At 42.5% G+C, this 121,027-nt stretch overlaps 2 protein-coding genes across 9 annotated transcripts; one reads left to right on the top strand and one right to left on the bottom strand.

Moving 5' to 3' along the window:
• The first annotated feature begins 13,991 nt into the window (after positions 1-13,991).
• Positions 13,992-37,058, top strand: LOC110530250 (atlastin-2). 7 transcript variants are annotated; one of them, XR_005052967.1, is made up of 15 exons: positions 13,992-14,147; positions 19,020-19,396; positions 25,229-25,372; positions 25,558-25,662; positions 25,830-25,880; positions 25,986-26,042; positions 26,170-26,262; positions 29,489-29,627; positions 32,048-32,175; positions 32,290-32,346; positions 32,454-32,525; positions 34,062-34,493; positions 34,842-34,856; positions 34,981-35,478; positions 35,767-35,904. XR_005052967.1 is itself a non-coding variant. In XM_036986390.1 (14 exons), the coding sequence occupies exons 1-14, from the start codon at positions 14,075-14,077 to the stop codon at positions 35,098-35,100; spliced, it is 1,860 nt and encodes a 619-aa protein (XP_036842285.1). In that variant the 5' UTR covers positions 13,992-14,074; the 3' UTR covers positions 35,101-37,058. The 7 variants fall into 7 exon arrangements, 5 of the variants coding, with proteins under 5 accessions (XP_036842285.1, XP_036842277.1, XP_036842295.1 ...); XR_005052968.1 differs by lacking the exon at positions 35,767-35,904 and having other exon boundaries at positions 34,675-34,856; positions 34,981-35,114; XM_036986390.1 differs by having other exon boundaries at positions 25,232-25,372; positions 34,981-37,058.
• Positions 37,059-38,566: 1,508 nt separating this feature from the next.
• On the bottom strand, positions 38,567-116,010 carry slc29a1a (solute carrier family 29 member 1a). 2 transcript variants are annotated; one of them, XM_036986434.1, is made up of 13 exons: positions 115,850-116,010; positions 48,816-48,896; positions 48,605-48,686; positions 46,612-46,793; positions 45,226-45,365; positions 44,591-44,725; positions 44,345-44,442; positions 43,802-43,886; positions 43,520-43,605; positions 43,300-43,408; positions 42,977-43,062; positions 40,063-40,262; positions 38,567-39,795 (listed from the first exon to the last, which is right to left on the bottom strand). In XM_036986434.1, the coding sequence occupies exons 2-13, from the start codon at positions 48,842-48,844 to the stop codon at positions 39,684-39,686; spliced, it is 1,344 nt and encodes a 447-aa protein (XP_036842329.1). In that variant the 5' UTR covers positions 48,845-48,896; positions 115,850-116,010; the 3' UTR covers positions 38,567-39,683. The 2 variants fall into 2 exon arrangements, with proteins under 2 accessions (XP_036842329.1, XP_021468824.1); XM_021613149.2 differs by lacking the exon at positions 115,850-116,010 and adding an exon at positions 69,763-69,913.
• Between the last annotated feature and the right edge of the window lie 5,017 nt (positions 116,011-121,027).

Raw genomic sequence — 121,027 nt, 5'->3', positions numbered from 1 at the left:
CTTTCCAGAGTCCCTATTGTCAATAAAGGAACGTAGCTTCCCACAGCTAAAGCTTTACTTTTCATGACTTGACCAGAAGGCACTTTACATTGTAATGGGAGAGCTGGTTGGGAGGATATGAGAAAGGACAGGACAAGCGAGGATGAAACTGAGACACACACAGTAACATTATTAGTGATAGTTATTTTCCCTGTGCTCAGCTAGTGACATGTACTTGAATAACAAACATGACTTGCTCTTTCAACTCTTAACACTAAGAAAAACACAAACTTATACAAACCCATGTGGGCACACTCTGACAAACACCTCTCTCTCCTATCTCTCTCTTTTTCACACTCCAGCCTGGTCTCTAGCTTTGCTGCACACTCCTACACACACCCTTGGTGCCCAGTAATCCGTTGGGGAACGCTGGTCTCTCGTGACCCTCTCTCTAAATTTACAGCTGCCTGTTGCTGTTCCCTGTGTGGGTCTCTCATATTTCTCTAGCCGGCTGCGACACTAATAATAGCTGTGCTGCGACACAGATTACTCCAGTCTGAGCCGAGGAGGGTACCTCTCTCTCTCTCTGCTGGGGCCTTTTCTAGTTCCCTGGCTTTCTTTATTTAGCCACTGACCCGTTCCTCTTTTCTCTTTGGAACAGAGGGCAGGTCACAGGCTCATTAGCATATTAAGGCTGTATGCATGTTTTTTTATCATGACTGGGTCTTATGGTCAGCACTTAATCAGAGTATTATGAGTGCTATACTGAAGGTGATAAAAAAAAACAGCAAGGATTTAGGAAGGAGGAAGATAGTAGCTCATATGAATTTACACAGACTTCACATGAGCAGAGAGGGAGGGACTGTAATAAGAAAGTCAGAATAAGCACAGACGTCCTCCAGCTCTTTGTGTCCCAGTTTTCTAGGCTAGCCAGGCCGATCTATGTAAACAGGTGCCCTTGAGCCCAGAGATACCCAGAGAGATACTTGTCTCTTCAAAGGTGCGATTCCCACTAACCACTCCATTATGATTCTAGCCTCACATGTCACTCTTGACAGCTCTCCTGTAAACTGACAGCTACCTCTGATTCTCTGTACATGAAAGCCACATATATGACATTTTATAACTGCAGAAGAACATGTCTCACACAGGGGAAAAGTCCTTTGGGAGAACCGAAAATGTCATATTTAATCCTGGGATGGAAGGGGGATCTCCTGGCTCAGTAGTCCTGGCAATTGGGCGTATGTGTTTGTGCATGCGTAGGCCTATGTGTGTGTTTATCACGTGTGTGTGTGTGTGTGTGTGTGTGTGTGTGTGTGTGTGTGTGTGTGTTGATCCAGTGCCACCTGTCTGGATATCCGACCGCAGTCTTTTTCTCAGGTCCAGTAAATCTCTTATGGCTATGTGAGAGGTTATTTGAGGACAGCTGTGAATCCCACCTGGAGCCATCCGGCGGACTATGACACCTCGCCAGTCCAGCATCGCTGACCAGTGAACCCTGGCCAAGACCTTGTCACATGGGTCTTACAGTGTGTGCATCAATGGAGATTGTGTATGAGGAGTACTCTAAGGTAATGTGTTTATACAGCTTTAAGGACACATTATATTTATTTGACAGGGATGCGTTCAATACGAAAAAATGGTGTGAAACATAACGGTGCTGTTCTGAACGACCAGTTGAACGACCAGTGAGGGGTTGGGTTGTTGGTTGGGGAACGCTGTCAGCATGGCCGCTACGCCTGAAATACTTTCACTCATTGCTTCAAGCCACACCCCTCCACATTCACCAAACGGAGTAAATGTACCTCAAAGTCTGTTCTAGAAAGTTGAAGAACGTTTTGGGCAAACACACCCCAGGTGTGTTGTAATCCTCTGCTACCCGACTGGGATATGATTAAAACATAATTACAGCAAGATATTTTGGTCTTTGACCGAAGGCCTCATACATCATTTCAAATGTACGCATGAGTTATTTTGGGGGAGCTATAGTTAGCTATTTATTTTATGTCTGTGTAATTGCAAGCACTTCCTTATAGGCATCAGTAAAAATAATACCCCTACGAGGTAAACGTATTAACCTTTATGAAAATGAGCTCTTGAGAAATCCATTACAATACACACTATTATTATATTAACTTCCTAACACTCAGCCCAACTCTAAACAAACTCCTTTATAAACTCAGCAAAAAAAGCAACGGCCCTTTTTCAGTACTCCATACTTGTTCAATGAACCATAAACAATTAAGGAACATGCACCTGTGGAACGGTCGTTAAGACACTAACAGCTTAGGCAATTAAGGTCACAGTTCTGAAAACTTAGGACACTAAAGAGGCCTTTCTATTGACTCTGAAAAACACCAAAAGAAAGATGCCCAGGTTCCCTGCTCATCTGCATGAACGTGCCTTAGGCATGCTGCAAGGAGGCATGAGGACTGCATATGTGGCCAGGGCAATAAATTGCAATGTCCGTAATGTGAGACGCCTAAGACAGCGCTACAGGGAGACAGGACGGACAGCTGATCATCCTCGCAGTGGCAGACCACAAGTAGCAACACCTGCACAGGATCGGTACATCCGAACATCACACCTGCGGGACAGGTACAGGATGGCAACAACAATTGCTCCAGTTACACCAGGAACCCACAATCCCTCCATCAATGCTCAGACTGTCCACAATAGGATGAGAGAGGCTGGACTGAGGGCTTGTAGGCCTGTTGTAAGGCAGACATCACTGGCAACAACGTCGCCTATGGGCACAAACCCACCGTTGCTAAACCAGACAGGACTGACAAAAAGTGCTCTTCACTGACGATTCGCGGTTTTGCCTCACCAGAGGTGATGGTCGGATTCACGTTTATCGTCGAATGAGCGTGTACTCTGGAGAGGGATCGATTTGGAGGTGGAGGGTCCGTCATGCCATTGCAGGCAATCTCAATGCTGTGTGTTACAGGGAAGACATCCCCCTCCCTCATGTGGTACCCTTCCTGCAGGCTCATCCTGACATGACCCTCCAGCATGACAATGCCACCAGCCATACTACTCATTCTGTGCGGGATTTCCTGCAAGACAGGAATGTCAGTGTTCTGCCATGGCCAGCGAATAGCCCGGATCTCAATCCCATTGAGCACGTCTGGGACCTGTTGGATCGGAGGGTGAGGGCTAGGGCCATTTGCAGGTGCCTTGGTGGAAGAGTGGGGTAACATCTCACAGCCAGGGTACTTAATACAGCTGGTGGCCACATCAGATACTGACTGTTACTTTTGATTTTGACCCCCACCCTTTTTTTGAGGGACACATTATTCCATTTCTGTAAGTCACATGTCTCTGAAACTTGTTCAGTTTATGTCTCAGTTGTTGAATTTTGTTATGTTCATACAGATATTTACACATGTTAAGTTTGCTGGAAAAAAATGCAGTTGACAGTGAGAGGATGTTTTTTTTTTTGCTGAGTTTATAACTCCCATGAACCCTGGGGAAAGAGCCAAGTTCAAACCCTGCCAATGCAAACACACTAACTGAGAAATTAGGCTACGAAAGCAAGTTTGTGGAAGTCTGACTAGCTGAAATAGTCAAACAAAGGCTTGTCCTGTCCTTGTTTTTTGAATTGTGTCAGTGTTGAAGGATTACAATGCATATGTCTCATATTTTGCAACTAGTCAGTTTGCTATTTATTACATTATGGAGCTCCACATCTAGCACTTACTGTATGGTGACTGATCATCACATTTAGCATGCTCTTCTATGTCCGCTCTCCTATTCAGAATTAATTTACTGTGGAGGTTTGTCCTTGGCCTTGTTTTATTAGAGCATGAACACAAACAGTAGCAATCATTGATGCGATGCCGTGACTTTGTCGACTTTCAAACAACTGAAACAAAGTTGGTGAAGACCTGAGCAATCTAGACTAGTCTGAAGCCTCCATACCTCGAGGGCCCTACTCCAGTTTTATTGTGTTTGTTCTGTTCCATAAGGAGGCCATTACCTCAATCAACATCACTATACGTTTACTGCTCTTATCCAAATAGTGATAGTAGGCAGCAGATGATATGACGTCAGGTAAATAACAGAATGTTATTGCACCTCTCAACTGAAGATGTTTATTGCTTTTTAAAGTGCCTCAATGATCCCTAAGTACTAACCATAACGGCTAGACAAAGATAAACCGACACAGAATCCATTCAGCTCCATGGGCAATACTGTATATACACATTTTTCAGTAGCTTGTGTGATTTCCTTAGTCACTCTACGGTGGATCTACAGTTGCTGAAGGCGTCTCAAGTTCCCACCTCATCCTCTCTGACCTCCTTTTCTCCTCAAATTGTCTAGAGAGCAGTGTGGGTAGAGGATAGTTATGTAAATAGATCTAGCAGTTTCTCTCAAGTGCAATGTGGGTAGTGGCAAGCCTGTTCTCCTCTGAGGAATACAAAAAGGTTTTTCTCTCCCCTCACCTCTGCTACTCCTTCTAGAATCAATAGGCAAAGTACAAAATATGGGTATAATCAGAGACAACTTCTCTGGGCTTATAACCAGCAGGAACACCATACTGCAGCCTACAGTACTGTCATTTTATTTCCCTCTTCTGGCTTTAAAAATGCTCTGCTAAGCTTGAGGCATTAGTTAACCAAACTGAGACCTCCTTTCTGAGTGGCCTATTTTGAACAACCCGGTCGCTTCTGCAACTTCTCATTTGAGAAACACCTCCACAGCTAGAAGCTGTGTAGCGTCTACATTATTTATTTTTAGGTGAATCTACTATTGACATAAACATTAATATATTATAAATTAGGTATCTAAAATGAAAGCTAATGAAATGAAAACAAATAAAGGACTACTGTGGAAGAGGATTTCTGGCAATGGGCTAAAAGAGGCTTGGCTCCTGAGTCATATATTAAGTAATAGAATCATATAATTGATACAGACTGCACTCCCAGGCAGTTCTACATTGTTAATACAGTAGAGTAGCTGTAGCCTGTTATCACAAACCATGAGAAGGAGAGAGAGAAAAGAGTAGGAAGCAGAGAGAGGAGACAATGATTTATTGATCAGACTGTACTTCACTCACTACTTATTTTTGTTTTAATCACATTGCTTGTAATGACTATAATGGGCGGTTGTATCATGCCTCATTTTCAAAGTTAACTCTGCCACATAGAGCAGGCATATCCTTAGGAAATGTGATGACATTTCACCATCAGTGACCAAATTTCAGTAGTGTACAAGATGTGTACATTTTCTAGACCCAAAAGAGAAATCTAAAGAGGATTTTGGAGCTGGAAAACAGAAAAAAGTGGACAATGGACATCAGCCCACTGATGGACATGACCTTCCTTTAGGACAGTGAGGAAGGAGTGTGTCGAGGAATTTTGGCGTCAAGTACAAACAGAGCCGTACTCCAGTAGCACTGGAGGTGAATTGGATGGGAATAAGGATGAATTACCTGAGGTGGCAGGTGTGGTGATGGTCATGATAAAGATGATTCTGGTCCAGTAGGGGTGACATTTTGGGAGAAAGTGGATCCCTACCTTTTGGCTGACCCATGTGTGGTTTCGGGTTGGGTGAGGGAGTTGGGTGCTGTTGAATTGGTGAAGGTGATAATTTTTTGTGTTTCTTGGTATTTGGTATTTTATTCGGAACCTCATTAGCTGTTGCAAAAGCAGCAGCTACTCTTCCTGGGGTCCACACAAAACATGAAACATGACATAATACAGAACATTAATAGACAAGAACAGAACTACATCAATAAAATAAACATATCAATACATATACAAACTATGTAGGTCAAATAGAGGAGAGGAGTTATTTTTTATTTTATTTTATTTAAGTCTATATACTGTGTGCAAATGAGGTCGGACAAGGGAGGTAAGGCAATAGCAATTAAACACTGGAGTGATAGATGTGCAGAAGATGAGTGTGCAAGTAGAAATACTGGGGTGCAAAGGAGCAAAATAAATAAAATAAACAACAGTATGGGGATGAGGTAGTTGGATGGGCTATTTAAAGATGAGCTATGGTGCAGTGATCTGTTTAGCTTCTCTGACAGCTGGTGCTAGTGAGGGAGATATGAGTCTCCAGCTTCAGTGATTTTAACAGTTTGACAGTTTTCTACAGTTTGTTCTGGATTTGGGGACTGTGAAAATACCTCTGGTGGCATGTCTGGTGGGGTAAGTGTGTGTTACAGAGCTGGGTGTAAGTTGACTATGCAAAGAATTTGGGATTTTCAACACATTAATGTTTCTCATATAAAGAAGAAGTAAAAAAAGAAGTCAGTCTCTCCTCATTGAGCCAATGAGCTAGGTAGGGGTGGTATACAGAAGATATCCCTATTTGGTAAAATACCAAGTCAATATTATGGCACGAACAGCTAAAATAAGCAAAGAGAAATGACAGCCCTTCATTATTTTAAGACATGAAGGTCAGTCAGTGAAAGTTTCTTCAAGTGCAGTTGCAAAAACCATCATACACTATGACGAAACTGGCTCTCATGAGGACCGACACAGGAAAGGAAGACCCAGAGTTACCTCTGCTGCAGAGGATACGTTCATTAGAGTTACAAGCCTCAGAATTTGCAACCCAAATAAATGATTCACAGAGTTCAAGAAACAGACATCTCAACATCAATTGCTCAGAGGAGACTGTGTGAATCAGACCTTCATGGTCAAATTTCTGCAAAGAAACCACTAGTAAACGACACCAATAAGAAGAAGAGACTTGCTTGGGCCAAGACAAATTAGCAATGGACATTAGACCGGTGGACATCAGTCCTTTGGTCTGATGAGTCCAAATTTGATATTTTTGGTTCCAACCACCGTGTCTTTGTGAGACGCAGAATAGGTGAACAGATGATCTCTGCATGCGTGGTTCCCACCGTGATGCATTGGAGGAAGAGGTGTGATGGTGTTAGGGTGCTTTGCTGGTGACACTGTCATTGATTTATTTAGAATTCAAGGCACACTTAACCATCATGGCTACAACAGCATTCTGAAGCGATACGCAATCCCATCTGGTTTACGTTTAGTGGGACTATCATTTGTTTTTTCAACAGGACAATGACCCAACACACCTCAAGGCTGTGTAGGGGCTATTTGACCAAGAATGAGTGTGATGGAGTGGTGTATCAGATGACCTGGCCTCCACAATCACCCGACCTCAACCCAATTCAGATGGTTTGAGATGAGTTGGGCCGCAGAGTGAAGGAAAAGCAGCCAACAAGAGCTCAGCATATGTGGGAATTCCTTCAGGACTGTTGGAAAAGCATTCCAGGTGAAGCTGGTTGAGAGAATGCCAAGAGTGTGCAAAGCTGTCATCAAGGCAAAGGGTGGCTACTTTGAAGAATCTAAAATATATTTTGATATGTTTAACAATTTTTTGGTTACTACATGATTCCATATGTGTTATTTTATAGTTTTGATGTCTTCACTATTTTTTGTCTACAATATAGAAAATAGTAAAAAAATTAAGTAAACCCTTGAATGAGTAGGTGTGCCCAAACGTTTGGCTGGTACTGTATGTTTTTTCAACAACAGGTTATGGCAAAAATATCAAAGGCTGCACTGAAATCTAACAGTGTACTGAGAGCTGGCAGCAAGCTGATAGGTCTGCTGTTGGAACCAGTAAAAGCCTCTTTACCACTCTTTGGTAGCAAAATTACTTTGGCTTCCCTCCAGACCTGAGGATAAAGACGTTCCTTTAGGCTCAGACTTTTTTTTTCTCAATTTCCGCCTGAATGATGTGCCCGAGTAACTGCCTGTTGCTCAGGCCCTGAAGCCGGGATATTCATATAATTGGTACCATTGGAAAGAAAACACTTTGAAGCTTGTGGAAATGTTAAAAATAATGTAGGAGAATATAACACAATAGATATGGAAGGAGTAAATCCAAAGAAAAACCAACCTGATTTAGAATGGCAAGTATAAGGTCATACTGAGAATTAGAATTACTCCCTGGATGCAATTCCTTTGGCTTCCACAGGGTGTCAGCAGTCTATGTTCAAGGTTTCAGGCTTGTAACTTTGAAAACGAATAAGAAATATCAGTTTTAGTACAGGGACAGTCTAAGAAATGTGTGTTTGCGTGCGCCATGAAGACAGGACACACCTGCTAAAATTAGTTTCCTATTGAACATACTTCTTTCTGCAAGAAATATTATAGTTTGATTACATTTTAGGGTATCTGAGGAGTAAATAGAAATGTATTTTGACTTGTTGAATCAAAGTTTAGGGGTAGATTTTCGGATTCCTTTCTCTGCATGTTGAACGAGTGGATTACTCAAATCGATGGTGCCAACAAAACAGTCTTTTTTGGGATATAAAACTGGTTTTATCTAACAAAACGACACTACATGTTATAGCTGGGACCCTTTGGATGACAAATCAGAGGAAGATTTTCAAAAAGTAAGTGAATATTTAATCACCATTTGTGAATTTATGAAACCTGTGCCGGTGGAAAAAGTTTGATGTGGGGCGCTGTCCACAAACAATCGCATGGCATGTTTTTGCAGTAATAGCTACTGTAAATCGGACAGTGCAGTTAGATTAACAATAATTTAAGCTTTCAACCGATATAAGACACTTATATGTACCTAAATGTTTAATATCCACAATTTTTATGATTATTTATTTGAATTGCGCGCCCTCCAGTTTCACCAGAAGTTGTCCCGCTAGCGGGACGCCTAGGCTTAAGTTAAAGATATGACAGATATGAGAGACTATAGAGTCAGCTACCATCCTCCGTAGCTCTCAATCTAAGTTGTCAATGCCAGGAGGTTTGTCATTATTGATCGATAACAGTAATTTTTCCACCTCTCCCACACTAACTTTAAAAAATCTAACTTGTAACGCTTTTATTTCATTCTTTGTTTTTTTATCGATTAATATGATGGCTCACTGTTCATTGTTGGCATTTCCTGCCTAAGTTTGCCCACTTTGCCAATGAAGTCATTATAAAAAATAATCATCAAATAATCATCAAATGGTTTTGTGATGAATAAGCCATCTGAATCGATGAAAGATGGAGTTGACTTTGTCTTTCTGGCCATAATTTAATTTAAAGTACTCCAAAGTTTTTTTCCATCATTGATCTTGGCTTCATAATACAGTTTCTTCTTCCTTTTGTTAAGTTTAGTGTTGTGTCGTTAGTATCCTTAATGTGATGACATGCTATTTTATCAAATCGATTACCTAACGTTTAATTGATTACGTGATTTAATTAAACATGGAACAATTCATTCATTAATAACCTGGGGCACCATGGAGAAGTTTATTTAACGAGTTCCATCTTACGAATGAACTCTTAGAGATCTGAAGATCTGATCAGTCATCAATCAGTCATTAATTATTCTTTACCTTCTATCAGTCTCATCTGAATGTCGTAAAATTCTTGCTTATCTGCACGAACCCTAGTTTCCAAAATGAATCAGCAATATACAAATTGGCTTAATTATTTATTTACTAACTAACTAACTAATCACAGAAATACATTGCTTACTAACACAATGCATTGGCTTGGTAGACAAAAGGAAATAGGAGGCCTGAGAAAGAGCGGGAAAAACTAAATGGATTGACTACACACAGTCTATAATTATATTCATTGAAATGCTAATCCTTTGTGCATGAACGGTCGCTCATTTGAGAATAATTGCAATTTATATAATTACGCCCGTATGTCGTTGTTGTCTCCTCTGTTGGAAACCTCGATCGTCCTGTAGGGTTCAGCAGAGTCTCTGGTTAACTTTACCAGAAGTCATGTCTTTTGTGGTTGTAAGTGGTGAGAAGGATACTTCAGAGTACCATTCAGACATGTTGTCATAGAATAGATGCTTCGGCGGTTGTCGGTATTCTCGTTCTAGATTTATGTAATTTTTAGCTACAGAATAGTAATTATAACTAGTAATTATAAGCGCCTATGATACCCCCAGGGCACGTCATGACATTAGTCACATAATTTCTCAATATGCAGTAGATCAGCCAGTCAGATATGTAGCCAGACTTATTAGCCACTCATTTTGCCCCATCTCTTTCAACCATAGAGTTGTTCAATTCCTCATCAATCCATGGAGCCTTAATAGTTCTAAAAGTCAGTTTCTTAACAGGTGCATGTTTATCAATAATTGGGAGAAGCAATTTCATAAATTCATCAAGTGCAGCATCTGAATGCTCCTTATTAATCACATCACACCATCAAATATCTTAACATTATCCACATAAGAGTCACAGCAAAATATACACTATTTTAGGCCCAGCTTTTGGAACTGTGGCTTTCCTGGATATAGCCTCTATATTGTGATCACTTCATCCAATGGGTACGGATATAGCTTTAGAACAGAGTTCTACAGTATTAGTAAAAATGTGATGAATACATGTGGATGATCTTGTTCCTGTAGTGTTTGTACACACCCTGGTAGGTTGATTAATAACCTGAACCAGATTACAGGCACTGGTTACAGTAAGAAGCTTCCTCTTGAGCAGACAGCTTGATGAAAACCTGTCAATATTCAGGTTCCCAAGAAAGTAGACCTCTCTGTTTACATCACATACACTATCAAGCATTTCACACATATTATTTAGATACTGACTGCTTGCACTTGGTGGCCTATAGCAACACCCCAAAAGAAAAGGCTTTCGATGTGCCAAGTGAACCTGCAACCACAACACTTCAATAACACTTCAATAACACTTGACATAAGATCTTCTCTAAGCATTACAGGGATATGGCTCTGAATATATAAAGCAACATCTCCCCCAAAAGCATTTCTGTCTCTTCTATAGATGTTATATCATTGTACTGATACTGCTGTATCATCAAATTAATTATCTGAGTCTCAGAAATGGCAAATATATGAACGTTATCTGATGTTAGCAAGTTATTGATTTCATTAACCCATAGGCTTGGCTCTTTCATCCATTCCAGGCTTCTGGGAGGGAAGGTGGACAATGAGCCTGTCATAGCAGATGTAAGCAATGTCCCCACGCGTTCTGGCAGCTTTCATGGATGGGATAAGATCTTTCCTCTTCCGGCACGCAGTTTCAGGATAGTCCTTGTTGAGGAAGATATACGTTCCTCTCAAGTTCTTGGCTCTTTCCAGAACAGCTACCTTGTCATTCAACCTCAAGAACTTGACCACTATCGGCCTGGGCCTGTCACCTGGGCTTATGATGGGTTTTCCAGTCCTGTGGGCAAGCTCCACCTCAATCTTCCTGTGGTCCATCTTCAATTTCTCCGAGATCAATTCACTCACTTTGACTCCAGATTCCATCCAGGTCTCATGTGGAGATTCTGCAATTCCATCCACAACCATGTTGTTCCGCCTTGATTGTCCCTCGAGTCTGATTTCTCAGTCATTGTTATCATGGATTCACACACAGATCTGATGTCCTCTCTCAATGACTTACAGACTGCTGTCATCTTGCCATGCTACTGTTTCAACTCATCGAGCTGACCCAGGAGAGCTGCAAACTGTTCTTCAGGTCCTGGACCTCTCTGGTCAGGTCGTTCATTATTTTATTAGTTGAACTGAGCAGTATTCGGACAAAACACGAAGCTACTGTATATTCTTGTTGTAACACCTGATGGTAGAACTACTTTTGTTTGTTTAAAAGATCCTTCACCTGTGATAGTGAGACACCACTGTCCTCAATGGTGCTACCGCAGGCTTTGGACTTTGTTTGGGCAGGGCAGGTCACAGGGAAGATTGAACAAAAATAACAGCAGGGATCTAGACAGCCACAAACATGGGACAATCTGTGATCCCTGCCACAATGGCTAACCACGTCACGGGCTGCGTTCAAGCTCTCAAGAAAACTAGCAGCTAGGCTAGCTCCTACACCAAATAGCTTCTCAGACCCGGCCTTGGTTGACGGGATCACTGGACTGAGAGTAGCAGGGGGAAGATTCCCGGTGTCTGTGAAGCCCGTCATTTGGTGCAACACAGACCCAGTAGCGAGCGTTTCCACTACAAAGTAATGTTAGGATATATCAGTTATCCTATAAGAGCTTTTGTGCAGAACACACTACTGTGTTTCAGGTACCAAGCTTGTGGTCATGTTGCAGCAATATGTAGGAGGGAGATTCCTAGATGTGCAGAAGGGCATTGGACAAAGAAATGTGTAGTGTCGGTGAAAGAAGTTAACTATAGGGGTGCCCTTGTTGCTGGGGATCAGAAGTGTCCGGTGCGAGAGAGGCAGGTTGAGTTGGTTGAGTCGTCAGAGTTGTACAGAAGATGTTGTATACTGAGGCAGTGAAGAAAGTAGAGGAAGATGGGTTGAGGGTGAGGTATCCTAAGAGGCTCCCGGTGAATAGTAGACCTTTGCCAGTACGAATGAAATGGAATTCAGTAAAGTTGGCTTTTTAGAGTACATTGCCATGGTTATAATCTGTACTGCAGAAATTAAATATTCATCACAAAAATAGATGTTATGGTGGCAGCTGCAGAGAAGTACTTGGGTTTCCAAGATTTTACTGCAGAGGAGTTACAGGGTGTGTTGAATGGTAGTGTCCCATCCTCCCTGGCTGTCGGTCAAAGTAGTGTAACGGGGATGTGTTTTTTTAATGAATGTAAAGTACTTTTTTTCATCACAGTGTAATGGATTTACACTACAGTCCAATTGGTGGCGGAAATGCATATTTTTGGTAGAAGAAGGAGGAGGAGGCTCGTGGGAAAATGGCAGAAGTGGATGCTGAGTTCGAATCAAGCAGCGGGTCAAGTAAATTTGGTGAAGATGAATGTTCTGAATGGACAATAGAATTGAAAACTGGAACAAAAAGGAAATGGTCTAAAATTGGAGTGGAGTGTGTGACTGATATTTTGATTCATTATATTTCTGAAGAACAGGGGAAGATTGCAGTGGGCCTCAAAAGAATGCGGACAACAGAAGTGTTGTGTTTTGAACTTCGGAGTAGGGCACCTGTCAAAGGAGTCATCTCAGGGGTGATGACGGATGTTCAGGTTGAATACATGAAGAGAATTCCTGCCATGGCTGGTGCCCAGTGTCTGACCTGCTGGGTGAATGAAGAAAAAGAAGAAAGTCTGTCAGTCTTGTTGTTTTTTGATAAAGAGCAAATACCTACTCATGTGAAACTTGGTTATGTAAGATACGTCGTAAGAGTTTTCGTCCCCAAACCACTGCAGTGTAAGAATTGTAAAAGGATTTTGCCATGTTTCAAGTGTGTGCAGACGAACAGAGTATACTAAGGAACGATGTGTAGAACGACAACAGTGTTGCAATTCTGGTGGGGATCCTGATTCTGAGCTCCTGGAGTGCCCTGTAAAGGTGAAGGAGATTAAAGTGGCAAAAGTTAGAGCAGTCTAGCGAATCTCCTATGCAGGGGTGAAAAAAATAATTGAGAAAACAAGTGATGGTAGTGAAGAGATGGTAGTGGATACACCACAGCCTGTAGTAAATGTTTGCTTCCAGACAAAAGATACCCTGTGTGGATTTTGTTGTGTTCATTGCCACAGTGATAAACTGTACAGCACAAGTCTCAAAGAAGTCTAAGAAACTGGACATTATTGTGGCTGCGACAGAAAAGTTTTTGTGGACTTTACATCTGAAAAGTTTGGATTTTACATCTGAAGACTTGCAAGGTGTACTGGCGCCGGAAGACCCTCCCTCACAGGTTCCCCTTGTGCCTGTGTAGGAATCAGATTGGTTGCATTTTTAACCGGAAAATTTGTTCAAATTATTTATGTATTTCTTTGGTAATTTTTTGGGTAGCTTGTTCAGTTTTGGTGGGAATCCTGTTTCCATCCCACCTAGTAGGTGGTGTGATGCACATTAAATTGTGTGATCGCCAATATACCATAGAATAAGAAAAATAAGAGTTCTTTAGGCCTCTTGAGTAGGATTTTAAAGGGTAAATAGTGGAATGGGGTGGTGTTTTTAAAATTAGTATTATTATTTATATTCTTAGATAGGGCAAATGTTTCCTTTCCCCCAATTGTATAGTACCTTATCACAAAAATGTAGGCAGACCGTGAACGGCCAAACACTCCAATCAGTACAGTAGGTGGCGGTGTATTGGATGCGATCCAACAACACAATCCCAAAGAAGAAGAAGGGTTCTTTGACGCAACTACGTGGGATTATTTTAAATAGGACAAGATGGCCGAGGTTAGCGGGCTGAGGAAACGGAATCATTTCGAACAAAACCGCAAAAGACACGTCTTTGACGAAGGTAATTTTAAATTTGAGGAGAATATGTGGAACTGGATAGTAATATTGAGACTGACTGTTACATGAACCTCGTTCGGCGTCCGGAGTGCCGTAACCTCCAGTAGCCAAGATAGTAACGTATGTGTTTACTTTTACAGGGACCCAGCCAGTGAAGGGTTTAACGTTTTTGTGTAGTTAATTTCGCTGGCTAATTCTCGCCCGCCAGCCCTTACTCTCACCTGGCCGGGTCTGTCATTTTCGGACCGCGAGTGTTGCGTCTATCCCATGGTCCGTTCAATTCTGAATGCTGATTGGTTAAAACCGCATTCCAGCCGGTGTCTCTTCCACAAATTACCATCGGCTAAATCTATGACATTAAAATGCCTATACTCTGTTCCATCTGACTAAGCAATCCACTGTCTCATAAACCCAGCCAGGCAATTTATCAACTTGATCTCTACTATAAAAAACATCTAGACATTATCTCGCATTTCTTTTAGGCTAACATTTGGTTTAACGGATTGCTGTCGGTCTCAACAGCTGTCCCATAATAATGAACGAGTTGGGATGAGAGACAGGTCGGCAGCTTTTCTCAGCCAGTCGAAATGATGAATCAACATAATTGTTATGGACATATACAAATAACTATCAATAGAAAACAACAGGTAAAACGAACCGACGTGCAGCTAGTTTGAAGTCTTTCCAGCTTCAGTTTGAAGTGATTGTGTTAGCTGTGTTGTTTGGCTAGCTCCTCTGAACAAGTGTCCTGACGAGAGAGCACATTTTCTATGCCAGGTGAAATCGCGCATCATTATCGTTATGGCTGTATCCACATAAATGTCACTAGAAAACAGCTTATGCAAATGCGACTACTTCAATGTTATTCTGTTTGACGTGACTGTAAGTTAACCATAGTTGGCTAACTAGCAAGCAAGGGATAAGAACGTTGCCAGACAGTATGGTATTCATACTATTTCATCCTACAACAAGATAGTCCCGACACAAATGTAGGGTTGCTACCAAAGCCGACTGGTCGTTCGTTCTATCGGTTCTATCGGTTCGGTTGCCATATACTCGATCCAGTCGTTCAGTCTTTTTGTTCTGCATCTATGGACGCGAACTAGTCTTAAATAACGTTTTCAATTAAAATATGTAAATCATTATTTAAATATGTTGGTGACCCAGTTGGATAATGCCCTGGAAGCTGGTGCTTTGAGGATATATTGGCACAGTTTGCGTTGTGCCCAAGAACAACCCTTAGCCGTGGTATATTGGCCATATACCAGACCCCCTCGTACCTTATTGCTTAAATAACACAGTATATTGGCACTGTAGAATTCAATAGCTTTAGGTCATTCTTACATGCGTTGTTTGAGTTGCTTTTTAAAGCAAAGGTCGAATTGAGCGGATGTCGTCAACTTTCTTTTCAGTGGTTTACAAAGTTGTCCGCAGGGGAGGATTAAGGAGGGAGGAGAAGGTGGAAGGGTTAGAGGAGGGTTAGAGGAAGAAGCTTGACATTTATTGATAGAATTGGCTTTAGCAGAAGAGAAGGTAGAGAGGAGGGCGTGAAAGGATGATTGGTCCTCTGGAAGTTTATTTTTCCTCCATTTTCGGTCTGCTGCCCTCAGCCATGGCGTAGATGGGCAGGGCCAAGCCGGCCAGGAGGAAAGGGGACAGGAGGAGTCATAGGATGTGGAAAGGGAGGAGAGTTTGGTCGAGGCAGAATCAGGAGAAGGATTTAGCAGATTTAGCGGCGGCACATGTTTGAACTCTCATTTTTGGATTTAGACAACCAGGAACTTCTTATTGTTTTAATGTTAGCTAGGAACTTCAACTTTCTGGCTTTTCCTTGAAACCAATATTCCACTCTTGGAATAGTTTGTCTTCTTGCAGATTAACTGAAACCCTCCAAACCCAGTTAGACAACTAGGCCTAATGTTAATATATCGAAAAGAAAAAGCTTTGCTCATGTGGTTTTGCATGCCCATTCTGTATCCTTGCATCAGACTCATGCAAGGAACGAACAACACCAGATGCTTTTTCTCTCCCTCTGTCAGGTCAGGTGCAACAGCCATCATCAACTCTATTGTAATGTGATATAGGCTAGCTATGTGTAGCCTTCCATTTCCTCAGCTGGCCTAGTCTTGGTTTCACATGGGGAAATTCCCTTGCACCTCTACCCAACACCCCTAGCTAACATCTCTCACTGAACAACAGTTGCAATCTGGTACAATTATTTGGGTAATGTTGTTTTTGAAATGTTAATGTATACAGAAATCAGTCGACAGGAAAATGGAAGGTGTTATTTTTGACATCACTTTAGTAATGGGGGTCTTTCAAATCCTTTAGTTTTGTGACATGACTCTTGTATCAGTGCAAAATACAGCTGGGTTTGTTTGTGTGGCAATAGTTAACACCCAGTGGTGCTGCACTTTGTCCTTGGTGTGCAGATCCCTTGTTGCAGTTTAACATTTGCCCTGCTTGACTCCGGTCCAGAGAGGGAGTCGTCTCTTGGAGTTGGCACCAGTCCGCAGTGTCACGACGAAGGAGAGGAGGGACAGAGTAAAGAGAGCTGTTTCAGATGTAGATCTAGACTGGCTTCATACATGGCCTGCCAGAGACCCGGATCAGGGCTGTTTCAGATGCAACAGGAGAGAACTGTGGCAAGATAAGGAATGATAAATAAGCCTGCCAATTTTAGATCTGGCTTTGTTTTCTCCAAGGATGAGGGGATTGGACTTCCCAGCCCAGTCCCTGCAGAATAGTGTCTCGGTCTCTCCTATGGCACCACTGCCACTTAATTTTGCTGACTACTGTTTCTTATTCCCTGCTTTGCTGGACACTTGCATAGAGGGGCCTATGTGTGGGTTATGGTCAATTTTACACTGGACTGATGTTGGACGTTTAGTACAGTTGTCTATATGTGAGTAAAGTTAGGAGCAGTCTGGCCACGAGTTACAGTAGATTACCTTTTTACCCGATTAACACGGGGACTCTTCCATTTCCTGTCCTGACCTGCTATTATGCTAATATGCGCGTGTTGCAGCTCATCATTATTTGGACTGGTGTAAACTTCACGTCTGCCCATGTGGGGGAGATTCTGAGGTGTCAGGAGCTGGGGGTATTTAAATTCAGCTTTAGTGTCACTGCGGCTAAAAAGGAACTCTGGCATTGATGTCTGACATAGATGTCCGTCTAGCTGTAGAATAAATTCATAACCTGTCTTGTTGTGATTTTGTTTACTTTTTTAAACTTATTTTTTGGTAGTGTTTATCTAGCAGTCTCAAACCCACAGTGGCTTATGCCAGAATCAGCAGGATGCCTCTCCAGTGTAAGCTCTTCTCTGGAGAATGCTGTCCTGTTCTCTCATACCTTCTGTTCGGCAACCCCTCTCCTGGCATCAGCCATAGAGCCCAGTCAGCCCACTGCTGTTTGCCGTCTGCAGAGAACAGCCTTGCGGCAAGCCCTCAAACCTGCCTTAGACCAAATCCTCACTGAGTTTTGGTACGAAGTGTTTGTTCTTTGATATGTTGAAGTCACATGTCTTGTAGGACTGTCAGCTCAGGAAGGATATGTCATAATGGGGAGAATAAGGTTTTTCCTTGGAATCTTGCTTTGTGTTGTGAACCATACCTCTCCAAGGGTCTCCTTGACACAACTGTTTTTGGTTGATAGCAGTTTTTGGTTGATACTTGTCATACCAGTTCCCAGGGTGTCTGTCTAGTGTGATGGGGAGGGACATCTCTGATGTAGAGGACATTTCCCATACCTGGAGGGGAACGCCTACCTTTAGACACCCTTTCATCGAAAGATTAAAAGACCAAACAAAGCTTTTTGAAATGCTTTTGCTTATTTTGTAATGTTGAGCTCCTTGATGTCATAGCCCAATAAATCATTGTATTTGTGACATGCTTGGTAAACAACAGGTGTGGACTAACAGTGAAATACCTACAGGCTTGGACATAGAAAAGAGGCTACTGCACAGTGTAGATGCTATAGACATTGACCCACATATGACCCATTTGTAGGCCTAGTACTTCGTCTCATAATTACCACTGGCTTTTGTCCCCCTTTCTCAGATATGTTTCCTAATACCCAAGTGTGTGCACTGCAGGCCTGTGGAAATGTACTGGCGTCATGCTAGAGGTTGACACAGGAGTGCAAATTCGTTCCTGTCCTGTACCGTTTTTTTCACGTACAGTTATATAACCCCGGAACTTTCCGGTCCCATCGCGATAAAAATCACTCCCGTCCCATGTTCATTTTAATGCTCAGAAATCAGAAATAACTTCCTCCATTAGCTACTGGCCTGTCTGTCCCGGCTCTGTGGCCGCATAGCGTTAGCAGAAACCAATACTGTTCTCAGGGCAAGCCTGGTTGTAGCTGGAATCACCTAGTCAGTCTGTCATGGAAAGAGCAGGTGTTCCTAATGTTTTGTATACTCGGTGTATAGTAGGCTCTTTTTAATATATATATATATATATATATATTATTTTATTAAATGCTCCACACAATACATGCTATTCCTCTCCTGTCCCAAACTTGACTCTAGGACTTCACTCAAACTTGACTAAGAACTTCCCACCTATTCCTGCTGGAATCCCGCAGGACTTGTAAGACCCGCTGGAGTCCTGTTCCCTTGTCAACCTCTGCAGCCGGCAACAAATATCATGGCCAGGAACTGTCATGGAATGGCCTATAATATGTACAATGCCTGATGGAAGTTCAGATGCTGGAATCCTCTAAGATGATAAGAATATTGGCAAAAAAAAATTAAGAGGACCCTGACACTTCTCTATATTGTCCTTGTGATGTGTAAAGTTTGAATTGCACCATGTGCACTCTCTCCCTGCTCTTAAGGTCATGACACCATGTGTCCTATTCTCTCTCTCAGGTGCGGGTGGTGTGGAAGATGTTCCTCTGTCCCTGCCAGATCGGAAGCCTCCTCCCAGGATGGCGCCTCGGGCAGAGGCGGATAGCGAGACAGACGAGGAGTGGGAACAGGCCCCAGAGCTGACTGCTGCCGATCAGAGTCCTGTCAAGGAGCAACCTGTAGAAGAGGTGGTGGTGGAGGAGAAGGCTCGGCCCATCCAGATTGTCCTGGCTCACGAAGACGACCACAAATTTGAGCTGGACACGGCGGCTCTGGAGAAGCTCTTACTGCAGGAGGATGTCAGAGACCTTAATGTGGTGGTGGTGTCAGTGGCTGGGGCCTTCCGTAAGGGGAAGTCCTTCCTGCTGGATTTCATGCTCCGATACATGCTCAACCAGGTGAGAACAGGTGCACATATACAGTGCCTTCAGAAAATATTCAAAACGCTTGACTTTTTCAACATTTTGTTGTTACAGCCTGAATTTAAAATGTGTTAAATATAATAAAAAATTGGCACTCTGCACACAATACCCCATAATATAATGTATTTTTATATATAAAGCTGTATTGTCTTCAGTCAATAAGTATTCAACCCCTTTGTTATGGCCAGCCTAAATAAGTTCAGGAGTACAAATTTACTAAATAAGTTGCATGCAATAAGTGTTTAACCTGATTTTTTGAATGACTCTGTACCCCACACACACTTATCTGTAAGGTCCCTCAATCGAGCAGTGAATTTCAAAAACGGATTCAAGCACAAAGACCAGGGAGGTTTTCCAATGCCTTGCAAAGAAGGGCACCTATTGGTACATGGGTTTAAAAAAAAAAAAAAAAAAAACTTTGAGCATGGTGAAGTTATTAATTACACTTTGGATGGTGTATCAATACACCCAGTCATTACAAAGATACAGGCGTCCTTTCTAACTCAGTGGCCGGAAAGGAAGAAAGCTTCTCAGGGATTTCACCTTGAGGCCAATGGTGACTTTAAAACAGCTACAGAGTTTAATACCTGTGATGGGGCAAATCAACACATCACTGAGTACCACTGTTCATATTTTCAAGCATGGTGGTGGCTGTATCATGTTATGGGTATGCTTGTCATTGGCAAGGACTAGGGAATTTTTTATATATTAGAGTAAAGTAGAGGAAACGTGGTTGTCCACTTTCCAACATACAATGGGAGACAAATTCACCTTTCAGCAGGGCAATAACTTAAAACGCAAGGACAAATCTACACTGTTGTTGCATACCAAGAAGACGTTGAATGTTCCAGAGTGCCCTAGTTAGTTTAGACTGATGATCTATGGCAAGACTTGATAATTGCTGTCTAACAATGATTAACAACCAACCAACAACCATGATTAACAACCCAGAGACTCCCAGTTGTAATCGCTGCCAAAGGTGATTAACATGTATTGACTCGGGGTTGAATGCTTATCTAATCAAGATATGTGTTTTATTTTTCATAAGTGTATGACATTTTATTTTACTTTGACAGTATTTTGTGTAGAGGTTTTTTTTTTTTTTTTAATTTAAAGGAAAATTAATTTAATCAATTGTCATTTCTGAAGGCACTGTACCTACAGTACAGACAATTCACTACAAAATACTGATATTTCTCAATCATTCATTGGGCAGATCAGATTGAATGCTTTTTGCTGTGCTAAAAGGAAGAACCAATTGAACTGTCTGTTAGCTGGAAAAACTGTGGTTAAAAGCACTTTCTGGCAGCATCAACAATCTATTATCATGTCATTAACACACCCCTGGGCGTAGGGTTAATTCTAAGGTGTTGAGTAACGCTGCTAACCTTTTCAGGGTAAATCTCTGGGTTGTCGCTTCAATACCAACATTTGTAAAGCAGTTTGGAGATCCTGAATAAACCCTGTATTAGTCTTGGATTTCCAGATGAATTATCCACCTACTGACCTGATTGTGTTACCTGGCTGATTTTACATAATGTCCATCTAGGGGTTGATGAAACAGGAAGTCTGCTAATGGCTCTAAATGGATGTTAGTAGTTATTCTTTCCTTTGGGATTAATTTAGTAGTGTGATTCCTTCAGGACATCTTATTTTTAGCCAAATGCATTTTCCATTCTTAGACTGCTAGATAATTAGCCTTGTCTTCAGGTCATTTCACATACTGTAGTTCAAAAGCAATTTGTCTCATTAGCATTCCTTTTGCTGAAATATGAATTTCTCTGCCAGTTTCTGGGACAAGAGCTTCCCAAGGGAAGGGCATACATTACCAAGGCCGCATCACTACATTCCAGTGCAACTTTCTAATCTGCTTCCAGGGGTTATGTTAATGTGTCCACTGTCAAGGATTTGTCTTGAACCATGTGTCGAAATACTGTTTTTTTTTTTTTTTTTTTTTTTTTTTTTTTTTTTTTTTACTTTGAGAAATATTTATGTAGCTATAGGCCTAGATTTGGGAATGTCTGGTGTTTTCTCGGCACTGAATAAACATGGATGTATAATCAATATTTCTACTGATGACTTGAATCTGAGGGAGAGAGTGAGGAAGAGGACAGTCAGTCATGCCCTCCATCAGGACAGCCAAGCAGCAGCCAGCGATTGCAGGGCCAGTATCAGTTTACAGACCACAAAGCGTTATTATAGGTCTGGAAGCTTGGGAAAACTTTGTCTTATATAGTTATAGCTGCCTCAAACTCATTCTCACTGTGTAGTCTGCTGCTAGTTTCCCTGCCTGCCTGGGTCTGTTGTTCCTCTCAAGGTCTGTCACTAGTGCTGAGCAATGAACTGAATTTATTTATTTTTTTAAGCAACCAATAGACCAATGTCTGTTCAATTATTTGAATTCCATTGTGTTTTCCTGTGAGCTCAATGCGCATATCACAGTTTCTCTAAAGATAAATCTGATCCAGCCTGAACAATGCGATGTAGTAGGGAGTTGTAGTTTCCAACAGGCCAATATTCTACATAGTTTAGCACACACAACGTGGTAATTAACTACAATGACCATAATCCATTGCACGTATCCTTGTCCGGTCTTTTACTTTGCATGGTATCTCTACCTGAGATTGCATGATCGAAGTGATTTTATAGTTGGTATTCTTTGAAGAACTCCAAAATAGTGATTTTTGTTAGACAAAATAGGCAGCAGCACTATAGAGCTGAGATGATGACTTGGAATTAAGTAATAGTCATTAAATAAAACATGTAATACACACACCTGAAATATTTTATTAAAGTTGTGAAATAAATGATGGTTATTAATAAGTGATAAGCATTAATGGGAAGTCACTACCATGATGGAACTGTTATTAATGGTTTTATTCTGTGTTACTGAACTTCAAAAAGCACTATCTGACCCACTGAATGATCTGAGGACAGATGCATAGGAGAAGTAAACTTGAGGTTACAGTGGGGTCAGAGGAGCAGGGATTGCTAGTGTTGTTCTGAGAGACAATGCACTCCATCGCCTCCAGGGTCAGGTATTCAGGATTGCTCTGATTGTGTTGCCTAAGTTCTTTCACAGCAACAACTCCAGTCCCCAAAAAACAGAAGGAACTGCAGAGATTGAGTATTCCCCCCATGTTAGTCTCCAGCGGGTTATACCCTTTAGATATCTTTGTAATTACGTCCCAGGCAGGTGCTATTTTGGGGTCTTGGTCTGGCCAACCTAATTTCCCTCCTGGTGTCTGATCACTCTCTTTTACGGCCTAGAATTTGAACACTCCATTCCAGTCACATTTCCTGCTGGATAGAGAAGTCTGCTCTTCTGTGTGTGTGTGTGTGGCAGTTTGACTGACTGACTGGACTGTTTGGTTAATGTCCTCAGAGGGAAGAGACAGAACTAAAGCTGGTTATCTGAAGCCTGCCTTGTTTAATAGCGCTGTTGTATCCTTGTTTAATAGCGCCGTGCTATCCTTGTTTAATAGCGCCGTGCTATCCTTGTTTAATAGCGCCGTGCTATCCTTGTTTAACCAGTTGCACTTAGCCATCCCGGATCCGGGATCGTGAATACAGACTCAAGCTCATTACCATAACGCAACGTTAACAATTCATGAAAATCGCAAATGAAATGAAATAAATATGCTAGCTCTCAAGCTTAGCCTTTTGTTAACAACACTGTCATCTCAGATTTTCAAAATATGCTTCTCAACCATAGAAAAACAATCATTTGTGTAACAGTAGCTAGCTAGCGTAGCATTTAGCATTAGCATTAGCATTCAGCAGGCAACATTTTCACAAAAACCAGAAAAGCATTCAAATAAAATAATTTACCTTTTGAAGAACTTCAGATGTTTTCAATGAGGAGACTCTTGTTAGATAGCAAATGTTCAGTTTTTCCTGAAAGATTATTTGTTTAGGAGAAATCGCTCCGTTTGGTGCGTCACGTTTGGCTACCAAAAAAAAAACGAAAATCCAGTCATCAAAACGCCAAACTTTTTTCCAAATTAACTCCATAATATCGACTGAAACATGGCAAACGTTGTTTAGAACCAATCCTCAAGGTGTTTTTCACATATCTCTTCAATTATATATCGTTAGTGGAAGTGTGCTTTCTGTCTTGAATCCCAGGAGAAAATGACCGCAACTGAAGATTACGCACCAATTTAGACAAAGGACACCGGGCGGACCCCTGGAAAATGTAGTCTCTTATGGCCAATCTTCCAATGCCTACAAATACGTCACAATGCTGCAGACATCTTGAAGAAACGACAGAAAGTGCAGGCTCGTTCCTGGTGCATTCACAGCCATATAAGGAGACATTGGATAACAGAGCTTCAGAAATTCTGCTCATTTCCTGTTTGAAGTTTCATCTTGGTTTCGCCTGTAGCATGAGTTCTGTGGCACTCACAGATAATATCTTTGCAGTTTTGGAAACGTTAGACTGTTTTCTTTCCAAAGCTGTCAATTATATGCATAGTCAAGCATCTTTTCATGACAAAATATTGCGCTTAAAACGGGCACATTTTTTTAATCCAATAATGAAATAGCGCCCCCATAGACTCAACAGGTTTTAATAGCGCCGTGCTATCCTTGTTTTAATAGCGCTGTGCTATCCTTGGTAGCCTAGTGGTTAGAACGTTGGGCCAGTAACCGAAAGGTTGCTAGATCGAATCCCCGAGCTGACATGGTAAAAATCTGTCGTTCTCCCCCTGAACAAGGCAGTTAACCCACTGTTCTTAGGCCATCATTGAAAATAAGAATTTGTTCTTAACTGGCTTGCCCAGTTAAATATAAAATAAATTGTTTATTAGCACTTGATTATTATCTCTGTATTAACACTGCTGCAGGATGTGTATTTTAATAGCTGTGTGATATCTATCACCACCAGGCATGGTTAAGCTACTCTTCTGCTTCGGAATGCTGCCAGTAGACAGAGCCAGGTTCACTTGTTAAGTAATACCTTTTAGGCATGAAATATAGCATACCATTTTGTATAATTAGGCCACGCTCTCCCTGTAATTAAGACCAGCCCCTTAGGCCACGCCCTCCCTGGAATTAAGACCGGCCACGTAGGCCACGCCCTCCCTGGAATTAAGACCGGCCCCGTAGGCCACGCCCTCCCTGGAATTAAGACCGGCCCCGTAGGCCACGCCCTCCCTGGAATTAAGACCGGCCCCGTAGGCCACGCCCTCCCTGGAATTAAGACCGGCCACGCTCTCCCTGGAATTAAGACCGGCCCCATAGGCCACGCTCTCCCTGGAATTAAGACCGGCCACGCTCTCCCTGGAATTAAGACCGGCCCCATAGGCCATGCTCTCCCTGGAATTAAGACCGGCCACGCTCTCCCTGGAATTAAGACCAGCCCCGTAGGCCACGCTCTCCCTGGAATTAAGACCAGCCCTGTAATGAATTGGTAGAGTAATGCGCGCACACTTCTAACGGACTTGTTTTCACAACAGCAGCTCATATCCTATTAAAGGTGTTCTTCAGACTTAAGTTTCTTTGTCTTTTTTACTGCCTACACTAAAATGAGTCTGACATGATGTTGCGTTTGGCATAGGCTGTGTAAAATTACCCTGATCTCAGGACACCAGTGGTTTGAATGTGATACCACAGGGACCTCCAGTGGTAATAAGTTGCAAATGCATGTAAGAAATAGCAGTATGCCTATTCCTTCCTTTGATTACTGTTGGACTCTTTCCACATTGCCGATATGAATCACACACTTGCCTACGGGAATCAATAACTTGTTTCCTATACTGACCACTCACTCCCTCTCTGTCTTGGTACCCCCCTCTCCTGTCACAGCAGCAGGAGCAGTCAGACTCGTGGGTTGGGGCTGATGATGAGCCGCTGACAGGGTTCAGCTGGAGAGGAGGCTGTGAGAGGGAGACCACAGGGATCCAGGTCTGGAGTCAGGTGTTTGTGGTCAACAAGCCGGATGGGAGCAAGGTGAGCCCTACTCTGTGACACACACACTGTTATTAACATTGAGAGGAACACCACAGTGGCACAGTCGTGTTTTGTGTATGATCTTATGTCCATCCCTGCCGCTCATACTGGCTGTACTGTCTTCAAGTGGATTTCCATCATGTTAATGACCTAAAGGTGACCTGTAATATCCTAACCCTTGACAGGTTGCTGTTCTGCTAGTGGATACACAAGGAGCCTTCGACAGCCAGTCTACCATAAAGGACTGTGCAACGGTTTTTGCCTTGAGCACCATGACCAGCTCTGTACAGGTGAGTCTATGATGGACCTGACTGAGTTCTCACTGTTTGATTACATACCCATAAAGGTGCACACATTGTGCCAGTTGAGTTAACGGTGTGTTGTGGATGGAAAGGGCTGGTTGATGTCAAGAACTGGCCTACGTACAAAGGATATTTCATGGTCTAATTCTTTTCAGGTGTATAACTTGTCCCAGAATATTCAGGAGGATGATCTTCAGCATCTCCAGGTATACACACTATTCCTCCCCATCTTAATGAATACATTAGACATTTGTTGGTGTGTTTGAAAACAATATTAAGGCTATGACTAACATTATTTTCTCTCTGTTTAGCTCTTCACAGAATACGGCCGGCTTGCTTTGGAGGAAATCTATCTAAAACCCTTCCAGGTGTGTTACTGTCCTGGACTGACATGGATATTGTTTCTTCAATATATTCAACATGCAAAGTTTGGATGTGCACATTTGTCCTCCCTGAGCACATTCTCTCAGTAACCCTGTCTGTGTTGTGTTCCAGTCTCTCATGTTCCTCATCAGAGACTGGAGCTATCCATATGAGCACAACTATGGACTGGAGGGAGGTAAACGCTTTCTAGAGAAGAGACTGCAGGTAGGTCTGGAGAATGGGGCCCATGATGGATCATTTAGAATGGGCTCCTCCATATTTAAACCTAGTATCTAGTCCAGTGTGGCTTTTTCTGAGGGGAATTTCCACTACAGTTTTGAACTAAATTATCTCAGCAGAATTGTAATATGAATTTTGTTCAGTGTCTCTGTGAATGGAAGGACGCTCGCAGTAGTGGAGGCTGCTGAGGGGAAGGCGGCTCATAATAATGGCTGTAACGGAGCGAATAGAATGGCATCAAACCATGTGTTTGACGTATTTGATACCATTCCACCTATTCCCCCTATTCCTCTCCAACTGTTACCAAGAGCCCGTCCTCCCCAATTAAGGTGCCACCAACCTCCTGTGGCGTGCAGTATCACTTTTAGTGGATGATCTGTAAGGTTACTTTCTAAATGTGATACATTAGTTACTGTCAAATTTATCAGAAATGTAACTTTTGGATTTAACAAATCTGATTATGGTTACTTTTGGATTGTTTTCCCTTTTTTAAAGGACAAATCCACCCAAAACCACTGATTCGTATAATATACAGTGTTATATAACACTAACATGTGAGATTTTTGTTTTGGTGAACAAATGTTTCATTTTGTCCATTTAACAAGGTTGGTGGCAACATGAAAATCGTTATGGAAATCTGTTGCAGCTCAAGTCGACTACAAAACCCGCAATGCTCGCTCTATGGGCTAGCTAGCTAGCAAACGTAGCTACACACAATAAGTCAATATCCGCATGTGAAGTAGCTAGTTAGTGCAGTTTGTTTAAATAATTTTACAGCTTTCAGTTTAGGAATCTCCAATCTCACCACATTCAACCTGCAGATCAATGTGCCTTACAGAGTGGAGTATGTCATTTGCAATCGCACCATGCAAAGCACCCTGGACTGAAGAGGCAGACAAATAGGATACATGTGTCCTCTGTTAAATTACACATTTCTTGTGGTAGGAATATCGCAAAAATATGATCAGTGGCTAATTCGAGAGAAGACAGCCTCCCGTGTTATGACATTGGCCAGTATTGAACTCTCACATGTGATGATAGACGTTTTTGCGATCTAAAAGTCGTATTCCTTTCAACTTCCAGTGTCGTGAGAGCGGCTTTATCACAATGCTACGTCATATATGAATGCTTCCGCTCTGTGTTTGAGATCAATTGACACTCTTTACCATGGCACTTTGAGATTTATCTTAAACTGCAAAACCCTTACGCACCACTGCACTTTGTATACCAGGGTTGGCTGGCCTTCTCTAGTCACTCGTAGGCTCAGTCACTGGTATACTTTTATTTACAAAGCCATTTTGGGTTTACTACCTTTTTATTTGGGCATTTTTATTGTTCAGAAATGTGGTGGCTACTCTCTTCGTTCGCTGGACTTTATCCTGCTAACTGTTCCAAATGTCTGAACTGAATTTGGTAAAAGGGCTTTTATGTACTCTGCGCCATCGTCTTGGAACACCTTACAAAATACTTTTAAACTGGAGGAACTTGGCTCTAATAGCATGCTAGCTAACCAGCATCAGACACATTAACTTAATTTAATTTTTTTGGTGTAATGCAGTTGATTGTTCATGTCATTGGTGACATACTCTTGGCCATGTAGTGTATGTGGACACCTGCTCGTCGAACATCTCATTCCAAAATCAAATCAGTGTATTTGTCACGTGCGCCGAATACAACAGGTGTAGTAGACCTTACAGTGAAATACTTACTTACAGGCTCTAACCAATAGTGCAAAAAAGGTGTTAGGTGAACAATGGGTAGGTAAAGAAATAACAACAGTGAAAAGAGGCTACATACAGTAACGAGGCTATAAAAGTAGCGAGGCTACATACTGGCACCAGTTAGTCAGGCTGATCTAGTATGTAGATATGGTTAAAGTGACTATGCATATATGATGAACAGAGAGTAGCAGTAGTGTAAAAAGAGGGGTTGGCGGGTGGCAGGACACAATGCAGATAGTCCGGTTAGCCAATGTGCGGGAGCACTGGTTGGTCGGCCCAATTGAGGTAGTATGTATATGAATGTATAGTTAAAGTTACTATGCATATATGATAAACAGAGTAGCAGCAGTGTAAAAAGAGGGGGGCGGGGGGTACACAATGCAAATAGTCCTGGTAGCCATTTGATTACCTGTTCAGGAGTCTTATGGCTTGGGGGTAAAAACTGTTGAGAAGCCTTTTTCGTCCTAGACTTGGCACTCTGGTACCGCTTGACATGCAGTAGTAGAGAGAACAGTCTATGACTGGGGTGGCTGGGGTCTTTGACTATTTTTAGGGCCTTCCTCTGACACCGCCTTGTGTAGAGGTCCTGGATGGCAGGCAGCTTAGCCCCAGTGATGTACTGGGCCGTACACACTACCCTCTGTAATGCCTAGCGGTCAGAAGCCGAGCAATTGCCATACCAGGCAGTGATGCAACCAGTCGGGACATGCTCTCGATGTTGCAGCTGTAGAACATTTTGAGGAACTCAGGACCCATGCCAAATCTTTTTAGTTTCCTGAGGGGGAATAGGCTTTGTCATGCCCTCTTCACGACTGTCTTGGTGTGTTTGGACCATTCTAGTTAGTTGATGTGGACACCGAGGAACTTGAAGCTCTCAACCTGCTCCACCACAGCCCAGTCTATGAGAATGGGGGCATGCTCGGTCCTCCTTTTCCTGTAGTCCACAATCATCTCCTTAGTCTTGGTTACGCTGAGGGATAGGTTATTCTGGCACCACACAGCCTATAGGGAGGTCAGAGACCTGGCCATCTCGTCGTTGTCAGTGATCAGGCCTACCACTGTTGTGTCGTCTGCAAACTGATGGTGTTGGAGTCATGCCTGGCCATGCAGTCGTGGGTGAACAGGGAGTACAGGAGGGGACTGAGCACGCACCCCTGTGGAGCTTCAGTGTTGAGGATCAGTGTGGCAGATGTGTTGCTACCTACCCTCACCTCCTGGGGGTGGCCCGTCAGGAAGTCATGGAGATGAAATGCACCCTGGGAATTGTAGTAGAAGAGGACAATGCAGAAACTTTTTTTAAATGACTGAAACGAGGATTGTGCAGTATGACTAACAAATGATAAAATCATATTGTGTGTTAAATCTTACAGTAGTACATATATACAAACAGCATAACTGATTATAAAGTGGCGGAATTGTCCTTTAAACTTGTGCTTTAGACAACAGACCAGTGTCTTGGATATTATGTAACAGCTGTGTGTTTTCTACAGGTGAAACAGAACCAGCACGAGGAACTGCAGACCGTGAGGAAACACATCCACTCCTGCTTCTCCAACATCGGTTGCTTCCTACTGCCCCACCCCGGCCTCAAAGTGGCCACCAACCCCATGTTTGACGGCAGATTAAAAGGTGAGGCCTCCCATTGCAGAGAATAATCCCTTCCACCCTCCATACTATATACTAACCCCCTTGAACCCCCCTCATACTCCACTAACCCCCTTGCACCCCCCTCATACTACACTAACCCCCTTCCACTCATCCCCCTCATACTCCACTAACCCCCTTCCACTCATCCCCCTCATACTCCACTAACCCCCTTCCATCCCCCCTCATACTCCACTAACCCCCTTCCACTCATCCCCCTCATACTCCACTAACCCCCTTCCATCCCCCCTCATACTCCACTAACCCCCTTCCACTCATCCTCCATACTCCCCTAACCCCCTTCCACTCATCCTCCATACTCCACTAACCCCCTTCCACTCATCCTCCATACTCCACTAACCCCCTTCCACTCATCCTCCATACTCCACTAACCCCCTTCCATCCCCCCTCATACTCCACTAACCCCCTTCCACTCATCCTCCACTAACCCCCTTCCACTCATCCTCCACTAACCCCCTTCCACTCATCCTCCACTAACCCCCTTCCACTCATCCTCCACTAACCCCCTTCCAGTCATCCTCCATAATCCACTAACCCCCTTCCACTCATCCTCCATACTCCACTAACCCCCTTCCACTCATCCTCCATAATCCACTAATCCCCTTCCACTCATCCTCCATACTCCACTAACCCCCTTCCACTCATCCTCCATACTCCACTAACCCCCTTGCACCCCCGTCATACTCCACTAACCCCCTTGCACCCCCCTCATACTCCACTAACCCCCTTGCACCCCCCTCATACTCCACTAACCCCCTTCCACGCACCCCCCTCATACTCCACTAACCCCCTTCCACTCATCCCCCTCATACTCCACTAACCCCCTTCCATCCCCCCTCATACTCCACTAACCCCCTTCCACTCATCCTCCATACTCCACTAACCCCCTTCCACTCATCCTCCATACTCCACTAACCCCCTTCCATCCCCCTTCATACTCCACTAACCCCCTTCCACTCATCCTCCATAATTCACTAACCCCCTTCCACTCATCCTCCATAATCCACTAACCCCCTTCCACTCATCCTCCATAATCCACTAACCCCCTTCCACTCATCCTCCATAATCCACTGACCCCCTTCCACTCATCCTCCATAATCCACTAACCCCCTTCCACTCATCCTCCATAATCCACTAACCCCCTTCCACTCATCCTCCATAATCCACTAACCCCCTTCCACTCATCCTCCATAATCCACTAACCCCCTTCCACTCATCCTCCATAATCCACTAACCCCCTTCCACTCATCCTCCATACTCCACTAACCCCCTTCCACTCATCCTCCATAATTCACTAACCCCCTTCCACTCATCCTCCATAATCCACTAACCCCCTTCCACCCCTCCTCCATAATCCACTAACCCCCTTCCACCACTCCACCAACCTGCTCCATACACTACTAACCTCCTTCCACTCATCCTCCATACTCCACTAACCCCCTTGCACCCCCCTCATACTCCACTAACCCCCTTCCACTCATCCTCCATACTTCACTAACCCCCTTCCACTCATCCTCCATACTCCACTAACCCCCTTCCACTCATCCTCCATACTCCACTAACCCCCTTCTACTCATCCTCCATAATCCACTAACCCCCTTCCACTCATCCTCCATAATCCACTAACCACCTTCCACTCATCCTCCATAATCCACTGACCCCCTTCCACTCATCCTCCATAATCCACTGACCCCCTTCCACTCATCCTCCATAATCCACTGACCCCCTTCCACTCATCCTCCATACTCCACTAACCCCCTTCTACTCATCCTCCATAATCCACTAACCCCCTTCCACTCATCCTCCATAATCCACTAACCACCTTCCACTCATCCTCCATAATCCACTAACCCCCTTCCACTCATCCTCCATAATCCACTGACCCCCTTCCACTCATCCTCCATAATCCACTAACCACCTTCCACTCATCCTCCATAATCCACTGACCCCCCTTCCACTCATCCTCCATAATCCACTGACCCCCTTCCACTCATCCTCCATAATCCACTGACCCCCTTCCACTCATCCTCCATAATCCACTGACCCCCTTCCACTCATCCTCCATAATCCACTGACCCCCTTCCACTCATCCTCCATAATCCACTAACCCCCTTCCACTCATCCTCCATAATCCACTAACCCCCTTCCACTCATCCTCCATAATCCACTAACCCCCTTCCACTCATCCTCCATACTCCACTAACCCCCTTCCATCCCCCCTCCGCCAATACTTCACTTCCCTTCCACCTGACGTTATCCCATCCTCAGTGACTCCCAGACTCTTTTCTTAATACTGAGGTGGAGAGGCAGTTTAAGAAAATAGTTAACCCCTGGAGGAGACATTCTTTGGCTTTACTATGCTTCTGGCTGTGTTCTTTGTGTAGACATTGATGATGACTTTAAGGAGGCACTGGGCAATCTGGTGCCCTTACTGCTGGCTCCTGAGAACCTGGTGGAGAAGGAGATTGGAGGGGCTAAAGTGACCTGCAGAGATCTAGTGGAGTACTTTAAGGTCAGCACTATGTTCTCCCATGGCTTATAAACTACTTTAAATGCCTGAAACTTCCTAACTTCTCGTCACAACTGAAGTTATAGAAAACACATTTTCTCCACGTCTTCTTCCCAGGCCTATATAAAGATCTATCAAGGGGAGGAGCTTCCTCATCCTAAGTCAATGTTACAGGTATGTACTGGTTTGATCCACATTGATAAGTTTTGAGCAAGCTTGTGGGGGGTTTTCTCTTATCTTGCTCAAACCCTCTTTGTATTTGACTGTGCTCTGTTACCTAGGCAACGGCTGAAGCCAACAACCTTACAGCAGTTGCTGGAGGAAAAGACACTTACAGCAGAAGCATGGAAATGGTAGGTTTGTTCACCCCTGGCTTGTTACACGAACAATGTATAGTGCGTTCTGACCCCTTCCCTTTTCCCACATTTTGCTACATTTTTCTACGTTACAGCCTTATTCTAAAATGTATTAAATAAAAGGGATTGTATCGAGGCACAGATCTGGAGAGAGGTACTGCAGAATTCTGCAGAATTTATGGTCCCCAAAAACCGTGGCCACCTCCATTCTTAAATGGAAGAAGTTTGGAACCACCAAGACTCTTCATAGAGCTGGCCACCCGGTCAAACTGAGCAATCAGAGGAGAAGGACCTTGGTCAGGGACGTGACCAAGACCCCGATGGTCACTGTGACAGAGGTCCTCTGTGGAGATGGTTGATCTTCTGGAAGGTTCTCCCATCTCTGTAGCACTCTAATCAGGCATTTATGGTAGTGGCCAGACGGAAGCCACTCTTCAGTAAAGACAAATGACAGACCTGAATTTATCAAAAGGCACCTAAAGACTCTCAGGCCATAAGAAACAAGAATCTCTGGTCTGATTTAAACCATGATTTAACTCTTTGGCCTGAATTCCAAGTGTCACGTCTAGAGGAAGCCTGGCACCATCCCTACGGTGGTGGCAGCATAATACTGTGGGGAATGTTTTTCAGCGACAGGGACTGGGAGACTAGTCAGGATCGAGGGAAAGATGAACGGAGCAAAGTACAGAGATCCTTGATGAAAACCTGCTCCAGAGCGCTTAGGACCTCAGACTGGGGCAAAGGTTCACCTTCCAACAGGACAATGACCCTAAGCACACAGCCAAGACAACACAGGAGTGGCTTCAGGACAAGTCTTTGAATGTCCTTGAGTAGCCCAGCCAGAGCCCGGACTTGAACCCGATCAAACATCTCTGGAGAGACCTGAAAATAGCTGTTTAGCGACGCTCCCCATCCAACCTGACAGATCTTGTGAGGATCTGCAGATAAGAATGGGAGAAACTTCCCAAATACAGGTGTGCCAAGCTTGTAGCCTCATACCCAGACTCGGCTGTAATCGCTTCCAAAGGTGCTTCAACAAAGTCTAAATACTGGAACTGTGATTAGTTTTATTTTTAATACATTTGCAAAAATGCCTAAACTTGTTTTTGCTTTGTCATTATGGGGTATTGTTTGTAGATTGGGGGGTGGGGCAATTTAATCCATTTTAGCATAAGGGGGTATTGTAACAATATTTGGGAAAAGTGAGTGTGTCTGAATACTTTCCAAATGCACTATCTACAGGTACATACATTCCAAGCAGATTGGTTTACTATTGCTGTTGTACTCACGCACACTACATGTTAATGTTTTTAAATGTATGTGAACTGTAAAGTCTTGTCTAATGTATTTTTTGTTATGTGTTGGACCCCAGTAAGACTAGGTGTTGCTATTGGGGATCCTAATAAAATATAAATTGTTATAACACAAATGTAACCAATGAGGTCAGTCGTAGAGGTAATATTTTTGCCACTAGTCTTTGTTAGTCGGTGTAGTAATCATTTTGGTTTCTGAAATGTGGCGTTTCCCTGCTAGGTGTGTGGAGGGGACAAGCCCTACATTGCCCCTGCAGACTTGGAACGCTGCCATGAGGAGTTCAAGGAGTGCTCGGTGCGTCAGTTCCGCTCTGTGAAGAAGATGGGAGGGGAGGACTTCTGCAAGAAATACCAGGAGCAGCTGGAGGGCGAGCTGGATGAGGCCTACTCCAACTTCCATAAGCACAACGAGGGCAAGAACATCTTCTACGCTGCGCGCACACCCGCCACGCTCTTCGTTGTCATGTTCACCACCTACATCGTCTCAGGGCTGACCGGCTTCATTGGAATGAACACTATTGCCGTGCTGGCCAACCTGGTCATGGGCGTGGCTCTCATAACTCTCTGCATGTGGGCCTACGTCAAATACTCAGGGGAGTTCAGAGATGTGGGCACCATCATAGACCTGTTGGCAGAGACACTCTGGGAACAGGTGGGTACTGATATGTCTGTGGATAAAGGTGTTTTGTGTTTTCATAGATTTTTCTATTAAGGATATAAGTATGGATGCAGGAAGTATATGTTTATTTAGCATGTGTGACTCAAAGCCATGTGAAGCTGAGAATTTTTTATGTTCTCCACTGTCGTCTGTGATGTTGATTCCTTCCCCTCAGAGTCCAGATTTCTAGTGGCCCTATAGTTCCCCATCAGCCCTGAACTCAATCGCATTATCCTTCACCAGCCCTATCCAATGAGCTACCAGCCTTTTTCCTTTACCATCCAATCAGCCTGCCCGATCTGTTCTTCTTTTAATCTGATCTTGCTCTCCTCTCCGCCTCAGATGACTGCCAGAAAGGTGAGGTGGAGGTTTCTCTTCGTGCCTATGTTCCTGGTTCAGTGCACTGTGTTTTCTGTCTGTTTGGTTGTTTCCCTGATTTTGCCGCTCTTCTCTGCTAATTCCTCACCTCCCATGTCTCCAGGTGCTTTCCAAACTCTTTGAGTTGGCCAGGAGTCGAATCACGTGGCACTCTTTCCTACCATCAGCAGCAACGCAGAGAAAGAGACTCCCCTCAAACAACAATGACAAGAAGACTCACTAACTTTTCTGGCTAGCTGCTTGGCTCTTTATTTCCAAATGCATCTGCAGTCCACTCTTGTCATTCCTTGTGACATATGGGGCTGGTCTTAATTACAGGGAGGTTGTGTTTGCCTAGTTCATTCTACATGTAGAATATGCAGGTTGGCACTCCCTAATCTTCTGATTGTAATCACAGCAGGCCCACTGGAATTGGCCTACTGACTAGTCTTAAATCATCTCAACAATTATTGTATTTTTTAATCCATTTGTTCATTTGCCATTCTGCTCGTCATACCTTGTGGCCTATGGGGTCTGTTTGTCATTACAGGGAGGTTGTGGCCGGTCTTAATTACAGGCAGGTTGTGTCTGCGTAGTTCACTCTGTTCCATGTAGGATGCAGGTTGGCACTCTCCCTACTCTTCTGATTGTAATCACAGCAGGCCAACTGGAATTGACTTGACTAGTCTTAAATCATCTACATTTTTCATAGGTTTTTGTTTTAGCCATTTGTTCAATTGCCATGATTGGAGTTTAGTTTTTGCGATGTTTTAAATGATCATGCATGTTTTCAGTCTGTATGTTGGACAGAATCTCTTCCCCCTCCATTTGTCCTCATGTTTTCATTTCTATTGATTTGATTTCGTCTCATGTCATGTCCCTTTGTGCTCTCCTCTTCCCTCCTCTCCAGGTGTTGAAGCCACTGAGTGCGCAATATATGGAGGATAACGTTAGACAGACTGTGGTTAACTCCATCAGAGCCAGTCTGACGGAACAAGCCACACAGCACGCAAAATTAAAGTCACACTGACCCCTCCTGCTATTACTCTACCATCCACTCACCCCACCCCTTCACTCAGTGCTAAATCCTAGGACTGTGGCACTGTGCAAACCAAAGTTTACCCTGCACAGGCCCAGCCAGCCTCCCTGTCTGCTGTAGTGGCCTGTCTTACTGCTGGCTACTCTACTCTTGGATCCCCCCTGTTGGAAGGTGGACAATCAGTGAGTTAAGAAGTAGTTGCCGGTCTGCTCTCACTTTTACCACAATTTGACTGATTCACACGCAACCCCCCCCATATACACCTATGTCAGGATTTTAAATTATGAAGTGTTAGGTTTGCTGACCCGGTTTTAGTGTTGTCATATTAAGCAGATTGCACTTGCTTGGTTTCAAGGTTAATTCAGGGAGTCACAGCTCTTTGATGGTGTGCCATTGGCTGCAAGATGAACTGTCTGCATAGTCATGCATACTATAGCCTAGCCGGTGTTCCTACCCTCTCTCCTGATACTGTTTGGTTAACAGGGGTGGATTTTGAAATCCTTTGAGCCTCTTTAGTTGTTTTTAAGATACTGATGTTTAATCTTGCTTTAGTGTCTACCTACCAGTGTTATCTACTGCATGGTATTAGACAAACACAGCATAGCACTATAATAGGCCCTAGAGCTCAATCTATTGTGCTTAGCAGGGGAATGTAATTCAGACAGTTTCATTAATTTGCCTTTCTTGAAAACCCACAGGACAGTGGGAGTGATCAATGGTATTGCACATCTAGTTTTTCTTGTCAATACAGCACTAATGATATCAGTTAGGTCAACGCTTTTGTACCAATTCCATCCACAACTGTCTCGCCTAGGAACGCGGCAGTTGTTACAGTTCATTTAAAAAAAATAAAATAGGGAATGATGTATGACACATTTTACACTTTGTATAAATTCTATAGTGTTGGCGGGGTGTTTTTTTTGTTGTTGATTGGCCTAGTGTGGTTTAAGGAATGTTTTGTGATTGGTCTTAGTTGCATTTTTTTCCTGTGATCTACTATACCGGTACATAAACAAACTAGGCCAGAGCATTTAGATTCCACCCTGGACAAAGCTTTCTGGAATTTGATGAGTGGGTCGAGATTGTCTTTTTAAATCACTTCCTGTAATTTATTTTTCAATAAACAAGTACATTGACCTTATTGATTAAAATCGATAATCTACTGTTGACTCCTTTGTTTATTGGAACGAGGACAAAACCATCACGGCTTGCTCCCGCAGTATTCAACAATATAGATGTCAATACAGTGGGTATAAAGCTTGAGGAAATAACGAGCTTGCATTCAATTGTATAACGTAAATCACACTGGTAGTTCAATATCAGTCAGATTTGTTGTAATAACCATAACTGTTTCTTGTCTTGCCAGTTAAGGTTGGTCTGTGGAGATGGAGACCCCTCCCCCAAGACATTCATTGCCGGTATCCTCAGCTATACCCGCTGTCCGTTTCAGTGCATGGTTCTTTAACTACCACGATCTTGTATGAAACGGGTGTGTGTGTATGCAGTAAGAGTAGCCAGAGAGCATTAACCCAAGACCCTGAAAAGGGATGTCCTTGTCCAGGCTGACGGTAGGATTGTCACACATCCTCTAACGGAGCGGAGATAGTCAGTTGCTGCTGCACAGGGTAAAGTCAGCTCTTATCAGACCACAACTATTCTGCCATTTAAATGTATTCAACCTTTTAACTAGGAAAGTCGGTTAACAATAAAATATTTACAATGACGGCCAAACCTGGGCCAATTGTGCGCCGCCCTATGGTACTCCCAATCACAGCCATGTGTTGCAGCCTGGAATCGAACCAAGGTGCTGTGCCACTCGGGAGCCCCAAAAAACAACTGCTCCACAAGGTTATTTTGTATACAAATTCAGCAGACTGGACAATTTTATATAACAAAGCTTTAAAGAAGTGAAACACTTGTTGCAATGTAATATTTTCATGTACTCACAAATGCTACAGATATGAATGCTGGTTAGATCTATTTTTGAAACTTAAATCCTTTTACATTTCAGTGCAGGTAGAGAGAGTGTCTTAAAAATACTTTTTTTTTACAGGACTGCTTCATTTTGTAGTGTCCAATAACTTTCTGGATCAGACTCATTCTAATCAGGATGAGAAGACACATTGTGCTGTTGGGATGCAAATAGCTGTAATAGGATGCATATTGGAGAATGGGTAATAAAAATAAGTCCATTGCAACTTTAAAATGTAACAGGCACATTCAGGGCTCTAAAATAACATTCATCAGTACCACCAGAACATTTTATCATTTGAGATCTAGCCAATATGAATTATTGCTACGTCTGAAGGACATTGACTTAGTCTCAGGGACTCGAACGATCCAAACAGCTAGGCTACCTAGTGCCCAGTATGTAACCCTATAAATACATCTGTTGAAATGTAAAAGTCAATTGTGGAAAGAGGCTTCTACAGTATGTAAAAGCACCATTTTCAAGGTCTCTTTAGAAACGTCAAGTTTGTGATGAGGTGTAAGAAATCGGCCATTCATTATTTGCTATGATCATTGAACTACTGAAAAAGCTATCCTTTTCTTTCAGTGCCCCCAAATGTTTGGCTATACTGGTAAAGTTACCAGGTTGTTGGCTAGCTCGCTAATGAGGTAACAACCATGACTGAACAAGGTGTAAAACAAATGGTACACGGCCCACAAAGACTTTTAGAACGGTTTATGAATGTAAAATGCAGCCCCCCCCCCAATCCTTTACAGGAAAATATAAAAAACGTTCCACCTGTAATATGGGCCAAAGATCTTTCGAACTGTTTGGGCTAGAAACAAGCAGTTTTCTCTGTAGTAATGGTGCAAGCATGACGCTAATGATTATGCGCTTGGGAAACAACAGTAGAGCAAAGCCTTATTACAATTATGAACACACACACACACGTTTGTTGCACTGGTGCGCCCAAATTAAAAAGGTTGCACAGCAAAATATTTTGTTGTACTTTAAAGCCCTCGGCACGTTGCATTCTTTTTTTTTTATTCATAAAAACAACCTGATTGAGACGAACCAGGCGAATTTAACTTGTGCCAATTCGGTTTTAAAATAGAGCACTCAGAACTAGATCTGATACAAAATGTTTTGATAATAAAAAACCCAAAAATGGCAAACTGGCAGAACAAATGAGGTGAGTTTACAAACTCTCCTACCCTCACCGTTCACTAGCACAACACATGTAATTAATAGCTACATATGTCACTGTGGTAAAGATATTCAAATACTATAAAATACCTTTACATGGCAAGGCTATACCACAATGAGCATTTACACACTGACGTAGGCTGGTAAAACTCCATTGAGATTTAGAATGCCTATACAATTCAATGATAACACACACCAAGATATAAGAATCCAGGTAGTTTCACAATCCATATAAATATACATGGCTCATACAATTTACGGCTCATAGCGGCATTTTGATCAATAAACTGAAATAATCCCTTGAGTGGAGAGAACTCCTGTCTTCCACCATGGTCCTTGGAGGATGAGAGAGACATTATAGATGTTGGCAACTAGAACAAGATATGAGAGCAGTAACATAGGCAGCTGAACTAGATGAACTTTGCATTCTTTCATAATGAAAGAGTATCATCAGTCAGTGGCAGGAGGGGAAGCACAGACTCTCAGAGGCTGGCTGCTTCCGAGTGTACTAGCGTTGCTCCCATGTGAGAAGAACAAATCAATTAACAGAAAAGTTCACCACCTCCTCCAAACCCCATCACTTCCTCCACGGCAGGTTGGTTAGAAGAAAGTGTTCAGGGGTGTTTTGGGTCTAGATAATGATTCTGAAGACGAAGGACAGGGCTGCTCCCAGAGCCAAACCCAGAGACAGGAAGAACGCCATGATGGCACCGGCTGTCTCCGCTTCATGTTGTGCCACTTTCCTGTATGGAAACACAGGAGGGACAAAACAACATGACTAGGAGGAGAAAAGAGGACTGTACACACCTTGATGAAACAGTGCAATGTCTTTGTCGTGAGTAGCGTGTGGTAGTACAGTGTTTCTCAACACGTGTTTGCAGGAACCGGCAAGCTATGGTTCCCTTCTATGGAGTACCGCTTGAGTACTGACTGCAATTACTGTCAGCTTTCAATTTGAGGAACCAGAGGGTTGAGAACTATGCTGTATTTGCCACTGGCGATGGCCTTACTTTGGTCCGAAGCACATGCAGAGGCTGGCCAGGTATCCGTTGCTGAAGGAGAAGAAGATCATGAAGAGGATGTACCAGGCGTCGTGGGCGAATGGCACGGGCAGGTAGTTCCTGGGCTGGACGTTACACAGCATGAAGAGAGGCACGAAGACCACACGGAGACCCACCATGACTGGCAGGATGATGCTGTCCTTACCGGGCTGAAAGGACAAAAGAGGACATCTCAGTACACATCAACATTATAATACAGATCCACTTCACCATTATATTGTGCATCATAATAACACACGCACATTCCAATAAAGAGCTTAGACAAGGAGCCAGTGAACTCACAAAATTCTGCAATGACTTTCAAATGAAACCATGAGTAACATAATTCAGAGAAAACAAGAGAAATCAACTGATCTTCTCAACTAGCTAATAAACTCTGTTACATAATATAGGGCCTACTATACACTTCACCGCGGAGCTAAGCTAATAAAATGCAGTGCTGTATAAAGAGACACCTAAACATTTTCTCGGTTAAATAATTCAACTAAACCACCCCTGGCCAAGCTTAATGGCATTGGATTTGATTATTTCAGTTGGTAGGGCCCTAGGAAATCCATTTAAGCATTGTTTAGTTTTCCACCCCAAAATTCTATTTTGTTTTTCCAAGTTTCTTGCTCTCAAAATCACACTTCTCTAATAAAAAAAATCTAAGTCCACAACAATGCTTAAACCACATCAGGAGACATATTTTGAGATCTGGAAGAAATGTAAGAAATTTTCATTTTTGGGTGTAGTTACCCTTTAACTCAACCCTGCCCCAGCAAGAGACTGTTTGGTTAGCAATGTTTCTGTAGCGCTCATGTGATTGCAGAGTTTGCAAAACAAAGCCACTTGATTGACGTAAATAATCATGATACTCTGCCAGGCAGAGGCTACTGTGTGGTTAACATTTAATTGAGAAGTTTTTTGGGAAAGCCTTTCCATCTCTACCAGAATAAAGGTTATCATTAGCACCGTCACTAACGGCTCGACAAAGTGTAGACATAAGCGCGCACCGCGCACACACAGACGGGTATTCCTGTGCCGGTTCAGAAAGTTGCAGGAAAATACGAATCACTGATGCATTTTGTTAATGTTCAATAAAAAAAAAAAAGGTTTTTTTGTTCATTTTAATGTTGGGATTCTGTGATTCCGTCCACGTTTTCCGCTGACTTTATGAGGGTAGCCAACTTGTAGTGAATTAAAGCAATTTCCTTTAGTAGAAATGGGTCGCAATGCAAATGTACACTTAATCAGAATTTAAGGAATGAACCTCTATCCAACTGAATGTACTGTAAGGTAACAGTGCACTATGTGTACTCAGCCCATCATTATATTATACAGTAATCATAGGATTGAGGTGGAAGGGGGGAGCTGAGGTAGAATTAAATAGAAACCCACAGAATGAAATAAAACACCATCTACAGGTAAGTTCCAAAATAAAGGAAAGACTTCAGTAAATGAGGGATACAAAGTATGCTGAACAAAAATATAAAACACATCAATTTCAAAGATTTTACTGAGCTACAGTTCCTATGAGGAAATTCATTAGGCCCTAATCTATGGATTTCACATGACTGGGAATACAGACATGAATCTGTTGATCACAGACCCTCCCCACAAAAAAAATAATAATAAACGGGCCTCAAGGTTCTCGTCAGGGTATTTCTGTGTATTCAAATTGCCATCGATAAAATGCAATTGTGTTTGTTGTCCGTAGCATGACTGTCCATAAAATAACGCAAAACATTTCTGGGATCTTTTATTTCAGCACATGAAACATGGGACCAACACTTTACATGTTGCATTTATATTTCTTTTCAGTGTATATTGAAAGCAGGTGCTTCCACACAGGTATGGTTCCTGAGTTAATTAAGCAATTAACATTAATGTATAAAAATGCCCAGTTCCCCATTATTTTGGCTACCATAGGGGTCTCAAAGAAGCATAGGGCATTTAAAGTGTGTGTCACTCACCAGATCTCAATCCAATTGGACACTTATGGGAAAATCTGGAGTGGTGTCTGAGACAGCGTTTTTCACCACCATAAACAAAACACAAAATGATGGAATTTCTTGTGGAAGAAAGGTGTCCCATCCCTCCAATAGAGTTCCAGACACTTGTAGAATCTATGACAAGGCGCATTGAAGCTGTTCTGGGTGGCCCAACGCCCTATTAAGACACTATGTCAGTGTTTCCTTTATTTTGACAGTTACCTGTATATCTCTACAGCAACTCTCAGCCAGTGACTCGCACAATGTTACAGCCCCAGTCGCACAGCTGTTACAGCCCCAGTCATGTGACCTATTTACAACAGGAAACTAGTCCAAATCAATAGGGGGTCTTCAGTGTCACCATGAGCCACTCCTCACCTACCCCTCCAAATACACTTCTTTCAGCAGTCACACAACCTCTTCATCCTAAAAACACAAGGGATTTTTTCCAATACAAACCACTGGCCTACACATCAAAGTGTTCCAGATTTTCCAGAGAATTCTGAACGATTGATGTCCCGGCAATATGTTTTCAACTGTGGAGAGGGTTACAACCCCATGACGTCATCAGGCAGTAATCCAGATCAGATTTGGGCTAAAATGTTTAGATTTAACACATTTGAGATGGTATTTTTAAACAAAAGCCAGAAATGAATTTGTTGTGTCATCATGTATGATACTGTTGTCATGGGAGTCGTCAGTCTAATCCTCTCCTCTTCAGAGTGATGAGACGCCAAGACATTCTGATCCATGTTCCAGTGAAACGGCAAAGAAGTCGGCCAAGGGGAACCATTTCAGGGGAGCACAGATGTTAGGTGGGAATCTACACCAACAAACCTTTGTCTGTTTGAGCCAGTGTTAGTGGAAGGTGCTCAGGGCTTCAGACTCACCCACATACACACGGCCGTCAGACTTCTGCCTGCCCAGTCCATCACGTTGAAGAGCAGGAAACACGACACAGGGATGAAGTATTTATCTGTGGAGACAAAGGAACAGCAGCAGCCGCATGGCGAATAAGACTACAGTCCTCACAGACTCTTAAATCCTACTGGAACCCATTACAGCAAAATCGTCAGAAAGGCAGATGTTCGGCATTGTCCTTGCCAGTTTTGAGAGGATTAATGCTATGAGCCTGTATGCTGGTCTCTGACTTTTCACAAGCCATTAATACAGCAAAACACAGTCAATAAAGACTTTCCCTTAAGACACTCACCCCAGGCTCCCCCATCGGCCACGGTGGACCTGACGTCAACTGTGACTGCAGGGAATGTTCCGATGGTGATGGTGAACACGAAGCACACAGAAAGGGCCATTACCCAGATCTACAGGAGACCACAACATCAGGACATCGGTAGGGGGTTTTAGGCCCCACCACCAATTCCCTCACTTGGGAGGACTACTTTGTTTATATCATATTTGTGCCGGTCCCTTACCCGTTTAAAGATGGCAAACACAGATATGTTGGACCTGGTTTCCTCCTCTGTCACACTGACCACCGGCCTCTTCTGTGCTGGGCTGTCTGTCACACAACATCCCCTTTTGCTGTTAGCGTTACACAGGTAGATATGCAAGAGAAATGCACAACTTGGAAGAAAAGCACTGAGAATTAGGTCAAAGAGCATTGTAGTATAAACCCAGTGAGCCCTGGGAAGATTCAGAGTACACTACTACACAGCAAATGAGAAACATTTCTCAACGTTACATTCCATCTGCACCTTTTTCCAAAAGGTCCATCTTGTTCTCTTCATCTCTGCCGGCTGGCCTGGATCCATTACTTTCCAGGTAGTACTGGAAAAAGTCCTGCGAGGTTGGGAAAGACATTAACAAAAATCAGCACATTTGTTTTACTCACCCTTACTTTAGGGTAGCTAAGTTGACTGAGAACTATTCGCTTTTACAGCAACAACCTGGGGATGAGTTACAGGGGGAGGAGAGGGGATGAATGAAGCCAAGTGGAAGCTGGGGATCAGGTGTCCATGATGGTATGAGGGCCAGATTGGGAATTTAGCCAGGACATGGGGGTTAACACCCCAACATACTATTATCAGGTTACTGCATCTATCTATATAGCTGCATGTAAGGACACATTATGGATACAGGCCAGGGAGGCTATACAATGCTACACACTACTAAAGGCTTCCCTCAGATAACATTGTTGAGCCAATGACAACTTGTCTGACAGAGTGAACTAGCATTTTGAGGTCAGAGCATTCCTTTAGGCAGAACACACTAGTAGGGGGTGTTAGTTGAGGTCTCACCATTCTGGGCAGAGCAAAGTAGGACAAGATGGCCAGGAAGACGACCACGCACGCTGTGATGAAGTAGCCAAAGGCACTGTCCTGTAGGGCCGAGCCACCTAAACACAAAGAGAATACAGGGTCATGACCTGGAAGTGCTTACTATTCTCATCCTGGGATATGAGTTATGGACCTGGTGGGAGTGGGAGTGTTATGGAAAGTGTTGGGAGCAGTGGTGTGTGTGTTTTGAGTGTGTGTCAGACGTACTGGCCAGGGCACAGATCATAGAGAAGGCAGCGAAGGTCCCGGCGAGGCCCTGTCCACTCATGATAGGTGCAGTGTAGGAGGCCGGCAGCATCCCAGCCAGACCAAACAAACTGCCCTGCAGCACTGCCCCAAACGCTGGGGAGAGAAAACATTTAATTAAGTCAAAGTAGAGAGAGAATGAGTGATTGCAGATGTTGGATATAGGAGGGAGTAATACATTTAAAAGCAAAGGAGAGGGCAAGAGGTTTATATCAGCAACACAAGAAAAATAAAGCAAAACCAAATGAGAACATCACAGGGGTTGTTTTACATAATAAACATTATTTAATTCACCCGTCTTCCTAGTATAGACAGACAGGAAGTCTTTACAGGGAGAGTGTGGATGTCAACATCAAAGCGTTCCAACTGGGTCACCTTCTCCTCCCCTCTAGTGGAACCTGGACCGTCAGAGAAGCTGGTCCTCATCAGGCATCAGGGGGCCAGGATCAAAGCAACAGGAGAGCATATCCCTGCTGTTTAACATCCCACTTCAAACAAGCCAACTCCGTAGCAGATGGTGTGAAGGTGAGTGAGTTGAACTGTGTGAGCTTGGCATGTTAGGTAAGAGTCTAGTAGTTTGGGTAGGGTCCACTTACAATTGATGCAGATAATTTTGATCATGGTGAGACAGAAGAAGGGGAGAGGGCTCATGTCCACTTTGACCAGCACCGCCGTCAACAGGAACACCAACAGGATCACAGACAGGGAGCCGGCGATACGGAAATTCTGAGGGATCCTGGGGGACAGGTGAGGGTAAAAGGGGAGAAAAACAGAAGGAGATATTCATAGGGCTGTTTAGACAGGAGTGGGGGTCATTGATGAACAAGCCCTTGCTGGATCTCTCTATATCCAACTATAATTAAAGTCCACATACCAATGTCCTATGGAAACAACTGATGGGGTTCACGGAGTGAGTATTAGGTAGGCAGAAATAACTTAGGTTTACATGAAAGGTACCGTTCAGGGTAGCTTAGGGGAAACTGAGGAACATGTATGGAGCGAGGTTAGGGGGGCATGTGAACAGGCAATGTTTGAGGATAAGAGTGAGGTATCAATTCAAGGTGCTTTTAAGAGGAATGAGGTATGGTTTGGAGTTTGAGTCCTGGGTCTCCTCGAGGTCACAGTAAAGGGATTGACATTCAAGTCTGAAAAGTGCTTCACCATCAGACAAGTCAGGAATATTTTTTTGTCTTCCCAAAGATTATCATCACCTTCCCCAAAATGCTAATTGGTTATGCTAATGAAACTATTTACATGCAGAAGTACCATATATGGCCTGGCTTTCACCTACACATAGGGGAGGAACCAGGAAGATCACTACTGGAATTCTTTGTATTTACATTCTCAGAGCAGGCTCAACTTGCCTGCCTGCCATAAATTGTCCATCTTCCACTTAAACCATCTTGAAGAACAATCTGGCTTTAAATGGCCATGTACTCTTATAATCTCCACCCGGCACAGCCAGAGGAGGACTGGCCACCCCTCAGAGCCTGTTTCCTCTTTAGGTTTCTTCCTAGGTTCCTGTCTTTATAGGAAGTTTTTCCTAGCCACCGTGCTTCTACATCTGTATTGCTTGCTGTTTGGGGGTTTAGGCTGGGTTTCTGATAGCACTTTGTGACATCTGCTGATGTAAAAAGGTCTTTATAAATAAATGTGATTGAACAATTGGGAGTAACGGTACAACCTCAGAGCAGGCTCAACTTGTGCAACTGGCGGCAGGGTAGCCTAGTGGTTAGAGCGTTGGACTAGTAACCAAAAGGTTGCAAGTTCGAAGGTACAAATCTGACAAGGTACAAATCTGTCGTTCTGCCCCTGAACAAGGCAGTTAACCCACTAGGCCGTCATTGAAAATAAGAATTTGTTCTTAGATGACGTGCCTAGTTAAATAAAAAGGTAAAATAAAAAACTGCTCAGTTCAATTGCCCTAGGGAATAGGGCAACCTTAATACCAATAGAAGCATTACCATTAGTTCTAACTATACCTCTGGTGGATGAAGGAGTTAAGGCAGGTGAAGATGAGCAGGGGCACCATGGCACACAGGGTCATCACATTGTTGAACTTGGACTCCAGGACATTCCTCGTGTCTGCCTCCACTACCGTGGCGTTGGCCGTCAGATTCACTGAGCCTTCGATGGCCGGGTCCTTCAGTCGGCTGGTGAAGTACTAAAGGGAAGCAGCAGAGTGGAGGAGTGAAAGACTTGGGGTTCATGACCAAAGCTTACGAGAGTCAATGATTTCTCGGGATGTGCATCTTTCCCTTTCAAGACAATTCGATATGTATCTAGATACGAAACTTGAAACTATATGGGCTCCGATGCAATACAGGAACGATACGATTTAGTGTGAAACGATCCAGTGAAATACTATGGAGAGAGTGTCTCGGAAGGTAGAAAGAAAGTAATGAGAAAAAATAATTAGTGATTTGGCGATTTGTAACATTTGAGTTGATTTTCTGACCGATGCATGCTGCGTTTGTTTAATCTCTAATGTTTTCATAATGCTAGCCTGCTGCCGAGGGCGGGGATATATTGGCATGGCAACACACCTGGCCAAAAGTTTGATGAACCAGGTGGCTTCGAACTGTTTACAATAGTGGTCTCAATGAAACCTCCTCCCTCGAGGCAGCTCCAGAAGCATTAAAATCACCCTTTTGTTAGAGTCGGCACATTTTAAAAGACCAGTTGTACTTCCACTTAGAGACATAGGAAATGAGTGTGTGCCCATATTATTGTTCTACTACTTCAGCTCTTATAGGCTGACCACACTGCTCGCGTCGCGTGCGCTGCAAAAATAAATGTATGGCCTCCCGGGTGGCGCAGTGGTTAAGGGCGCTGTACTGCAGTGCCAGCTGTGCCACCAGAGACTCTGGGTTCGCGCCCAGGCTCTGTCGTAACCGGCCGCGACCGGGAGGTCCGTGGGGCGATGCACGATTGGCCTAGCGTCGTCCGGGTTAGGGAGGGTTTGGCCGGTGGGAAATCCTTGTCTCATCGCGCACCAGCGACTCCTGTGGCGGGCCGGGCGCAGTGTGCGCTAACCAAGGTTGCCAGGTGCACAGTGTTTCCTCCGACACATTGGTGCGGCTGGCTTCCGGGTTGGATGGCGCTGTGTTAAGAAGCAGTGCGGCTTGGTTGGGTATCGGAGGACGCATGACTTTCAACCTTCGTCTCTCCCGAGCCCGTACGGGAGTTGTAGCGATGAGACAAGATGGTAGCTACTAAACAATTGGATACCACGAAATTGGGGAGAAAAAGGGGTAAAAATTCAACAACAAAAAATAATAAAATAAATAAATGTATGAATCTGTGTTATTCAATTATTGCGCGTCTGCGTTGCTTAAAGAAAAAAAAAAAGAAGTAATTTCTATTTCTGACGCAGATCGCGCTGCAAGTCCTGCCTCTTCCATCTCCTCACTGGTTTATAGAAGCAGGTACCCACGTGACATCTCCTCATTGGTTATGCCTACGTGGGTGATTGAAAGACGAATTGTGTTGCCGGTTGTTGTGGTAATACTATGAAAGTTTAGATCCCAATCCACATATAAGTTCAAAGATGAAAAAGCCTGGAAGGAGGAGAGATGACTAGAAATGATTCGGTTGACCGTTTTATGTGTGGATTAATTGTCAGACTAGAGGACCTTGTGCATTTCAGGTAAAATAACAACCTAATGTTTATATCCCAGGACAAATTAGCTAGCAACAGCAAGCTAGCTAAATAGGACAAATTAGCTAGCAAGTGCAAGCTAACTAGCTAAATTGCCATAAATGTTTAATGCTTTTCGACCTGTCCCCAAATTAGTGTCATTGGTTCAGAGTTTGTTTTGATATTTTAACCTGCGTGTCATGATCGCGTTTGGTGTAGGGGGACAAAATAAATGTATGCACGATGTCGAATGCGCGCAGCAGCCGGTTTGGGTTCCGTGTAAGTCTGATTTCTCATGGTTATTATAATCAAGCAGTTGTGAAGAATGCAGTTACCATGGTTGCAGTCATGAAGAAGTTCCATGGCAGGAGGGTTCCCAAGCCAAGGATGAAGAAAATTATCCACACCGCATTATACCTGACAAATACACAGTCACACACCAGAAATTTTAGTATGTAGCCTTTACCAATTGTATCCATCAAATATATCCATATAGCATTAAATGATTGCAGGCAGAAGCAGAAAATGCAAAGTCACTGCACTCACTTGTCCTGTGGAGCATTGATGGCTGTCATTGTCCTAAAGTACTGCAGGAACCAGCTCTGAAGTCAAAATGTGTCACGGGTACTGAAAACAGACATTTTCATAAATTAATCAGCCTAGTCTTCACAAAGTAACAATATACAAGAGAAAGTTCAGGAGAATGAATTCGACATGCAGTTTTTTGCCAATTATCCCAAAAAGATTAACAAAACGCCACATTGTGATATTATCCAACATTGTATAGTGGGGCAAAACAAGTACTTAGTCAGCCACCAATTGTGCAAGTTCTCCCACTTAAAAAGATGAGGCCTGTAATTTTCATCGCAGGTACACTTCAACTATGACAGACAAAATGAGAAAAAAAATCCAGAAAATCACATTGTAGGATTTTTAATGAATTTATTTGCAAATTATGGTGGAAAATAAGTATTTGGTCACCTACAAACAAGCAAGATTTCTGGCTCTCACAGACCTGTAACTTCTTCTTTAAGAGGCTCCTCTGTCCTCCACTCGTTACCTGTATTAATGGCACCTGTTTGAACTTGTTATCAGTATAAAAGACACCTGTCCACAACCTCAAACAGTCACACTCCAAACTCCACTATGGCCAAGACCAAAGAGCTGTCAAAGGACACCAGAAACAAAATTGTAGACCTGCACCAGGCTGGGAATAGGTAAGCAGCTTGGTTTGAAGAAATCAACTGTGGGAGCAATTATTAGGAAATGGAAGACATACAAGACCACTGATAATCTCCCTCGATCTGGTGCTCCACGCAAGATCTCACCCCTTGGGGTCAAAATGATCACAAGAACGGTGAGCAAAAATCCCAGAACCACACGGGGGGACCTAGTGAATGACCTGCAGAGAGTTGGGACCAAAGTAATAAAGTCTACCATCAGTAACACACTACGCTGCCAGAGACTCAAATCCTGCAGTGCCAGACGTGTCCCCCTGCTTAAGCCAGTACATGTCCAGGCCCGTCTGATTTATGCTAGAGAGCATTTGGATGATCCAGAAGAAGATTGGGAGAATGTCATATGGTCAAATGAAACCAAAATATAACTTTTTGGTAAAAACTCAACTCGTCGTGTTTGGAGGACAAAGAATGCTGAGTTGCATCAAAAGAACACCATACCTACTGTGAAGCATGGGGGTGGAAACATCATGCTTTGGGGCTGTTTTTCTGCAAAGGGACCAGGACGACTGATCCGTGTAAAGGAAAGAATGAATGGGGCCATGTATCGTGAGATTTTGAGTGAAAACCTCCTTCCATCAGCAAGGGCATTGAAGATGAAACGTGGCTGGGTCTTTCAGCATGACAATGAACCCAAACATACCGCCCGGGCAACGAAGGAGTGGCTTCGTAAGAAGCATTTCAAGGTCCTGGAGTGGCCTAGCCAGTCTCCAGATCTCAACCCATAGAAAATCTGTGGAGGGAGTTGAAAGTCTGTGTTGCCCAGCAACAGTCCCAAAATATCACTGCTCTAGAGGAGATCTGCATGGAGGAATGGGCCAAAATACCAGCAACAGTGTGTGAAAACCTTGTGAAGACTTACAGAAAACGTTTTACCTCTGTCATTGCCAACAAAGGGTATATAACAAAGTATTGAGATAAACTTTTGTTATTGACCAAATACTTATTTTCCACCATAATTTGCAAATAAATTCATTAAAAATCCTACAATGTGATTTTTTTTCTCATTTTGTCTGTCATAGTTGAAGTGTACCTATGATGAAAATTACAGGTCTCTCATCTTTTTAAGTGGGAGAACTTGCACAATTGGTGGCTGACTAAATACTTTTTTGCCCCACTGTACATCACATCTCCAACTGAAATTCAGTCCACAAGTTCACCATCCTGCCAGTAACTAAATAATTTCCTGTCTAGCTAGTTTACCTGTCTAAGGTAGGGTTGTAGAATAATAGTGAAGCCATCACAACTATGAAATAACACATATGGAATTATATAGTAAGCAAAAAAAGTGTTAAATCAAAATATATTTTAAATTTGAGATTCTTCAAAGTAGAAACCCTTTGTCTTGATGAGAGCTTTGCACACTCTTGGCATCCCCTCAGCTAGCTTCATGAGGTAGTCACCTGGAATGCATTTCAATTAACACGTGTGCCTTGTTAAGTTCATATGTGGAATTTCTTTCCTTCTTAATGCGTTTGAGCCAATCAGTTGTGTTGTGACAAGGAAGGGGTAGTATACAGAAGATGGTCTTTTACCAAAAAGGGCTAAGTCCATATTATGGCAAGAACAGCTCAAATAAGCAAAGAGAAATGACAGTCCATCATTACTTTAAGACATGAATGTCAGTCAATCCAGAAAATGTCAAGAACTTTCAATGTTTCTTACAAGTGCAGTCACAAAACCCATCAAGCGCTATGATAAAACTGGCTCTCATGAGGAAAGGAAGAGAGAGTTACCTATGCTGCAGAGGATAAGTTCATTACAGTTACCAACTTCATAAATTGCAGCCCAAATGAATGCTTCACATAGTTTAAGTAACAGTTGTGGCTGCTTTGCGTGATGTATTGTTGCCTCTATCTTCTTGCCCTTTGTGCTGTTGTCTGTGACCAATAATGTTTGCACCATGTTTTGTGCTGCTACCATGTTATGTTGCTACCATGCTGTGCTGTTGTGTGTTGCTGCCTTGCTATGTTGTCGTCTTGCTATGTTGTCGTCTTGCTATGTTGTCGTCTTGCTATGTTGTCGTCTTGCTATGTTGTCGTCTTAGGTCTCTCTTTATGTAGTGTTGTCTCTCTTGTCGTGATGTGTGTATGTGATAAAACGCACATTTGTTCTTAACTGACTTACCTAGTTAAATAAAGGTTAAATAAAAATAAATAAAAAGACATCAACATCAACTGCTCAGAGGAGACTGTGGGAATCAGGCCTTCATGGTCAAATTAATGCAAAGAAACCACTACTAAAGGACAGCAACAAGAAGAAGAGACTTGCTTGAGCCAAAAAAACAAGCAATGGACATTAGACCGGTGGAAATGTGCGATTTTTGGTTCCAACCTCTGTGTCTTTATGAGACACAGAGTAGGTGAACGGATGATCTCAGCATTCTGCAGCGATACGGAATCCAATCTGGTTTGCGCTTAGTGGGACTATCATTTATTTTTCAACAGGACAATGACCCAACACTCCTCCAGGCTCTGTAAGGGCTATTTGACCAAGGAGAGTGATGAGTACTGCATCAGATGACCTGGTCTTCACAATCACCTGACCTCAACCCAATTGAGATGGTTTGGGATGAGTTGGACCGCAGAGTGAAGGAAAAGCAGCCAACAAGTGCTCAGCATATGTGGGAACTCCATCAAGACCATTGGAAAAGCATTCCAGGTGAAGCTGGTTGAGAGAAAGTCAAGAGTGTGCAAAGATGTCAAGGCAAAGGGTGGCTACTTTGAAGAATCTCAAATATTTTGTTTAACATTTATTTGGTTACTACATGATTCCATGTGTTATTTCATAATTTTGATGTCTTCACTATTATTCTACAATGTAGAAAATAGTAAAAATAAAGTAAAACCCTTGAATGAGTAGCTGTGTCCAAACTTTTGACTGGTACTGTATATCTCTCAATATTTTACATTCAGCAGGTTTTGAAAGGACCGAAGAGTTTGGGCCGCTTCGTATTTACATTTTTCTGCCGTGGGAAAAAATATTGTGATACTGGTAACGTCACAGCCCTAATTAGGCTACTTTCTTATTCTGACCAAATACACAGATGAGCATGTAACCAACATTACATTTCAGACAAACAACAATTCCTACCTACTACATTTGTAACTGAAAGATACAAACCAAGTTCTTGTTTACCAGGAAAATATAGTTTGTTAAATTGAAAAAAGATGCAGCATGTGTAAGCAACAATAGGAGTTATAATCGCTGATATTCCTACCATTAAACCAAACCAAAAGTCTAGCCTATCCAGTTTCAGCGTTCCATAGTGACAAATAAAAACATAAGACAACCTTCAAAATCTTATTAAGCACGATAATGTGTCATCTCAACAAATCAAAACATTCTAGCCAAATATCCACACAAGTCAAAATGTATCATCCATGCCAGACAGAGTCTGCTATATCAGCACTATTTTCTTCTGATTTTGTTTTATTACACTTACTTAGAGTATCGCAGGAGTAGCCTAAATCCAAGAGTTGATTTACTGAAAGGATAGATTGGCAGCTGAACATCGTTTCATTTTATACATGGGAGGAAGCCTTGGTTAAGAGGTGGTCTAAAAATAACATACAGAAGTCTGGCATTAGTCCTTCCTATCACAATATGCTCACTGGCCCCACACATCCCATAGCAACTACTCTACCACTGATGGAAGACATCTACACACAGACAGATGCTTCTGTGACGCCTTTCTGAAACACAGCAGGCTTTCTGAGACCCTCTAAAACAAATAGCCAGAGTTCACTGTACACACAGATGTCTGTGCAGAACTCCAAGCATCCCAGCAGCCCAAACAGGTTTATCTCACAATGTGTCTCATAAGCATAGGCATGATGTGTTCTGGATGCCATAAAGGAATAGACTAAGCCTTTTTAGATGGAAATGTGCATGTCCAATTTAGATAGTGGAGTCATCATCATGGCCATGGGTAAGGAGTATTGACTGCAGCTCATTGTTCCACGCTGAAGCGATACAGTTACATATCGCAATATAATTTCTGGGCGATATATCAATACTTGACTCAAAGTATGGATTTGTAATATACACTGCTCAAAAAAATAAAGGGAACACTAATATAACACATCCTAGATCTGAATGAATGAAATATTCTTATTAAATACTTTTTTCTTTACATAGTTGAATGTGCTGACAACAAAAATCACACAAAAATTATCAATGGAAATTAAATTTATCAACCCATGGAGGTCTGGATTTGGAGTCACACTCAAAATAAAGTGGAAAACCACACTACAGGCTGATCCACTTTTGATGTAATGTCCTTAAAACAAGTCAAAATGAGGCTCAGTAGTGTGTGTGGCCTCCACGGGCCTGTATGACCTCCCTACAACGCCTGGGCATGCTCCTGATGAGGTGGCGGATGGTCTCCTGAGGGATCTCCTCCCAGACCTGGACTAAAACATCCGCCAACTCCTGGACAGTTTGTGGTGCAACGTGGCGTTGGTGGATGGCGCGAGACATGATGTCCCAGAAGTGCTCAATTGGATTCAGGTCTGGGGAACGGGCGGGCCAGTCCATAGCATCAATGCCTTGTCTTGAATTAGGAGGAACCCAGGTCCAACAGCACCAGCATATGGTCTCACAAGGGGTCTGAGGATCTCATCTCGGTACCTAACGGCAGTCAGGCTACCTCAGGCGAGCACATGGAGGGCTGTGCGGCCCCCCAAAGAAATGCCACCCCACACCATGACTGACCCACCGCCAAACCGGTCATGCTGGAGGATGTTGCAGGCAGCAGAACGTTCTCCACGGCATCTCCAGACTGTCACATGTGCTCAGTGTGAACCTGCTTTCATCTGTGAAGAGCACAGGGCGCCAGTGGCGAATTTGCCAATCTTGGTGTTCTCGGTGTTGACCCCCACCTGTGGAAGTCGGGCCCTCATACCACCCTCATGGAGTCTGTTTCTGACCGTTTGAGCAGACACATGCACATTTGTGGCCTGCTGGAGGTCATTTTGCAGGGCTCTGGCAGTGCTCCTCCTGCTCCTCCTTGCACAAAGGCGGAGGCAGCGGTCCTGCTGCTGGGTTGTTGCCCTCCTACGGCCTCCTCCACGTCTCCTGATGTACTGGCCTGTCTCCTGGTAGCGCCTCCATGCTCTGGACACTACGCTGACAGACACAGCAAACCTTGCCACAGCTCGCATTGATGTCCCATCCTGGATGAGCTGCACTACCTGAGCCACTTGTGTGGGTTGTAGACTCCATCTCATGCTACCACTAGTGAAAGCACTGCCAGCATTCAAAAGTGACCAAAACATCAGCCTGGAAGCATAGAAACTGAGAAGTGGTCTGTGGTCACCACCTGCAGAACCACTCCTTTATTGGGGGTGTCTTGCTAATTGCCTATAATTTCCACCTGTTGTCTATTCCATTTGCACAACAGCATGTGAAATGTATTGTCAATCAGTGGTGCTTCCTAAGTGGACAGTTTGATTTCACAGAAGTGTGATTGACTTGGAGTTACATTGTGTTGTTTAAGTGTTCCCTTTATTTTTTTGAGCAGTGTACACACACACACAAAAGTTTGGGGTAATTTAGAAATGTCCTTGTTTTTGAAAGAAAAGCAACATTTTTGTCTATTAAAATAACATCAAATTGATCAGAAATACAGTGTAGATATTGTTGTAGATGACTACTGTAGCTGGAAATGGCTTTTTAACTTTTTTAAAATGGAATATCTACATAGGCGTAGAGGCCCATTATCAGCAACCATCACTAGCCTTTTAAAATTAAAATATTTTTTATTAGCTAACAACGTGCCATTGGAACACAGGAGTGATGGTTACTGATAATGGGCCTCTGTACGGCTATGTAGATATTCCATAAAAAAATAGTTAAAGCCGTTTCCAGCTACAGTAGTCATCTACAACAATGTCTATGCTGTATTTCTGATCAATTTGATGTTATTTTAAATGGACAAAAAAAGATAATTTTCTTTCAAAAACAAGGACATTTCTAAGTGACCACAAACCTTTGAACGGTAGTGCATATATATATATATATTTTTTTTTTTTACTTTTTTTTTTTTTACTGTAGGTAGCCTTAGTCTGCTGTACCTGCGTTAGTTGGCTGCATGCTGCACCACTGCTTATAACTAAATATATGTTAACTATAAGAAATCTAAGAAGTGTCAAATAAATTATATCCAGCTCAGGGCTCCAGCTTTGCATTTGGATTGATAACTTGCTAGCTGGCTAGATGTCCAGTGGCTACATGTTCAGCTTCTTGGTTACAGCAGACATTCTAGCCTGAGTACTAGTCTCTTTGACTAATGGAATGTTACTGTAGCGATTGTCAAAAAGAGACTGGCCTTTCTGCCATCTTCAATGAATATTCTATCATTAATGAGCTCTAGGAAAACAGAGGAGTTGATCCTGATTCGATAAGTCTCACAGCTATCCTCCAATCACAACTATTATCCTAATATTGGAACTCAATTTTTTCTCTCTCCACAGAACAGTTGGTATCCGGTTACTAAACAACCATTTTTTGTTTGTCCAACGGAAACCAGCATAGAAATAAGAATGAATAGAAAGGGCCTCTCCATAGAGTGCCACAGTATGAGTCATAATACCTATAAAACCTAGAGGTCAAACAGGGAAATGGTTCCAATCCTTTTTCCACCATTCATTTTTCCCATAAAGGATATTCGCCTATACCGCCCAACCCTACAAACTGGATTTGACGAGCTAATTATTTCTCAATAGTGTGTTTCATTGGAAAACTTGATCAGCGGAAGGACTGACTGAATAATCTGACACGCAAGGAACAAGTTAGTCGCGGAAGGCATGGCGACTTTGAATGGGTTAGGTTATCTGAAGCTCTGATTAGGAGCCCAGCAGCACATTAAAAGCTGTCATTATTAAGTTCCCCCATAGTATTTATTGCATAAAAATGTTAAAAGGCAATGGTAACTAAAAATAGAGGATAAACATACAGTTCTGCAATTGTTGCATTGGACTCTTACATAAATATTGTCCCCAGAAATGAATGGCCTTTGAGGACAGGTCGGTCCATAGTGAAAGGTCTACATGTGGATAGGATTTCAATCTCTTGGCCCCTGTGACAGGCTAAATCGTTGAAATCCAGCACAAACTAATAAGAACAACGTTATCACGGCCAATGGAATTACTGAGACTGTGTGTCACATGGTTGAAGAAGGAATCCAATTGGAGGTACCAAGCTCCGGTTCATTCTGCCTCACTCCGTTGAACGTGTCATCAAACAGAGCCAGCTGGCTGGCGTGCCCCTCTGGGCCGAAGTCTGTCCCCCTGTCTGACCAACTCAGAGCCACAACACAAAATCCCACATTGTCCTGAGCCAATGACACTTCACCAGTGCCACTCAAAATAAATAAAACTGACTCTAAGTACCACTATTGCAGTGGAAGTTGGCTGCAACATAATACTCTTACATCAAGTTGTAAAACTCTCATAAGCCAATCACAACTAAGCCTACTTCCGGCCCTAAGGAAAATACCGACTAACAAAATGTTGAGATCACAAGTTGTTTTGCCCTTTGAAGTCACGCAATAAATCTAAAGTCGTCACTCTAGCCTCATTCCCAAGAGACCAAACAGTAGTAAGAAAGTACTTTGAAATAGTGTGGAGGTCACCCTTTGCGTTAGCATAGAATGGGGCCTATGTGATCTTGATCATATAGGAACAGCTCTGTGACGGGTAGACCTTTATTCCCAGACAGTGTATGGGTCACATGACAAGGTGAAAAGAACCGCTCGCTTCACCATTTCCCAGGAGTTTATATAGCACTAGTCCTTATCACTGTTCGACTGTTTAAGGGAGAAATCAATATTACTCACAAGAGAAGTTGTCCCATTCAGAATTAGCTAAACGTTCCAGAATATTACTAGGAGAGCAAAGTAGCAGCAGATAAATAACTTGTCAGAAAGAATAGTAAGCAGTCCCCCCATGTATTGGATAAAAACAGACTTACAACTTGTTATTGGGTAGTCTAAATAGATGTATCAACAGTATCACAATGGGTTTTGTTTTTTTTACATGTTGTAATTCATCCCTCTGGTTTAATGTGGGCAGTTTGCAAGCAGTTAGCAGGAGCTAAATCTAGTGGAAATATCAGAGCTCCCCTTGCCTTCACCCCATTGCCCAACCTCGAGGACAGGAGAGTGCTGACCAACACACACACGTACTTCAATCCTTTACGCTCATGTTTAACGACCAAGGGCTCCCTCTCAGATTCATCATCCAAAAGCTATTTCCTCCACCATTTCCAGGGATCCGGTACTTGAATCAGACACGGGTGGATTATCATGTCAAAAACCGGGGGCTCCACAAATAGCCTGTGGGCTGGGGTTGGTTTATAACAGCCACTGCTGGGCCTGTAAAAGCAGGATGGTACGTATGATACTGTGGTGCGTCTGTGGGTTGCTCAGGCAGCCAACACACATCCAGTCTACACAGCAGCATCACATATCCCACCATAGCGCCCATTTATGAAGACAGTTGGCTAGGACTCCTAGGATTTTGGTGTGAACAAAAAAATCATATTAATGCAGAGTTCTCTGTAAGCTCCCCATTGCTAGTTTCTCTGCTACTTCGGATGGGGTACTTGGAAATTAAAGCCTGGGCCAAATACATATTCAGTCCATCAGTTCCACATGGCTAAAATAGCATTAGCTCAGCACAGCAGGCCTAGGTAACACAGTTGGTTGTGTTAGAGGATTTGACAGACAAAGGCATGGAGATGAACCCAAGTCTTTGGCCATTGGCTGAGAGAACAAATAAAATCATAGGAATCTTATGAGAAAGAGTTAGAAACATAAAAGTTGTTGTGTACAGTATTCAGACCCCTTAACTTTTTCAAAATGTTGTTACGTTACAGCCTTATTCTAAAATCGATGAAATAAATATCCTCAATCTACACACAATAATCCATAATGACAAAGAGAATATAGGTTTTTAGAACTGTTCGCAAAAAAAATAAAAAACATCAATACCTTATTTACATAAGTATTCAGACCCTTTGCTATGAGACTCTAAATTTAGTTCAGGTCAGCCAGTTGCTACTCCTGGCTAAGCACCAGTTAGCCTGGAGCTAGCCTCAAGCTAGGCTCATCTCCCAGCTAGCCGGAGAAGTTCATTCAGCCAATTCTTGGGCTACAATACATATTTTGCCAATTGGCCTGGATCCTTTTACTGCTGACACGGAGCCCCGACGATCCATCACGACTGGTCTGCCGACTAAATCGTCCGCGGGGGTTTCAACAGGCTCTTCCATTGCAAAGACCCACGGGCCCGCTAGCTGTCTGAATCGCCGGGTCTTCAGCTCGCCTAGCTACTCACTGGAACCTATGATCACTCGCCTACGCATGCCTTTCCCTAATGTCAATATGCCTTGTCCATTGCTGTTTTGGTTAGTGATTATTGTCTTATTTCACTGTAGAGCCTCCAGCCCTGCTCAATATGCCTTAGCTACTAGCCCTTTTGTTCCATCTCCCACACATGCAGTGACCTCACCAGCTACTAGATGGTTTGATGGAGTCTCCAGAGACAAAACCTTTCCCATCGTCACTCAATGCCTAGGTTTACCTCCACTGTATTCACATCCTACCATACCCTTGTCTGTACATTATGCCTTGAATCTATTCTTCCGCGCCCAGAAATCTGTTCCTTCTACGCACTAGACGACCAGCCTTTAGCCGTACACATATCCTACTCCTCCTCTGGTGATGTAGAGCTTAACCCATGCCCTGCAACCCCTAGCTCCACTCCTATTCCTCAGGCGCTCTCATTTGTTGACTTCTGTAACCGTAAATGCCTTGGTTTCATGCATGTTAACATTAGAAGCCTCCTTCCTAAGTTTGTTTTATTCACTGCTTTAGCACACTCCGCCAACCCGGATGTCCTAGCCATGTCTGAATCCTGACTAAGGAAGGCCACCAAAAATCCTGACATTTCCATCCTTAACTATAACATTTTCCGACAACAAAGAACTGCCAAAGGGGGCGGAGTTGCAATCTACTGCAGAGATAGTATGATAGAACTCTACAGGCCATCCAGGTCTGTGTCCAAACTATTCGAGCTTCTACTTTTAAAAATCCACCTTTCCAGAAACAAGTCTCTCACCGTAGCCGCTTGTTATAAACCCCCCTCGGCTCTCAGCTGTGCCCTGGACACCATATGCGAATTGATTGCCCCCCATCTATCTTCAGAGGTCGTACTGTTAGGTGACATAAGCATGTCCCAATTTAACACCCCGGCTGTCCTACAATCTAAGCTAGATGCCCTCAATCTCACACAAATTATCAATGAACCTACCAGGTACAACCCCAAATCCGTAAACACGGGCACCCTCTTAGATATCATCCTGATCAACCTGCTCTCTAAATACATCTCTGCTGTCTTCAACCAGGATCTCAGCGATCATTTGCTCATTTCCTGCGTCCCTAATGGGTCTGCGGTCAAACGACCACCTCTCATCACAGTCAAACGCTCCCTAAAACAATACAGCGAGCAGGCTTTTCTAGTCGACCTGGCCCGGCTATCCTGGAAGGACATTGACCTCATCCTGTCAGTAGAGGATGCTTGGATGCTATAAAAAAAAATGCTTTCCTCACCATCTTAAATAAGCATGCCCCATTCAAAAGAATGTAGAACTAAAAACAGATATAGCCCTTGGTTCACCCCAGACTTGACTGTCCTTGACCAGTACAAAAACATCCTGTGGCGTTCTGCATTGGCATCAAATAGCCACCACCCCCCCACTTCTCCTTCACCCAAATCCAGACACCTGATGTTCTAAAAGAGCTGCAAAATCTGGACCCCTACAAATCAGCTGGGCTCGAAAATCTGGACCCCCTCTTTCTAAAATTATCCGCTGAAATTGTTGCAACCCCGATTAATAGCCTGTTCAACCTCTGTTTCGTATCGTCTGAGATCCCCCAAAGATTGGAGAGCTGCCGCGGTCATCCCCCTCATCAAAGGGGGAGACACTCTACACCCAAACTGTTACAGACCTATACTCATCCTGCCCTACCTTTCTAAAATCTTCGAAAGCCAAGTTAAACAGATCACCGACCATTTCGAATCCCACCGTACCTTCTCCGCTATGCAATCTGGTTTCCGAGCTGGTCATGGGTGCACCTCAGCCACGCTCAAGGCCCTAAATGATATCATAACTGCCAACGATACAAGACAATACTGTGCAGCTGTATTCATCGACCTGGCCAAGGCGTTCAACTCTGTCAATCACCGCATTCTTATCGGCAGACTCAACAGCCTTGGCTTCTCAAATGACTGCCTCGCCTGGTTCTCTGATCCACCTCTACGCAGACGACACCATTCTGTATACTTCTGGCCCTTGTTTGGACACTCTGCTAACAAACCTCCAGACAAGCTTCAATGCCATACAACACTCCTTCCGTTGCCTCCAACTGCTCTTAAATGCAAGTAAAACTAAGTGCATGCTCTTCAACAGATTGCTGCCCGCACTCTCCCGCCCGAAAAGCATCACTATCCTGGACGGTTCTGACTTAGAATATGTGGACAACTACAAATACCTAGGTGTCTGGTTAGATTGTAAACTCTCCTTCCAGACTCACATTAAGCATCTCCAATCCAAAATTAAATCTAGAATCAGCTTCCTATTTCACAACAAAGCCTCCATCATGCTGCCAAAGATACCCTCGTAAGACTGACTATCCTACCGATCCTTGACATCGGCGATGTCATTTACAAAATAGCCCCCAACACTACTCAGCAAACTGGATTCAGTCTATCACAGTGCCATCCGTTTTGTCACCAAAGCCCCATATACTACCCACCACTGCGACCTGTATGCTCTCGTTGGCTGGCCCTCGCTACATATTCATCGCCAAATCCACTGGCTCCAGGTCATCGAAGTCTTTGCTAGGTAAAGCCCCGCCTTATCTCAGCTCACTGGTCACCATAGCAACACCCACCGATAGCACACGCTCCAGCAGGTATATTTCACTGGTCATCCCCAAAGCCAACACTTCCTGATGCTGCACTTCCTTCCAGTTCTCTGCTGCCAATGACTGGGATGAATTGCAAAAAATCACTGACGCTGGAGACGTATATCTCCCTCTCTAACTTTAAGATTCAGCTGTTAAAGCAGCTTACTGTACCTGTAGATCACTGTACCTGTACACTACCTCCACATTGTTACTTATCCTCTTGCTCTTTTGCAACCCAGGATCTCTATTTGCACATCATCATCTGCACATCTATCACTCCAGTGTTAATGCTAAATTGTAATTATTTCACCTCTATGGCCTATTTATTGCCTTACCTTCCTACTCTTCTATACACACGGTACATATATTTTTCTATTGTGTTATTGACTGTACGTTTGTTGATGTGTAACTCTGTTGTTATCACATTGCTTTGCTTTATCTTGGCCAGGTCGCAGTTGTAAATGAGAACTTGTTCTCAACTGGCCTACCTGGTTAAATAAAGAAAAAAAAAATGACCCAAAAAAGTACAGTCAAGTGCTCAAAAAAAAAAAAAAGACGTTACAAGAGGCTTTTGCCCACGGCATGTGACAAAGAATCCCGAAGATGGAAGGAGATAACAGCTGCCGTTACAACTTACATCTGCAAAGACATGGCCCCAATTTACACGGTCGAGGGACAGGGGTTTCGTGAGTTGGTGCTAACACTCGACCCAAGATACCAAGTGTAAATTGATGTCTGACACGTATTAATGCCAAAATAACATCCAAAGATACAAGCCCCCAATATTTTATACATACATACATACATACATACAGTTGAAGTCAGAAGTTTACATACACCTTGGTCAAATACATTTAAACTCAGTTTCACGATTCCTGACATTTAATCCTAGTAAAAATTCCATGTCTTAGGTCAGTTAGGATCACCACTTTATTTTAAGAATGTGAAATGTCAGAATAGTCGAGAGAATGATTTATTTATTTCATCACATTTCCAATGGGTCAAAAGGTTACATACACTCAAATAGTAGTTGGTAGCATTGCCTTTAAATTGTTTTTGGGTCAAACTTGGGTCAAACGTTTCAGGTAGCCTTCCACAAACTTCCCACAATAAGTTGGGTGAATTTTGGCCAGTTTCCGCAGTTTCCTGGTGGAATGCAATGTAATCGGCCATAATCATCCAAAAATGCTGATTACCGACTTAAGAAGACTTGAGATCGGCCCTGCCGATTAAATCGGTCGACCTCCGATTGTGATATGTATCGTTGTCAGGATATGAAATTACCTATATCGGGATATGAGATTTTGGCCATATCACCCAGCCCTAACTGTCTGTGTGTGTAAAGTGAAATAATGCTGTTAAATTCAGCTTTGTGACGATAATTCCAAGGCACATGATAGTCCAGGCAGGAAAGAACACTGATACTGACACACACACACACACCATTACTGTACTGAAGCTCTTCAACTCACCTTTCATATGCATTTAGGACTAATAGGAAACATGATGGCATTCTTTGTATACCAGGATACTCAACATGAACAGCTCACAACACTACAAAAATTCATTCTTTATGCTTGATCACTTTTGAAAAATGTATCCTAATTTATATGGCACTGCCTATAACTAACTATAAGAAATCTAAGTGTCAAATAAATTATCTCCAGCTAAGGCTTCCAGCTATGCATTTGGTTTGTTAACATGCTAGATGTCAAGATCAAACTTCTTGGTTACAGTAGAGACATTAAATCCCCTCCTGGAGCAAGATCCTTGTTACCTAAATTGTTTTGTACAAGGGGGGGAATACATTGGTTTTTAAAAGCACCCCTTGTGTGCACTTCCGGTTTTGTGCCAAAACAAAAATCTCCCCGACAGAATTGTCCCCCCCTTCGTGGTCTTCATTCCTACGACTTGCTTGCTAGATGAGATTTCTGCTCTTCACTCCGTTGTCAATTTAGCCTACATTTCACTGATGTTAATAGCAGAAAGCAATTATGTCCGCAGTTTTTGGTTTGGCTATTTCTTTCAAATGTATGTGGCGGTTCTAGCTTGTATGGCGCCCTGGGCGAACCCCCTCTTCAGCGCCCGCGTCCTCGCCGCACCAAGGGGCCACATGCGGCCCTGCCAATGTCTACCGTACATAAATCCTCTACTGATTTGTATTAGTCTACAAATAAACTCTTTGCCAAAATTCGTCATCTCTCCAAAATCTTATTCGACTAGTATTTGAAAGTGTTTTTTTTTATTTCACCTTTATTTAACCAAGTAGGTCAGTTGAGAACAGGTTCCCATTTACAACTGCGACCTGGCCAAGATAAAGCAAAGCAGTGCGAAAAGCCAGTGGGTTTAGAGACTAATATGAAGCGAGGGCCAGCCAACGAGAGCATAAAGGTTGCAGTGGTGGGTACTATATGGGGCCATTTGGCGACAAAACGGATGGCAAACTGGATGTAGTCTGAGTACAGTGTTGGAGGCTATTTTGTAAATGACATCACCGATGTCAAGGATCAGTAGGATAGTCAGTTTTACGAGGGTATGTTTGGCAGCATGGGTGAAGGATGCTTTGTTGTGAAAAAGGAAGCCGAATCTAGATTTAATTTTGGATTGGAGATGCTTAATGTGAGTCTGGAAGGAGAGTTTACAGTCTAACCAGACACCTAGGTATTTGTATTGTCCACATATTCTAAGTCAGAACTGTCCAGGCTAGTGAAGCTGGATGGGCGGGTAATGATCGGTTGAAGTGCATGCATTTAGTTTTACTTGCATTTAAGAGCAGTTGGAGGCCACGGAAGGAGAGTTGTATGGCATTGAAGCTCGTCTGGAGGTTTGTTAACACACTGTCCAAAGAAGGGCCAGAAGTATACAGAATGGTGTCGTCTGAGTAGAGGGGGATCAGAAAATCACCAGCAGCAAGAGCGACATCATTGATGTATACAGAGAAGAGAGTCGGCCCAAGAACTGAACCCTGTGGCACCCCCATAGAGACTGCCAGAGGTCCAGACAACAGGCCCTCCAATGACACACTGAACTCTGTCTGAGAAGTAGTTGGTGAACCAGATGAGGCAGTCATTTGAGAAACCAAGGCTGTTGAGTCTGTCGATAAAAATGTGGTGATTGACAGAGTACAGTTGCACAGTATTGTCTTTTATCGATGGCGGTTATGATATTGTTTAGGACCTTGAGCGTGGCTGAGGTGCACCCATGACCAGCTCGGAAACCAGATTGCATAGCGGAGAAGGTACGGTGGGATTCGAAATGGTTAGTGAAATGTTTGTTAACTTGGCTTTCGAAGATTTTAGAAAGGCAGGGCAGGATGAATATAGGTCTGTAACAGTTTGGGTGTAGAGTGTCTCCCCCTTTGAAGAGAGGGATGACCGCGGCAGCTTTCCAATCTTTGGGGATCTCAGACAGAAACAGAGGTTGAACAGGCTAGTAAATCGGGGTTGCAACAATTTCGGCAGACGATTTTAGAAAGAGAGAGTCCAGATTTTCGAACCCAGCTGATTTGTAGGGATCCAGATTTTGCAGCTCTTTCCGAACATCCAGATTGATGATTTGGGTGAAGGAGAAATGGGGGAGGCTTGTTCAAGTTGCTGAGGGGAGGGTGCAGAGCTGTTTACCGGGGTAGGGGTGGCCAGGTGGAAAGCATGGCCAGCTGTAGAAAAATGCTTATTGAAATTCTCAATTATCGTGGATTTATCGGTGGGGACACTGTTTCCTAGTCTCAGTGCAGTGGGCAGCTGTGAGGAGGTGCTCTTATTCTTCCTGGACTTTACAATGTCCAATAACTTTTTGGAGTTTGTGCTACAGGATACAAATTTGTGTTTGAAAAAGCTAGCCTTTGCTTTCCTAAATGCCTGAATATATTGGTTCCTAATTTCCCTGAAAAGTTGCATATCGCGGGGGACATTTGATGCTAATGCAGTACACCAAAGGATGTTTTTGTGATCTGGGCTATATCGGTACCTGGTTCAAAAAAACATTTGAATGGGGCATGCTTAATTAAGATGATGAGGAAAGCACTTTTAAAGAATATCCAGGAATCCTCTACTGACGGAATGAGGTCAATATCCTTCCAGAATACCCGGGCCAGGACGATTAGAAAGGCCTGCTCGCTATAGTGTTTTGGGGAGCATTTGACTGTGATGAGGTGTGGTCGTTTGACCGCAGACCCATTACGGACGCAGGAAATGATCGCTGAGATCCTGGTTGAAGACAGCAGAGATGTATTTAGAGAGCAGGTTGATCAGGATGATATCTATGAGGGTGCCCGTGTTTACGGATTTGGGGTTGGACCTGGTAGGTTCATTGGTCATTTGTGTGAGATTGAGGGCATCTAGCTTAGATTGTAGGACAGCCGGGGTGTTAAGCATGTCCCAGTTGTCACCTAACAGTACGAACTCTGAAGATAGATGGGGGGGGGCAATCAATTCAGATATGGTGTCCAGGGCACAGCTGGGGGCCGAGGGAGGTCTATAACAAGCGGCAACAGTGAGAGACATGTTTCTGGAAAGGTGGATTTTTAAAAGTAGAAGCTCAAACTGTTTAGGCACAGACCTGGATAGTGTGACAGAACTCTGCAGGCTAACTCCGCCCCCTTTGGCAGTTCTATCTTGTCGGAAAATGTTATAGTCATGGATGGAAATTTCAGGATTTTTGGTGGCCTTCCTAAACCAGCATTCAGACACAGCTAGGACATACGGGTTGGCAGTGTGCTAAAGCAGTGTATAAAACAAACTTTGGGAGGAGGCTTCTAATGTTAACATGCATGAAACCAAGGCTTTTACGGTTACAGAAGTCAACAAATGAGAGCGCCTGGGGAATGGGAGTGGGGCAAGGCGCTGCAGGGCCTGGATTAAGCTCTACATAAACAGAGGAGGAGTAGGATAAGGGTGCAGCTAAAGTCTATAAAAACTGGTTGTCTAGCGCATTCGGAACAGAGAGTAAAAGGAGCAGGTTTCTGGGCGCGGAAGAATAGATTCAAGGCATCATGTACAGACAAGGGTATGGTAGGATGTGAACACAGTGGAGGTAAACCTAGGCATTGAGTGACGATGGGAGAGGTTGTCTCTTGAAACACCATTTAAACCAGGTGAGGTCACCGCATGTGTGGGAGGTGGAACAAAAGGGCTAGATAAGAAATATTGAGCAGGGCTGGAGGCTCTACAATAAAATAAGACAATAATCACTAAGCAAAACTGCAATGAACAAGGCATATTGACATTAGGGAAAGGCATGCGTAGACGAGTTTGCATAGGGTCCAGTGAGTAGCTAGGCGAGCTGGAGACACAGCGATTCAGTGTGTAAGGATAATAATTCAGCCATAGTTGTTCTGCAATGTTTATTGCTTGCCAACATTTTACTCCCTCTTCTATGTTTAATATAACACACATACAGTTGAAGTCGGACGTTTACATAAACCTTAGCCAAATACATTTACAAACTCAGTTTCACAACTCCTGACATTTAATCCTAGTAAAAACTACCTGTTTTAGGACAGTTAGGATCACCACTTATTTTATGAATGTGAAATGTCAGAATAATAGCAGAGAGAAGGATTTATTTCAGCTTTTATTTATTTCATCACATTTCCTGTGGGTCAGAAGTTTGCATGCACTCAATCAGTATTTGGTAGCATTGCCTTTAAATTGTTTAACTTGGGTCAGATGTTTTGGGTAGCCTTCCCACAATAAGTTGGGTGAATTTTGGCCCATTCCTGACAGAGCTGGAGTAACTGAGTCAGGTTTCTAGGCCTCCATGCTCGCACACGCTTTTTCAGTTCTGCCAACACATTTTCTATAGGATTGAGGTCAGGGCTATGTGATGGCCACTCCAATACCTTGACTTTGTTGTCCTTAAGCCATTTTGCCACAACTTTGGAAGTATGCTTGGGGTCATTGCCCACTTGGAAGACACATTTGCGACCAAGCTTTAACTTCCTGACTGATGTCTTGAGATGTTGCTTCAATATATCCACATAATTTTCCTTCCTCAAGATGCCATCTAGTTGGTGAAGTGCACTAGTCCCTCCGGCGCAAAGCACCCCCAACAACGTGATGCTGCCACCCCCGTGCTTAATGGTTGGGATGGTGTTCTTCAGCTTGCAAGCATCCCCCTTTTTCCTCCAAGCATAACACTGGTCATAACGATGTCCCCATGTGCAGTTTCTGGCTTTTTTTTTATGGAGGTTTTGGAGCAGTGGTTTCTTCATTGCTGAGCGGCCTTTCAGGTTATGTCGATATAGGACTCATTTTACTGTGGATATAGATACTTTTGTACCCTTTTCTTCCAGCATCTTCACAAGGTCCTTCTGAGATTGATTTGCACTTTTCACACCAAAGTACGTTCATCTCTAGGAGACAGAACACATCTTCTTCCTGAGCGTAATGATGGCCCCATGGTGTTTATGCTTGTGTACTATTTTTTTGTACAGATGAACGTGGTACCTTCTGGCATTTGGAAATTGCTCCCAAGGATGAACCAGACTTGTGGAAGTCTACACTTTCTTTTTTTTCCTGAGGTCTTGGCTGATTTATTTTTATTTTTCCCACGATGTCAAGTGAAGAGGCACTTTCTGGAATTTTCCAAGCTGTTTAATTAAAGGCACAGTCAACTTAGTGTATGTAAACGTCTGACCCACTGGAATTGTGATACAGTGAATTATAAGTGAAATAATCTGTCTGTAAACAATTGTTGTAAAAATTACTTACAGTATGTCATGTACAAAGTAGATGTCCTAACCGACTTCCCAAAACTATAGTTTGTTAACAAGAAATTTGTGGAGAGGTTGAAAAACAAGTTTTAATGACTCCAACCTAAGTGTATGTAAACTTCCAACTGTACATTCATTATTCATTTTGTTTGCCTATCCTGACGTATAGTTTGTTCTATAGAAAGTATTTGACTCTGATGTGTGCCACAAAGTATTTGACTCCAGCCACAAAATTAAGGAAATTAGAAAGGTGGGGTTCTGGCAGGGGTGAGATTTTCACCACCGGTAATACCGTTTTTGCCTAACCCTACTTTGTATATTACCTAAACGACCAACATATTAAACATATTAGTTTACTATACACTTCAAGGGTTGGTGACAGTTGCCTCTGAACAGTAGGAGGCACCAACCAGCAGATGAGTAGTGAGTGCACTGTGTCAGCCAAATCAAAGCAGATGTCCTCCTATCTGACCAAAGGAAAGAACTGAAAACAAAAGTTGCTGCCAAAAAGAGACTAGCTGGTCCCCAAAGGCATAGTTCTCAATGACCCTCCCCCTTTGCCACCAATTATTTCACGCCACTAAAAAAAGACCAATTTAACAATGATACTCAAACTCTCTGAATATGGACATTGGCAACTAGTAACAGTAAATGTTTAAATACATTGTAACTGCGTGGCATGCCCCCCATTTCACACAGGAGTGAACCCGGTTGCTGTCTGTGTTCTAGCTAGTAGTAACCACTAATGTATGGTAGTAACTAACTCAGTTAGCTGCAGTTCATCAGCTGTTCATGATAAGACAAAGAAGCCATTATCGTGACCCACAAGGAAGATGACCAAAAATAGCACTGACACATGTGAACGACAGCACGCACCAAGACGAGCGAGGTAACGCTGGGCTAACCATTCTTCTATGACCTGGATATAGTAGGCTATAGTATAGCCAAGTCTTCTGGGAAACATTGAAAGTAACATGTGTCATGCGAGTACACAACTATATCAAAGACGTGACCAGTTTCGGCATTGTTAACTGACAGGGCGAGCTAGCCAACTCATATGAGCGAACGTGCTTACTCAGAAAGAAGAAAAAACATTAATGCAACGTCCGATCACAAGAATTGGACAGCTACCTAACGTTAATAAACAGATTGGTGTTTAGCCAGACACGCAACCCGACAGTCTTCTTGTCTTGTTTTTGCCGCACTACTTTGCGCGCTTCAAAGTTGGCGCTAAATGTATTCACAAATCAGGACAACAGAGTTTTCTAGAACAAACCATCGGTGTTTTTCAGCACCAAGGCGGGGAACATGTTGTAAAAAAAATATTTTAAAAAAAATGACAGTGTAGCTATGAGAATAACTTTTAGCTAACAATTGCGACATCTCAAAGAAATAAGCTAACGTCACTCATTCGTAAACAAAATGCGCAATCATAAATTGTAGCTACTCGGCGAGCGGTACAAGTTACTGCAATAATTTACTCATTTGTAAAATATTCTACAATTGATATATAAATGTACAAGTAGTTTTCAACAAAAAGTTAAATACAATTTTCTAATGCAACAGTACCTTAGCGTGAGAAGAGTAGTCTATCCTCAACGCTGTCCAGATTAGATTCCGAATTTACGAAATAGTGAGTCGCCGCATGGATATCCCCAGCTCATGAAGTGACAGGGGTGTATTCATTACATCTTGTAACGTTGACCGTTTCTGTTGCACAACGTTGTTTTTCAACAGACGAAACGTTTTGCAACATACTTGGCGTAATGAATAAACCCCAGCAGGGCCACGTTCAGTTACCATACGTTGTTGAACTTTGCAGATATAAATACCATGAATAGAGCCGACATGATTCCTTGTTCTACGTGTCTCTATGTTTACATATCACGTTTATATCTGAACTTTCCAAAACGTCGTGTTCTGCTAACGCGCCCCATCACTGATGTATAGGGCTCTCCCCTTGACCAATATGACTGATAAATATCACTAACTGTTTGGTGATCATAACCTAAAGATACTATCTATCACCAAAGCATTGATTTAGCTAATTAATTACTTTTCAAATAATTCACTGAATACAACATATATTCTACAACAGGTATGTGAATAATTTAATCAATTGATAGTGTCAGAATTTGATCACTTCCCCTTCTATAGTCTCCTCGACTATAGAAGGTTATAGCTCAGCCTCTGAATGTCAAATAAACTAAACAATAATATCCCCATATGCATCAGTCACATCTTTCCCGGGTATTTTACAGCTTGTTTGTAGCATTAAGTACTGTTATTTTTCTTATAAATCTTAAACTAACAAGGGGTAGGCCTGTGCTTTAGGATATGTAAATAGTGCATGGTGGGTGGAGGAATTGACCGACACATCTATGGAAAGAGCAGCCTATAGCCTAATTTCTTACATAGGAAGAAATGGGCTCCAATGCAAAGCCCTCTTGTTGTTAGTAAAGTCTCATTTAGATGAAGACATTGAAATGGATTATGCCTACTCAAATATGCCTACCTGCAGCACAATGAGCTGCTCCAAGTTTCAGCACCACAATGTAAATTACTTGAATCTGGCTTATTGTGAAGTCAGTAATTGATAAATACATCATGGGCAAGAAACATATTGTTTTTAATACAAATCTATTATAGTTGTAGCAAGCTATCAAAGTTGACCTCCAGTCCTCCTCATATTCGCGCTCTCCTTCTCAAAATGGTAACCAGACAGGAATAGGTGAAGCGAGAGGTTTTAAGCTCGCCAAAATCTGGCCAAAATAAGACCCATGTGTTTCTATGGGCATATTTTGGACCTAAGCTTTTGCCTGCCTTTCCACCTTTGGGGCAACGACTCCTATTGTTAGGACGAAGACATGAGCATTTCGTAATTATATACAGATCTCCGTGGTAACATGATAGTTCTACTTCATTCTACGGGGGGCCTTAGGGGTAATTGTGTTGAAAGAAAAACAGGCCAGGCTTATCAGTTCTCAGTTTTTTCATCCTTTCCCTCAATTTTTAAATTAAGTCCCTCAATATAAAAATGCATACCCTCAGATCTCTCCTGCCGATTCGAACACACCCTTATCATGGATTGATCAGAGTTAATTGAGTTCTACTTCAATCTTGGTTCAAAATATAAAGATTTTCTTCATTATTTTAATATATTATTGAGATAACCTCATTCATTTACAGTTTTGACTTCATTTTCAGAACCATGGCTGATATGGCTGACTTGATAAATGATGGTTCAAATGATAAGCTACTCCTGACTCCTTGTGGATTCGTGTAGCCTCTCTCTAGGCCAATTAATTTTTTTAATGGTTTGAGGCAATGCATTTTTTTTAAAGGTATTCGTTTTTGTATTAAGGGAACAAAGAAAAACAAATGGAGGAAACGGATGAAAAATCTGACTACATCAAAATTACTACCAACTGTAATTACAGTCAATAAAAAGTGCAAGTAAACATTTGAGGCCAGTTTAAAATACTCACTTGGTCTCAAAAGGCAGAATGATTGAAGGTTCAAAACGTACTTTACAATCGTATACCCCTTAGGACCCTACTGTGAAAGTATTCACCACCATCGCTCCTCAATTACCACTCACGCACAGCAAGTCACAAGGCTGACTTGTGATTTACAATTCAAACCATACAGTAGATCAAATCAAGTTAGGGAGAGATAACGCCAGAGCACATCCAATAGGACTTAGGCTCTTACAAGGGAGGTATAGTCTGAAGACATACACCTGACTGGTATTATGTGAACATTCAGCTTGCCCTGCATGGGTCAGCAGCAGTCATCACTCCCAACCGAAAGAGCATGTACATTCCACTCTGAAAAGTGGCACTTGTTGTCAAAACACAATCGTGAGTTAATTTGAGAAATGTTCTCTATCCACTGCCGCAACCAAATTGAAAGACTTGGTGAAAGAAAAAACATAATTACATATGTTTGGGGGAGATTTACCATAAGAACAAATACTCTCTGAAAGTGTGTGGGAACGTTTACAATTCCATGTCTGTTTTGTCATCTCAAAACTCAACAATCTACTTTGTTAATAGTAACAAAGTCTCCTGGCTGAGGTTGGATATTGAAGGTGCTAAAACTGACTTTACAACGTGGAGCTGAATTTCAGAATCAAGCTAATAGCATTTCCATAGCACATCCGGTATTACAATCAAGAGAAATATGCTGAAGACAAACAAGGGAAATATGCATGTATCAGGTATGAAGGTAAGACCCAGATGCAGACAACGTCGAATTAACAGGTCGGCAGGCAGGCTCAGGGGCAGGCAGAGTGATCAGGCAGGCGGGCTCAGAGTCAGGACAGGCAAGGGTCAAAACCAGGAGGGTGAGAAAAGAGAGACTGCGAAAAGCAGGACCTGAGAACAAAAAGACAGGTGAAACAGATCAGGGTGTGACAGTAAACCCCCCCCCCCCCCCCCCCCCCCTGTGGGGCACCACTTGGTGTCCTACTTGGGCGCATACCTAGTTGACCGGGGTGCCGGCGGTGGAAGTCGGCGATGAGGGCTGGGTCCAGGATGTCTCTAGCGGGGACACAGCACCTCTCCTCCGGGCCATAACCCTCCCAGTCAACCAGGTACTGATTACCCCTGCCCCATGGTCGAACACTCACAGGCTTAATCTTAGACACATGGAAAGTAGGGTGAAGGGGTAACAAAAGATGAACAGCAGTGGGGCTAATGACTCTAGAGATGGGGAACGGGCCAATGAAACGGGGGTAAAGTTTACAGGACTCTACCAGGAGGGGCAGGTCCTGGGTGGAGAGCCATACCCTCTGCCCGAACCGATAGCGTGGAGCAGGGGTCCGGTGGTGATCCACTTGTCGCCTATACCTGGAGGTGGTCTTCAACAGAGCGGCCCAAGCTCTCTTCCAGGTATGGCGACAGCGGCGGATGAACATCTGGGAAGAGGGATTTCTGACTTCCTCCTCTTGCTCGGGGAAGAGCGGAGGCTGATATCCCAAGGAACACTTGAATGGTGAGCGACCCGTGGCAGAGCAAGGAAGGGTGTTGCAGGCATACTCAACCCATATCGGTTGTTGACTCAACCCATATCAGTTGTTGGTGGAGACTAGGCAGCGAAGAGTCGTCTCTAAGTCCTGGTTGGCTTGCTTCAACTGGCCGTTGGACTGGGGGTGGAATCCGGAGGACAGGCTGGCCGACGACCCAATGAGCGCGCAGAATGCCTTCCAGAACTGGGACGAGAACTACGAACCCCGGTCGGACACCATGTGCACCGGGAGTCTATGGAACCAGAAGACGTGCTGCACCATAAGCTCGTCCGTCTCCTTGGCCGAGTGTAGTTTGGGGAGAAGAATGAAGTGGGCGGCTTTGGAGAACATGGTCGACCACAGTCATGATGGCAGTGTTGTCCTCAGACGGGGGGAGAACCGTGACAAAATCCAGGGATAAATGGGACCAGGGACGGTGAGGGACAGGCAGTTGTTGGAGAAGACCAGCCGGAGCTTGCCGAGGAGTCTTGTTCTGTGCGCAGACGGCGACAAACACGGCAACATCCAGAACCATAGTAGACCACCAAAAGCGTTGTCGCACTAAGGCCAGAGTCCGACGAGAGCCTGGGTGACAGGCAAGCCTAGAGGAATGGTCCCACTCCAGGACCGCGGAGTGGACAGCGTCAGACAAACATCTGGTTATCTTTGCCCCCCCAGGGTACGGCTGGGACCGTTACGCCTCCCGTACATGTTTCCCGAATCCCCAGCTGAGTGCCGTCGCCAGGCACGAGGTGGGAAGGATGGTCTCGGGCTCTGGGGTGATTACCGTGGGTTTATAGTGGTGAGACAGACAGAGCATCCGGCTTGACGTTCTTGGAACCCAGCCGGTAGGTGAGGGAAAAGTTGAACCGGGTAAACAGCAGGGCCCATCTCGCTTGCCTGGAGGGTGCTTGGAGGTGTGGAAATACTCCAGGTTTTTGTGGCCGATTTTTGTGGCCGGTCCACACAATGAACGGATGTTCAGCCCCTTCTAGCCAGTGCCTCGATTCCTTCAACATCATCCTCACCGGGAGAAGCTCGTAGTTCCTCTCCGTGGCTTTGAGGCGGTGAGGGAAGAAGGCGCAGGGATGCAGCTTAAGATCCAGGGCAGAACGTTGGGACAGGACAGCCCCCACTCCGACATCCGAAGCGTCGGCCTCCACCACGAACTGACGGAACCAGGATAGCAGCAGTGGTGAAGCGGTGTTTAAGGTTCCGGAAAGCCCGGTCAGCGGCAGAGAACCACGTGAACGGAACCTTGGTATAAGTGAGTGCAGACAGGGGGGAGGCCAGGGTGCTGTAACCCCGGATAATGCGGCAATAAAAGTTGGCGAACCCCAGGAAGCGTTGCAGCTGCACCCTGGACGTAGACTGAGGCCAATCCACCACCGCTTTCACCTTCTCGACATCCATCTGGACATTCCCAGCAGAGATGATGTAGCCAAGAAAGGGAAGGGTGGAGCGATGAAACTCACACTTTTCCGCCTTAACAAACAACCAGAAGGCGCTGGAGAACATCTCAGACTGTGGAGCACGTGTTCTTGGGGGGAGCGGGACAAGACGAGGATGTCATCAATGTAGACGAAGACGAACCGGTTCAATATGTCGTGGACAACATCATTCACCAAAGCCTGGAACACGGCAGGGGCGTTGGTGAGGCCAAAGGGAATAACCAGATATTCGTAGTCACGTTGAAGGCGGTCTTCCACTCGTCCCCCTCTCGTATCCGCACCAGGTGGTAGGTGTTTCATAGATCCAGCTTGGAGAAAACTGTGGCCCCCTGGAGCGACTCGAAGGCCAAGGAAATGAGTGGTAGCGGATAACGGTTCTTCACAGTAATGCCATTGAGGCACCCGTAGACCAGTTGATGAGTGGATTGATTCCCTGACACACGTAGGTTGATGGGAGTGGTGTTATGGATGACCCGACCTATAGAGTGCCCAGAGTCAATGAGGACCCGAAGAGATTTGGACTGGTTTCCCCAGCAGAATGACATGAAAAGGGGTGCGAGTAAGGGAATCAGAAAAGTTCTCCATATGGCCCACCAGAGTATTAGCTCCTACCGGTGAGCCTGGTCTTTTACCGGGCAAGAGGACATAAAATGACCAACAGTCCCGCAATACAGACAGCTCCTTGTGTTGATCCTGTTTTGCCGTTCCGATGGCGATAGCTCAGCCCTGCCTAGTTGCATAGGCTTGGGAAACAGTCGGTGACTCTCAAGGAAGGTCGGGATACCTCGGGTGCTCTCGACAAAGGGACTGTCGGGGACTTCCGGGATGATGCGGAGGCGAGGTGGAATCCCTGGACGTGTGAGCAAAATCAAATTTCCTCTCCATCCGTTGTTCCCGCAATCTCCGAGACACCATGCAGGAACATGTCGAACAGTGGTTCCACGCACACTCCGCTGCCAACGTGTGGAAATCCACCGCATAGTCGGCCACTCTGTGGGCATCCTGCCGGAGCTGAATTAGCTTCCGGGCAGCTTTTCTTCCGGAGAACGGGGATTTAAAAACCTTCCTCACCTCGAACCCCTCCAGACTCACGCACATGGCCGGCTGTTGTTCCCATACGGTGGTAGCCCAGGTGAGAGCCCTCCCAGACATCAGCGTGATGAGGTAGGCTATCTTGGTGCGATCTGAGGGGAAGGAGGAGGGCGGAAGCTCGAAAATGAGGGCACACTGAGCTAAAAACGCCGACAGGTGCTCGGCTCTCCATTAAAGCGTTCAGGGGAGGTAAACAGGGCTCCCGGGAAGGTGGAGCGATGCTGCTAACTGCCGAGTTACTGAGTGGCAGTGGTGTTACCAACTTAGGCAGACAACCCGCGGAAATGCTCTAGCAGCATGTCCAACGCCCGGTCATGGCGCTCAGCCAACATTTTGACCCCCTTCATAAGACCACGAAGCAATTCCTCGTGCCTACCAATGGAGGCTCCTTGGGAGGAGATGGCTTGCGCAGCTGGCCCGGGTCTGCTGGGTCGGACATGGCCAGGTATGAAGGTAAGACCCACTCACTAATCCCAAAGACAGGTGAAACAGAACAGGGTGTCAGCATGATTGCAGAGCCTGACAGTTGAAATGAAACAAGAATGGACATGAACTAATTTAGCCAAGCACTCTACGTGGCAGCTACTTCATCTGAGTGTGTGTAAAATGAGTAATCTGTAAAATGAGTAAACAGCCTCCCCAGTGGAGGAGATGCAGAGATCAGTGAAACACTAGTGAGGGCCAAACCCCTGCAGGTGTATTTACTATGTCCACATCTACAGTCAGAAAATATTTACACCCCTTGATTTATTCCACATTTTGTTGTGTTACAGCCTGAATTCAAAATGCATTCAGTTGATTTTTTTCTCACCCACACACAATACTATATTTTTAGAAATGTTGCATATTTCTTTTAAATGAAATACAGAAATATCCTATTTACTACATAAGTATTCACACCCCTGAGTCAATACTTTGTAGAAGCACCCTTGGTAGTGATTACAGCTGTGAATCTTTCTGGGTGTGTCTCTAAAAGCTTTGCACACCTAGATTGTACATTATTCTTTTTAAAAATGTTCAGCTTCTGACAAGTTGGTTGTTGATCAAGTCAAACAGAAATGGTCAAGTCTTCCCATAGAATTTTAAGCCGATTTAAGTCAAAACTGTAACTAGGCCATTCACTGTCTGTTTAGTAAGCAACTCCAGCGTAGATTTGGCCTTGTTTTTTTTAGATTATTATCCTGCTGAAAGGTGAATTCATCTCCCAGTGTCTGGTCAGACTGATCCAGGTTTTCCTCTAGGATTTTGCCTGTGCTTAGCTCTATTCTTATCGTGAAAAACTCCCTAATCCTTGCCGATTACAAGCATACCCATAACATGATGCAGCCACCACTATGCTTGAAAATATGAAGAGTGGTACTCAATAATGTGTCGTATTGGATTTACTTTATTGCCTTATTGCAAACAGGACGCATATTTTGGAATATTTGTATTATGGATAGACTTCCTTCTTTTTACTCTGTCATTTAGGTTAGTATTGTGGAGTAACTACAATGTTGTTGATTCATCCTCAGTTTTCTCCTATCACAGCCATTAAACTCTGTATCTGTTTTAAAGTCAACATTGGCCTCATGGTGAAATCCCTGAGCAGTTTCCTTACACTCCGGCAACTGAATTAGGAAGGATGCCTGTATCTTTGTAGTGACTGTGTATATTGATACACCATCCAAAGTGTAATTCCTAACTTGCTCAAATGGGAGATATTCAATATCAGTTTTTACTGACATTTACCAATATGTGCCCTTCTTTGCGAGGCATTGGAAAATCTCCCTGGTCTTTGTGGTTGAATCTGTGTTTGAAATTCACTGCTTGCCTGAGGGACCTTACAGATAATTGTATGTTTGGGGTGCAGAGATGGGATAGGCCTAGTAATGAAAAAAATCAGGTGAAACACTTATTGCACACAAAGTGAGTCCATGCAACTTATTATGTGACTTGTTAAGCACATTTTTACTCCTGACCTTATTTAGTCTTGCCATACCAAAGGGGTTGAAAGCATATTGACTCAAGACAGTTCAGCTTTTCATTTTTAATTCATTTGTAAACATTTTGAAAAACATAATTCCACGTTGCCATTACGGGGTATTGTGTGTAGGCTAGTGACACAAAATCTCAATTTAATCTATTTTAAATTCAGGCTGTAACACAACAAAATGTAGAAAAAGTCAAGTGGTGTGGATACTTTCTGAAGGCACTGTAGCTTTGTGTCTAAATGTAGCGCTCTGAGAGCCCTTTTCTACGGACAACACTATAAAGCATTGCTCTGAGTTTGGGTTTCCAAATGCTCTTTAGATTGTCTGCTGTGGCTGTTGAATGGAATTAGTGTGTTTGAATGGAATTGTCTGAAGCGTTGTTTATGTTCGGCTTTGACAGTATTCTACTGGATATGCCGAGTGTGAGACTGTTGTTTGCTCTTATGGTACAACTGCTTTCACCCACACCCTGTCTAGTCTAAAATAAGGCTGCTGTGGTTTGGACAGAGACCATCGGAGGAGGTGTAATCTGGCAGCTTCCCCTCAAAACACCCCAGATCCCTAACCCCACAAAGGAACTGGGCTAGCTGCTGAGGGAAGGTCCAAAACCTGTCCTCTAATGCAGTGTTTTCCAACTCCAGTCCTCAAGTACCGCCAAATGTACATCATTTTGTTGTGGCCCCGGACAAGCACTCCTTATTCAACTAGTCAACTAATCATCAAGCACTTGACAAGTTGAATCAGGTGTTTTTGTCTGGGGCTACAACAACAATGTGTGCTGTTCGGGGTACTGGAGGACTGGAGTTGGGAAACACTAGAGTCTAATGGCCCGACGCCATATTACACTTTAAAGAAGTAGACCTAATTATATTTCTGAAACAAGCTCAAAACAAAAATGCGTATATCGTCATAATTGGCTCTAGTTCTCCAACCTCGGCCACATTGTTTTATTTGGCTTCCTCCAGGATGGGAAACTCACTAAGCACACAGAACAGGACAGCACTGACTGTGTTTTTCCAGCGCCGGAGTACGGGGGAAAATGGGCAGGGTGAGACCTGTGGTCGTTGTCTACATTTGTATAGCTTGTCCTTCTTACTTCCATTTCTCCCACTACTAGACCAGTCAACCAACTTTACTTCGGTTAGTAACACGATATTAATATCAGATGTGCAATTAGTTTAACATTTTCCATGTGTTACAGTATCATAACGTGATAAGATGTCTACTTGCTCAAATTGGTTTGAATTCTGTCTACCCATTTTAGTAACGACAGGCAATAATATACGAACACAAACATACAGTCAATGCCTATTCTAGAACTTCCTGTTGAGTTTGTGGCACAACAACCAAAGAAAGAAAAAACACATTCACAAAAAGAAGTGGTGTCTCTGACAACATACTGAGATTTAAGACTAAGAGGACAGAAACAAAGTCCTTGGGAAAGCCTTTTTAACTCTTAAAGGAGTTGATAGAGCCCTGAACCCCATGCAGGATTAGAGTTTTTGCAGGGAATAAAACACTGTAACTCTGTGGATTTACCTCTGAACTGCTACAGTGTAAAGGAAGAAAACAGAGGTCTCAGTTGGGCAAATCCGACTGATGTTTTTCATAGCGTTCTTCTAAAATCCACAGCTATGTGGGATGTGGCAGTGGCTGCTACACATTAAATGACTATATTTAATTTATTTAATCAAGGCTCTAAGGAATTTATTGAAAGTCTGACAGAACATCCAATCTGAAACAGATTCCTTCACAGACCTGAATAATTTGACCAAGATGTGTTCCTTATGTTTTGTTTTGCAAATTTGAAAGTACATCTACAACAGCTGTATCACAATCCCAGAAGAGCTGTGTTGTGTAACTGCACATTCTGTTTAGCTTTTGGGGGATCAGTGGGGGGAGTTGATTTGTGCCTGAAGGCATGTTGGTATCTGTGTGTGCCCTGTACGTGACATACCTGGCAGAGGAATGGAGCTTCGGAAAGAACTCAATTCATTATGACATGGGCACTGCTGAAATCACTTCACCATATGTTGGGGAAGGAAATCTGAACACCCCCCCCCATCTCAATTTAGGTCCTTAATGATATATTTACATATCTCTGTATGTATAGGATCTAGATGCAGGGGATTTCTTTCTTACTGTAGATCCTTCTTCCCCCTTTGAACCCTATTATTCGAGCACAAGACAAAAGGTCAACATTCTCAACCCTCAAAGGGCTGTACATCCTGTTACCTTGTCCAGAAGTCATTACACAATTGTTCTCTTCCCATCATCACCTAAACCGATACCAAAGAAAACAAGAGTGAGTTGCCAAGCACAGTCCTACCAACCCATTAGCCTTGATTGTTAGTGACCTTTTTCTAATTGTTTGCATGGGTCCTGGAAGGCACCTGCTAAAGCCATCAAGACGGCAGACAGCAGACACACACCGGTGGTGCAGTAGACTGAATAAAAGGATTATCGGTCCACTCCGCTTCCCGTCCATATGTCATGGAGAGGATTCAGGGTCGTTTAGGTTCACTCCTAAAATGATATACTATTACCTATCATCGCCTGGTTCCCCGCAGGAATCACATAACATTGCTCCATAAGCAATACAGTCCAGTACATTTAATCATACAGGGAGAAAGAATCCCCATATCCTTTTCCTGTAGCTGTTGAATGGAATCTAGAAGACTGGCTCCGTGTTCTGATTACGTTTCCGAATCTGGGTGAGCAAACAAATACATGAACCCAGACGAATCTGTGGCCTGAGGTAACCTAAAGTGTAAGTTAAAATAACTAAATAGACCAATAGCAGTTTAAAATATGTTATCCAGGCACAAGGCTCACACTGCATTTTTAGCTGATAAAGAGGATATCATGACAGGATGTTTTCAATCTATTAGTCTGAAGGTCAACTCACTCATCTCTTGCAAGGATCCTGTCATTCTGAAAGGCACGGTTATAGCCATCTGACAGCATGTCATATAAACTTTCTCCATATGTCAACATAGAATGTATACCTCAAAAATGTAGTGTAAAACATTTGTCATGGTATTTCACATGCCTTGACACCACTCAGGGAAAAGGCCATCGAGTCAGTGAACCTTGAGCGTGCAAATCAATGTGAGATTAAACAGGTTCAGGTTCCACCTGGCTCTGAACATGTCAGTGCTATCACTAGTTGTCATTTATGGGCAAAGGAACCATGCTGCAGTCATGTCTGTCTGAATTTCCCTCATGCACTATATTTCCAGAAGTTCAGTGGGGATGTTGTGAGAGTGGAAGCAGGTTTAAGTAACACTCAGCCACAGAGATTCCAAAACAACATACATTTGACATTTTAGCAATTTAGCAGACACTCTTATCCAGAGTGACTTACAGATAGCTTGGTGGGACAACCACATACCACAGTCGTAGTAACTGAAATACATTTGTCCTTATACAACATACACCAATAGATGGGTGGGCGTCAGACTGATCCAAACCATCCTCCTCTTTTCTGCCAAAGCAGCAGGGCTGTGCCATGATGGTGTCCACAATGACCATTAGATTGGTTGTTCCACAAAATGGGTGCCTTTTGCGTCCATTCGATATCTTAAGTTGAAATTGTGCCCCAATGTTACATTTTAAAAGCCAGTTATTTTAAATGAAGTTCCTCTTTAATATAGACCACATGGATAATTCAATAAATCAGATTTTTTTCATATGAATAAAGGCTTGCTCTAAAGTGCAAAAATTCAGCAAATATTATAGATCCCTCTGTCAACCCTGAAGATTTCAAGCCACTTAATCCAAACATTTAAAAGGAATAGTTTCACCATATTAAAACAATCGTCCAGTTCACGTAAATTATTTGGTTAAGATTAAATCATCAACCCTGTTATGTCAACTCTGTTACTTTATTTGGCACTTAATTAATCAATCAAATGTATTTATAAAGCCCCTTTTACATCAGCCGATGTCACAAAGTGCTATACAGAAACCCAGCCTAAAACCCCAAACAGCAAGCAATGCAGATGTAGAAGCATGGTGGCTATACTAAAGACATTTTCTTATTTAACCTCTTGAGATGGAAAACATTTTTTTTTATGAATTTGAACATGTGCTCTTTATGACAGAAAGTTCAAATTTGGTGAATTATGGTAAATTATTTTTTTTACCAAGTTAGACTTCTCAAAAGACACCACATTGGTGGAACGACCGAGACAATAACGGCCCAGACCATAACAACCCATTTTGTAACCTAATATGTCACTTCATCAATACAGCTTGAAAGCCTACACTGTGTGTATGACCATGCCAAGAATGTATTGCACAAACTCAGAACTTTTACATTCACTTATTTTCCTGAAACTGGCTAAAACAACAAAGGGGAGGTCCAAATTAGGATTGAATATTTTCCCTGTATTTTACAATTGTTCCACCCTGAAACTAAATCACTCTTCTCCCCAGTAACCCGGTATATCCTGCCCAAAATGGTTACGGGTGTGATTAATAAACTACTATGGTCAACCTCCATCGCACATCCTCTCCTCTTTCAAACTCCCTGTGAGTTCTATTGGCTGCTGTGTGTCACATTCAGCAAACAAGAGATTGCATTCCTCGTCCAACAGTCTATTAGTATAAGAAACAATATAAAAAACTATTCCAGCAAGCAGATCTGGTTTAGCTTTTCCTGGGACTCTAAGAGCTAAGGAGCGTTTTTTAAGGAGAGAGGCCAGCAGAGTGCAGGTGTGAAATACGCAAGAGACAGAAGCTATAAATTAGAAGTTTATGCATAACCCATCATTCATGAACTAAATATAAGGCTAGTAGGCCTACTGCATACAATGTATTACCTGAAAGAAGTAGACTAGGATATACAGTTGAAGTCGGAAGTTTACATACACCTTAGCCAAATACATTTCAACTCAGTTTTTCACAATTCCTGACATTTAATCCAAGTAAATATTCCCTGTTTTAGGACAGTTAGGATTACCACTTTATTTTAAGAATGTGAAATGTCAGAATAATAGTAGCGAGTGATTTATTATCTTTTTTTTTTTTCATCACATTCCCAGTGGGTCAGAAGTTTACATACACTCAATTAGTATTTGGTAGCATTGCCTTTAAACTGTTTAACTATGGTCAAATGTTTCGGGTAGCCTTCCACAAGCTTCCCACAATAAGTTGGGTGAATTTTGGTCCATTCCTCCTGACAGAGCTGATATAACCGAGTCAGGTTTGTAGGCCTCCTTGCTCGCATACACTTTTTCAGTTCTGCCCACAAATTCTCTATAGGATTGAGGTCAGGGCTTTGTGATGGCCACTCCACTACCTTGACTTTGTTGTCCTTAAGCCATTTTGCCACAACTTTGGAAGTATGCTTGGGGTCGTTGTCCATTTGGAAGACCCATTTGCGACCAAGCTTTAACTTCCTGAATGATGTCTTGAGATGTTACTTCAATATATCCACATTATTTTCCTGGCTCATGATGCCATCTATTTTGTGAAGAGTACCAGTCCCTCCTGAAGCAAAGCACAACCAAAAGATGGCTACCAACCCTGTGCTTCACGGTTAGGATGATGTTCATCGGCTTGAAAGCCACCCCCTTTTTCCTCCAAACATAACGATGGCCATTATGGCCAAACAATTCAATTTTTGTTTCATCAGACCAGAGGACATTTCTCCAAAAAGTAGGATCTTTGTCCCATGTGCTTTGCAAACCGTAGTCTGGCTTTTTTTATGGTGGTTTTGAAGCAGTGGCTTCTTCCTTGCTGAGTGGGGTTTCAGCTTATGTCGATATAGGACTCGTTTTACTGTAGAAATATATACTTTTGTACCCGTTTCCTCCAGCATCTTCACAAGGACCTTTGCTGTTGTTCTGGGATTGATTTGCACTTTTTGCACCAAAGTACGTTCATATCTAGGAGACAGAACACGTCTCCTTCCTGAGCGGTATGAAGGCTGCGTGGTCCCATGGTGTTTATACTTGCGTAATACTGTTTGATTTCCCATGACGTCAAGCAAAGAGACACTGAGTTTGAAGGTAGGCCTTGAAATACATCCACAGGTACACCTCCAATTGACTCAAATTATGTCAATTAGCCTATCAGAAGCTTCTAAAGCCATGACATAATTTTCTGGAATTTTCCAAGCAATTTTCCAAGCAGGCACAGTCAACTTAGTATATGTAAACTTCTGACTCACTGGAATTGTGATACAGTGAATTATAAGTGAAATAATCTGTCTGTAAACAATTGTTGGAAAAATTACTTGTGTCATGCACAAAGTAGATGTCCTAACCGACTTTCCAGAAATATAGTTTGTTCACAAGAAATTTGTGGAGTGGTTGAAAAACGAGTTTTAATGACTCCAACTAAGTGTATGTAAACTTCCGACTTCAACTGTATATAAACAGTGTTCTGTGTTCTGATTACGTTTCCGAATCTGGGTGAGCAAACAAATACATGAACCCAGACGAATCTGTGGCCTGAGGTAACCTAAAGTGTAAGTTAAAATAACTAAATAGACCAATAGCAGTTTAAAATGTGTTATCCAGCCACAAGGCTCACACTGCATTTTTAGCTGATAAAGAGGATATCATGACAGGATGTTTTCAATCTATTAGTCTGAAGGTCAACTCACTCATCTCTTACAAGGATCCTGTCATTCTGAAAGGCACGGTTATAGCCATCTGACAGCATGTCATATAAACGTTCTCCATATGTCAACATAGAATGTATACCCCAAAAATTTAGTGTAAAACATTTGTCATGGTATTTCACATGCCTTGACACCACTCAGGGAAAAGGCCATCGAGTCAGTGAACCTTGAGCGTGCAAATCAATGTGAGATTAAACAGGTTCAGGTTCCACCTGGCTCTGAACATGTCAGTGCTATCACTAGTTGTAATTTATGGGCAAAGGAACCATGCTGCAGTCATGTCTGTCTGAATTTCCCTCATGCACTATATTTCCAGAAGTTCAGTGGGGATGTTGTGAGAGTGGAAGCAGGTTTAAGTAACACTCAGCCACAGAGATTCCAAAACAACATACATTTGACATTTTAGCAATTTAGCAGACACTCTTATCCAGAGTGACTTACAGATAGCTTGGTGGGACAACCACATACCACAGTCGTAGTAACTGAAATACATTTGTCCTTATACAACATACACCAATAGATGGGTGGGCGTCAGACTGATCCAAACCATCCTCCTCTTTTCTGCCAAAGCAGCAGGGCTGTGCCATGATGGTGTCCACAATGACCATTAGATTGGTTGTTCCACAAAATGGGTGCCTTTTGCGTCCATTCGATATCTTAAGTTGAAATTGTGCCCCAATGTTACATTTTAAAAGCCAGTTATTTTAAATGAAGTTCCTCTTTAATATAGACCACATGGATAATTCAATAAATCAGATTTTTTTCATATGAATAAAGGCTTGCTCTAAAGTGCAAAAATTCAGCAAATATTATAGATCCCTCTGTCAACCCTGAAGATTTCAAGCCACTTAATCCAAACATTTAAAAGGAATAGTTTCACCATATTAAAACAATCGTCCAGTTCACGTAAATTATTTGGTTAAGATTAAATCATCAACCCTGTTATGTCAACTCTGTTACTTTATTTGGCACTTAATTAATCAATCAAATGTATTTATAAAGCCCCTTTTACATCAGCCGATGTCACAAAGTGCTATACAGAAACCCAGCCTAAAACCCCAAACAGCAAGCAATGCAGATGTAGAAGCATGGTGGCTATACTAAAGACATTTTCTTATTTAACCTCTTGAGATGGAAAACATTTTTTTTTATGAATTTGAACATGTGCTCTTTATGACAGAAAGTTCAAATTTGGTGAATTATGGTAAATTATTTTTTTAACCAAGTTAGACTTCTCAAAAGACACCACATTGGTGGAACGACCGAGACAATAACGGCCCAGACCATAACAACCCATTTTGTAACCTAATATGTCACTTCATCAATACAGCTTGAAAGCCTACACTGTGTGTATGACCATGCCAAGAATGTATTGCACAAACTCAGAACTTTTACATTCACTTATTTTCCTGAAACTGGATAAAACAACAAAGGGGAGGTCCAAATTAGGATTGAATATTTTCCCTGTATTTTACAATTGTTCCACCCTGAAACTAAATCACTCTTCCCCCCAGTAACCCGGTATATCCTGCCCAAAATGGAAGTGTCATTCTAAAGCATATAAATATCTGGATTAGATTCGATCTTTGATCGGCAAGAAAATTGATGATGCTACCTGAGCCTGATGAGCCATACATTAAAGACTTTTTATGAGCCCTACATTAAATACTTTTTATGATCCCAAGCCCAAAACAGCCCAAATGATCTTCACAAAGATCGAATTGTTACGGGTGTGATTAATAAACTACTATGGTCAACCTCCATCGCACATCCTCTCCTCTTTCAAACTCCCTGTGAGTTCTATTGGCTGCTGTGTGTCACATTCAGCAAACAAGAGATTGCATTCCTCGTCCAACAGTCTATTAGTATAAGAAACAATATAAAAAACTATTCCAGCAAGCAGATCTGGTTTAGCTTTTCCTGGGACTCTAAGAGCTAAGGAGCGTTTTTTAAGGAGAGAGGCCAGCAGAGTGCAGGCGTGTAATACGCAAGAGACAAAAGCTATAAATTAGAAGTTTATGCATAACCCATCATTCATGAACTAAATATAAGGCTAGTAGGCCTACTGCATACAATGTATTACCTGAAAGAAGTAGACTAGGATATACAGTTGAAGTCGGAAGTTTACATACACCTTAGCCAAATACATTTCAACTCAGTTTTTCACAATTCCTGACATTTAATCCAAGTAAATATTCCCTGTTTTAGGACAGTTAGGATTACCACTTTATTTTAAGAATGTGAAATGTCAGAATATTAGTAGCGAGTGATTTATTATCTTTTTTTTTTTCATCACATTCCCAGTGGGTCAGAAGTTTACATACACTCAATTAGTATTTGGTAGCATTGCCTTTAAACTGTTTAACTATGGTCAAATGTTTCGGGTAGCCTTCCACAAGCTTCCCACAATAAGTTGGGTGAATTTTGGTCCATTCCTCCTGACAGAGCTGATATAACCGAGTCAGGTTTGTAGGCCTCCTTGCTCGCATACACTTTTTCAGTTCTGCCCACAAATTCTCTATAGGATTGAGGTCAGGGCTTTGTGATGGCCACTCCACTACCTTGACTTTGTTGTCCTTAAGCCATTTTGCCACAACTTTGGAAGTATGCTTGGGGTCGTTGTCCATTTGGAAGACCCATTTGCGACCAAGCTTTAACTTCCTGAATGATGTCTTGAGATGTTACTTCAATATGTCCACATTATTTTCCTGGCTCATGATGCCATCTATTTTGTGAAGAGTACCAGTCCGTCCTGAAGCAAAGCACAACCAAAAGATGGCTACCAATACCAACCCTGTGCTTCACGGTTAGGATGATGTTCATCGGCTTGAAAGCCACCCCCTTTTTCCTCCAAACATAACGATGGCCATTATGGCAAAACAATTCAATTTTTGTTTCATCAGACCAGAGGACATTTCTCCAAAAAGTAGGATCTTTGTCCCCATGTGCTTTGCAAACCGTAGTCTGGCTTTTTTTATGGTGGTTTTGAAGCAGTGGCTTCTTCCTTGCTGAGTGGGGTTTCAGCTTATGTCGATATAGGACTCGTTTTACTGTAGAAATATATACTTTTGTACCCGTTTCCTCCAGCATCTTCACAAGGACCTTTGCTGTTGTTCTGGGATTGATTTGCACTTTTTGCACCAAAGTACGTTCATATCTAGGAGACAGAACACGTCTCCTTCCTGAGCGGTATGAAGGCTGCGTGGTCCCATGGTGTTTATACTTGCGTACTACTGTTTGATTTCCCATGACGTCAAGCAAAGAGACACTGAGTTTGAAGGTAGGCCTTGAAATACATCCACAGGTACACCTCCAATTGACTCAAATTATGTCAATTAGCCTATCAAAAGCTTCTAAAGCCATGACATAATTTTCTGGAATTTTCCAAGCAATTCTCCAAGCAGGCACAGTCAACTTAGTGTATGTAAACTTCTGACTCACTGGAATTGTGATACAGTGAATTATAAGTGAAATAATCTGTCTGTAAACAATTGTTGGAAAAATTACTTGTGTCATGCACAAAGTAGATGTCCTAACCGACTTTCCAAAAATATAGTTTGTTCACAAGAAATTTGTGGAGTGGTTGAAAAACGAGTTTTAATGACTCCAACTAAGTGTATGTAAACTTCCGACTTCAACTGTATATAAACAGTATATATACACTGAGTGTACTGAGTGTTCCTAATATTGAATTGCACCCACTTTTGCCCTCAGAACAGCCTCTATTCATCAGGGCATGGACTCAACAAGGTGTCGAAAGCATTCCAGTGGGATGCTGGCCCATGTTGACTCCAACGTTTCTCACAGTTGTATCAAGTTGGCTAGATGTCCTTTGGGTGGTGAATCTTTATTGATACCAGTGGTGGTCGGTGACGTTTAAGGTGCCGATTTTATATATTTTTTGTATGGTATTATTTCTATTACAGAATATTCGATGACTTTCTTTCATATTGCATTCACCCAGTTCAATGTAACATTGATATGTTTAGGTTACTATATGACACTCAAATGTTCCCTGTACCCATCATGAGGTTGCTACAACCTAGCCAATGAATGAAAGTTTCAGGTCGAGCAAAAAAATTTGAGTAATCAAGGTGACAGACAGTGACACATTCAATACTGCCTTGCACACTCTTGCCTGCATCCAGTTAATCTTGGGCGTAATTATTAGTCCAACAGTTGCAAACGAGAGTTTCTATTGGACAAATTCAGGTATGTTTATCCCCGTAACATTCCGTTTACTTCCGTTTAAGAAATGTTTTTCAACAGAATGGTCAGAATGAATACAACACTGATCACACGCAAACCCAGTTCACTTTCATAGGAGCCACATACAAACAGCATGATCCTTTTGCTCTATGTATAATTCCTTCTCGCGCTCTCCTTTACTTGTGGACTTCAGTGCACAACACATCAGCTGTAACTAGCTGTCCTCCAGCTACACAATGGTGCTACCCTACAGAGTGCTGTTGAGGCTACTGTAAACCTTCATTGCAAAACAGTGTGTTTTAATCAATTATTTGGTGATGTGAATATATAAAGTTTTTAATGTTGAACTATTGTTATGAAATTTACTGAAAAGGATAGTCCTCCCCTTCCTCCTCTGAGGAGCCTTCACTGCTTGAACCACATGGGAAACTGTTGAGCCTGCAGTTCTTGACACACTCAAGCCTGTGCACCTGGCACGTCCTACCATACCCCGTTCAAAGGCACTTAAATCTTCTGTCTTGCCCATTTGCCCTCTGAATGGCACACATGTAACAGTATAACTTTAGACCATCCCCTCGCCCATACCTGGGTGCGAACCAGGGAACCCTCTGCACACATCAACAACACTCACCCACGAAGCATCGTTACCCATCGCTCCACAAAAGCCGCGGCCCTTGCAGAGCAAGGGGAACCACTACTTCAAGGTCTCAGAGCAAGTGACGTCACCGATTGAAACGCTATTTACCGCGCATCCACCGCTAACTAGCTAGTCGTTTCACATCCGTTACATATGTTACACTCACCCCCCTTTTGACCTCCTCCTTTTCCGCAGCAACCAGTGATCCGGGTCAACAGCATCAATGTAACAGTATAACTTTAGACCATCCCCGCGCCCATACCCGGGCGTGAACCAGGGACCCTCTGCACACATCAACAACAGTCACCCACGAAGCATCGTTACCCATCGCTCCACAAAAGCCGCGGCCCTTGCAAGGGGAACCACTTCTTCAAGGTCTCAGAGCAAGGGACGTCACCGATTGAAACGCTATTTAGCGCGCACCACCGAAACTAGCTAGTCGTTTCACATCCGTTACACACATACACAATGTCTCAACTATCTCAAGGCTTAAAAATCCTTCTTTAACCTGTATCCTCCCCTTCATCTACACAGATAGAAGTAGATTTAAGTGACATCAATAAAGGATCATAACTTCATGTGGATGATCCTGCTCAGTCTATGTTAAAGAGTTCCTGTCAACTTAAATTGCATCCAAAATAGATAATCCTGTTCAATATTTATATATATATATATATATAGTACCAGTCAACCTACCGATTCCAAGGTTTTTCTTTATTTTTATTATTTTCTACATAGAATAATAGTGAAGACTTCAAAACTATAAAATAACACATACGGAATCATGTAGTAACTAAAAAAGTGTTAAACAAATCAAAATATATTTTATATTTGAGGTTCTTCAAAGTAGCTACCCTTTACCTTAATGACAGCTTTGCACACACTTGGCAATCTCTCAACCAGCTTCATGAGGTAGTCACCTGGAATAAATGCATGCTCTTCAACCAATCGCTGCCTGCACCTGCCCTACAAATACCTAGGTGTCTGGTTAGACAGTAAACTCTCCTTCCAGACTCACATCATTACATCTCCAATCCAAAGTTAAATCTAGAATTGGCTTCCTATTTCGCAACAAAGCCTCCTTCACTCATGCTGCCAAACATACCCTCGTAAAACTGACCATCCTACCGATCGTCAACTTCGGCGACGTAATTTACAAAATAGCCTCCAATACCCTAATCAACAAATTGGATGCAGTCTATCACAGTGCCATCCGTTTTGTCACCAAAGCCCCATATACTATCCACCACTGCGACCTGTACGCTCTCGTTGGCTGGCCCTCGCTTCATACTCGTCGCCAAACCCACTGGCTCCAGGTCATCTACAAGACCCTGCTAGGTAAAGTCCCCCTTATCTCACCTCACTGGTCACCATAGCAGCACCCACCTGTAGCACGCGCTCCAGCAGGTATTTCTCTCTGGTCAGCCCCAAAACCAATTCTTACTTTGGCCGCCTCTCCTTCCAGTTCTTTGCTGCCAATGACTGGAACGAACTGCAAAAATCTCTGAAACTGGAAACACTTATCCCCCTCACTAGCTTTAAGCACCAGCTGTCAGAGCAGCTCACAGATGACTGCACCTGTACATAGCCCATCTATAATTTAGCCCAAACAACTACCTCTCCTCCTACTGTATTTATTTATTTATTTTGCTCCTTTGCACCCCCATTATTTCTCTCTCTACTTTGCACATTGTTCCACTGCAAATCTACCATTCCAGTGTTTATTTTTTTTTTTTAAATGTACTTGCTATATTGTATTTACTTCGTCACCATGGCCTTTTTTGCCTTTACCTCCCTTATCTCACCTCATTTGCTCACATTGTATATAGACTTATTTTTCTACTGTATTATTAACTGTATGTTTGTTTTACTCCGTGTGTAACTCTGTGTTGTTGTACCTGTCGAACTGCCTACTTGGTTAAATAAAGGTGAAATAAATAAATAAATCAAATGCATTTCAATTAACAGGTGTGCATTGTTAAAAGTGGAATTTCTTTCCGTCTTAATGTGTTTGAGCCAATCAATTGTGTTGTGATAAGGTAGGAGTGGTATACAGAAGATAACACTATTTGGTAAAAGACCAAGTCCATATTATGGCAAGAACATCTCAAATAAGCGAAGAGAAACAACAGTCCATCATTACTTTAAGACATTAATACATGAATGGCATAAATCAGCACTGCAGACCTCTCCCTATCCTATACCGTGCCTTGATTGTATTACTGTTGATGATCTGGAAATGTGCATGCACACCCTGGCTCACCTACTGTTGCTAGCCCCAGTTCTGACATGTGCTCTGATATCTGCTTCACTGATTTCTGCTCTCGTAAAATCCTGGGTTTTCTGCACGTTAACACTAGAAGCTTATTACCCACAATGGATAAATTGAAAGTGTGGGTTCACAGCTCCAATCCAGATGTGTTGGTCACTACTGAGACATGGTTAAGGATGAGTTTTTGAATACTGATGTTATCCTTTCTAGTTATAACATTTTTCCCCAAGACAGATCTTCCAAAAGTGGGGGGAGTGGCAATCTTTACCAAGGATAACCTTCAGTGCTCGGTTGTCTCCACCAAGTCTGTCCCCAAACAATTTGATTTGCTGGTTTTAAGCATTAAACTTTCACATAGCTCTTTGTTGACCTTTGCTGCGTGCTATCGTCCTCTATCAGCACCGGCCTGTACTCTATCTGCCCTAAGCTCTCTCCTGGCCTGCTAGTTGACCTAAACTGGGACATGCTTAAACCACCTGACCAAGTCCTAAATCAATGGGACTCCTTAAATCTTTCTCAGATTATTACCAATCCTACAAGGTATGACTCCAAACATCCAGAAAAGACTACTCTCCTCGATGTTATCCTCACAAATAATCCTGATCGGTAACAGTTTGGTGTTTTCTGTAATGACCTTAGTGATCACTGTTTTACAGCCTGTGTTCGTAATGGCTGCTTAGTGAAACGACCTGTCCTGATTTGTCATAGACACGTTCTAAAAAACTTTAATGAGCAAGCCTTCCTTCATGAACTGGCCTTTGTAAAATGGTATAGAATCAGCTTGACCCTCTGTCGAAAACGCTTTGACCTTTTTTAAAAAATATTTTCAGTGGTATTGTTAGCATACAAGCCCCTATAAAGGGTTCAGCCCCAGGTTCAGACCCTGGCTCGACCGTGATCTTGCAGAGTTACTCCACCTCAAGAATTGCATTTGGTGAAAGGCTCGGCACACGCATACTCAGGCTGACTGACTCTCGTCCAGGCGAATGAGAAATAAGTGCACTCAGGCTATACGGAAGGCCAAAGTTAGTTACTTTAAGGAGCAGTTCTTTCTCTGTGGGTCTAACCCCAAGAAGCTCTGGAAAACGGTTAAAGAACTAGAGAATAAACCCTCCCCCTCACAGCTGCCCATGTCCATTAATATTGATGATGTGGTTGTTATTGACAAGAAGCACATGGCTGAGCTCTTGAATCACTACTTCATTAAGTCAGGATTCCTATTTGACTCGGCCATGCCTCCTTGCCCGACCAACATTTCCTCATCTCCCACCCCTTCTAATGCGACTATCCCCGATGCTTCTCCCTCTTTTTCCCCTGCCACACTACAAAGTTTCTCCCTGCAAGCAATAACTGAGTCCGAGGTGCTAAAGGAGCTCCTGAAACTTGACCCCAAAAAAACATCTGGTTCAGATGCTTTAGACCCTTTCTTCTTTATTTCTTTATTTTTTTTACCCCTTTTTTCTCCCCAATTTTGTGGTATCCAATTGGTAGTAGTTAGTCTTGTCTCATCGCTGCAACTCCCGTACGGACTCGGGAGAGGCGAAGGTCGAGAGCCATGCGTCCCACGAAACACAACCCAACCTAGCCGCACTGCTTCTTGACACAACGCACATCAGACCCGGAAGCCAGCCGCACCAATGTGTTGGAAAGGAAACACCGTACACCTGGCGACCTGGTCAGCGTGCACTGCGCCCTGCCCGCCACAGGAGTCGCTAGTGCACGATGAGACAAGGATATCCCTGCCAGCCAAACCCTCCCTAACCCGGACGATGCTGGGCCAATTGTGCGTTGCCCCATGGACATCCCAGTTGCGGCCGGCTGCGACAGAGCCTGGGCTCGAACCCAGAATCTCTGTTGGCACAGCTAGTGTTTCTTCTTTAAGTGTGCTGCCAGAATCATCGCCAAGCCTATCTCCAAACTTTTTAACCTGTCTCTCCTATCTGGGGAGGTTCCCATTGCTTGGAAGACAGCCATGGTTTGTCCTTATTTAAAGGGGGGGATCAAGCTGATCTAACTGTTATAGGCCTATTTCTATTTTGTCCTGTTTATCAAAAGTGTTGGAAAAACTTGTCATTAATCAACTGACTAAGCATCAACCTTTCTTGATGTCTATAGTATTCTCTCTGGTTGGCAATCTGGTTTCCGCAATGTCACCATTGCCCTTGATTCTAAGCAATGTTGTGCTGCTATTTTTATTGACTTGGCCGAAACGTTTGATACGGTAGACCATTCCACTCTTGTGGGCCGGCTAAGGAGTATCGGTGTGTCTGATGGGTCTTTGACCGGGTTTGCTAACTACCTCTCTCAAAGAGTGCAGTGTATAAAGTCAGAAAATCTGCCAACAGCCAATGAAATTGCAGGGCGCCAAATACAAATCAACAGAAATCTCATAAATCAAATTTCTCAAACATACAAGTATTAAGCACCATTTTAAAGATACAATTCCCGTTAATCCAGAAACAGTGTCTGATTTCAAAAATGCTTTACAGCGAAAGCTCCACAAACGATTATGTTAGGTCACCACCAACTCATAGGAAAACCCAGCCATTTTTCCAGCCAAAAAGAGGAGTCACAAAAAGCACAAATAGAGATCAAATTAATCAGTAACCTTTGATGATTTTCATCAGATGACACTCATAGTACTTCATGTTATACAATACATGTATGTTTTGTTCGGTAAAGTATATATTTATATCCAAAAATCTTATTTTACATTGGCATGTTATGTTCAGTAGTTCCAAAACATGCAGTGATGTTGCAGAGAGCCACATTAATTCACAGAAATACTCATTATAAATGTTGATGAAAATTCAAGTGTTATGCATGGAACTTTAGATACACTTCTCCTTAATGCAACAGCTGTGTCAGATTTTTTTTTAACTTTACGGAAAAAGTATAATCTGAGAACAGTGCTCAGAGCCCAAAACAGCCAAAAGAAATATCTGCCATGTTGCACAGTCAATATTAGTCATAAATAGCATTATAAATATTCACTTACCTTTGATGATCTTCATCAGAATGCACTCCCAGGAATCACAGTTCCACAATAAATGTTTTGTTTTGTTGGATAATGTCCATCATTTATGTCCATTTATGTCCAAATAGCTTCTTTTGTTAGGGCATTTGGTAAACAAATTCAAAAGCGCATCCAGGTCCAGTCGGACGAAAAGTTCAAAAAGTTATATTACAGGTCGAAGAAACTTCTCAAACTAAGTATATGTTAATGGGATTTATCTGTTAATTGAATGATTAGAATATTCCACCCTGAAACATATAATTGTATGGAATTGATTAGAATGTATAAAATCATAATCAATAAATGTGTAGTCTTATGTTATGGTATGTTGGTTTTGACCAGGTTTCGGTAGACACTACGGTACCATTCCGGGTAGAAGAGGTTAGGACCGGTGATAGTTCTATAGCCAGCAAGAATACAAGCAGAGCCCCTGACAAAACAGATTCTGACCGTGGAGTCGTCCAGAGCCAAGGGCCGGTGCGGATAGTTCAGACGAAAGATCTAAAGGAAGTGATTGAGGTGGAAACTTGTTATGGGGATTCTAACCTATGGTTAGAATGGATTCAGTATACAGCCAGATCAGTAGCGAAAGAAGAATGTTATGCCTGCGCCACAGCAAAACCTCAGTTGACAACCATTCCCTTTCCATTTGGTGGAATTGATGCACCCAGGGGAATGGCCTGTATGGTAAAGCTGTTCATGAAGGCAGGGAAGCCAGACAATGACAGTTGCATTGATCTGCATTATCTGTATCCCCATGTGCCCATTACATCCAGACTTCCCCCTTTCACAGTTACTGGAGAAAATTATTATTCTATGGCTCGATACATCACGCACGTATGGGACGTAGGGGAAGTAAGAACATGCAATAGGACAGAGAATGTTACAACCGAACATTGATAGCATCGGAGTTCCAAGGGGGGTACCTGATGAGTTCAAAGCTAGGAATCAGATATGATTTTGAGTGACATTGACAATATTAATAAAAATAGATGTGATTGATTTTGAGTGACATTGACAATATTAATAAAAATAGATGTGTAATTTTTTGGAGTTAATGTTTAGGCAATAATTAACAGTGTTCCACCCTGTCACTGTGTAACATAGGGAAATGTGTTTGGATCATAGCAGACAAGGAACTGTAGCAGACAACTTATGAACACTGTGAATCTGATAACAGGGAAGGAGGGATCCCCACCCAGAGAGGGGAGAAACCGTTGGGCTTGCAATAGATTGTGTAACATGGCAGGATATGATAAGCAATGTATTGGTCTGGATTATTCTTGTATACAATTGATGTATCAGTGTGTATTATTTAGTCATTAAGGGTGGATTGTTAATGGTATTTATCTGTTAATTGAATGATTAGAATATTCCACCCTGAAACATATAATTGTATGGAATTGATTAAAATGTATAAAATCATAATCAATAAATGTGTAGTCCTAGTCAGAATTAGGGTAAAACAATATAGCTAATGTTTATGTCTTTATGGTATTTTAAACACAGACTGTCTGAGCAAAATTCGGCTCCGACCTGACCAGAGATTTGGGAGAGAACGGGGAGTACGTCTCAAGGTCAAGGTCTCCCTAATCTCTGTCGGCTGGGTAGTGAGACAGTATGTGCGTAGGATACCTTCTGTTTGTGTGTATGTATGTGGGTAGGTTATCTACTGTTTGTGTGGAAGTATGTGCGCAGCTTTAAAATTGATGTCTTTGTATTCTTGATTTTAGAACGTTCCCGTGAATAAACATTTGACTATTGTAGACTGGGCCTCTGTCTGTTTTCATTTCAATCATTATCTTACAAATCCTGATTTAGCAGACTAAGTAGTTTAATTGAATTGGTTTATGAACATTGAGAACATAATTCTCGTGACAGCATAGAATCAATCTTTAGGAAGTTTTTATCATAAATGTTCAATAATGTTCCAACTGGAGAATTCCATTGTCTGTAGAAAAGCAATGGAACGAGAGATACCTCTCATGTGAAATGTGCGTGACTGAGAACGAGGCTGCTGGCAGACCCCTTAGTCAAACAGCTCCCATCCGGACCCCCTTCACAGGAGAAGCCTGAAACAACATTCTAAAGATGGTTGACATCTAGTGGAAGCCTTAGGAAGTGCAAAAATAACCCATATCCCACTGTGAATTCGATAGGGTCTGAGTTCAAAAACTACATACCTCAGATTTCCCACTTCCTGTTTGGATTTTTTCTCAGGTTTTTGCCTGCCATATGAGTTCTGTTATACTCACAGACATCATTCAAACAGTTTTAGAAACATCAGAGTGTTTTATATCCAATACTAATAGGAGGAGGCAGTTCACTCTTGGCACGCTATTAATCCAAAAGTAAAAATGCTGCCCCCTATCCCAAAGAAGTTAACCTTGTTCTGAACTCCTCCAAAACAAAGGTCATGTGGTTTGGTAAGAAGAATGCCCCTATCCTCACAGGTGTAATTACTACCGCTCAGGGTTTAGAGCTTGAGGTAGTCACCTCATACAAGTACTTGGTAGTATGGCTAGACGGTACACTGTCCTTCTCTCAGCACATATCAAAGCTGCAGGCTAAAGTTAAATCTAGACTTGGTTTCCTCTATGGTAATCGCTCCTCTTTCACCCCAGCTGCCAAACTAACCCTGATTCAGATGACCATCCTATCCATGCTAGATTACGGAGACATCATTTATAGATCGGCAGGTAAGGGTGCTCTCGAGCGGCTAGATGTTCTTTACAATTCGGCCATCAGGTTTGCCACCAATGCTCCTTATAGGATACTGGTTGATGCTTATTTATAAAACCCTCTTAGGCCTCACTCCCCTGTATCTGAGATATCTACTGCAGCTCTCAATTTCCACATACAACACCCGTTCTGCCAGTCACATTCTGTTAAAGGTCCCCAAAGTACACACATCCCTGGGTCGCTCCTCTTTTCAGTTAGCGACTGGAACGAGCTGGAACAAACACTCAAACTGGACAGTTTTATCTCAGTCTCTTCATTCAAAGACTCAATCATGGACACTCTTACTGACAGTTGTGGCTGCTTTGCGTGATGCATTGTTGTCTCTACCTTCTTGCCCTTTGTGCTGTAGTCTGTGCCCAATAATGTTTGACCATATTTTGTGTTGCTACCATGTTGTGTTGCTACCATGTTGTTGTCATGTTGTGTTGCTGCCTTGCTATGTTGTTGTCTTAGGTCTCTCTTTATGTAGTGTTGTCTCTCTTGTCATGATGTGTGTTTTGTCCTAATTTTTATATATATATATTTAATCCCAGCCCCAGTCCCCGCTTTTGGTAGGCTGTCATTGTAAATAAGAATTTGTTCTTAACTGACTTGCCTAGTTAAATAAAGGTTAAATATATATATATTTTCAATTAAGGTCAGTCAATTCTGAATATTTCAAGCACTTTGAAAGTTTCTTCAAGTGCAGTCGCAAAAAACATCAAGCGTTATGATAAAATGGTTCTCATGAGGACCGCCACAGGAAAGGAAGACTCAGAGTTACCTCTGCTGCAGAGGATAAATTCATTAGAGTAACCAGCTTCATAAATTGCAGCCCAATTAAATGCTTCACAGAGTTCAAAGTAACAGACACATCTCAACATCAACTGTTCAGAGGAGACTGCGTGAATCAGGCCTTCATGGTCGAATTGCTGCAAAGAAACCACTACTAAAGGACACCAATTATAAAAGACTTGCTTGGGCCAAGAAACACCAGCCATGGACATTAGACTGGTGGTAATCTGTCCTTTCGTCTGATTGGTCCAAATGTGATATTTTTTTGTGAGATGTAGAGTATGTTACTCTGGACCCTGATCTCTCTTTTGAAGAACATATCAAGACCATTTCAAGGACAGCTTTTTTCCATCTACGTAACATTGCAAAAATGAAAATAAACTTTCTGTCCAAAAATGATGCAGAAAAATTAATCCATGCTTTTGTCACTTCTAGGTTAGACTACTGCAATGCTCTACTTTCCGGCTACCCGGATAAAGCACTAAATACACTTCAGTTAGTGCTAAATACGGCTGCAAGAATCCTGACTAGAACCAAAAAATTTGATCATATTACTCCAGTGCTAGCCTCTCTACACTGGCTTCCTGTCAAAGCAAGGGCTGATTTCAAGGTTTTACTGCTAACCTACAAAGCATTACATGGGCTTGCTCCTACCTATCTCTCTGATTTGGTCCTGCCGTACATACCTACACGTACGCTACGGTCACAAGACGCAGGCCTCCTAATTGTCCCTAGAATTTCTAAGCTAACAGCTGGAGGCAGGGCTTTCTCCTATAGAGCTCCATTTTTATGTAACGGTCTGCCTACCCATGTCAGAGACGCAAACTCGGTCTCAACCTTTAAGTCTCTACTGAAGACTCATCTCTTCAGTGGGTCATATGATTGAGTGTAGTCTGGCCCAGGAGTGGGAAGGTGAACGGAAAGGCTCTGGAGCAACGAACCGCCCTTGCTGTCTCTGCCTGGCCGGTTCCCCTCTTTCCACTGGGATTCTCTGCCTCTAACCCTATTACAGGGGCTGAGTCACTGGCTTACTGGGGCTCTCTCATGCCGTCCCTGGAGGGGGTGCGTCACCTGAGTGGGTTGATTCACTGACGTGGTCATCCTGTCTGGGTTGGCGCCCCCCCCCCCCCCCCCCCCCCCCCCCTTGGGTTGTGCCGTGGCGGAGGTCTTTGTGGGCTATACTCAGCCTTGTCTCAGGATGGTAAGTTGGTGGTTGAAGATATCCCTCTAGTGGTGTGGGGGCTGTGCTTTGGCAAAGTGGGTGGGGTTATATCCTTCCTGTTTGGCCCTGTCCGGGGGTGTCCTCGGATGGGGCCACAGTGTCTCCTGACCCCTCCTGTCTCAGCCTCCAGTATTTATGCTGCAGTAGTTTATGTGTCGGGGGGCTAGGGTCAGTTTGTTATATCTGGAGTACTTCTCCTGTCCTATTCGGTGTCCTGTGTGAGTCTAAGTGTGCGTTCTCTAATTCTCTCCTTCTCTCTTTCTTTCTCTCTCTCGGAGGACCTGAGCCCTAGGACCATGCCCCAGGAATACCTGACATGATGACTCCTTGCTGTCCCCAGTCCACCTGACTGTGCTGCTGCTCCAGTTTCAACTGTTCTGCCTTATTATTATTCGACCATGCTGGTCATTTATGAACATTTGAACATCTTGGCCATGTTCTGTTATAATCTCCACCCGGCACAGCCAGAAGAGGACTGGCCACCCCACATAGCCTGGTTCCTCTCTAGGTTTCTTCCTAGGTTTTGGCCTTTCTAGGGAGTTTTTCCTAGCCACCGTGCTTCTACACCTGCATTGCTTGCTGTTTGGGGTTTTAGGCTGGGTTTCTGTACAGCACTTTGAGATATCAGCTGATGTACGAAGGGCTATATACAGTGCCTTGCGAAAGTATTCGGCCCCCTTGAACTTTGCGACCTTTTGCCACATTTCAGGCTTCAAACATAAAGATATAAAACTGTATTTTTTGTGAAGAATCAACAACAAGTCAAACTGATAGAGACATACCCCAAGCGACTTACAGCTGTAATCTCAGCAAAAGGTGGCGCTACAAAGTATTAACTTAAGGGGGCTGAATAATTTTGCACACCCAATTTTTCAGTTTTTGATTTGTTAAAAAAGTTTGAAATATCCAATAAATGTCGTTCCACTTCATGATTGTGTCCCACATGTTGTTGATTCTTCACAAAAAAATAAAGTTTTATATCTTTATGTTTGAAGCCTGAAATGTGGCAAAAGGTCGCAAAGTTCAAGGGGGCCGAATACTTTCGAAAGGCACTGTAAATACATTTGATTTGATTTAGGTGAACGGATGATCTCAGCATGTGTGGTTCCTACCTTGAATCATGAAGGAGGAGGTGTGATGGTGTGGAGGTGCTTTGCTGGTGACACTGTCTGTGATTTATTTAGAATTCAAGGCACATTTAACCAGCATGGCTACAACAGCATTCTACAGCGATATGCCATCCCATCTGGTTTGCGGTTACACATCTCCAGACTGTGTAAGGGCTATTTGACCAAGAAGGAGAGGGATGGAGTGCTGCATCAGATGACCTGGACACCACAATCACCCAAACTCAACCCAATGGAGATGGTTAGGGATGATTTGGACCGCACTCTGAAGGAAAAGCAGCCAACAGGTGCTCAGAATATGTGGGAACTCCTTCAAGACTGTTGGAAAAGCATTCCAGGTGAAGCTGGTTGAGAGAATGCCTAGAGTCTGCAAAGCTGTAATCAAGGCAAAAAGTGGCTACTTTGAAGAATCTCAAATATCAAATATATTTGGATTTGTTTAACACTTTTTTGGTTACTACATGATTCCATATGTGTTATTTCATAGTTTTGATGTCTTCACTATTATTCTACAATGTTGAAAATAGTACAAATAAAGAAAAACCTTGGAATGAGTAGGTGTGTCCAAACTTTTGACTGGTAATATATATATTTATATATATATTACACTGAACAAAAATATAAAGGCCTATTAAGTAAAGTGTTGGTCCCATGTTTCATGAGCTGAAATAAAAGATCCCAGAAATGTTCCATATGCACAAAAAGCTTTTTTCTCTAACAATTTGTGCACAAATTTGTTTACAACCCTGTTAGTGAGCATCTCTCATTTGCCAGGATAATCCATCTACCTGACAGGTGTGGCATATCAAGAAGATGATTAAACAGCATGATAATTACACAGGTGGACCTTGTGCTGGCGACACAATACAATGACAAGTATTGAGAGAGTGTGCATTTGTAATGCTGACTGTGGGAATGTCCACCAGAGCTATTGCCAGAGAATTGAATGTTCTGAAACAAAGCTGAAAATGTCCCGGTTTGGCCTGCATATTCACCAGACATGTCACCCATTGAGCATGTTTGGGATGCTTTTGATGGACGACAGTGTGTTCCAGTTCCTGCCAATATCCAGCAACTTTGCACAGTCATTGAAAAGGAGTGGGATAACATTCCACAGGCCACAATCAACAGCTTGAGCAACTCTATTTGAAGGAGATGATTTGCACTGCATGAGGCAAATGGTGGTCACACAAAATACTCTGACTGGTTTTCTGATCTACAGCCCTACCCAACAGATGCATATCTATATTCCCAGTCATGTGAAATCCATAGATTTGGGCTTAATTTATTTATTTCAATAGACTGCAATTTAAGAATAAATAATCTATACAATAAAAAAACAAGGTGACCCCCGAAAGCCAGATGGAGATGTGAAAATTAGATGCGCAGTCAGTGCCTTCAGAAAGTATTCATACCCCTTGACATATTCCTTATATAACACATATGGTATCATGTAGTAACCAAAAATTCCATCATGTTACTGGCGGAAAAGGGTGGTGTGTGTGTGTGATATTTGGAGCAGAATGTTGTACTTTCATCCCCGATAACACAGCTCCAGATAGATCAGTGACCAAGGCCCTGGCTGGTTTAACCACATTAGCTCACGAATTGGCAGAGAACTCTGGTGTAGATAATGCTCTAACAAATTGGTTTGATAGTTGTTATGGGATTTTTATGAATAATGACTAAATTATGTATACATTTAACTTAGAACTATAACTAAACAGAATACTACTCTGTTACTGTATGAATGTATGAATCTTATTATAATCACAATACTGAATATAATGTGTGTAGTTTTAGTCAAGAATTAGAACAAGGACTTTCCGTTCCTTTTTAGAAACGAATGGAGCTATCGTCAGACCGGCTGGAATACTGTGTTCCTTACAGGACATTCTGTCTCTACCCAGGGAGGGGAGAGACCTTGGGTTTGTAGTAGATTGTTTAACAGGTGGCAGACAATGTGAGAAGGCTTGTGAACTATATTGGCATATTATCTGAGAGGAGGAGGGACATTTATGACGAAATGTGGAGGTATATAGACCAATGTACCGGAAATGATAGGGAGAAAGTTCCCGTGAATAAACATTTGACTATTGCTGCTGGGCCTCCGCCTGATTCATTTCCACCAGTTTCCTACAAATTCTGGGTTTCAGGCTGAGAGTAATATATTTACATTGGGTTATGAACATTGAGAACAAAATTCTCCTGACAATAGTGTGTTTGGGAAATGGAAAAATGTCATAATCACTGTGTTGTGGGCAACTTTCGTATGAGTGTCTTGGTTCTGTGTGGATGTTGTTTGGTCCTCTGTGTGAAAGGTTTGCTTACCAGGACTCTGGAGAGGTCAATGATTCAACAGATGGTGAGGTACGGACCGATTTCGAGCTCCGGCCTGTGTGATGATGAATACGGGCCTACAGGCCTAGGAGATGGCTCCGTTTCTTTTAACTACGAGGAGCCAATGTTGCATGAGACTATTTGTTGAGGGTTAAGACTGTTTTTTGTGAAGATTGTAATAAAAACCCTAACAAGAAGTGTTAGGATACCTAATGTAGGCCTATAACAGTCTTTGGTGGATAAGGAATGAAAATAAACATATTGGTTTTGTGAGATTGATTTTGAGTGACATTGACAATATTAATAAAAATAGATGTGTAATTTTTTGGAGTTAATTTTTAGGCAATAATTAACAGTATTCCACCCTGTCACTGTATAACATATGGAAATGTGTTTGGATCATAGCAGACAAGGAACCATGGCAGACAACTTTTGAACACTGTGAATCTGATAACAGGAAAGGAGGGATCCCCACCCAGAGAGGGGAGAAACCGTTGGGCTTGCAATAGATTGTGTAACATATGGCAGGATACGATAAGCAATGTATTGGTCTGGATTATTCTTGTACACAATTGATGTATCAGTGTGTATTATTTAGTCATTAAGGGTGGATTGTTAGTTGGATTTATCTGTTAATTGAATGATTAGAATATTTCCACCCTGAAACATGTAATTGTATGGAATGGATTAGAATGTATAAAATCATAATTAATAAGTCTGAGCTCGGTGCCGACCTGACTAGAGATTTGGGAGAGAACGGGGAGTGCGTCTCAAGGCCAAGGTCTCCCTAATCTCTATCGGCTGGTTGGTGTGAATGTGTGTGCGTAGCAGGACATTGTGTGCTAATGTTAGCGTGAATGTGTGTGCGTGAGAAGTCAGTATAAAATGAATTGATTTGTATTCTTGACTTTAGAACATTCCCGTGAATAAACCTTTTTGACTAGTTTAGCTGGGCCTCCGTCTGTTTCATTCGACCAGTATCTTACAAATTCTAGGTCGCTGACTGAGTAGTATAATTGAATTGGGTTATGAACATTGAGAACATAATTCTCTTGACATTATTCTACCTTTATGTCAACAAGGAACACAGACTGAGACCAAGGTCTCTTTTACAGCTGGGCCCTGCATATACATGTTTACACATACAGTTTAGGTACAATGATTAAGAAACTACACAAGACAAACAAAAAGATCACAGATAACACAAAAATACAGCAGCAGATTTTTACATTTACACACAGGATATTCTACTAACAGGTTATTCCCCTAACAGGTTATTCCCCAAACAGGTTATTCCCCTAACAGGTTATTCTACTAACAGGTTATTCCCCTAACAGGTTATTCCCCTAACAGGTTATTCCCCTAACAGGTTATTCCCCTAACAGGTTATTCTACTAACAGGTTATTCCCCTAACAGGTTATTCCCCTAACAGGTTATTCCCCTAACAGGTTATTCTACTAACAGGTTATTCTACTAACAGGTTATTCTACTAACAGGTTATTATACTAACAGGTTATTCTACTAACAGGTTATTCTACTAACAGGTTATTCTACTAACAGGTTATTCTACTAACAGGTTATTCTACTAACAGGTTATTATACTAACAGGTTATTCTACTAACAGGTTATTATACTAACAGGTTATTCCCCTAACAGGTTATTCTACTAACAGGTTATTCCCCTAACAGGTTATTCCCCTAACAGGTTATTCTACTAACAGGTTATTCTACTAACAGGTTATTCCCCTAACAGGTTATTCCCCTAACAGGTTATTCCCCTAACAGGTTATTCTACTAACAGGTTATTCCCCTAACAGGTTATTCCCCTAACAGGTTATTCTACTAACAGGTTATTCCCCTAACAGGTTATTCCCCTAACAGGTTATTCTACTAACAGGTTATTCCCCTAACAGGTTATTATACTAACAGGTTATTCCCCTAACAGGTTATTCTACTAACAGGTTATTCCCCTAACAGGTTATTCCCCTAACAGGTTATTCTACTAACAGGTTATTCTACTAACAGGTTATTCCCCTAACAGGTTATTATACTAACAGGTTATTCCCCTAACAGGTTATTCTACTAACAGGTTATTCCCCTAACAGGTTATTCTACTAACAGGTTATTCCCCTAACAGGTTATTCTACTAACAGGTTATTCTACTAACAGGTTATTCTACTAACAGGTTATTCCCCTAACAGGTTATTCTACTAACAGGTTATTCCCCTAACAGGTTATTCTACTAACAGGTTATTCTACTAACAGGTTATTCCCCTAACAGGTTATTATACTAACAGGTTATTCCCCTAACAGGTTATTCTACTAACAGGTTATTCCCCTAACAGGTCATTCCCCTAACAGGTTATTCTACTAACAGGTTATTCCCCTAACAGGTTATTCTACTAACAGGTTATTCCCCTAACAGGTTATTCTACTAACAGGTTATTCTACTAACAGGTTATTCTACTAACAGGTTATTCCCCTAACAGGTTATTCTACTAACAGGTTATTCCCCTAACAGGTTATTCTACTAACAGGTTATTCTACTAACAGGTTATTCCCCTAACAGGTTATTCCCCTAACAGGTTATTCTACTAACAGGTTATTCTACTAACAGGTTATTCTACTAACAGGTTATTCCCCTAACAGGTTATTCTACTAACAGGTTATTCCCCTAACAGGTTATTCCCCTAACAGGTTATTCTACTAACAGGTTATTCTACTAACAGGTTATTCCCCTAACAGGTTATTCTACTAACAGGTTATTCCCCTAACAGGTTATTCCCCTAACAGGTTATTCCCCTAACAGGTTATTCCACTAACAGGTTATTCCCCTAACAGGTTATTCCCCTAACAGGTTATTCCCCTAACAGGTTATTCTACTAACAGGTTATTCCCCTAACAGGTTATTCTACTAACAGGTTATTCTACTAACAGGTTATTCTACTAACAGGTTATTCCCCTAACAGGTTATTCTACTAACAGGTTATTCCCCTAACAGGTTATTCTACTAACAGGTTATTCTACTAACAGGTTATTCCCCTAACAGGTTATTATACTAACAGGTTATTCCCCTAACAGGTTATTCTACTAACAGGTTATTCCCCTAACAGGTCATTCCCCTAACAGGTTATTCTACTAACAGGTTATTCCCCTAACAGGTTATTCTACTAACAGGTTATTCCCCTAACAGGTTATTCTACTAACAGGTTATTCTACTAACAGGTTATTCTACTAACAGGTTATTCTACTAACAGGTTATTCCCCTAACAGGTTATTCTACTAACAGGTTATTCCCCTAACAGGTTATTCTACTAACAGGTTATTCTACTAACAGGTTATTCCCCTAACAGGTTATTCCCCTAACAGGTTATTCTACTAACAGGTTATTCTACTAACAGGTTATTCTACTAACAGGTTATTCCCCTAACAGGTTATTCTACTAACAGGTTATTCCCCTAACAGGTTATTCCCCTAACAGGTTATTCTACTAACAGGTTATTCTACTAACAGGTTATTCCCCTAACAGGTTATTCTACTAACAGGTTATTCCCCTAACAGGTTATTCCCCTAACAGGTTATTCCCCTAACAGGTTATTCCACTAACAGGTTATTCCCCTAACAGGTTATTCCCCTAACAGGTTATTCCCCTAACAGGTTATTCTACTAACAGGTTATTCCCCTAACAGGTTATTCCCCTAACAGGTTATTCTACTAACAGGTTATTCCCCTAACAGGTTATTCCCCTAACAGGTTATTCCCCTAACAGGTTATTCCCCTAACAGGTTATTCCCCTAACAGCACAATAACTTGCATTACCCGAAACAGTTACAAGCAATACAAAAATAAAAGTGCTCCAATAAATATTTAAAATGGTCAACAGAGGGACAAGAGTCTCAAGTTTAAGTTTAGTCTGCAGGCTATTCCATAGGCAAGGAGCGTAACAGGAAAAGGCAGCCATACCCAACTCTGTGGAAATGGCATGAGCCTCAAGTGTAATCCATGCTTGAGACCTGGTATGTGAATGTCACAAGCTCTAGCCTTCAAATACAATCAATAGCAGATTGCATTAATCCAGACCTTAAAACCAGTCTCAGCCTGTGCAGTCTGTGTATTTTGCTATCTTGAAGTCTCACCGGCTTTATTAAGACCTGAAAACATCCCAAATGCTTTATTAAGCCCTGAAAACAACCCCAAGCTTATTTTCTTAATGGGAAGCTAATGAGTACATTCCATGCCTTAAGTCAATATACTTTCATGGATTTAATCTTGTTTTCAGACCAAATGTCTTGACTGCATAGAGGATTTCTGTGGAGCTTTACATTCTTGCAGATGATTATTTTCTCATATCCTTGGTCCTCCCTGACAGCTCTCAGGTAGTTCTGCTGCGTTGTGTTGTGTAACCGTGTCCTGGTTAATCTACATTTTTCAGGTATTCTGGTAAACTGTGGGACAACTTTCTTTTGTGTTTTTCTGATTGCCTACAGCAAGTACTCCCAAACTAGCCGTCGGGGGTACGCCAAGTAAAAATGTGATTAGCATTTTTTCTTTTTTTTTCTTCACATTTCCAAACAGTCCATTTATATTTTCCAAAGGGCTATACATTTGGATGAGTTTTTTTGCTCGCCTGAGTAGCCCCGTTTCACTGCCAAAATTCAAATGAAACCATCTAGTGTTCAGCGAATAACAACACAATGTCAAATACAGGTAGCCTAGTCAAATAATTAACATCCAATGACATTAACCGTCACTCTCTTGCGGGAATTCAACTATGTGCCCAAACATACAGTTGATGTCGTAAGTTCACATACACTTAGGTTGGAGTCATTAAAACTCGTTTTTCAACCAATCCACACATTTCTTCTTAACAAACTATAGTTTTGACAAGTCGGTTAGGAAATCTACTTTGTGCACGACACAAGTAATTTTTCAACAATTGTTAACAGGCAGATTATTTCACTTATAATTCATTGGATCACAATTCCAGTGGGTCAGACGTTTACATACACTAAGTTGACTGTGCCTTTAAACAGCTTGGAAAATTCCAGAAAATGATGTCATGGCTTTAGAAGCTTCTGATAGGCTAATTGACATAATTTGAGTCAATTGGAGGTGTACCTGTGGATGTATTTCAAGGCCTACCTTCAAACTCAGTGCCTCTTTGCTTGACATTATGGGAAAATCAAAAGAAATCAGCCAAGACCTCAGAAAAAAAAATTGTAGACCTCCACAAGTCTGGTTCATCCTTGGGAGCAATTTACAAATGCCTGAAGGTACCACGTTCACATGTACAAACAATACTACGCAAGTATAAACACCATGGGACCACACAGCCATCATACCACTCAGGAAGGAGATGTGTTCTGTCTCCTAGAGATGAACATACTTTGGTGCGAGAAGGGCAAATCAATCCCAGAACAACAGCAAAGGACCTTGTGAAGATACTTTAGGAAACAGGTACAAAAGTATCTATAGCCACAGTAAAACAAGTCCTATATTGACATAACCTGAAAGGCCGCTCAGCAAGGAAGAAGCCACTGCTCCATAACAGTGTTAGAGACCTATATCCATCCTGCCCTGCCTATCTAAGGTCTTTGAAAGCCAAGTCAACAAACAGATCATTGACCATCTCGAATCCCACCGTACCTTCTCCGCTGTGCAATCTGGTTTCCGAGCCGGTCATGGGTGCACCTCAGCCACGCTCAAGGTACTAAACGATATCATAACCGCCATCGATAAAAGACAGTACTGTGCAGCCGTCTTCATCGACCTGGCCAAGGCTTTCGACTCTGTCAATCACCATATTCTTATCGGCAGACACAGTAGCCTCGGTTTTTCTAATGACTGCCTTGCCTGGTTCTCCAACTGCTTTGCAGACAGAGACTGCCGGTCCTCTGGCAGTCTCTATGGGGGTGCCACAGGGTTCAATTCTCGGGCCGACTCTTTTCTCTGTATTTATCAATGATGTTGCTTTCTTTTTCGCAACAAAGCCTCCTTCACTCACACCGCCAAACTTACCCTAGTAAAACTGACTATCCTACCGATCCTCGACTTCGGCGATGTCATCTACAAAATGGCTTCCAATACGCAAACTGCATCCAATCCGCTTTGTTACTAAAGCACCTTATACCACCCACCATTGCGACCTGTATGCTCTAGTCGGCTGGCCCTCGCTACATATGTATCTCACCGACCATCCCTAAAGCCAATACCTCATTTGGCCGCCTTTCCTTCCAGTTCTCTGCTGCCTGTGACTGGAACGAATTGCAAAAATCATCTACAAGTCTACAAGTCATCTACAAGTCCATGCTAGGTAAAGCTCCACCTTATCTCAGTTCACTGGTCACGATGGCAACACCCACCCGTAGCACACGCTCCAGCAGGTGTATCTCACCGACCATCCCTAAAGCCAATACCTCATTTGGCCGCCTTTCCTTCCAGTTCTCTGCTGCCTGTGACTGGAACGAATTGCAAAAATCATTGAAGTTGGAGACTTATCTCCCTCACCAACTTTAAACATCTGCTATCTGAGCAGCTAACCGATCGCTGCAGCTGTACATAGTCCATCGGTAAATAGCCCACCCAATTTACCTACCTCATCCCCATACTGTTTTTATTTATTTACTTTTCTGCTCTTTTGCACACCTGCACATGACCATCTGATCATTTATCACTCCAGTGCTAAATTGTAATTATTCACCTACCTCCTCATGCCTTTTGCACACAATGTATATAGACTCTTTATTTCTTATTTTTTCTTATTTTCTACTGTGTTATTGACTTGTTTATTGTTTACTTCATGTGTAACTCTGTGCTGCTGTCTGTTCACACTGCTATGCTTTATCTTGGCCAGGTCGCAGTTGTAAATGAGAACTTGTTCTCAACTAGCCTACCTGGTTAAATAAAGGTGGAATAAAAACAGCCATTAAAAAGCCAGACTACGGTTTGCAACTGCACATGGGGACAAAGATCATACTTTTTGGAGAAATGTCCTCTAGTCTGATGAAACAAAAATAGAACTGTTTGGCCATAATGGCCATCGTTATGTTTGGAGGAAAAAGGGTGAGGCTTGCAAGCCAAAGAACACCATCCCAACCGGTAAGCATGGAGGTGGCAGCATCATGTTGTGGGGGTGCTCTGCTGCAGGAGGGACTGGTGCTCTTCACAAAATAGATGGCATCTTGAGGAAGGAAAATTATATGGATATATTGAAGCAACATCTCAAGACATCAGTCAGGAAGTTAAAGCTTGGTCGCAAATAGGTCTTCCAAATGGACAATGACCCCAAGCATACTTCCAAAGTTGTGGCAAAATGGCTTAAGGACAACAAAGTCAAGGTATTGGAGTGGCCATCACAAAGACCCGACCTCATTCCTATTGAAAATTTGTGGGCAGAACTGAAAAAGCATGTGCGAGCAAGGAGGTCTACAAACCTGACTCAGTTACACCAGCCCTGTCTGGAGGAATGGGCCAAAATTCACCCAACTTATTGTGAGAAGCTTGTGGAAGGCTATCCGAAACGTTTGATCCAATTTAAACAATTTAAAGGCAATGCTACCAAATACTAATTGTGTGCATGTAAACTTCTGACCCACTGGGAATGTGATGAAAGAAATAAAAGCTGAAATAAATCAATCTCTCTACTATTATTCTGACATTTCACATTCTTAAAATAAAGTGGTGATCCTAACTTACTTAAGACAGGGAATTTTTGCTAGGATTAAATGTCAGGAATTGTGAAAAACTGAGTTTAAATGTATTTGGCTAAGGTGTATGTAAACTTCCGACTTCAACTGTATATCCTAGTCTACTTCTTTCAGGTAATACATTGTATGCAGTAGGCCTACTAGCCTTTAGTTCATGAATGATGGGTTATGCATAAGCTTCTAACTTATAGCTTTTGTCTCTTGCGTATTACACACCTGCACTCTGCTGGCCTCTCTCCTTAAAAAAAACTCCTTAGCTCTTGGAGTCCCAGGAAAAGCTAGATGAGATTAGCTTGCTGGGAATTTTTTTTTTTATTGTTTCTTATACTAATAGACTATTGGACGAGTGATCCAATCTCTTGATTGCTGACTGTTACATACATTAGCCAATAGAAGTCACAGGGAGTTTGAAAGACTCGTTTGACCATAGCAGTTATTTAATCCTATAACTGTTCAATCTTCGTTAAGATCATTTTGGGCTGTTTTGGGCTTGGGATTAAAAAAAGTCTTTAATGTAGGGCTCATAAAATATCTTTAATGTAGGGCTCATAAAAAGTCTTTAATGTATGGCTCATCAGGCTCAGGTAGCATCAGGGTTGAATTTTCATGCCAATCATTGCTCTAATCAAATCCAGGCATTTACAGTGCCTTTCGAAAGTATTCGGCCCCCTTGAACTTTGCGACCTTTTGCCACATTTCAGGCTTCAAACATAAAGATATAAAACTGTATTTTTTGTGAAGAATCAACAACAAGTGGGACACAATCATGAAGTGGAACGACATTTATTGGATATTTCAAACTTTTTTAACAAATCAAAAACTGAAAAATTGGGTGTGCAAAATTATTCAGCCCCCTTAAGTTAATACTTTGTAGCGCCACCTTTTGCTGCGATTACAGCTGTAAGTCGCTTGGGGTATGTCTCTATCAGTTTTGCACATCGAGAGACTGACATTTTTTCCCATTCCTCCTTGCAAAACAGCTCGAGCTCAGTGAGGTTGGATGGAGAGCATTTGTGAACAGCAGTTTTCAGTTCTTTCCACAGATTCTCGATTGGATTCAGGTCTGGACTTTGACTTGGCCATTCTAACACCTGGATATGTTTATTTTTGAACCATTCCATTGTAGATTTTGCTTTATGTTTTGGATCATTGTCTTGTTGGAAGACAAATCTCCCGTCCCAGTCTCAGGTCTTTTGCAGACTACATCAGGTTTTCTTCCAGAATGGTCCTGTATTTGGCTCCATCCATCTTCCCATCAATTTTAACCATCTTCCCTGTCCCTGCTGAAGAAAAGCAGGCCCAAACCATGATGCTGCCACCACCATGTTTGACAGTGGGGATGGTGTGTTTAGCTGTGTTGCTTTTACGCCAAACATAACGTTTTGCATTGTTGCCAAAAAGTTCAATTTTGGTTTCATTTGACCAGAGCACCTTCTTCCACATGTTTGGTGTGTCTCCCAGGTGGCTTGTGGCAAACTTTAAACAACACTTTTTATGGATATCTTTAAGAAATGGCTTTCTTCTTGCCACTCTTCCATAAAGGCCAGATTTGTGCAATATACGACTGATTGTTGTCCTATGGACAGAGTCTCCCACCTCAGCTGTAGATCTCTGCAGTTCATCCAGAGTGATCATGGGCCTCTTGGCTGCATCTCTGATCAGTCTTCTCCTTGTATGAGCTGAAAGTTTAGAGGGGCGGCCAGGTCTTGGTAGATTTGCAGTGGTCTGATACTCCTTCCATTTCAATATTATCGCTTGCGCAGTGCTCCTTGGGATGTTTAAAGCTTGGGAAATCTTTTTGTATCCAAATCCGGCTTTAAACTTCTTCACAACAGTATCTCGGACCTGCCTGGTGTGTTCCTTGTTCTTCATGATGCTCTCTGCGCTTTTAACGGAACTCTGAGACTATCACAGTGCAGGTGCATTTATACGGAGACTTGATTACACACAGGTGGATTGTATTTATCATCATTAGTCATTTAGGTCAACATTGGATCATTCAGAGATCCTCATTGAACTTCTGGAGAGAGTTTGCTGCACTGAAAGTAAAGGGGCTGAATAATTTTGCACGCCCAATTTTTCAGTTTTTAATTTGTTAAAAAAGTTTGAAATATCCAATGAATGTCGTTCCACTTCATGATTGTGTCCCACTTGTTGTTGATTCTTCACAAAAAAATACAGTTTTATATCTTTATGTTTGAAGCCTGAAATGTGGCAAAAGGTCGCAAAGTTCAAGGGGGCCGAATACTTTCGCAAGGCACTGTAACAGCACGATTTGCCAAGACAGGATCCTCTGAGCGCAGCCATATACAGAAATCAGGCTTACAATGATGTCAATAAACAACATTTGAGAGTGTGCTGACCCTGGTGCTAGAGGGGGTACGCAGATGGAGGTTGAACGTTTGAAGGGGTACGGGACTATAAAAAGTTGGGAACAACTGGCCTACAGTATATGATGCACTTCCTTCTCAATTTCCATCTCGAGGTATGACTTTTCTTTCGATCAGATTGGACCTGAGAGACCCAAACCAGCACATATCAGTGGTAAATATGAGATTACGTACTTTGGAACCATTCGATACAGCTTTGATCTTACAGATGTCCTCCATCCATCAAAATGTGTCTTCTGATTTATGGGAGCTGTCCCAAAAAGCTCCACACAGCAATGAAACAACATTATTGTACTGGCTGCCAAATTGCAGCTTGACATTACTGTGCAAGTTACATCTCGTCGGAGCTCCTGCTTTAAAGTCACAGCCTCTAAATATTGGCTCTGAGCAGCCGGATCAGAGCTGGTGGAGTATTGTTTATTTGGGAGCTGTGGGGGCTTGGGATGGACTCTGGGGGTGAGAGCGGGCACAGAGTTGACTTAACAGCCTTGCTAATACTCTGCTGTTGTGCTGTGCTGCACATGGAAAGGGTGACTTAGTAGGACTCTAGCTTACTGCACCCTGATGTTAATGTGCCATGAGTTCCAGGGATGCCTGTTGGGCTTCTTTGGAACTCCTTATACCTGCAGAGTTTCAAACCCAAAGTGTGATCTTTTGCACCAATAAGTATTCTGTCTCTGGCAGGGATCAGATCAAATCAAATTGTATTTGTCACATGCGCCAAATATAATATAACCTTACAGTGAAATGCTTACTTACAAGCCCTTAACCAACAATGCAGTTAAGAAAATACCTTAAAAAAGTAATGTCACGTTCGTCGTAGTGAGAAGACCAAGGCGCAGCGTAAGATGAATACATACTTTTAATGAAGACGAAGAACACTTAACAAACTATACAAAACAACAACCCAAACATGACGCTATAATACTAGTGCAGACATAGACAATAACCCGCAAAATACCCAAAGAAGATGGCTGCCTAAATATGGTTCCCAATTAGAGACAACGATAAACAGCTGCCTCTAATTGAGAACCAATCTAGGCAACCATAGACATACATAAACACCTAGATAGTAAACGAGCCCATAAACCTACAACAACCCCTAGACAGTACAAAAAACACATACATCACCCATGTCACACCCTGACCTAACCAAAACAATAAAGAAAACAAAGAATACTAAGGTCAGGGCGTGACAAGTAAGAAATAAAAGTAACAAATAATTAAAAAGCAGCAGGAAAATAACAATAGCGAGGCTATATACAGGGGGGTACCGGAACAGAGTCAATGTGCGGGGGCACCGGTTAGTCAAATCAAATCAAATTTATTTATATAGCCCTTCTTACATCAGCTGATATCTCAAAGTGCTGTACAGAAACCCAGCCTAAAACCCCAAACAGCAAGCAATGCAGGTGTAGAAGCACGGTGGCTAGGAAAAACTCCCTAGAAAGGCCAAAACCTTGGAAGAAACCTAGAGAGGAACCGGGCTATGTTGGGTGGCCAGTCCTCAACTGGCTGTGCCGAGTGGAGATTATAACAGAACATGGCCAAGATGTTCAAATGTTCATAAATGACCAGCATGGTCAAATAATAATAATCACAGTAGCTGTCGAGGGTGCAACAAGTCAGCACCTCAGGAGTAAATGTCAGTTGGCTTTTCATAGCCATTAAGAGTATATCTACCACTCCTTTTGTCTCTAGAGAATTGAAAACAGCAGGTCTGGGACAGGTAGCACGTCCGGTGAACAGGTCAGGGTTCCACCGGACGTGCTAACTGTCCCAGACCTGCTGTTTTCAACTTTCTAGAGACAGCAGGAGAGTTGGAGAGCGGTATAGATACTCTTAATGATCGAGGTAATATGTACATGTAGTTAGAGTTATTAAAGGAAATGCGGCTCAGAAATTATAGACCCTGTAATAACCCCTTGGCCACAATGATTTAATTGAGTAAAAGCCACCTGAGGTTGCAAAACTATATGGTTAAATGGTTAAAAGTAATGTGTGTTATGACACTGTATAATGTAATATAAAATGGTAATGCTATGATTTTGGAATTATGATTTGTGAGTTATGATTATGTAACAACAAAGTTATTAAGGACATGTCTGAAAAATGACCTTCCCATTGGCACAGAGCAAGTAACATTAAAGACATTAGACCTTCGTGAGACAGGTTAGTTTTACCCTACTGATGATGTGTTGTTGCAATAGTTGATGCAATCCTTTATGTTATTAAGGATGTTGCAGGTGAACATTTCTAAATGAGCAGCTTAATTAAAAGATAGTTTAGACCCATACTGTCCTGAAAGTGGCAGGACCCTTTTCCTCAGAACTGCTGCCACCACACAGCTGAGAATGCAATCTCACTCCAGATGACTATAAGCAATTGCTTATCTGAGCACAGAAGCACATTGTAAAAGAGAGAGTGCGTTTACAGTTGTGCTGCTATGTTATGATATGTCTATTCTATAGGGGATATTTTGAGAAGTCTCTCATGCCCCCCCCCCCCCCCCCCCCCCCCCCTCCATCCTACAGCTGACCAAACATTATGCGTCTCTTTCTCTCTCTCTTTCTTTCTCTCTCTCTCTCACACACACACAAAATGTGAAATCATAAAATATAGGCTTACTAATGTTGCAAGGTCATATAGCAGTTACACACATATCAAAGAACATGTTGGCCCTGCTCGCATGTAACATAGGCTAATCGAACACCTCGCATCATGCACACGCATGGCATGACATATTTCACCTGTCATTTCGAGGTAGCGCAGTGCGATGTTGTGACCATTCGACCTTCAGCTATAAAAGAGTTGGTGTTTGTGATCTACTCTGTGTAGTATGCATGCACGGTGTTTGGTAAACGCGTTTGTTAAAATAATTTAATCCCAAAACCTGTGCATCAACATCATTAGAAATTTCGCTGACGAACGCTTGGCTACATCATGACGATTCGACTCATATCGTCTCCCCAATAAAAGCTTTTGCCATGTGCAGACTGTTGTCTCATGTAAATAATGGTATTTCCATAGTTAGCTATAGGAGTAAAACGATGTACTTACATGATCAGAAGTGGTGTGATGCTGTCACATTAAAATGCGCTCCATTTCTGCCACATAAAGTTGGTGGGGTGTTCTCCTATCTTCCCAACAGATTCGTTACAGTTGCCTACTAATTTGACGACAAAACTTGTAAACTGGGCTGCATTCATTCCGAAAGCAGTGGAGTTGGTGGTGACACATGCAAATTAGCATTAGGGGACACGGCTGCTCCAAATTCCTTGAAGCAGAGCACCTCTTACTAGGAATTCTTACAAATCCAGGATTTAAATATTTTACTATAAGAATTTGGGTCATAACATATAGTGGACTTTGATTAGCTTTTAATGGAAAGTTTATAATGGAAAGTTTATATTGGAAGTTTTATTATAGCCCCTATATTACACTGATGTGGCATTTATTCATGAGCACTATGAACACTATTAATTCTAATGATAAACATCCTAATATGGGGAAAACAAAGCCAGAGCACACTAAACATTGGATGGAAATACCCCTGTGGATACAATGTAGCAAGTTGTAACAAATTAAAATATTAATTCCCTGCAAAGATAAAGTGAATGAGTCAACTGTAGGAGTCACAACCATGTTATCTATTTGATGTAGCATAATGGATTGTGACTCAATGTTTCAATTTGCCTCAATTTTAATTTCACTCTCCATTACTACCATGACTCAGCACCTCCCAAACAGGAAGCCACATAACACACTAACAGTGGGGGAGACACTGTGGCGTGTATACATTGAAATGTGCTCTGACTCACAAATGCCTGCCATAAATATCCACTTGAGGCTTTTTTGGTGGCCCTATTTATTTCCTTCTCCTATACAACTGTGCTAGTTCACCAAGAATCCCACCTCAGACTGCAACAGCGTCACGTGTTGTCCTGTTTTTAATAGCAGTCACTCAGCCAGCCCTGACAGTAGTGATATCTAGGGTAGCAGGTGTGACTTCCTCTAATCATATACAGTGCATTCAGAAAGTATTTAGACCCCTTGACATTTTAGACATATTGTTATGTTACAGCCTAAATAGTTTGTTTTCCATCCATCTACACACAATACCCCATAATAACAAAGCAAAATCAGGTTTTTAGAAATGTTTGCAAATGTATTCAAATATATACACTACCGTTCAAAAGTTTGGGGTCACTTAGAAATGTCCTTGTTTTTGAAAGAAAAGCACATTTTTGGTCCTTAAAATAACATCAAATTGATCGGAAATGCAGTGTAGACATTGTTAATGTTGTAAATGACTATTGTAGCTGGAAACAGTTGATTTTTAATGGAATATCTACATAGGCGTACAGAGGCCCATTATCAGCAACCATCACTCCTGTTAGCTAATCCAAGGCTAATTGATCATTAGAAAACCCCTTTGCAATTATGTTAGCACAGCTGAAAATAAAACTGGCCTTCGTAGACTAGATGAGTATCTGGAGCATCAGCATTTGTGGGTTTGATTACAGGCTCAAAATGGCCAGAAACAAAGACCTTTCTTCTGAAACTTGTCAGTCTACTCCTGTTCTGAGACATTAAGGCTATTCCATGTGAGAAATTGCCAAGAAACTGAAGATCTCGTACAACACTGTGTACTACTCCCTTCACAGAACAGTGCAAACTGGCCCTAACCAGAATAGAAAGAGGAGTGGGAGGCCCCAGTGCACAACTGAGCAAGAGGACAAGTACATTAGAGTGTCTAGTTTGAGAAACATACAGTGCCTTGCAAAAGTATTCGGCCCCCTTGAACTTTGCGACCTTTTGCCACATTTCAGGCTTCAAACATAAAGATATAAAACTGTATTTTTTTGTGAAGAATCAACAACAAGTGGGACACAATCATGAAGTGGAACGACATTTATTGGATATTTCAAACTTTTTTAACAAATCAAAAACTGAAAAATTGGGCGTGCAAAATTATTCAGCCCCTTTACTTTCAGTGCAGCAAACTCTCTCCAGAAGTTCAGTGAGGATCTCTGAATGATCCAATGTTGACCTAAATGACTAATGATGATAAATACAATCCACCTGTGTGTAATCAAGTCTCCGTATAAATGCACCTGCACTGTGATAGTCTCAGAGGTCCGTTAAAAGCGCAGAGAGCATCATGAAGAACAAGGAACACACCAGGCAGGTCCAAGATACTGTTGTGAAGAGGTTTAAAGCCGGATTTGGATACAAAAAGATTTCCCAAGCTTTAAACATCCCAAGGAGCACTGTGCAAGCGATAATATTGAAATGGAAGGAGTATCAGACCACTGCAAATCTACCAAGACCTGGCCGTCCCTCTAAACTTTCAGCTCATACAAGGAGAAGACTGATCAGAGATGCAGCCAAGAGGCCCATGATCTCTCTGGATGAACTGCAGAGATCTACAGCTGAGGTGGGAGACTCTGTCCATAGGACAACAATCAGTCGTATATTGCACAAATCTGGCCTTTATGGAAGAGTGGCAAGAAAGCCATTTCTTAAAGATATCCATAAAAAGTGTCGTTTAAAGTTTGCCACAAGCCACCTGGGAGACACACCAAACATGTGGAAGAAGGTGCTCTGGTCAGCTGATAGCAAAATTGAACTTTTTGGCAACAATGCAAAACGTCATGTTTGGCGTAAAAGCAACACAGCTCATCACCCTGAACACACCATCCCCACTGTCAAACATGGTGGTGGCAGCATCATGGTTTGGGCCTGCTTTTCTTCAGCAGGGACAGGGAAGATGGTTAAAATTGATGGGAAGATGGATGGAGCCAAATACAGGACCATTCTGGAAGAAAACCTGATGGAGTCGGCAAAAGACCTGAGACTGGGACGGAGATTTGTCTTCCAACAAGACAATGATCCAAAACATAAAGCAAAATCTACAATGGAATGGTTAAAAAATAAACATATCCAGGTATTAGAATGGCCAAGTCAAAGTCCAGACCTGAATCCAATCGAGAATCTGTGGAAAGAACTGAAAACTGCTGTTCACAAATGCTCTCCATCCAACCTCACTGAGCTCGAGCTGTTTTGCAAGGAGGAATGGGAAAAAAATGTCAGTCTCTTGATGTGCAAAACTGATAGAGACATACCCCAAGCGACTTACAGCTGTAATCGCAGCAAAAGGTGGCGCTACAAAGTATTTACTTAAGGGGGCTGAATAATTTTGCACGCCCAAGTTTTCAGTTTTTGATTTGTTACAATTTTTTGAAATATCCAATAAATGTCGTTCCACTTCATGATTGTGTCCCACTTGTTGTTCATTCTTCACAAAAAAATACAGTTTTATATCTTTATGTTTGAGCCTGAAATGTGGCAAAAGGTCGCAAAGTTCAAGGGGGCCGAATACTTTCGCAAGGCACTGTATATATATAATAATACTGAAATATCTCATTTACATAAGTATTCGAACCCTTTACTCAGTACTTTGTTGAAGCACATTTGCCAGCGATTACAGCCTCTTCGGTATGATGCTACAAGTTTGGCATTTTGGGAGTTTCCCCCATTCTTCTATGCAGATACTCTCAAGTTCTATCAGGTTGGATGGGGAGCATCTGTCATGTTCTGACCTATATTTCCTTTGTTTTGGCTTTATTTAGTATGGTCAGGGTGTGAGTTGGGGTGGGCAGTCTGTTTGTTTTTCTATGTTAGGGTTTTGAGTTCAGCCTAGTATGGTTCTCAATCAGAGGCAGGTGTCGTTAGTTGTCTCTGATTGAGAATCATACTTAGGTAGCCTGGGTTTCACTTTTGAGTTGTGGGTGTTTGTTTCCGTGTGAGTGTTTGGGCCACAAGGTACTGTTTCATTTTGTAAATTCACGTTATCGGTTTGATTCAGTGTTCAGTGCTTTCTTTAATTAAATTCATCATGAACACTTACCACGCTGCGCTTTGGTCCGATCCTTACTCCTCCTCAGACGAAGAGGAGGAGATCCGTTACAGAAGACTTGTCTCAAATCCACTCCTGCGTTGTCTTGGCTGTGTGCTTGCGGTTGTTGTCCTGTTGGAAGGTGAACCTTTTCCCCAATCTGAGGCCCTGAGTGCTCAGGAGCAGGTTTTCATCAATGATCTCTCTGTACTTTTCTCCGTTCATCTTTCCCCCGATCCTGACTAGTTTCCCAGTCCCCGCCTCTGAAAAACATCCCAACAGCATGATGCTGCCACCCCCACGCTTCATTGTAGGGATGGTGCCAGGTTTCTTCCAGATGTGACGCTTGACAGACCAAATAGTTCAATCTTGGTACCATCAGACCAGAGAATCTTGTTTCTTAAGGGCTGTCCGTTAGCTGTCTTTGGCAAACTCCAAGCGGGCTGTGCCTTTTATTGAAGAGTGGCTTCCATCTGGGCACTCTACCATAAAGGTCTGATTGGTGGAGTGCTGCAGAGATGGTTGTCCTTCTGGAAGGTTCTCCCATCTCCACAGAGGAACTCTAGAGCTCTGTCAGAGTGACCATCAGCTTGTTTGTCAGCTCCCTGACCAAGGACCTTCTCCCCGATTGCTCAGTTTGACCGTGCAGCCAACTGTGAGACCTTATATAGACAGGTGTGTGTGTGTGCCTTTCCAAATCATATCCAATCAATTGAATTGACCACAGGTAGACTCCAATCAAGTTGTAGAAACATCTCAAGAATGATCAATGGAAACAGAATGCACCTGAGCTCAATTTCAAGTCTCATTGCAAAGGGTCTGAATACTTATGTTATACTTACTGTTTTTTATTTTTAATACATTTGCAAAAAAATAAAAAATAAACTGTTTTGTTTTGTCATTATGGGGTATTGTGTGTAGATTGATATATTTAATCCATTTTAGAATAAGGCTGTAACGTAACAAAATGTGGAAAAAGTGAAGGGGTCTGAATACTTTCCCAAATGCACTGTAATGTTCAACCAAGCACGGGGGGAACTCTGGCAGGGAAAGGTCATGCAATCTCATCCAGGAACCCCAGAGGAGAGAACGAGTGTTGTTTGATATGACTGACAGTTTTTACTTGCTACTGAGGCGATGTGAAAATCCCTCTTCTCCTACATCAAGGTAACATTAATTGTTTTGTTTGAGTAGGCCTTTGTGGAATTGTTTAACTACCTTACCCCATACTAAACATTCTGACAAGAATGTACAAGCACTTGCGAATTCCTCTTATTTGATTTTATATTTATTGTGGATTGCAAGTAAATCCCATTTCTTTGATAACTTCTGACCAA

Source organism: Oncorhynchus mykiss, chromosome 1 (genome assembly GCF_013265735.2).
Source record: "Oncorhynchus mykiss isolate Arlee chromosome 1, USDA_OmykA_1.1, whole genome shotgun sequence".
NCBI classification, from domain to species: Eukaryota; Metazoa; Chordata; class Actinopteri; order Salmoniformes; family Salmonidae; genus Oncorhynchus; species Oncorhynchus mykiss.
This window is presented reverse-complemented; position numbering and strand designations above follow the sequence as displayed.

Excerpts from the sequence above, each read along its gene's own strand:
- slc29a1a (XM_036986434.1), bottom strand. The coding sequence starts at position 48,844 with ATGACAGCCATCAATGCTCCACAGGACAA. Across the intron at positions 44,443-44,590 it reads TATGATCTGTGCCCTGGCCA|GTGGCTCGGCCCTACAGGAC; the intron begins GTACGTCTGACA and ends CTTTGTGTTTAG. Across the intron at positions 39,796-40,062 it reads TGCATGTGCTTCGGACCAAA|GAAAGTGGCACAACATGAAG; the intron begins GTAAGGCCATCG and ends GTTTCCATACAG.
- LOC110530250 (XM_036986382.1), top strand. The coding sequence starts at position 14,075 with ATGGCCGAGGTTAGCGGGCTGAGGAAACGGAATCATTTCGAACAAAAC. Across the intron at positions 32,176-32,289 it reads ATCTAGTGGAGTACTTTAAG|GCCTATATAAAGATCTATCA; the intron begins GTCAGCACTATG and ends TCTTCTTCCCAG. Across the intron at positions 32,347-32,453 it reads ATCCTAAGTCAATGTTACAG|GCAACGGCTGAAGCCAACAA; the intron begins GTATGTACTGGT and ends TCTGTTACCTAG.